The 113,808-nt window shown below is 40.0% G+C and overlaps 1 protein-coding gene and 3 long non-coding RNA genes across 5 annotated transcripts; 2 read left to right on the top strand and 2 right to left on the bottom strand.

Moving 5' to 3' along the window:
* Positions 1 to 3,496: 3,496 nt before the first annotated feature.
* LOC139950570 (uncharacterized) lies at positions 3,497 to 90,493 on the top strand. Of its 2 annotated transcripts, XR_011787673.1 has the most exons (4): positions 3,497 to 3,654; positions 83,394 to 83,442; positions 84,583 to 84,661; positions 88,082 to 90,493. It is a non-coding gene; the product is annotated as an uncharacterized lncRNA (long non-coding RNA). The 2 variants fall into 2 exon arrangements; XR_011787674.1 differs by lacking the exon at positions 83,394 to 83,442.
* Positions 90,494 to 91,995: 1,502 nt separating this feature from the next.
* Positions 91,996 to 99,865, top strand: LOC139950714 (uncharacterized). The gene is made up of 3 exons (XR_011787696.1): positions 91,996 to 92,068; positions 93,241 to 93,300; positions 97,571 to 99,865. It is a non-coding gene; the product is annotated as an uncharacterized lncRNA (long non-coding RNA).
* A 145-nt stretch (positions 99,866 to 100,010) lies between these two features.
* On the bottom strand, positions 100,011 to 108,681 carry LOC139950713 (uncharacterized). Its single transcript, XR_011787695.1, has 4 exons — positions 108,380 to 108,681; positions 106,082 to 106,364; positions 102,826 to 102,893; positions 100,011 to 101,407 (listed from the first exon to the last, which is right to left on the bottom strand). It is a non-coding gene; the product is annotated as an uncharacterized lncRNA (long non-coding RNA).
* A 3,495-nt stretch (positions 108,682 to 112,176) lies between these two features.
* LOC139950914 (uncharacterized) lies at positions 112,177 to 113,436 on the bottom strand. The gene has a single exon (XM_071949755.1). It carries the CDS (start codon positions 113,434 to 113,436, stop codon positions 112,177 to 112,179), a length of 1,260 nt encoding a protein of 419 aa, XP_071805856.1.
* Between the last annotated feature and the right edge of the window lie 372 nt (positions 113,437 to 113,808).

Below are 113,808 nucleotides of genomic sequence, written 5' to 3'. Positions count from 1 at the left end.
TCACCGCAATCTGAAGTCTGGATTTTTGCCAGAGCCAATTTCGGCTCCTGTGACAAACTTTCTACTTTCGCCTTACCGATTTATGATAGCTCTTGATGGAATGAACACACGATGGTTATTGAATGTCCAACCGGAAAATGTGCCCTAGTTTCACTTGAAGATGTCGTATCACGATGGTTCTTGAATTTCAAACCACTTTTATGTGCCTTTTTATTTTTACCTAATAATGTCGTATCGCGATGGTTCTCCAATGTCCAACGACTTAATTTTGTGCGTTCAATAGTTTTCACTTGAAAAAGTCGTATTGCTTTTTTGGATTGTGGTACTTTTCAATGAGCGTAGGCTCCATACCAGCGACAAAAGTAGAATCTGCCCATTTACGGATGTTGAAACTGTCTATTGTAGCTTAGCGAGGGGCGCCAAAGTCACCTACACGTCTAGCAACATCCAACGAATGAATTCCAGCTCTAAGAGCAGATGAACACATTGCATGTGCCTTCTCATGAAGCTTTCAACTTCATTCCCATCTTGTTGAGCTGACCGGCTAATAAAGCAGCAAAAAGGTCCTGTGATATCCACACAGCAGAGTCCTTGCTATGTCATGCCTTTCGGATGGTGGTTATGACTGATTCTGAAGTGTGCATCAGGCTGGGTATGTTATACGCCGGGGCTCAAGTGCAGACCGCACTACAGCCCTTGCTCACCGCACACCGCTCTTCACACAACCCGGCGGTACATGATTCACATCCGGCCTGGCCTCAAAGAGAATACACTCTGACTTCTTAAAGAACGAAACTGTAACCTACGAATCATCTACAAAACTATTCTGTCAAACAGTTCGATTATACCCAATAAATACTTGTAGGAAGAGTCATAAATTAACATCTATTAAAGGCAGTGGACACTATTGGTAATTACTCAAAATAATTATTATCATAAACCTTTCTTGATTACGAGTAATGGGGAGAGGTCGATAGTTTAAAACATTGTGAGAAACAGCTCCCTCTGAAGTGACTAAGTTTTCGATAAGGAAGTAATTTTCAACGAATTTGATTTTGAGACCTCAGATTTAGAATTTGAGGTCTCGAAATCAAGCATCTGAAGGCAAACAACTTCGTGTGATCATGGTACGACAAAGGAGTTTTTTTCTTTCAATAATATCCCGCAACTCTGACGACCGATTGAGCTCAAATTTTCACAGGTTTGTTATTTTATGCATAATATGTTGAGATACACCAACTGTGAAGACTAGTCTTTGACAGTTACCAATAGTGGTCAGTGTCTTTAATACATATTAAACATATTTCAAAGAGGGACTCAACTGGCGTGTTTCAAGTTTTTTGCATTTTTTGTGTGTGCTTTAAAGTAGCTCTATGGAATTTGGCACAGGCTAACCACAGCTGTGACACCACGGAGGTAATTAATGGCATATCAGACATCAAAAAGACACAGAATAATAGCTTAAATATTAGGTAACGAAAAAGACCGTTTAAAATTTGACTTCAAGTGTCCTTGTATTTGCATCAGGGATAACTAATTTGAGTGATTTTAGAGTGATTTACTTGTTGACTTTTTTTCACAGAACTAGGTAAAGTACTGAGTATACAGCGCTAGTTTAAAACACCTCAGTGTTTGGGTTAAAAATCAATGAATATTTTATAACTGAAGCACATTGTTTATTTATATCCTGTTGAGTTGTTTGAAGAAGTTGATATTAGTAACCATTTCCAGTTAGACCCATACGGATCCCGCCTTTTTTATGCATCAGAAGATCAACATTGAATTCAAAGCTAAGACTTTTCACTCTGACTGCTTGGAAAAGGGTAATTCTTTGATCCACACATCCCATGCGCGTCCCCGAATTTACTAATCAAGCTACTCTTGAGATTTATCCTCAATGCCAACCTGTTATTATCAGTACCGTCGTGAACGTCTTTATTACTGTTTGAACCTTGACCTCGGCATTGAGACCCATCCCAGCAATGTTAGAGAATCACACCCTGACGTCATCTCAAAGATGACCGATTAGCCAATCACTACGCAAGGCGAGTATGACGTCACGTCCACATCAAGGCCACGGATCTCGATTGTCAACCCAACGGTGAATTAATGGGGTCGACTTTCTATAGAACACACTTACCTGATCTAAAGGGTCAACGTTCACCCTTATAAAAATACATGTGTTGGTTTTATACAGAACCAGGGCTCTAGCGTGAGTCATGTCCTGTCTTGAATAAGCCCCCCCCCCCCCTCTACCCTATATTGAACCTCAACGTTTATACTGACATATATGCCACTTTCATTTGTGATGTCATCACTTTGACATAACAGCAAGTAAGGAGAATTTAAGACCGACTGATTACTCAGGAAACATGATGCCGGCTTCCTTCTTCAATTATTACACGGTTTCAAAATTATTTTCCGGAAAACTATTGTTAACTTTTGAGTAAAATTAAGATGCATTTGTATTTTACGACAAATGAAAATGTGTTGGCAGAGTATACGGAATTTTCCCCCGTGTTTTCCCTAGTGGAATAGACTCAGTCAAAAGCAGTGTATTCAGAGAGATGCAACAACTTGCGGTTAGAATTCATTTTTGGTAAACAAACATATACAAAAATGAGCGTATGCAAGGTGCCGTTATCAAAGGAGATTCTGCCCCTCCCTTCCCGGAAATTTTGGTTTTCATCCCCTCTCCATGCAGCGAACTGTGACTGTGTACTGACTCCTTCTGATAGCGCCCTGTTTTAAATTCTTCAAAGGTTTTTTTATTCATTGGGTGCGTTCGTTTAGCTTCCCTGGGTCGACCCCGGTGTGTGGCAGTTTTTTTTCCAGGACGGACGTGGGTAATTATCTGCACACGTTCGTCCTAAAACAAAAACCGCCACACATCGGGGTCGACCCGTGGAAGCTAATCGAACGCACCCATTGCAACGATTGGCATGTGTATGAATAGACTGGCCCCCTGTCAAAGACAGGTCGCTGCCGCTAGATCCAGATCCAGTGATTCCATTGGATAGACCATTCTTTTGTTGATAAACAAACCGCCTTGGTTGGCATGGTCGGCCAAATGTTAGTAAAACACTAAATCTTAAAAACAGATGTTTTAACCAAATTCAGCATTTTCTGCAAACTTTCAATTAAATAAAATACCTCTCATAATTAATTGTTTTGTTTTTAACAAAATCAACAAATTTGGTTAAATTGTTACCAAAAATAGCGATCTTTTCTTAATTTGCACTTACGGCTTTCCATAGTTTTCCAATCTGGGTTGGCAAAAACTCAGGCTGTGACGTTGCAAAAGAAAGGTATATACAATGATATCATTGGGTACGTGCAGAGTGACATAGATGCCCAAATAGTCGCTACTCTCAAGTCCGCAATGGAATATGACTGTGTATCTATATTATGTGAAATGACCGAGGTCAGGGGTCAAACTACACGCCGAGATTGCAATTTTTGAGGCCGGTCTCTGGCGTTATTCACGTGCCTCGAAGTGCGACGTCAGATGTTCAGGCTACTAGTGTAGGAACGGCAGTTCAACCTGCGTTAAAAGTCATGTTTGGAACACAGCTCTGACCCATGTTCTTATATACGGATGCCAGTGTGTTAATTTCAACGCCACATCTTTCCACAATCTTGAAAAGACACAGGGTAAGCTTGTTAATCTTCATAAGTACTGTAAACTATGCCTCTTTTCGTTTGAATTTTTGTAAGATCAATCATACTTTGTCGACATTTCAATTTAATCTTGTACAGACTGCTAACAACACTCCTAAGGCTAGGTCTTTTCGTACCAACCTTTTAAATTGCGAGGCCAGCGACAGTTTTGCTTATACTAAGAATACATTAATTGATAGAGATAAAAATAGCTTTAGCTCGCACAAAGACTTTTCGCTGGTTAATTGCATTTTAATCCTTCTTGCATGTGGAAATTTAACTCTGACCTTAAGTATGTAAACTGCGTCAACCATGGTATTTGTGATCGTGTAAAAACAGTTTTTTTCCGTAATCAGTTTCTTGAATGTGATGACCTTGATACTCTCGGTCGGTTTCTCAGATCGTTCTGACAATCCCTTTGTTTCATACTTTGTCAAGATGGTCTGGGGGTCGTCCGAGAGTGTCAGGGTTATCCTGTTTCAGTATGTCGCTTATATTGTATATGTGATGTAATTTTTAAAAATCTTTCTATCGCCTCCATTTTCGGAGGTTTTGAGGAAATAAATAAATCAAATAGCTATGTGGCGGCACTAATCCCGCCATGTTCTTGGCAGAAGCCCAGGGAGGAGTCGGCATTGTATTAGCATGGTGTGTGTGCATTGCGGCATTTGGGCATTGTTAAGGGGCGGGGTGGCAGGCGTAGCAGAAATTTCAAGAGGCATACCAGGCTTTTTTTTGTTCAGTGATTTGTGGCGTTGACATGTTGTACTGGCTTTGTTCATTTTTAACCTGGTGTTTCACTATTAGCTATGCAGCTAACTTAGATTGTGCGCAGGCAAGGGTTGAGCTGTTTCTCCGAAAGCTTTTAATGTTGTGGCTATTATGGTATCCCCAGTATTTTTGGGAATTCCTTCTGTCCCACCGCTAGCTGAAATTGGTTGATCAAGTAGTTGTTTTTCTTGGGTTTGATTAAATTTTAGTTCTAGATTTAATATTTTGGGGGAGTGTGCTTACATCACTTCAACCATTTTAACCTGTGGGGTAGGAAAACCAACGGCATGTCATCGTTCTGTGATGTCTGCCTGGTGGGCATTTGGGTCGACCTTGGGGTCGGTTTGGGGTGCCTCAGTGTACTTTAAACTCAGTAACCCCTTGTCTGCAAGTTCATTAAAGTTGGTTTGCCGGACATGGTTATCGTGAAAAGTGTCAACTAATACTGAACCCAACTCTTCCTTCCGACATTATGATCTGCGCAAACTTGACCCCTATTCCCGGTAAAGTTGTTAATTCCTTTATATTAATGGCCATTGTGATATTAGAAGTCTAGGGTCACAGTAGATAAAATGGATTATAATTAAACGGGGCAAAATCTTGGTCTTGTTTCTGTTTAGCCTTTTAGTTGTTATTGTTAGTCGCATAGATGAATCTTGTATTCATAATGCGCGTTATAAATGCTGTTTATTATTATTACTATTATTGTTGTTGTTGTTGTTGTTGTTGTTGTTGTTGTTGTTGTTGTTGTTGTTGTTGTTGTTGTTGTTGTTGTTGTTGTTGTTGTTGTTGTTGTTGTTGTTGTTGTTGTTGTTGTTGTTGTTGTTGTTGTTGTTGTTGTTGTTGTTGTTGTTGTTGTTGTTGTTGTTGTTGTTGTTGTTGTTGTTGTTGTTGTTGTTGTTAAATTGCCCGAATTTAGGTGTGTGTGTCGTGTCCACTCCCTGACCTCTAGCCTCGCTTTGAAAATCCCCACAACACTAAGTGTGATACGAGAGGAAAGCCCTTGATCATATCTATCGAATGGTGCTAAACTTATTCAGATTGATAAAGTATTTGGGGTCATATTGGCCAGTTGTAACTTGTGATTTTGTCTGTGCACAAAAATCCCATAGGGAGGCTTGTTGAGTTAGCTTCGGAGCACAGCCGCCTTCATGTCATTTTCGCTATCAAGAGTTATGGAAGACTCCCTAAAACTTTGAAATTCGGATTCAGGGATATGCAAGGATCACTCAGGTACAAACCGCGTCTCTCTAGCATTTTTAGTTCCAGAATAATTCAATAGCATAGCTGACAGTTTTAAAAGTCCGGGCTTTCTTTTCAATGAATATATATATTTTTTTATTTATCACCACGCGCCGTGTAAATCATGCATTAAATTGCCCGAATTTAGGTGTGTGTGTCGGGTCCTCTCCCTGACCTCTAGCCTCGCTTTGAAAATCCCCACAACACTAAGTTTGATACGAGAGGAAAGCCCTTGATCATATCTATCGAATGGTGCTAAACTTATTCAGATTGATAAAGTATTTGGGGTCGAATTGGCCAGTTTTAACTTGTGATTTTGTCTGTGCACAAAAATCCCATAGGGAGGCTTGTTGAGTTAGCTTCGGAGCACAGCCGCCTTCATGTCATTTTCGCTATCAAGAGGTATGGAAGACGCCCTAAAGCTTTGAAATGCGGATTCAGGGATATGCAAGGATCACTCAGGTAGAAACCGCGTCTCTCTAGCATTTTTAGTTCCAGAATAATTCAATAGCATAGCTGACAGTTTTAAAAGTCCGGGCTTTCTTTTCAATGAATATATATATTTTTTTATTTATCACCACGCGCCGTGTAAATCATGCATTAAATTGCCCGAATTTAGGTGTGTGTGTCGGGTCCACTCCCTGACCTCTAGCCTCGCTTTGAAAATCCCCACAACACTAAGTTTGATACGAGAGGAAAGCCCCTGATCATATCTATCGAATGGTGCTAAACTTATTCAGATTGATAAAGTATTTGGGGTCGAATTGGCCAGTTGTAACTTGTGATTTTGTCTGTGCACAAAAATCCCATAGGGAGGCTTGTTGAGTTAGCTTCGGAGCACAGCCGCCTTCATGTCATTTTCGCTATCAAGAGGTATGGAAGACTCCCTAAAACTTTGAAATTCGGATTCAGGGATATGCAAGGATCACTCAGGTACAAACCGCGTCTCTCTAGCATTTTTAGTTCCAGAATAATTCAATAGCATAGCTGACAGTTTTAAAAGTCCGGGCTTTCTTTTCAATGAATATATATATTTTTTTATTTATCACCACGCGCCGTGTAAATCATGCATTAAATTGCCCGAATTTAGGTGTGTGTGTCGGGTCCACTCCCTGACCTCTAGCCTCGCTTTGAAAATCCCCACAACACTAAGTTTGATACGAGAGGAAAGCCCTTGATCATATCTATCGAATGGTGCTAAACTTATTCAGATTGATAAAGTATTTGGGGTCGAATTGGCCAGTTTTAACTTGTGATTTTGTCTGTGCACAAAAATCCCATAGGGAGGCTTGTTGAGTTAGCTTCGGAGCACAGCCGCCTTCATGTCATTTTCGCTATCAAGAGGTATGGAAGACGCCCTAAAGCTTTGAAATTCGGATTCAGGGATATGCAAGGATCACTCAGGTAGAAACCGCGTCTCTCTAGCATTTTTAGTTCCAGAATAATTCAAGAGCATAGCTGACAGTTTTAAAAGTCCGGGCTTTCTTTTCAATGAATATTTTTTTTTTCATTTATCACCACGCGCCGTGTAAATCATGCATTAAATTGCCCGAATTTAGGTGTGTGTGTCGGGTCCACTCCCTGACCTCTAGCCTCGCTTTGAAAATCCCCACAACACTAAGTTTGATACGAGAGGAAAGCCCTTGATCATATCTATCGAATGGTGCTAAACTTATTTAGATTGATAAAGTATTTGGGGTCGAATTGGCCAGTTGTAACTTGTGATTTTGTCTGTGCACAAAAATCCCATAGGGAGGCTTGTTGAGTTAGCTTCGGAGCACAGCCGCCTTCATGTCATTTTCGCTATCAAGAGGTATGGAAGACGCCCTAAAACTTTGAAATTCGGATTCAGGGATATGCAAGGATCACTCAGGTACAAACCGCGTCTCTCTAGCATTTTTAGTTCCAGAATAATTCAAGAGCATAGCTGACAGTTTTAAAAGTCCGGGCTTTCTTTTCAATGAATATATATTTTTTTCATTTATCACCACGCGCCGTGTAAATCATGCGTTAAATTGCCCGAATTTAGGTGTGTGTGTCGGGTCCACTCCCTGACCTCTTGCCTCGCTTTGAAAATCCCCACAACACTAAGTTTGATACGAGAGGAAAGCCCTTGATCATATCTATCGAATGGTGCTAAACTTATTCAGATTGATAAAGTATTTGGGGTCGAATTGGCCAGTTGTAACTTGTGATTTTGTCTGTGCACAAAAATCCCATAGGGAGGCGTGTTGAGTTAGCTTCGGAGCACAGCCGCCTTCATGTCATTTTCGCTATCAAGAGGTATGGAAGACGCCCTAAAACTTTGAAATTCAGATTCAGGGATATGCAAGGATCACTCAGGTACAAACCGCGTCTCTCTAGCGTTTTTAGTTCCAGAATAATTCAAGAGCATAGCTGACAGTTTTAAAAGTCCGGGCTTTCTTTTCAATGAATATTTTTTTTTTTCATTTATCACCACGCGCCGTGTAAATCATGCATTAAATTGCCCGAATTTAGGTGTGTGTGTCGGGTCCACTCCCTGACCTCTAGCCTCGCTTTGAAAATCCCCACAACACTAAGTTTGATACGAGAGGAAAGCCCTTGATCATATCTATCGAATGGTGCTAAACTTATTCAGATTGATAAAGTATTTGGGGTCGAATTGGCCAGTTGTAACTTGTGATTTTGTCTGTGCACAAAAATCCCATAGGGAGGCTTGTTGAGTTAGCTTCGGAGCACAGCCGCCTTCATGTCATTTTCGCTATCAACAGGTATGGACGACGCCCTAAAACTTTGAAATTCGGATTCAGGGATATGCAAGGATCACTCAGGTACAAACCGCGTCTCTCTAGCATTTTTAGTTCCAGAATAATTCAAGAGCATAGCTGACAGTTTTAAAAGTCCGGGCTTTCTTTTCAATGAATATATATTTTTTTCATTTATCACCTCGCGCCGTGTAAATCATGCATTAAATTGCCCGAATTTAGGTGTGTGTGTCGGGTCCACTCCCTGACCTCTAGCCTCGCTTTGAAAATCCCCACAACACTAAGTTTGATACGAGAGGAAAGCCCTTGATCATATCTATCGAATGGTGCTAAACTTATTCAGATTGATAAAGTATTTGGGGTCGAATTGGCCAGTTGTAACTTGTGATTTTGTCTGTGCACAAAAATCCCATAGGGAGGCTTGTTGAGTTAGCTTCGGAGCACAGCCGCCTTCATGTCATTTTCGCTATCAAGAGGTATGGAAGACGCCCTAAAACTTTAAAATTCGGATTCAGGGATATGCAAGGATCACTCAGGTACAAACCGCGTCTCTCTAGCGTTTTTAGTTCCAGAATAATTCAAGAGCATAGCTGACAGTTTTAAAAGTCCGGGCTTTCTTTTCAATGAATATTTTTTTTTTTTTCATTTATCACCACGCGCCGTGTAAATCATGCATTAAATTGCCCGAATTTAGGTGTGTGTGTCGGGTCCACTCCCTGACCTCTAGCCTCGCTTTGAAAATCCCCACAACACTAAGTTTGATACGAGAGGAAAGCCCTTGATCATATCTATCGAATGGTGCTAAACTTATTTAGATTGATAAAGTATTTGGGGTCGAATTGGCCAGTTGTAACTTGTGATTTTGTCTGTGCACAAAAATCCCATAGGGAGGCTTGTTGAGTTAGCTTCGGAGCACAGCCGCCTTCATGTCATTTTCGCTATCAAGAGGTATGGAAGACGCCCTAAAACTTTGAAATTCGGATTCAGGGATATGCAAGGATCACTCAGGTACAAACCGCGTCTCTCTAGCGTTTTTAGTTCCAGAATAATTCAAGAGCATAGCTGACAGTTTTAAAAGTCCGGGCTTTCTTTTCAATGAATATATATTTTTTTCATTTATCACCACGCGCCGTGTAAATCATGCATTAAATTGCCCGAATTTAGGTGTGTGTGTCGGGTCCACTCCCTGACCTCTAGCCTCGCTTTGAAAATCCCCACAACACTAAGTTTGATACGAGAGGAAAGCCCTTGATCATATCTATCGAATGGTGCTAAACTTATTCAGATTGATAAAGTATTTGGGGTCGAATTGGCCAGTTGTAACTTGTGATTTTGTCTGTGCACAAAAATCCCATAGGGAGGCTTGTTGAGTTAGCTTCGGAGGACAGCCGCCTTCATGTCATTTTCGCTATCAACAGGTATGGAAGACGCCCTAAAACTTTGAAATTCGGATTCAGGGATATGCAAGGATCACTCAGGTACAAACCGCGTCTCTCTAGCGTTTTTAGTTCCAGAATAATTCAAGAGCATAGCTGACAGTTTTAAAAGTCCGGGCTTTCTTTTCAATGAATATATATTTTTTTTTCATTTATCACCACGCGCCGTGTAAATCATGCATTAAATTGCCCGAATTTAGGTGTGTGTGTCGGGTCCACTCCCTGACCTCTAGCCTCGCTTTGAAAATCCCCACAACACTAAGTTTGATACGAGAGGAAAGCCCTTGATCATATCTATCGAATGGTGCTAAACTTATTCAGATTGATAAAGTATTTGGGGTCGAATTGGCCAGTTGTAACTTGTGATTTTGTCTGTGCACAAAAATCCCATAGGGAGGCTTGTTGAGTTAGCTTCGGAGCACAGCCGCCTTCATGTCATTTTCGCTATCAACAGGTATGGAAGACGCCCTAAAACTTTGAAATTCGGATTCAGGGATATGCAAGGATCACTCAGGTACAAACCGCGTCTCTCTAGCATTTTTAGTTCCAGAATAATTCAAGAGCATAGCTGACAGTTTTAAAAGTCCGGGCTTTCTTTTCAATGAATATATATTTTTTTCATTTATCACCTCGCGCCGTGTAAATCATGCATTAAATTGCCCGAGTTTAGGTGTGTGTGTCGGGTCCACTCCGTGACCTCTAGCCTCGCTTTGAAAATCCCCACAACACTAAGTTTGATACGAGAGGAAAGCCCTTGATCATATCTATCGAATGGTGCTAAACTTATTCAGATTGATAAAGTATTTGGGGTCGAATTGGCCAGTTGTAACTTGTGATTTTGTCTGTGCACAAAAATCCCATAGGGAGGCTTGTTGAGTTAGCTTCGGAGCACAGCCGCCTTCATGTCATTTTCGCTATCAACAGGTATGGAAGACGCCCTAAAACTTTGAAATTCGGATTCAGGGATATGCAAGGATCACTCAGGTACAAACCGCGTCTCTCTAGCGTTTTTAGTTCCAGAATAATTCAAGAGCATAGCTGACAGTTTTAAAAGTCCGGGCTTTCTTTTCAATGAATATTTTTTTTTTCATTTATCACCACGCGCCGTGTAAATCATGCATTAAATTGCCCGAATTTAGGTGTGTGTGTCGGGTCCACTCCCTGACCTCTAGCCTCGCTTTGAAAATCCCCACAACACTAAGTTTGATACGAGAGGAAAGCCCTTGATCATATCTATCGAATGGTGCTAAACTTATTCAGATTGATAAAGTATTTGGGGTCGAATTGGCCAGTTGTAACTTGTGATTTTGTCTGTGCACAAAAATCCCATAGGGAGGCTTGTTGAGTTAGCTTCGGAGCACAGCCGCCTTCATGTCATTTTCGCTATCACGAGGTATGGAAGACGCCCTAAAACTTTGAAATTCGGATTCAGGGATATGCAAGGATCACTCAGGTACAAACCGCGTCTCTCTAGCGTTTTTAGTTCCAGAATAATTCAAGAGCATAGCTGACAGTTTTAAAAGTCCGGGCTTTCTTTTCAATGAATATTTTTTTTTTTCATTTATCACCACGCGCCGTGTAAATCATGCATTAAATTGCCCGAATTTAGGTGTGTGTGTCGGGTCCACTCCCTGACCTCTAGCCTCGCTTTGAAAATCCCCACAACACTAAGTTTGATACGAGAGGAAAGCCCTTGATCATATCTATCGAATGGTGCTAAACTTATTCAGATTGATAAAGTATTTGGGGTCGAATTGGCCAGTTGTAACTTGTGATTTTGTCTGTGCACAAAAATCCCATATGGAGGCTTGTTGAGTTAGCTTCGGAGCACAGCCGCCTTCATGTCATTTTCGCTATCAAGAGGTATGGAAGACGCCCTAAAACTTTGAAATTCGGATTCAGGGATATGCAAGGATCACTCAGGTACAAACCGCGTCTCTCTAGCGTTTTTAGTTCCAGAATAATTCAAGAGCATAGCTGACAGTTTTAAAAGTCCGGGCTTTCTTTTCAATGAATATATATTTTTTTCATTAATCACCACGCGCCGTGTAAATCATGCATTAAATTGCCCGAATTTAGGTGTCGGGTCCACTCCCTGACCTCTAGCCTCGCTTTGAAAATCCCCACAACACTAAGTTTGATACGAGAGGAAAGCCCTTGATCATATCTATCGAATGGTGCTAAACTTATTTAGATTGATAAAGTATTTGGGGTCGAATTGGCCAGTTGTAACTTGTGATTTTGTCTGTGCACAAAAATCCCATAGGGAGGCTTGTTGAGTTAGCTTCGGAGCACAGCCGCCTTCATGTCATTTTCGCTATCAACAGGTATGGAAGACGCCCTAAAACTTTGAAATTCGGATTCAGGGATATGCAAGGATCACTCAGGTACAAACCGCGTCTCTCTAGCATTTTTAGTTCCAGAATAATTCAAGAGCATAGCTGACAGTTTTAAAAGTCCGGGCTTTCTTTTCAATGAATATATTTTTTTTCATTTATCACCACACGCCGTGTAAATCATGCATTAAATTGCCCGAATTTAGGTGTGTGTGTCGGGTCCACTCCCTGACCTCTAGCCTCGCTTTGAAAATCCCCACAACACTAAGTTTGATACGAGAGGAAAGCCCTTGATCATATCTATCGAATGGTGCTAAACTTATTCAGATTGATAAAGTATTTGTGGTCGAATTGGCCAGTTGTAACTTGTGATTTTGTCTGTGCACAAAAATCCCATAGGGAGGCTTGTTGAGTTAGCTTCGGAGCACAGCCGCCTTCATGTCATTTTCGCTATCAACAGGTATGGAAGACGCCCTAAAACTTTGAAATTCGGATTCAGGGATATGCAAGGATCACTCAGGTACAAACCGCGTCTCTCTAGCGTTTTTAGTTCCAGAATAATTCAAGAGCATAGCTGACAGTTTTAAAAGTCCGGGCTTTCTTTTCAATGAATATTTTTTTTTTTTCATTTATCACCACGCGCCGTGTAAATCATGCATTAAATTGCCCGAATTTAGGTGTGTGTGTCGGGTCCACTCCCTGACCTCTAGCCTCGCTTTGAAAATCCCCACAACACTAAGTTTGATACGAGAGGAAAGCCCTTGATCGTATCTATCGAATGGTGCTAAACTTATTTAGATTGATAAAGTATTTGGGGTCGAATTGGCCAGTTGTAACTTGTGATTTTGTCTGTGCACAAAAATCCCATAGGGAGGCTTGTTGAGTTAGCTTCGGAGCACAGCCGCCTTCATGTCATTTTCGCTATCAACAGGTATGGAAGACGCCCTAAAACTTTGAAATTCGGATTCAGGGATATGCAAGGATCACTCAGGTACAAACCGCGTCTCTCTAGCATTTTTAGTTCCAGAATAATTCAAGAGCATAGCTGACAGTTTTAAAAGTCCGGGCTTTCTTTTCAATGAATATATATTTTTTTCATTTATCACCTCGCGCCGTGTAAATCATGCATTAAATTGCCCGAATTTAGGTGTGTGTGTCGGGTCCACTCCCTGACCTCTAGCCTCGCTTTGAAAATCCCCACAACACTAAGTTTGATACGAGAGGAAAGCCCTTGATCATATCTATCGAATGGTGCTAAACTTATTCAGATTGATAAAGTATTTGGGGTCGAATTGGCCAGTTGTAACTTGTGATTTTGTCTGTGCACAAAAATCCCATAGGGAGGCTTGTTGAGTTAGCTTCGGAGCACAGCCGCCTTCATGTCATTTTCGCTATCAACAGGTATGGAAGACGCCCTAAAACTTTGAAATTCGGATTCAGGGATATGCAAGGATCACTCAGGTACAAACCACGTCTCTCTAGCATTTTTAGTTCCAGAATAATTCAAGAGCATAGCTGACAGTTTTAAAAGTCCGGGCTTTCTTTTCAATGAATATATTTTTTTTCATTTATCACCACACGCCGTGTAAATCATGCATTAAATTGCCCGAATTTAGGTGTGTGTGTCGGGTCCACTCCCTGACCTCTAGCCTCGCTTTGAAAATCCCCACAACACTAAGTTTGATACGAGAGGAAAGCCCTTGATCATATCTATCGAATGGTGCTAAACTTATTCAGATTGATAAAGTATTTGTGGTCGAATTGGCCAGTTGTAACTTGTGATTTTGTCTGTGCACAAAAATCCCATAGGGAGGCTTGTTGAGTTAGCTTCGGAGCACAGCCGCCTTCATGTCATTTTCGCTATCAACAGGTATGGAAGACGCCCTAAAACTTTGAAATTCGGATTCAGGGATATGCAAGGATCACTCAGGTACAAACCGCGTCTCTCTAGCGTTTTTAGTTCCAGAATAATTCAAGAGCATAGCTGACAGTTTTAAAAGTCCGGGCTTTCTTTTCAATGAATATTTTTTTTTTTTCATTTATCACCACGCGCCGTGTAAATCATGCATTAAATTGCCCGAATTTAGGTGTGTGTGTCGGGTCCACTCCCTGACCTCTAGCCTCGCTTTGAAAATCCCCACAACACTAAGTTTGATACGAGAGGAAAGCCCTTGATCATATCTATCGAATGGTGCTAAACTTATTCAGATTGATAAAGTATTTGGGGTCGAATTGGCCAGTTGTAACTTGTGATTTTGTCTGTGCACAAAAATCCCATAGGGAGGCTTGTTGAGTTAGCTTCGGAGCACAGCCGCCTTCATGTCATTTTCGCTATCAACAGGTATGGAAGACGCCCTAAAACTTTGAAATTCGGATTCAGGGATATGCAAGGATCACTCAGGTACAAACCGCGTCTCTCTAGCATTTTTAGTTCCAGAATAATTCAGGAGCCTAGCTGACAGTTTTAAAAGTCCGGGCTTTCTTTTCAATGAATATATATTTTTTTCATTTATCACCTCGCGCCGTGTAAATCATGCATTAAATTGCCCGAATTTAGGTGTGTGTGTCGGGTCCACTCCCTGACCTCTAGCCTCGCTTTGAAAATCCCCACAACACTAAGTTTGATACGAGAGGAAAGCCCTTGATCATATCTATCGAATGGTGCTAAACTTATTTAGATTGATAAAGTATTTGGGGTCGAATTGGCCAGTTGTAACTTGTGATTTTGTCTGTGCACAAAAATCCCATAGGGAGGCTTGTTGAGTTAGCTTCGGAGCACAGCCGCCTTCATGTCATTTTCGCTATCAACAGGTATGGAAGACGCCCTAAAACTTTGAAATTCGGATTCAGGGATATGCAAGGATCACTCAGGTACAAACCGCGTCTCTCTAGCATTTTTAGTTCCAGAATAATTCAAGAGCATAGCTGACAGTTTTAAAAGTCCGGGCTTTCTTTTCAATGAATATATATTTTTTTCATTTATCACCTCGCGCCGTGTAAATCATGCATTAAATTGCCCGAATTTAGGTGTGTGTGTCGGGTCCACTCCCTGACCTCTAGCCTCGCTTTGAAAATCCCCACAACACTAAGTTTGATACGAGAGGAAAGCCCTTGATCATATCTATCGAATGGTGCTAAACTTATTCAGATTGATAAAGTATTTGGGGTCGAATTGGCCAGTTGTAACTTGTGATTTTGTCTGTGCACAAAAATCCCATAGGGAGGCTTGTTGAGTTAGCTTCGGAGCACAGCCGCCTTCATGTCATTTTCGCTATCAAGAGGTATGGAAGACGCCCTAAAACTTTGAAATTCGGATTCAGGGATATGCAAGGATCACTCAGGTACAAACCGCGTCTCTCTAGCGTTTTTAGTTCCAGAATAATTCAAGAGCATAGCTGACAGTTTTAAAAGTCCGGGCTTTCTTTTCAATGAATATTTTTTTTTTTTCATTTATCACCACGCGCCGTGTAAATCATGCATTAAATTGCCCGAATTTAGGTGTGTGTGTCGGGTCCACTCCCTGACCTCTAGCCTCGCTTTGAAAATCCCCACAACACTAAGTTTGATACGAGAGGAAAGCCCTTGATCATATCTATCGAATGGTGCTAAACTTATTTAGATTGATAAAGTATTTGGGGTCGAATTGGCCAGTTGTAACTTGTGATTTTGTCTGTGCACAAAAATCCCATAGGGAGGCTTGTTGAGTTAGCTTCGGAGCACAGCCGCCTTCATGTCATTTTCGCTATCAAGAGGTATGGAAGACGCCCTAAAACTTTGAAATTCGGATTCAGGGATATGCAAGGATCACTCAGGTACAAACCGCGTCTCTCTAGCGTTTTTAGTTCCAGAATAATTCAAGAGCATAGCTGACAGTTTTAAAAGTCCGGGCTTTCTTTTCAATGAATATATATTTTTTTCATTTATCACCACGCGCCGTGTAAATCATGCATTAAATTGCCCGAATTTAGGTGTGTGTGTCGGGTCCACTCCCTGACCTCTAGCCTCGCTTTGAAAATCCCCACAACACTAAGTTTGATACGAGAGGAAAGCCCTTGATCATATCTATCGAATGGTGCTAAACTTATTCAGATTGATAAAGTATTTGGGGTCGAATTGGCCAGTTGTAACTTGTGATTTTGTCTGTGCACAAAAATCCCATAGGGAGGCTTGTTGAGTTAGCTTCGGAGCACAGCCGCCTTCATGTCATTTTCGCTATCAACAGGTATGGAAGACGCCCTAAAACTTTGCAATTCGGATTCAGGGATATGCAAGGATCACTCAGGTACAAACCGCGTCTCTCTAGCATTTTTAGTTCCAGAATAATTCAAGAGCATAGCTGACAGTTTTAAAAGTCCGGGCTTTCTTTTCAATGAATATATATTTTTTTCATTTATCACCACGCGCCGTGTAAATCATGCATTAAATTGCCCGAGTTTAGGTGTGTGTGTCGGGTCCACTCCCTGACCTCTAGCCTCGCTTTGAAAATCCCCACAACACTAAGTTTGATACGAGAGGAAAGCCCTTGATCATATCTATTGAATGGTGCTAAACATATTCAGATTGATAAAGTATTTGGGGTCGAATTGGCCAGTTGTAACTTGTGATTTTGTCTGTGCACAAAAATCCCATAGGGAGGCTTGTTGAGTTAGCTTCGGAGAACAGCCGCCTTCATGTCATTTTCGCTATCAAGAGGTATGGAAGACGCCCTAAAACTTTGAAATTCGGATTCAGGGATATGCAAGGATCACTCAGGTACAAACCGCGTCTCTCTAGCGTTTTTAGTTCCAGAATAATTCAAGAGCATAGCTGACAGTTTTAAAAGTCCGGGCTTTCTTTTCAATGAATATATATTTTTTTCATTTATCACCACGCGCCGTGTAAATCATGCATTAAATTGCCCGAATTTAGGTGTGTGTGTCGGGTCCACTCCCTGACCTCTAGCCTCGCTTTGAAAATCCCCACAACACTAAGTTTGATACGAGAGGAAAGCCCTTGATCATATCTATCGAATGGTGCTAAACTTATTCAGATTGATAAAGTATTTGGGGTCGAATTGGCCAGTTGTAACTTGTGATTTTGTCTGTGCACAAAAATCCCATAGGGAGGCTTGTTGAGTTAGCTTCGGAGCACAGCCGCCTTCATGTCATTTTCGCTATCAACAGGTATAGAAGACGCCCTAAAACTTTGCAATTCGGATTCAGGGATATGCAAGGATCACTCAGGTACAAACCGCGTCTCTCTAGCATTTTTAGTTCCAGAATAATTCAAGAGCATAGCTGACAGTTTTAAAAGTCCGGGCTTTCTTTTCAATGAATATATATTTTTTTCATTTATCACCACGCGCCGTGTAAATCATGCATTAAATTGCCCGGATTTAGGTGTGTGTGTCGGGTCCACTCCCTGACCTCTAGCCTCGTTTTGAAAATCCCCACAACACTAAGTTTGATACGAGAGGAAAGCCCTTGATCATATCTATCGAATGGTGCTAAACTTATTCAGATTGATAAAGTATTTGGGGTCGAATTGGCCAGTTGTAACTTGTGATTTTGTCTGTGCACAAAAATCCCATAGGGAGGCTTGTTGAGTTAGCTTCGGAGCACAGCCGCCTTCATGTCATTTTCGCTATCAACAGGTATGGAAGACGCCCTAAAACTTTGAAATTCGGATTCAGGGATATGCAAGGATCACTCAGGTACAAACCGCGTCTCTCTAGCGTTTTTAGTTCCAGAATAATTCAAGAGCATAGCTGACAGTTTTAAAAGTCCGGGCTTTCTTTTCAATGAATATATATTTTTTTCATTTATCACCACGCGCCGTGTAAATCATGCATTAAATTGCCCGAGTTTAGGTGTGTGTGTCGGGTCCACTCCCTGACCTCTAGCCTCGCTTTGAAAATCCCCACAACACTAAGTTTGATACGAGAGGAAAGCCCTTGATCATATCTATCGAATGGTGCTAAACTTATTCAGATTGATAAAGTATTTGGGGTCGAATTGGCCAGTTGTAACTTGTGGTTTTGTCTGTGCACAAAAATCCCATAGGGAGGCTGGTTGAGTTAGCTTCGGAGCACAGCCGCCTTCATGTCATTTTCGCTATCACGAGGTATGGAAGACGCCCTAAAACTTTGCAATTCGGATTCAGGGATATGCAAGGATCACTCAGGTACAAACCGCGTCTCTCTAGCGTTTTTAGTTCCAGAATAATTCAAGAGCATAGCTGACAGTTTTAAAAGTCCGGGCTTTCTTTTCAATGAATATATATTTTTTTCATTTATCACCACGCGCCGTGTAAATCATGCATTAAATTGCCCGAATTTAGGTGTGTGTGTCGGGTCCACTCCCTGACCTCTAGCCTCGCTTTGAAAATCCCCACAACACTAAGTTTGATACGAGAGGAAAGCCCTTGATCATATCTATCGAATGGTGCTAAACTTATTCAGATTGATAAAGTATTTGGGGTCGAATTGGCCAGTTGTAACTTGTGATTTTGTCTGTGCACAAAAATCCCATAGGGAGGCTTGTTGAGTTAGCTTCGGAGCACAGCCGCCTTCATGTCATTTTCGCTATCAACAGGTATGGAAGACGCCCTAAAACTTTGCAATTCGGATTCAGGGATATGCAAGGATCACTCAGGTACAAACCGCGTCTCTCTAGCATTTTTAGTTCCAGAATAATTCAAGAGCATAGCTGACAGTTTTAAAAGTCCGGGCTTTCTTTTCAATGAATATATATTTTTTTCATTTATCACCACGCGCCGTGTAAATCATGCATTAAATTGCCCGAATTTAGGTGTGTGTGTCGGGTCCACTCCCTGACCTCTAGCCTCGCTTTGAAAATCCCCACAACACTAAGTTTGATACGAGAGGAAAGCCCTTGATCATATCTATCGAATGGTGCTAAACTTATTCAGATTGATAAAGTATTTGGGGTCGAATTGGCCAGTTGTAACTTGTGGTTTTGTCTGTGCACAAAAATCCCATAGGGAGGCTTGTTGAGTTAGCTTCGGAGCACAGCCGCCTTCATGTCATTTTCGCTATCACGAGGTATGGAAGACGCCCTAAAACTTTGAAATTCGGATTCAGGGATATGCAAGGATCACTCAGGTACAAACCGCGTCTCTCTAGCGTTTTTAGTTCCAGAATAATTCAAGAGCATAGCTGACAGTTTTAAAAGTCCGGGCTTTCTTTTCAATGAATATATATTTTTTTCATTTATCACCACGCGCCGTGTAAATCATGCATTAAATTGCCCGAATTTAGGTGTGTGTGTCGGGTCCACTCCCTGACCTCTAGCCTCGCTTTGAAAATCCCCACAACACTAAGTTTGATACGAGAGGAAAGCCCTTGATCATATCTATCGAATGGTGCTAAACTTATTCAGATTGATAAAGTATTTGGGGTCGAATTGGCCAGTTGTAACTTGTGATTTTGTCTGTGCACAAAAATCCCATAGGGAGGCTTGTTGAGTTAGCTTCGGAGCACAGCCGCCTTCATGTCATTTTCGCTATCAACAGGTATGGAAGACGCCCTAAAACTTTGCAATTCGGATTCAGGGATATGCAAGGATCACTCAGGTACAAACCGCGTCTCTCTAGCATTTTTAGTTCCAGAATAATTCAAGAGCATAGCTGACAGTTTTAAAAGTCCGGGCTTTCTTTTCAATGAATATATATTTTTTTCATTTATCACCACGCGCCGTGTAAATCATGCATTAAATTGCCCGAGTTTAGGTGTGTGTGTCGGGTCCACTCCCTGACCTCTAGCCTCGCTTTGAAAATCCCCACAACACTAAGTTTGATACGAGAGGAAAGCCCTTGATCATATCTATTGAATGGTGCTAAACATATTCAGATTGATAAAGTATTTGGGGTCGAATTGGCCAGTTGTAACTTGTGATTTTGTCTGTGCACAAAAATCCCATAGGGAGGCTTGTTGAGTTAGCTTCGGAGAACAGCCGCCTTCATGTCATTTTCGCTATCAAGAGGTATGGAAGACGCCCTAAAACTTTGAAATTCGGATTCAGGGATATGCAAGGATCACTCAGGTACAAACCGCGTCTCTCTAGCGTTTTTAGTTCCAGAATAATTCAAGAGCATAGCTGACAGTTTTAAAAGTCCGGGCTTTCTTTTCAATGAATATATATTTTTTTCATTTATCACCACGCGCCGTGTAAATCATGCATTAAATTGCCCGAATTTAGGTGTGTGTGTCGGGTCCACTCCCTGACCTCTAGCCTCGCTTTGAAAATCCCCACAACACTAAGTTTGATACGAGAGGAAAGCCCTTGATCATATCTATCGAATGGTGCTAAACTTATTCAGATTGATAAAGTATTTGGGGTCGAATTGGCCAGTTGTAACTTGTGATTTTGTCTGTGCACAAAAATCCCATAGGGAGGCTTGTTGAGTTAGCTTCGGAGCACAGCCGCCTTCATGTCATTTTCGCTATCAACAGGTATAGAAGACGCCCTAAAACTTTGCAATTCGGATTCAGGGATATGCAAGGATCACTCAGGTACAAACCGCGTCTCTCTAGCATTTTTAGTTCCAGAATAATTCAAGAGCATAGCTGACAGTTTTAAAAGTCCGGGCTTTCTTTTCAATGAATATATATTTTTTTCATTTATCACCACGCGCCGTGTAAATCATGCATTAAATTGCCCGGATTTAGGTGTGTGTGTCGGGTCCACTCCCTGACCTCTAGCCTCGTTTTGAAAATCCCCACAACACTAAGTTTGATACGAGAGGAAAGCCCTTGATCATATCTATCGAATGGTGCTAAACTTATTCAGATTGATAAAGTATTTGGGGTCGAATTGGCCAGTTGTAACTTGTGATTTTGTCTGTGCACAAAAATCCCATAGGGAGGCTTGTTGAGTTAGCTTCGGAGCACAGCCGCCTTCATGTCATTTTCGCTATCAACAGGTATGGAAGACGCCCTAAAACTTTGAAATTCGGATTCAGGGATATGCAAGGATCACTCAGGTACAAACCGCGTCTCTCTAGCGTTTTTAGTTCCAGAATAATTCAAGAGCATAGCTGACAGTTTTAAAAGTCCGGGCTTTCTTTTCAATGAATATATATTTTTTTCATTTATCACCACGCGCCGTGTAAATCATGCATTAAATTGCCCGAGTTTAGGTGTGTGTGTCGGGTCCACTCCCTGACCTCTAGCCTCGCTTTGAAAATCCCCACAACACTAAGTTTGATACGAGAGGAAAGCCCTTGATCATATCTATCGAATGGTGCTAAACTTATTCAGATTGATAAAGTATTTGGGGTCGAATTGGCCAGTTGTAACTTGTGGTTTTGTCTGTGCACAAAAATCCCATAGGGAGGCTGGTTGAGTTAGCTTCGGAGCACAGCCGCCTTCATGTCATTTTCGCTATCACGAGGTATGGAAGACGCCCTAAAACTTTGCAATTCGGATTCAGGGATATGCAAGGATCACTCAGGTACAAACCGCGTCTCTCTAGCGTTTTTAGTTCCAGAATAATTCAAGAGCATAGCTGACAGTTTTAAAAGTCCGGGCTTTCTTTTCAATGAATATATATTTTTTTCATTTATCACCACGCGCCGTGTAAATCATGCATTAAATTGCCCGAATTTAGGTGTGTGTGTCGGGTCCACTCCCTGACCTCTAGCCTCGCTTTGAAAATCCCCACAACACTAAGTTTGATACGAGAGGAAAGCCCTTGATCATATCTATCGAATGGTGCTAAACTTATTCAGATTGATAAAGTATTTGGGGTCGAATTGGCCAGTTGTAACTTGTGATTTTGTCTGTGCACAAAAATCCCATAGGGAGGCTTGTTGAGTTAGCTTCGGAGCACAGCCGCCTTCATGTCATTTTCGCTATCAACAGGTATGGAAGACGCCCTAAAACTTTGCAATTCGGATTCAGGGATATGCAAGGATCACTCAGGTACAAACCGCGTCTCTCTAGCATTTTTAGTTCCAGAATAATTCAAGAGCATAGCTGACAGTTTTAAAAGTCCGGGCTTTCTTTTCAATGAATATATATTTTTTTCATTTATCACCACGCGCCGTGTAAATCATGCATTAAATTGCCCGAATTTAGGTGTGTGTGTCGGGTCCACTCCCTGACCTCTAGCCTCGCTTTGAAAATCCCCACAACACTAAGTTTGATACGAGAGGAAAGCCCTTGATCATATCTATCGAATGGTGCTAAACTTATTCAGATTGATAAAGTATTTGGGGTCGAATTGGCCAGTTGTAACTTGTGGTTTTGTCTGTGCACAAAAATCCCATAGGGAGGCTTGTTGAGTTAGCTTCGGAGCACAGCCGCCTTCATGTCATTTTCGCTATCACGAGGTATGGAAGACGCCCTAAAACTTTGAAATTCGGATTCAGGGATATGCAAGGATCACTCAGGTACAAACCGCGTCTCTCTAGCGTTTTTAGTTCCAGAATAATTCAAGAGCATAGCTGACAGTTTTAAAAGTCCGGGCTTTCTTTTCAATGAATATTTTTTTTTTTTTCATTTATCACCACGCGCCGTGTAAATCATGCATTAAATTGCCCGAATTTAGGTGTGTGTGTCGGGTCCACTCCCTGACCTCTAGCCTCGCTTTGAAAATCCCCACAACACTAAGTTTGATACGAGAGGAAAGCCCTTGATCATATCTATCGAATGGTGCTAAACTTATTCAGATTGATAAAGTATTTGGGGTCGAATTGGCCAGTTGTAACTTGTGATTTTGTCTGTGCACAAAAATCCCATAGGGAGGCTTGTTGAGTTAGCTTCGGAGCACAGCCGCCTTCATGTCATTTTCGCTATCAACAGGTATGGAAGACGCCCTAAAACTTTGCAATTCGGATTCAGGGATATGCAAGGATCACTCAGGTACAAACCGCGTCTCTCTAGCATTTTTAGTTCCAGAATAATTCAAGAGCATAGCTGACAGTTTTAAAAGTCCGGGCTTTCTTTTCAATGAATATATATTTTTTTCATTTATCACCACGCGCCGTGTAAATCATGCATTAAATTGCCCGAGTTTAGGTGTGTGTGTCGGGTCCACTCCCTGACCTCTAGCCTCGCTTTGAAAATCCCCACAACACTAAGTTTGATACGAGAGGAAAGCCCTTGATCATATCTATTGAATGGTGCTAAACTTATTCAGATTGATAAAGTATTTGGGGTCGAATTGGCCAGTTGTAACTTGTGATTTTGTCTGTGCACAAAAATCCCATAGGGAGGCTTGTTGAGTTAGCTTCGGAGAACAGCCGCCTTCATGTCATTTTCGCTATCAAGAGGTATGGAAGACGCCCTAAAACTTTGCAATTCGGATTCAGGGATATGCAAGGATCACTCAGGTACAAACCGCGTCTCTCTAGCATTTTTAGTTCCAGAATAATTCAAGAGCATAGCTGACAGTTTTAAAAGTCCGGGCTTTCTTTTCAATGAATATATATTTTTTTCATTTATCACCACGCGCCGTGTAAATCATGCATTAAATTGCCCGAGTTTAGGTGTGTGTGTCGGGTCCACTCCCTGACCTCTAGCCTCGCTTTGAAAATCCCCACAACACTAAGTTTGATACGAGAGGAAAGCCCTTGATCATATCTATTGAATGGTGCTAAACTTATTCAGATTGATAAAGTATTTGGGGTCGAATTGGCCAGTTGTAACTTGTGATTTTGTCTGTGCACAAAAATCCCATAGGGAGGCTTGTTGAGTTAGCTTCGGAGAACAGCCGCCTTCATGTCATTTTCGCTATCAAGAGGTATGGAAGACGCCCTAAAACTTTGAAATTCGGATTCAGGGATATGCAAGGATCACTCAGGTACAAACCGCGTCTCTCTAGCGTTTTTAGTTCCAGAATAATTCAAGAGCATAGCTGACAGTTTTAAAAGTCCGGGCTTTCTTTTCAATGAATATATATTTTTTTCATTTATCACCACGCGCCGTGTAAATCATGCATTAAATTGCCCGAATTTAGGTGTGTGTGTCGGGTCCACTCCCTGACCTCTAGCCTCGCTTTGAAAATCCCCACAACACTAAGTTTGATACGAGAGGAAAGCCCTTGATCATATCTATCGAATGGTGCTAAACTTATTCAGATTGATAAAGTATTTGGGGTCGAATTGGCCAGTTATAACTTGTGATTTTGTCTGTGCACAAAAATCCCATAGGGAGGCTTGTTGAGTTAGCTTCGGAGAACAGCCGCCTTCATGTCATTTTCGCTATCAAGAGGTATGGAAGACGCCCTAAAACTTTGAAATTCGGATTCAGGGATATGCAAGGATCACTCAGGTACAAACCGCGTCTCTCTAGCGTTTTTAGTTCCAGAATAATTCAAGAGCATAGCTGACAGTTTTAAAAGTCCGGGCTTTCTTTTCAATGAATATTTTTTTTTTTTTCATTTATCACCACGCGCCGTGTAAATCATGCATTAAATTGCCCGAATTTAGGTGTGTGTGTCGGGTCCACTCCCTGACCTCTAGCCTCGCTTTGAAAATCCCCACAACACTAAGTTTGATACGAGAGGAAAGCCCTTGATCATATCTATCGAATGGTGCTAAACTTATTCAGATTGATAAAGTATTTGGGGTCGAATTGGCCAGTTATAACTTGTGATTTTGTCTGTGCACAAAAATCCCATAGGGAGGCTTGTTGAGTTAGCTTCGGAGAACAGCCGCCTTCATGTCATTTTCGCTATCAAGAGGTATGGAAGACGCCCTAAAACTTTGAAATTCGGATTCAGGGATATGCAAGGATCACTCAGGTACAAACCGCGTCTCTCTAGCGTTTTTAGTTCCAGAATAATTCAAGAGCATAGCTGACAGTTTTAAAAGTCCGGGCTTTCTTTTCAATGAATATTTTTTTTTTTTTCATTTATCACCACGCGCCGTGTAAATCATGCATTAAATTGCCCGAATTTAGGTGTGTGTGTCGGGTCCACTCCCTGACCTCTAGCCTCGCTTTGAAAATCCCCACAACACTAAGTTTGATACGAGAGGAAAGCCCTTGATCATATCTATCGAATGGTGCTAAACTTATTCAGATTGATAAAGTATTTGGGGTCGAATTGGCCAGTTGTAACTTGTGATTTTGTCTGTGCACAAAAATCCCATAGGGAGGCTTGTTGAGTTAGCTTCGGAGCACAGCCGCCTTCATGTCATTTTCGCTATCAACAGGTATGGAAGACGCCCTAAAACTTTGAAATTCGGATTCAGGGATATGCAAGGATCACTCAGGTACAAACCGCGTCTCTCTAGCGTTTTTAGTTCCAGAATAATTCAAGAGCATAGCTGACAGTTTTAAAAGTCCGGGCTTTCTTTTCAATGAATATTTTTTTTTTTTCATTTATCACCACGCGCCGTGTAAATCATGCATTAAATTGCCCGAATTTAGGTGTGTGTGTCGGGTCCACTCCCTGACCTCTAGCCTCGCTTTGAAAATCCCCACAACACTAAGTTTGATACGAGAGGAAAGCCTTTGATCATATCTATCGAATGGTGCTAAACTTATTCAGATTGATAAAGTATTTGGGGTCGAATTGGCCAGTTGTAACTTGTGATTTTGTCTGTGCACAAAAATCCCATAGGGAGGCTTGTTGAGTTAGCTTCGGAGCACAGCCGCCTTCATGTCATTTTCGCTATCAACAGGTATGGAAGACGCCCTAAAACTTTGAAATTCGGATTCAGGGATATGCAAGGATCACTCAGGTACAAACCGCGTCTCTCTAGCGTTTTTAGTTCCAGAATAATTCAAGAGCATAGCTGACAGTTTTAAAAGTCCGGGCTTTCTTTTCAATGAATATATATTTTTTTCATTTATCACCACGTGCCGTGTAAATCATGCATTAAATTGCCCGAATTTAGGTGTGTGTGTCGGGTCCACTCCCTGACCTCTAGCCTCGCTTTGAAAATCCCCACAACACTAAGTTTGATACGAGAGGAAAGCCCTTGATCATATCTATCGAATGGTGCTAAACTTATTCAGATTGATAAAGTATTTGGGGTCGAATTGGCCAGTTGTAACTTGTGATTTTGTCTGTGCACAAAAATCCCATAGGGAGGCTTGTTGAGTTAGCTTCGGAGCACAGCCGCCTTCATGTCATTTTCGCTATCAACAGGTATGGAAGACGCCCTAAAACTTTGCAATTCGGATTCAGGGATATGCAAGGATCACTCAGGTACAAACCGCGTCTCTCTAGCATTTTTAGTTCCAGAATAATTCAAGAGCATAGCTGACAGTTTTAAAAGTCCGGGCTTTCTTTTCAATGAATATTTTTTTTTTCATTTATCACCACGCGCCGTGTAAATCATGCATTAAATTGCACGAATTTAGGTGTGTGTGTCGGGTCCACTCCCTGACCTCTAGCCTCGCTTTGAAAATCCCCACAACACTAAGTTTGATACGAGAGCAAAGCCCTTGATTATATCTATCGAATGGTGCTAAACTTATTCAGATTGATAAAGTATTTGGGGTCGAATTGGCCAGTTGTAACTTGTGATTTTGTCTGTGCACAAAAATCCCATAGGGAGGCTTGTTGAGTTAGCTTCGGAGCACAGCCGCCTTCATGTCATTTTCGCTATCAACAGGTATGGAAGACGCCCTAAAACTTTGAAATTCGGATTCAGGGATATGCAAGTATCACTCAGGTACAAACCGCGTCTCTCTAGCATTTTTAGTTCCAGAATAATTCAAGAGCATAGCTGACAGTTTTAAAAGTCCGGGCTTTCTTTTCAATGAATATATTTTGTTTTCATTTATCACCACGCGCCGTGTAAATCATGCATTAAATTGCCCGAATTTAGGTGTGTGTGTCGGGTCCACTCCCTGACCTCTAGCCTCGCTTTGAAAATCCCCACAACACTAAGTTTGATACGAGAGGAAAGCCCTTGATCATATCTATCGAATGGTGCTAAACGTATTCAGATTGATAAAGTATTTGGGGTCGAATTGGCCAGTTGTAACTTGTGATTTTGTCTGTGCACAAAAATCCCTTAGGGAGGCTTGTTGAGTTAGCTTCGGAGAACAGCCGCCTTCATGTCATTTTCGCTATCAAGAGGTATGGAAGACGCCCTAAAACTTTGAAATTCGGATTCAGGGATATGCAAGGATCACTCAGGTACAAACCGCGTCTCTCTAGCGTTTTTAGTTCCAGAATAATTCAAGAGCATAGCTGACAGTTTTAAAAGTCCGGGCTTTCTTTTCAATGAATATTTTTTTTTTTTCATTTATCACCACGCGCCGTGTAAATCATGCATTAAATTGCCCGAATTTAGGTGTGTGTGTCGGGTCCACTCCCTGACCTCTAGCCTCGCTTTGAAAATCCCCACAACACTAAGTTTGATACGAGAGCAAAGCCCTTGATTATATCTATCGAATGGTGCTAAACTTATTCAGATTGATAAAGTATTTGGGGTCGAATTGGCCAGTTGTAACTTGTGATTTTGTCTGTGCACAAAAATCCCATAGGGAGGCTTGTTGAGTTAGCTTCGGAGCACAGCCGCCTTCATGTCATTTTCGCTATCAACAGGTATGGAAGACGCCCTAAAACTTTGAAATTCGGATTCAGGGATATGCAAGTATCACTCAGGTACAAACCGCGTCTCTCTAGCATTTTTAGTTCCAGAATAATTCAAGAGCATAGCTGACAGTTTTAAAAGTCCGGGCTTTCTTTTCAATGAATATATTTTTTTTTCATTTATCACCACGCGCCGTGTAAATCATGCATTAAATTGCCCGAATTTAGGTGTGTGTGTCGGGTCCACTCCCTGACCTCTAGCCTCGCTTTGAAAATCCCCACAACACTAAGTTTGATACGAGAGGAAAGCCCTTGATCATATCTATCGAATGGTGCTAAACGTATTCAGATTGATAAAGTATTTGGGGTCGAATTGGCCAGTTGTAACTTGTGATTTTGTCTGTGCACAAAAATCCCATAGGGAGGCTTGTTGAGTTAGCTTCGGAGCACAACCGCCTTCATGTCATTTTCGCTATCAAGAGGTATGGAAGACGCCCTAAAACTTTGAAATTCGGATTCAGGGATATGCAAGGATCACTCAAGTAGAAACCGCGTCTCTCTAGCATTTTTAGTTCCAGAATAATTCAATAGCATAGCTGATAGTTTTAAAAGTCCGGGCTTTCTTTTCAATGAATATATATATTTTTTTTATTTATCACCACGCGCCGTGTAAATCATGCATTAAATTGCCCGAATTTAGGTGTGTGTGTCGGGTCCACTCCCTGACCTCTAGCCTCGCTTTGAAAATCCCCACAACACTAAGTTTGATACGAGAGGAAAGCCCTTGATCATATCTATCGAATGGTGCTCAACTTATTCAGATTGATAAAGTATTTGGGGTCGAATTGGCCAGTTGTAACTTGTGATTTTGTCTGTGCACAAAAATCCCATAGGGAGGCTTGTTGAGTTAGCTTCGGAGCACAGCCGCCTTCATGTCATTTTCGCTATCAAGAGGTATGGAAGACGCCCTAAAACTTTGAAATTCGGATTCAGGGATATGCAAGGATCACTCAGGTACAAACCGCGTCTCTCTAGCATTTTTAGTTCCAGAATAATTCAAGAGCATAGCTGACAGTTTTAAAAGTCCGGGCTTTCTTTTCAATGAATATATATTTTTTTCATTTATCACCACGCGCCGTGTAAATCATGCATTAAATTGCCCGAATTTAGGTGTGTGTGTCGGGTCCACTCCCTGACCTCTATCCTCGCTTTGAAAATCCCCACAACACTAAGTTTGATACGAGAGGAAAGCCCTTGATCATATCTATCGAATGGTGCTAAACTTATTCAGATTGATAAAGTATTTGGGGTCGAATTGGCCAGTTGTAACTTGTGATTTTGTCTGTGCACAAAAATCCCATAGGGAGGCTTGTTGAGTTAGCTTCGGAGCACAGCCGCCTTCATGTCTTTTTCGCTATCAACAGGTATGGAAGACGCCCTAAAACTTTGAAATTCGGATTCAGGGATATGCAAGGATCACTCAGGTACAAACCGCGTCTCTCTAGCGTTTTTAGTTCCAGAATAATTCAAGAGCATAGCTGACAGTTTTAAAAGTCCGGGCTTTCTTTTCAATGAATATTTTTTTTTTTTCATTTATCACCACGCGCCGTGTAAATCATGCATTAAATTGCCCGAATTTAGGTGTGTGTCTCGGGTCCACTCCCTGACCTCTAGCCTCGCTTTGAAAATCCCCACAACACTAAGTTTGATACGAGAGGAAAGCCCTTGATCATATCTATCGAATGGTGCTAAACTTATTCAGATTGATAAAGTATTTGGGGTCGAATTGGCCAGTTGTAACTTGTGGTTTTGTCTGTGCACAAAAATCCCATAGGGAGGCTTGTTGAGTTAGCTTCGGAGCACAGCCGCCTTCATGTCATTTTCGCTATCACGAGGTATGGAAGACGCCCTAAAACTTTGAAATTCGGATTCAGGGATATGCAAGGATCACTCAGGTACAAACCGCGTCTCTCTAGCATTTTTAGTTCCAGAATAATTCAAGAGCATAGCTGACAGTTTTAAAAGTCCGGGCTTTCTTTTCAATGAATATATATTTTTTTCATTTATCACCACGCGCCGTGTAAATCATGCATTAAATTGCCCGAATTTAGGTGTGTGTGTTGGGTCCACTCCCTGACCTCTAGCCTCGCTTTGAAAATCCCCACAACACTAAGTTTGATACGAGAGGAAAGCCCTTGATCATATCTATCGAATGGTGCTAAACTTATTCAGATTGATAAAGTATTTGGGGTCGAATTGGCCAGTTGTAACTTGTGATTTTGTCTGTGCACAAAAATCCCATAGGGAGGCTTGTTGAGTTAGCTTCGGAGCACAGCCGCCTTCATGTCATTTTCGCTATCAAGAGGTATGGAAGACGCCCTAAAACTTTGAAATTCGGATTCAGGGATATGCAAGGATCACTCAGGTACAAACCGCGTCTCTCTAGCATTTTTAGTTCCAGAATAATGCAATAGCATAGCTGATAGTTTTAAAAGTCCGGGCTTTCTTTTCAATGAATATATTTTTTTTTTTTATTTATCACCACGCGCCGTGTAAATCATGCATTAAATTGCCCGAATTTAGGTGTGTGTGTCGGGTCCACTCCCTGACCTCTAGCCTCGCTTTGAAAATCCCCACAACACTAAGTTTGATACGAGAGGAAAGCCCTTGATCATATCTATCGAATGGTGCTAAACTTATTCAGATTGATAAAGTATTTGGGGTCGAATTGGCCAGTTGCAACTTGTGATTTTGTCTGTGCACAAAAATCCCATAGGGAGGCTTGTTGAGTTAGCTTCGGAGCACAGCCGCCTTCATGTCATTTTCGCTATCAAGAGGTATGGAAGACGCCCTAAAACTTTGAAATTCGGATTCAGGGATATGCAAGGATCACTCAGGTACAAACCGCGTCTCTCTAGCATTTTTAGTTCCAGAATAGTTCAAGAGCATAGCTGACAGTTTTAAAAGTCCGGGCTTTCTTTTCAATGAATATATTTTTTTTTCATTTATCACCACGCGCCGTGTAAATCATGCATTAAATTGCCCGAATTTAGGTGTGTGTGTCGGGTCCACTCCCTGACCTCTAGCCTCGCTTTGAAAATCCCCACAACACTAAGTTTAATACAAGGGAAAGCCCTTGATCATATCTAGCGAATGGTGCTAAACTTATTCAGATTGATAAAGTATTTGGGGTCGAATTGGCCAGTTGTAACTTGTGATTTTGTCTGTGCACAAAAATCCCATAGGGAGGCTTGTTGAGTTAGCTTCGGAGCACAGCCGCCTTCATGTCATTTTCGCTATCAACAGGTATGGAAGACGCCCTAAAACTTTGAAATTCGGATTCAGGGATATGCAAGGATCACTCAGGTAGAAACCGCGTCTCTCTAGCATTTTTAGTTCCAGAATAATTCAAGAGCATAGCTGACAGTTTTAAAAGTCCGGGCTTTCTTTTCAATGAATATATTTTTTTTCATTTATCACCACGCGCCGTGTAAATCATGCATTAAATTGCCCGAATTTAGGTGTGTGTGTCGGGTCCACTCCCTGACCTCTAGCCTCGCTTTGAAAATCCCCACAACACTAAGTTTGATACGAGAGGAAAGCCCTTGATCATATCTATCGAATGGTGCTAAACTTATTCAGATTGATAAAGTATTTGGGGTCGAATTGGCCAGTTGTAACTTGTGATTTTGTCTGTGCACAAAAATCCCATAGGGAGGCTTGTTGAGTTAGCTTCGGAGCACAGCCGCCTTCATGTCATTTTCGCTATCAAGAGGTATGGAAGACGCCCTAAAACTTTGAAATTCGGATTCAGGGATATGCAAGGATCACTCAGGTAGAAACCGCGTCTCTCTAGCATTTTTAGTTCCAGAATAATTCAAGAGCATAGCTGACAGTTTTAAAAGTCCGGGCTTTCTTTTCAACGAATATTTTTTTTCTTCATTTATCACCACGCGCCGTGTAAATCATGCATTAAATTGCCCGAATTTAGGTGTGTGTGTCGGGTCCACTCCCTGACCTCTAGCCTCGCTTTGAAAATCCCCACAACACTAAGTTTGATATGAGAGGAAAGCCCTTGATCATATCTATCGAATGGTGCTAAACTTATTCAGATTGATAAAGTATTTGGGGTCGAATTGGCCAGTTGTAACTTGTGATTTTGTCTGTGCACAAAAATCCCATAGGGAGGCTTGTTGAGTTAGCTTCGGAGCACAGCCGCCTTCATGTCATTTTCGCTATCAAGAGGTATGGAAGACGCCCTAAAACTTTGAAATTCGGATTCAGGGATATGCAAGGATCACTCAGGTAGAAACCGCGTCTCTCTAGCATTTTTAGTTCCAGAATAATTCAAGAGCATAGCTGACAGTTTTAAAAGTCCGGGCTTTCTTTTCAACGAATATTTTTTTTCTTCATTTATCACCACGCGCCGTGTAAATCATGCATTAAATTGCCCGAATTTAGGTGTGTGTGTCGGGTCCACTCCCTGACCTCTAGCCTCGCTTTGAAAATCCCCACAACACTAAGTTTGATACGAGAGGAAAGCCCTTGATCATATCTATCGAATGGTGCTAAACTTATTCAGATTAATAAAGTATTTGGGGTCGAATTGGCCAGTTGTAACTTGTGATTTTGTCTGTGCACAAAAATCCCATAGGGAGGCTTGTTGAGTTAGCTTCGGAGCACAGCCGCCTTCATGTCATTTTCGCTATCACGAGGTATGGAAGACGCCCTAAAACTTTGAAATTCGGATTCAGGGATATGCAAGGATCACTCAGGTACAAACCGCGTCTCTCTAGCATTTTTAGTTCCAGAATAATTCAAGAGCATAGCTGACAGTTTTAAAAGTCCGGGCTTTCTTTTCAATGAATATATTTTTTTCATTTATCACCACGCGCCGTGTAAATCATGCATTAAATTGCCCGAATTTAGGTGTGTGTGTCGGGTCCACTCCCTGACCTCTAGCCTCGCTTTGAAAATCCCCACAACACTAAGTTTGATACGAGAGGAAAGCCCTTGATCATATCTATCGAATGGTGCTAAACTTATTCAGATTGGTAAAGTATTTGGGGTCGAATTGGCCAGTTGTAACCTGTGATTTTGTCTGTGCACAAAAATCCCATAGGGAGGCTTGTTGAGTTAGCTTCGGAGCACAGCCGCCTTCATGTCATTTTCGCTATCACGAGGTATGGAAGACGCCCTAAAACTTTGAAATTCGGATTCAGGGATATGCAAGGATCACTCAGGTACAAACCGCGTCTCTCTAGCATTTTTAGTTCCAGAATAATTCAAGAGCATAGCTGACAGTTTTAAAAGTCCGGGCTTTCTTTTCAATGAATATATTTTTTTCATTTATCATTACGCGCCGTGTAAATCATGCATTAAATTGCCCGAATTTAGGTGTGTGTGTCGGGTCCACTCCCTGACCTCTAGCCTCGCTTTGAAAATCCCCACAACACTAAGTTTGATACGAGAGGAAAGCCCTTGATCATATCTATCGAATGGTGCTAAACTTATTCAGATTGGTAAAGTATTTGGGGTCGAATTGGCCAGTTGTAACCTGTGATTTTGTCTGTGCACAAAAATCCCATAGGGAGGCTTGTTGAGTTAGCTTCGGAGCACAGCCGCCTTCATGTCATTTTCGCTATCAAGAGGTATGGAAGACGCCCTAAAACTTTGAAATTCGGATTCAGGGATATGCAAGGATCACTCAGGTACAAACCGCGTCTCTCTAGCATTTTTAGTTCCAGAATAATTCAATAGCATAGCTGACAGTTTTAAAAGTCCGGGCTTTCTTTTCAATGAATATATATATTTTTTTTATTTATCACCACGCGCCGTGTAAATCATGCATTAAATTGCCCGAATTTAGGTGTGTGTGTCGGGTCCACTCCCTGACCTCTAGCCTCGCTTTGAAAATCCCCACAACACTAAGTTTGATACGAGAGGAAAGCCCTTGATCATATCTATCGAATGGTGCTAAACTTATTCAGATTGATAAAGTATTTGGGGTCGAATTGGCCAGTTGTAACTTGTGATTTTGTCTGTGCACAAAAATCCCATAGGGAGGCTTGTTGAGTTAGCTTCGGAGCACAGCCGCCTTCATGTCATTTTCGCTATCAAGAGGTATGGAAGACGCCCTAAAACTTTGAAATTCGGATTCAGGGATATGCAAGGATCACTCAGGTACAAACCGCGTCTCTCTAGCGTTTTTAGTTCCAGAATAATTCAAGAGCATAGCTGACAGTTTTAAAAGTCCGGGCTTTCTTTTCAATGAATATATTTATTTTTTTCATTTATCACCACGCGCCGTGTAAATCATGCATTAAATTGCCCGAATTTAGGTGTGTGTGTCGGGTCCACTCCCTGACCTCTAGCCTCGCTTTGAAAATCCCCACAACACTAAGTTTGATACGAGAGGAAAGCCCTTGATCATATCTATCGAATGGTGCTAAACCTATTTAGGTGATAAAGTATTTGGGGTCGAATTGGCCAGTTGTAACTTGTGATTTTGTCTGTGCACAAAAATCCCATAGGGAGGCTTGTTGAGTTAGCTTCGGAGCACAGCCGCCTTCATGTCATTGTAGCTATCAAGAGGTATGGAAGACGCCCTAAAACTTTGAAATTCGGATTCAGGGATATGCAAGGATCACTCAGGTACAAACCGCGTCTCTCTAGCATTTTTAGTTCCAGAATAATTCAAGAGCATAGCTGACAGTTTTAAAAGTCCGGGCTTTCTTTTCAATGAATATATTTTTTTTTTCATTTATCACCACGCGCCGTGTAAATCATGCATTAAATTGCCCGAATTTAGGTGTGTGTGTCGGGTCCACTCCCTGACCTCTAGCCTCGCTTTGAAAATCCCCACAACACTAAGTTTGATACGAGAGGAAAGCCCTTGATCATATCTATCGAATGGTGCTAAACTTATTCAGATTGATAAAGTATTTGGGGTCGAATTGGCCAGTTGTAACTTGTGATTTTGTCTGTGCACAAAAATCCCATAGGGAGGCTTGTTGAGTTAGCTTCGGAGCACAGCCGCCTTCATGTCGTTTTCGCTATCAAGAGGTATGGAAGACGCCCTAAAACTTTGAAATTCGGATTCAGGGATATGCAAGGATCACTCAGGTACAAACCGCGTCTCTCTAGCATTTTCAGTTCCAGAATAATTCAATAGCATAGCTGACAGTTTTAAAAGTCCGGGCTTTCTTTTCAACGAATATTTTTTTTTTCATTTATCACCACGCGCCGTGTAAATCATGCATTAAATTGCCCGAATTTAGGTGTGTGTGTCGGGTCCACTCCCTGACCTCTAGCCTCGCTTTGAAAATCCCCCACAACACTAAGTTTGATACGAGAGGAAAGCCCTTGATCATATCTATCAAATGGTGCTAAACTTATTCAGATTAATAAAGTATTTGGGGTCGAACTGGCCAGTTGTAACTTGTGATTTTGTCTGTGCACAAAAATCTGACCTCTAGCCTCGCTTTGAAAATCCCCACAACACTAAGTTTGATACGAGAGGAAAGCCCTTGATCATATCTATCGAATGGTGCTAAACTTATTCAGATTGATAAAGTATTTGGGGTCGAATTGGCCAGTTGTAACTTGTGATTTTGTCTGTGCACAAAAATCCCATAGGGAGGCTTGTTGAGTTAGCTTCGGAGCAGAGCCGCCTTCATGTCATTTTCGCTATCAACAGGTATGGCAGACGCCCTAAAACTTTGAAATTCGGATTCAGGGATATGCAAGGATCACTCAGGTACAAACCGCGTCTCTCTAGCATTTTTAGTTCCAGAATAATTCAATAGCATAGCTGACAGTTTTAAAAGTCCGGGCTTTCTTTTCAATGAATATATATTTTTTTTTTATTTATCACCACGCGCCGTGTAAATCATGCATTAAATTGCCCGAATTTAGGTGTGTGTGTCGGGTCCACTCCCTGACCTCTAGCCTCGCTTTGAAAATCCCCACAACACTAAGTTTGATACGAGAGGAAAGCCCTTGATCATATCTATCGAATGGTGCTAAACTTATTCAGATTGATAAAGTATTTGGGGTCGAATTGGCCAGTTGTAACTTGTGATTTTGTCTGTGCACAAAAATCCCATAGGGAGGCTTGTTGAGTTAGCTTCGGAGCACAGCCGCCTTCATGTCATTTTCGCTATCAAGAGGTATGGAAGACGCCCTAAAACTTTGAAATTCGGATTCAGGGATATGCAAGGATCACTCAGGTACAAACCGCGTCTCTCTAGCGTTTTTAGTTCCAGAATAATTCAAGAGCATAGCTGACAGTTTTAAAAGTCCGGGCTTTCTTTTCAATGAATATTTTTTTTTTTTCATTTATCACCACGCGCCGTGTAAATCATGCATTAAATTGCCCGAATTTAGGTGTGTGTGTCGGGTCCACTCCCTGACCTCTAGCCTCGCTTTGAAAATCCCCACAACACTAAGTTTGATACGAGAGGAAAGCCCTTGATCATATCTATCGAATGGTGCTAAACTTATTTAGATTGATAAAGTATTTGGGGTCGAATTGGCCAGTTGTAACTTGTGATTTTGTCTGTGCACAAAAATCCCATAGGGAGGCTTGTTGAGTTAGCTTCGGAGCACAGCCGCCTTCATGTCATTTTCGCTATCAAGAGGTATGGAAGACGCCCTAAAACTTTGAAATTCGGATTCAGGGATATGCAAGGATCACTCAGGTACAAACCGCGTCTCTCTAGCGTTTTTAGTTCCAGAATAATTCAAGAGCATAGCTGACAGTTTTAAAAGTCCGGGCTTTCTTTTCAATGAATATATATTTTTTTCATTTATCACCACGCGCCGTGTAAATCATGCATTAAATTGCCCGAATTTAGGTGTGTGTGTCGGGTCCACTCCCTGACCTCTAGCCTCGCTTTGAAAATCCCCACAACACTAAGTTTGATACGAGAGGAAAGCCCTTGATCATATCTATCGAATGGTGCTAAACTTATTCAGATTGATAAAGTATTTGGGGTCGAATTGGCCAGTTGTAACTTGTGATTTTGTCTGTGCACAAAAATCCCATAGGGAGGCTTGTTGAGTTAGCTTCGGAGCACAGCCGCCTTCATGTCATTTTCGCTATCAAGAGGTATGGAAGACGCCCTAAAACTTTGAAATTTGGATTCAGGGATATGCAAGGATCACTCAGGTACAAACCGCGTCTCTCTAGCATTTTCAGTTCCAGAATAATTCAATAGCATAGCTGACAGTTTTAAAAGTCCGGGCTTTCTTTTCAACGAATATTTTTTTTTTTCATTTATCACCACGCGCCGTGTAAATCATGCATTAAATTGCCCGAATTGAGGTGTGTGTGTCGGGTCCACTCCCTGACCTCTAGCCTCGCTTTGAAAATCCCCCACAACACTAAGTTTGATACGAGAGGAAAGCCCTTGATCATATCTATCAAATGGTGCTAAACTTATTCAGATTAATAAAGTATTTGGGGTCGAACTGGCCAGTTGTAACTTGTGATTTTGTCTGTGCACAAAAATCTGACCTCTAGCCTCGCTTTGAAAATCCCCACAACACTAAGTTTGATACGAGAGGAAAGCCCTTGATCATATCTATCGAATGGTGCTAAACTTATTCAGATTGATAAAGTATTTGGGGTCGAATTGGCCAATTGTAACTTGTGATTTTGTCTGTGCACAAAAATCCCATAGGGAGGCTTGTTGAGTTAGCTTCGGAGCACAGCCGCCTTCATGTCATTTTCGCTATCAAGAGGTATGGAAGACGCCCTAAAACTTTGAAATTCGGATTCAGGGATATGCAAGGATCACTCAGGTACAAACCGCGTCTCTCTAGCATTTTTAGTTCCAGAATAATTCAATAGCATAGCTGACAGTTTTAAAAGTCCGGGCTTTCTTTTCAATGAATATATATTTTTTTTTTATTTATCACCACGCGCCGTGTAAATCATGCATTAAATTGCCCGAATTTAGGTGTGTGTGTCGGGTCCACTCCCTGACCTCTAGCCTCGCTTTGAAAATCCCCACAACACTAAGTTTGATACGAGAGGAAAGCCCTTGATCATATCTATCGAATGGTGCTAAACTTATTCAGATTGATAAAGTATTTGGGGTCGAATTGGCCAGTTGTAACTTGTGATTTTGTCTGTGCACAAAAATCCCATAGGGAGGCTTGTTGAGTTAGCTTCGGAGCACAGCCGCCTTCATGTCATTTTCGCTATCAAGAGGTATGGAAGACGCCCTAAAACTTTGAAATTCGGATTCAGGGATATGCAAGGATCACTCAGGTACAAACCGCGTCTCTCTAGCATTTTTAGTTCCAGAATAGTTCAAGAGCATAGCTGACAGTTTTAAAAGTCCGGGCTTTCTTTTCAATGAATATATTTTTTTTTCATTTATCACCACGCGCCGTGTAAATCATGCATTAAATTGCCCGAATTTAGGTGTGTGTGTCGGGTCCACTCCCTGACCTCTAGCCTCGCTTTGAAAATCCCCACAACACTAAGTTTAATACAAGGGAAAGCCCTTGATCATATCTAGCGAATGGTGCTAAACTTATTCAGATTGATAAAGTATTTGGGGTCGAATTGGCCAGTTGTAACTTGTGATTTTGTCTGTGCACAAAAATCCCATAGGGAGGCTTGTTGAGTTAGCTTCGGAGCACAGCCGCCTTCATGTCATTTTCGCTATCAAGAGGTATGGAAGACGCCCTAAAACTTTGAAATTCGGATTCAGGGATATGCAAGGATCACTCAGGTAGAAACCGCGTCTCTCTAGCATTTTTAGTTCCAGAATAATTCAAGAGCATAGCTGACAGTTTTAAAAGTCCGGGCTTTCTTTTCAACGAATATTTTTTTTCTTCATTTATCACCACGCGCCGTGTAAATCATGCATTAAATTGCCCGAATTTAGGTGTGTGTGTCGGGTCCACTCCCTGACCTCTAGCCTCGCTTTGAAAATCCCCACAACACTAAGTTTGATACGAGAGGAAAGCCCTTGATCATATCTATCGAATGGTGCTAAACTTATTCAGATTAATAAAGTATTTGGGGTCGAATTGGCCAGTTGTAACTTGTGATTTTGTCTGTGCACAAAAATCCCATAGGGAGGCTTGTTGAGTTAGCTTCGGAGCACAGCCGCCTTCATGTCATTTTCGCTATCACGAGGTATGGAAGACGCCCTAAAACTTTGAAATTCGGATTCAGGGATATGCAAGGATCACTCAGGTACAAACCGCGTCTCTCTAGCATTTTTAGTTCCAGAATAATTCAATAGCATAGCTGACAGTTTTAAAAGTCCGGGCTTTCTTTTCAATGAATATATATTTTTTTTTTTATTTATCACCACGCGCCGTGTAAATCATGCATTAAATTGCCCGAATTTAGGTGTGTGTGTCGGGTCCACTCCCTGACCTCTAGCCTCGCTTTGAAAATCCCCACAACACTAAGTTTGATACGAGAGGAAAGCCCTTGATCATATCTATCGAATGGTGCTAAACTTATTCAGATTGATAAAGTATTTGGGGTCGAATTGGCCAGTTGTAACTTGTGATTTTGTCTGTGCACAAAAATCCCATAGGGAGGCTTGTTGAGTTAGCTTCGGAGCACAGCCGCCTTCATGTCATTTTCGCTATCAAGAGGTATGGAAGACGCCCTAAAACTTTGAAATTCGGATTCAGGGATATGCAAGGATCACTCAGGTACAAACCGCGTCTCTCTAGCGTTTTTAGTTCCAGAATAATTCAAGAGCATAGCTGACAGTTTTAAAAGTCCGGGCTTTCTTTTCAATGAATATATTTATTTTTTTCATTTATCACCACGCGCCGTGTAAATCATGCATTAAATTGCCCGAATTTAGGTGTGTGTGTCGGGTCCACTCCCTGACCTCTAGCCTCGCTTTGAAAATCCCCACAACACTAAGTTTGATACGAGAGGAAAGCCCTTGATCATATCTATCGAATGGTGCTAAACCTATTTAGGTGATAAAGTATTTGGGGTCGAATTGGCCAGTTGTAACTTGTGATTTTGTCTGTGCACAAAAATCCCATAGGGAGGCTTGTTGAGTTAGCTTCGGAGCACAGCCGCCTTCATGTCATTGTAGCTATCAAGAGGTATGGAAGACGCCCTAAAACTTTGAAATTCGGATTCAGGGATATGCAAGGATCACTCAGGTAGAAACCGCGTCTCTCTAGCATTTTTAGTTCCAGAATAATTCAAGAGCATAGCTGACAGTTTTAAAAGTCCGGGCTTTCTTTTCAATGAATATATTTTTTTTTTCATTTATCACCACGCGCCGTGTAAATCATGCATTAAATTGCCCGAATTTAGGTGTGTGTGTCGGGTCCACTCCCTGACCTCTAGCCTCGCTTTGAAAATCCCCACAACACTAAGTTTGATACGAGAGGAAAGCCCTTGATCATATCTATCGAATGGTGCTAAACTTATTCAGATTGATAAAGTATTTGGGGTCGAATTGGCCAGTTGTAACTTGTGATTTTGTCTGTGCACAAAAATCCCATAGGGAGGCTTGTTGAGTTAGCTTCGGAGCACAGCCGCCTTCATGTCATTTTCGCTATCAAGAGGTATGGAAGACGCCCTAAAACTTTGAAATTCGGATTCAGGGATATGCAAGGATCACTCAGGTACAAACCGCGTCTCTCTAGCATTTTCAGTTCCAGAATAATTCAATAGCATAGCTGACAGTTTTAAAAGTCCGGGCTTTCTTTTCAACGAATATTTTTTTTTTTCATTTATCACCACGCGCCGTGTAAATCATGCATTAAATTGCCCGAATTTAGGTGTGTGTGTCGGGTCCACTCCCTGACCTCTAGCCTCGCTTTGAAAATCCCCCACAACACTAAGTTTGATACGAGAGGAAAGCCCTTGATCATATCTATCAAATGGTGCTAAACTTATTCAGATTAATAAAGTATTTGGGGTCGAACTGGCCAGTTGTAACTTGTGATTTTGTCTGTGCACAAAAATCTGACCTCTAGCCTCGCTTTGAAAATCCCCACAACACTAAGTTTGATACGAGAGGAAAGCCCTTGATCATATCTATCGAATGGTGCTAAACTTATTCAGATTGATAAAGTATTTGGGGTCGAATTGGCCAATTGTAACTTGTGATTTTGTCTGTGCACAAAAATCCCATAGGGAGGCTTGTTGAGTTAGCTTCGGAGCACAGCCGCCTTCATGTCATTTTCGCTATCAAGAGGTATGGAAGACGCCCTAAAACTTTGAAATTCGGATTCAGGGATATGCAAGGATCACTCAGGTACAAACCGCGTCTCTCTAGCATTTTTAGTTCCAGAATAATTCAATAGCATAGCTGACAGTTTTAAAAGTCCGGGCTTTCTTTTCAATGAATATATATTTTTTTTTTATTTATCACCACGCGCCGTGTAAATCATGCATTAAATTGCCCGAATTTAGGTGTGTGTGTCGGGTCCACTCCCTGACCTCTAGCCTCGCTTTGAAAATCCCCACAACACTAAGTTTGATACGAGAGGAAAGCCCTTGATCATATCTATCGAATGGTGCTAAACTTATTCAGATTGATAAAGTATTTGGGGTCGAATTGGCCAGTTGTAACTTGTGATTTTGTCTGTGCACAAAAATCCCATAGGGAGGCTTGTTGAGTTAGCTTCGGAGCACAGCCGCCTTCATGTCATTTTCGCTATCAAGAGGTATGGAAGACGCCCTAAAACTTTGAAATTCGGATTCAGGGATATGCAAGGATCACTCAGGTACAAACCGCGTCTCTCTAGCGTCTTTAGTTCCAGAATAATTCAAGAGCATAGCTGACAGTTTTAAAAGTCCGGGCTTTCTTTTCAATGAATATATTTATTTTTTTCATTTATCACCACGCGCCGTGTAAATCATGCATTAAATTGCCCGAATTTAGGTGTGTGTGTCGGGTCCACTCCCTGACCTCTAGCCTCGCTTTGAAAATCCCCACAACACTAAGTTTGATACGAGAGGAAAGCCCTTGATCATATCTATCGAATGGTGCTAAACCTATTTAGGTGATAAAGTATTTGGGGTCGAATTGGCCAGTTGTAACTTGTGATTTTGTCTGTGCACAAAAATCCCATAGGGAGGCTTGTTGAGTTAGCTTCGGAGCACAGCCGCCTTCATGTCATTGTAGCTATCAAGAGGTATGGAAGACGCCCTAAAACTTTGATATTCGGATTCAGGGATATGCAAGGATCACTCAGGTAGAAACCGCGTCTCTCTAGCATTTTTAGTTCCAGAATAATTCAAGAGCATAGCTGACAGTTTTAAAAGTCCGGGCTTTCTTTTCAATGAATATATTTTTTTTTTCATTTATCACCACGCGCCGTGTAAATCATGCATTAAATTGCCCGAATTTAGGTGTGTGTGTCGGGTCCACTCCCTGACCTCTAGCCTCGCTTTGAAAATCCCCACAACACTAAGTTTGATACGAGAGGAAAGCCCTTGATCATATCTATCGAATGGTGCTAAACTTATTCAGATTGATAAAGTATTTGGGGTCGAATTGGCCAGTTGTAACTTGTGATTTTGTCTGTGCACAAAAATCCCATAGGGAGGCTTGTTGAGTTAGCTTCGGAGCACAGCCGCCTTCATGTCATTTTCGCTATCAAGAGGTATGGAAGACGCCCTAAAACTTTGAAATTCGGATTCAGGGATATGCAAGGATCACTCAGGTACAAACCGCGTCTCTCTAGCATTTTTAGTTCCAGAATAATTCAATAGCATAGCTGGCAGTTTTAAAAGTCCGGGCTTTCTTTTCAACGAATATTTTTTTTTTTCATTTATCACCACGCGCCGTTTAAATCCTGCATTAAATTGCCCGAATTTAGGTGTGTGTGTCGGGTCCACTCCCTGACCTCTAGCCTCGCTTTGAAAATCCCCCACAACACTAAGTTTGATACGAGAGGAAAGCCCTTGATCTTATCTATCAAATGGTGCTAAACTTATTCAGATTAATAAAGTATTTGGGGTCGAACTGGCCAGTTGTAACTTGTGATTTTGTCTGTGCACAAAAATCTGACCTCTAGCCTCGCTTTGAAAATCCCCACAACACTAAGTTTGATACGAGAGGAAAGCCCTTGATCATATCTATCGAATGGTGCTAAACTTATTCAGATTGATAAAGTATTTGGGGTCGAATTGGCCAGTTGTAACTTGTGATTTTGTCTGTGCACAAAAATCCCATAGGGAGGCTTGTTGAGTTAGCTTCGGAGCACAGCCGCCTTCATGTCATTGTAGCTATCAAGAGGTATGGAAGACGCCCTAAAACTTTGAAATTCGGATTCAGGGATATGCAAGGATCACTCAGGTACAAACCGCGTCTCTCTAGCATTTTTAGTTCCAGAATAATTCAATAGCATAGCTGACAGTTTTAAAAGTCCGGGCTTTCTTTTCAACGAATATTTTTTTTTTTCATTTATCACCACGCGCCGTTTAAATCCTGCATTAAATTGCCCGAATTTAGGTGTGTGTGTCGGGTCCACTCCCTGACCTCTAGCCTCGCTTTGAAAATCCCCCACAACACTAAGTTTGATACGAGAGGAAAGCCCTTGATCTTATCTATCAAATGGTGCTAAACTTATTCAGATTAATAAAGTATTTGGGTTCGAACTGGCCAGTTGTAACTTGTGATTTTGTCTGTGCACAAAAATCTGACCTCTAGCCTCGCTTTGAAAATCCCCACAACACTAAGTTTGATACGAGAGGAAAGCCCTTGATCATATCTATCGAATGGTGCTAAACTTATTCAGATTGATAAAGTATTTGGGGTCGAATTGGCCAGTTGTAACTTGTGATTGTGTCTGTGCACAAAAATCCCATAGGGAGGCTTGTTGAGTTAGCTTCGGAGCACAGCCGCCTTCATGTCATTTTCGCTATCAAGAGGTATGGAAGACGCCCTAAAACTTTGAAATTCGGATTCAGGGATATGCAAGGATCACTCAGGTACAAACCGCGTCTCTCTAGCATTTTTAGTTCCAGAATAATTCAAAAGCATAGCTGACAGTTTTAAAAGTCCGGGCTTTCTTTTCAATGAATATATATATTTTTTTTATTTATCACCACGCGCCGTGTAAATCATGCATTAAATTGCCCGAATTTAGGTGTGTGTGTCGGGTCCACTCCCTGACCTCTAGCCTCGCTTTGAAAATCCCCACAACACTAAGTTTGATACGAGAGGAAAGCCCTTGATCATATCTATCGAATGGTGCTAAACTTATTCAGATTGATAAAGTATTCGGGGTCGAATTGGCCAGTTGTAACTTGTGATTTTGTCTGTGCACAAAAATCCCATAGGGAGGCTTGTTGAGTTAGCTTCGGAGCACAGCCGCCTTCATGTCATTTTCGCTATCAAGAGGTATGGAAGACGCCCTAAAACTTTGAAATTCGGATTCAGGGATATGCAAGGATCACTCAGGTAGAAACCGCGTCTCTCTAGCATTTTTAGTTCCAGAATAATTCAAGAGCATAGCTGACAGTTTTAAAAGTCCGGGCTTTCTTTTCAACGAATATTTTTTTTTTTCATTTATCACCACGCGCCGTGTAAATCATGCATTAAATTGCCCGAATTTAGGTGTGTGTGTCGGGTCCACTCCCTGACCTCTAGCCTCGCTTTGAAAATCCCCCACAACACTAAGTTTGATACGAGAGGAAAGCCCTTGATCATATCTATCAAATGGTGCTAAACTTATTCAGATTAATAAAGTATTTGGGGTCGAACTGGCCAGTTGTAACTTGTGATTTTGTCTGTGCACAAAAATCCCATAGGGAGGCTTGTTGAGTTAGCTTCGGAGCACAGCCGCCTTCATGTCATTTTCGCTATCACGAGGTATGGAAGACGCCCTAAAACTTTGAAATTCGGCTTCAGGGATATGCAAGGATCACTCAGGTACAAACCGCGTCTCTCTAGCATTTTTAGTTCCAGAATAATTCAAGAGCATAGCTGACAGTTTTAAAAGTCCGGGCTTTCTTTTCAATGAATATATTTTTTTTCATTTATCAACAAGCGCCGTGTAAATCATGCATTAAATTGCCCGAATTTAGGTGTGTGTGTCGGGTCCACTCCCTGACCTCTAGCCTCGCTTTGAAAATCCCCACAACACTAAGTTTGATACGAGAGGAAAGCCCTTGATCATATCTATCGAATGGTGCTAAACTTATTCAGATTGATAAAGTATTTGGGGTCGAATTGGCCAGTTGTAACTTGTGATTTTGTCTGTGCACAAAAATCCCATAGGGAGGCTTGTTGAGTTAGCTTCGGAGCACAGCCGCCTTCATGTCATTTTCGCTATCAAGAGGTATGGAAGACGCCCTAAAACTTTGAAATTCGGATTCAGGGATATGCAAGGATCACTCAGGTACAAACCGCGTCTCTCTAGCATTTTTAGTTCCAGAATAATTCAAGAGCATAGCTGACAGTTTTAAAAGTCCGGGCTTTCTTTTCAATGAATATGTTTTTTTTCATTTATCACCACGCGCCGTGTAAATCATGCATTAAATTGCCCGAATTTAGGTGTGTGTGTCGGGTCCACTCCCTGACCTCTAGCCTCGCTTTGAAAATCCCGGCAACACTAAGTTTGATACGAGAGGAAAGCCCTTGATCATATCTATCGAATGGTGCTAAACTTATTCAGATTAATAAAGTATTTGGGGTCGAATTGGCCAGTTGTAACTTGTGATTTTGTCTGTGCACAAAATTCCCATAGGGAGGCTTGTTGAGTTAGCTTCGGAGCACAGCCGCCTTCATGTCATTTTCGCTATCACGAGGTATGGAAGACGCCCTAAAACTTTGAAATTCGGATTCAGGGATATGCAAGGATCACTCAGGTACAAACCGCGTCTCTCTAGCATTTTTAGTTCCAGAATAATTCAATAGCATAGCTGACAGTTTTAAAAGTCCGGGCTTTCTTTTCAATGAATATATTTTTTTTTTGTTTTTATCACCACGCGTCGTGTAAATCATGCATTAAATTGCCCGAATTTAGGTGTGTGTGTCGGGTCCACTCCCTGACCTCTAGCCTCGCTTTGAAAATCCCCACAACACTAAGTTTGATACGAGAGGAAAGCCCTTGATCATATCTATCGAATGGTGCTAAACTTATTCAGATTAATAAAGTATTTGGGGTCGAATTGGCCAGTTGTAACTTGTGATTTTGTCTGTGCACAAAAATCCCATAGGGAGGCTTGTTGAGTTAGCTTCGGAGCACAGCCGCCTTCATGTCATTTTCGCTATCACGAGGTATGGAAGACGCCCTAAAACTTTGAAATTCGGATTCAGGGATATGCAAGGATCACTCAGGTACAAACCGCGTCTCTCTAGCATTTTTAGTTCCAGAATAATTCAAGAGCATAGCTGCTATTTTTAAAAGTCCGGGCTTCCTTTTCAATGAATATATATTTTTTTCATTTATCACCACGCGCCGTGTAAATCATGCATTAAATTGCCCGAATTTAGGTGTGTGTGTCGGGTCCACTCCCTGACCTCTAGCCTCGCTTTGAAAATCCCCACAACACTAAGTTTGATACGAGAGGAAAGCCCTTGATCATATCTATCGAATGGTACTAAACTTATTCAGATTGATAAAGTATTTGGGGTCGAATTGGCCAGTTGTAACTTGTGATTTTGTCTGTGCACAAAAATCCCATAGGGAGGCTTGTTGAGTTAGCTTCGGAGCAGAGCCGCCTTCATGTCATTTTCGCTATCAACAGGTATGGAAGACGCCCTAAAACTTTAAAATTCGGATTCAGGTATATGCAAGGATCACTCAGGTACAAACCGCGTCTCTCTAGCATTTTTAGTTCCAGAATAATTCAAGAGCATAGCTGACAGTTTTAAAAGTCCGGGCTTTCTTTTCAATGAATATTTTTTTTTTTCATTTATCACCACGCGCCGTGTAAATCATGCATTAAATTGCCCGAATTTAGGTGTGTGTGTCGGGTCCACTCCCTGACCTCTAGCCTCGCTTTGAAAATCCCCACAACACTAAGTTTGATACGAGAGGAAAGTCCTTGATCATATCTATCGAATGGTGCTAAACTTATTCAGATTGATAAAGTATTTGGGGTCGAATTGGCCAGTTGTAACTTGTGATTTTGTCTGTGCACAAAAATCCCATAGGGAGGCTTGTTGAGTTAGCTTCGGAGCACAGCCGCCTTCATGTCATTTTCGCTATCAAGAGGTATGGAAGACGCCCTAAAACTTTGAAATTCGGATTCAGGGATATGCAAGGATCACTCAGGTACAAACCGCGTCTCTCTAGCATTTTTAGTTCCAGAATAATTCAAGAGCATAGCTGACAGTTTTAAAAGTCCGGGCTTTCTTTTCAATGAATATATATTTTTTTCATTTATCTCCACGCGCCGTGTAAATCATGCATTAAATTGCCCGAATTTAGGTGTGTGTGTCGGGTCCACTCCCTGACCTCTAGCCTCGCTTTGAAAATCCCCACAACACTAAGTTTGATACGAGAGGAAAGCCCTTGATCATATCTATCGAATGGTGCTAAACTTATTCAGATTAATAAAGTATTTGGGGTCGAATTGGCCAGTTGTAACTTGTGATTTTGTCTGTGCACAAAAATCCCATAGGGCGGCTTGTTGAGTTAGCTTCGGAGCACAGCCGCCTTCATGTCATTTTCGCTATCAAGAGGTATGGAAGACGCCCTAAAACTTTGAAATTCGGATTCAGGGATATGCAAGGATCACTCAGGTACAAACCGCGTCTCTCTAGCATTTTTAGTTCCAGAATAATTCAAGAGCATAGCTGACGGTTTTAAAAGTCCGGGCTTTCTTTTCAATGAATATATATTTTTTTCATTTATCACCACGCGCCGTGTAAATCATGCATTAAATTGCCCGAATTTAGGTGTGTGTGTCGGGTCCACTCCCTGACCTCTAGCCTCGCTTTGAAAATCCCCACAACACTAAGTTTGATACGAGAGGAAAGCCCTTGATCATATCTATCGAATGGTGCTAAACTTATTCAGATTAATAAAGTATTTGGGGTCGAATTGGCCAGTTGTAACTTGTGATTTTGTCTGTGCACAAAAATCCCATAGGGAGGCTTGTTGAGTTAGCTTCGGAGCACAGCCGCCTTCATGTCATTTTCGCTATCAACAGGTATGGAAGACGCCCTAAAACTTTGAAATTCGGATTCAGGGATATGCAAGGATCACTCAGGTACAAACCGCGTCTCTCTAGCATTTTTAGTTCCAGAGTAATTCAAGAGCATAGCTGACAGTTTTAAAAGTCCGGGCTTTCTTTTCAATGAATATATATTTTTTTCATTTATCACCACGCGCCGTGTAAATCATGCATTAAATTGCCCGAATTTAGGTGTGTGTGTCGGGTCCACTCCCTGACCTCTAGCCTCGCTTTGAAAATCCCCACAACACTAAGTTTGATACGAGAGGAAAGCCCTTGATCATATATATCGAATGGTGCTAAACTTATTCAGATTAATAAAGTATTTGGGGTCGAATTGGCCAGTTGTAACTTGTGATTTTGTCTGTGCACAAAAATCCCATAGGGCGGCTTGTTGAGTTAGCTTCGGAGCAACCCGCCTTCATGTCATTTTCGCTATCAAGAGGTATGGAAGACGCCCTAAAACTTTGAAATTCGGATTCAGGGATATGCAAGGATCACTCAGGTACAAACCGCGTCTCTCTAGCATTTTTAGTTCCAGAATAATTCAAGAGCATAGCTGACAGTTTTAAAAGTCCGGGCTTTCTTTTCAATGAATATTTTTTTTCATTTATCACCACGCGCCGTGTAAATCATGCATTAAATTGCCCGAATTTAGGTGTGTGTGTCGGGTCCACTCCCTGACCTCTAGCCTCGCCTTGAAAATCCCCACAACACTAAGTTTGATACGAGAGGAAAGCCCTTGATCATATCTATCGAATGGTGCTAAACTTATTCAGATTGATAAAGTATTTGGGGTCGAATTGGCCAGTTGTAACTTGTGATTTTGTCTGTGCACAAAAATCCCATAGGGAGGCTTGTTGAGTTAGCTTCGGAGCACAGCCGCCTTCATGTCATTGTAGCTATCAAGAGGTATGGAAGACGCCCTAAAACTTTGAAATTCGGATTCAGGGATATGCAAGGATCACTCAGGTACAAACCGCGTCTCTCTAGCATTTTTAGTTCCAGAATAATTCAAGAGCATAGCTGACAGTTTTAAAAGTCCGGGCTTTCTTTTCAATGAATTTTTTTTTTTTCATTTATCACCACGCCCCGTGTAAATCATGCATTAAATTTCCCGAATTTAGGTGTGTGTGTCGGGTCCACTTCTTGACCTCTAGCCTCGCTTTGAAAATCCCCACAACACTAAGTTTGATACGAGAGGAAAGCCCTTGATCATATCTATCGAATGGTGCTAAACTTATTCAGATTGATAAAGTATTTGGGGTCGAATTGGCCAGTTGTAACTTGTGATTTTGTCTGTGCACAAAAATCCCATAGGGAGGCTTGTTGAGTTAGCTTCGGAGCACAGCCGCCTTCATGTCATTGTAGCTATCAAGAGGTATGGAAGACGCTCTAAAATTTTGAAATTCGGATTCAGGGATATGCAAGGATCACTCAGGTACAAACCGCGTCTCTCTAGCAATTTTAGTTCCAGAATAATTCAAGAGCATAGCTGACAGTTTTAAAAGTCCGGGCTTTCTTTTCAATGAATATTTTTTTTTTCATTTATCACCACGCGCCGTGTAAATCATGCATTAAATTGCCCGAATTTAGGTGTGTGTGTCGGGTCCACTCCCTGACCTCTAGCCTCGCTTTGAAAATCCCCACAACACTAAGTTTGATACGAGAGGAAAGCCCTTGATCATATCTATCGAATGGTGCTAAACTTATTCAGATTGATAAAGTATTTGGGGTCGAATTGGCCAGTTGTAACTTGTGATTTTGTCTGTGCACAAAAATCCCATAGGGCGGCTTGTTGAGTTAGCTTCGGAGCAACCCGCCTTCATGTCATTTTCGCTATCAAGAGGTATGGAAGACGCCCTAAAACTTTGAAATTCGGATTCAGGGATATGCAAGGATCACTCAGGTACAAACCGCGTCTCTCTAGCATTTTTAGTTCCAGAATAATTCAAGAGCATAGCTGACAGTTTTAAAAGTCCGGGCTTTCTTTTCAATGAATATTTTTTTTTCATTTATCACCACGCGCCGTGTAAATCATGCATTAAATTGCCCGAATTTAGGTGTGTGTGTTGGGTCCACTCCCTGACCTCTAGCCTCGCTTTGAAAATCCCCACAACACTAAGTTTGATACGAGAGGAAAGCCCTTGATCATATCTATCGAATGGTGCTAAACTTATTCAGATTGATAAAGTATTTGGGGTCGAATTGGCCAGTTGTAACTTGTGATTTTGTCTGTGCACAAAAATCCCATAGGGAGGCTTGTTGAGTTAGCTTCGGAGCACAGCCGCCTTCATGTCATTGTAGCTACCAAGAGGTATGGAAGACGCCCTAAAACTTTGAAATTCGGATTCAGGGATATGCAAGGATCACTCAGGTACAAACCGCGTCTCTCTAGCATTTTTAGTTCCAGAATAATTCAAGAGCATAGCTGACAGTTTTAAAAGTCCGGGCTTTCTTTTCAATGAATATTTTTTTTTTCATTTATCACCACGCGCCGTGTAAATCATGCATTAAATTGCCCGAATTTAGGTGTGTGTGTCGGGTCCACTCCCTGACCTCTAGCCTCGCTTTGAAAATCCCCACAACACTAAGTTTGATACGAGAGGAAAGCCCTTGATCATATCTATCGAATGGTGCTAAACTTATTCAGATTGATAAAGTATTTGGGGTCGAATTGGCCAGTTGTAACTTGTGATTTTGTCTGTGCACAAAAATCCCATAGGGAGGCTTGTTGAGTTAGCTTCGGAGCACAGCCGCCTTCATGTCATTTTCGCTATCAAGAGGTATGGAAGACGCTCGAAAATTTTGAAATTCGGATTCAGGGATATGCAAGGATCACTCAGGTACAAACCGCGTCTCTCTAGCATTTTTAGTTCCAGAATAATTCAAGAGCATAGCTGACAGTTTTAAAAGTCCGGGCTTTCTTTTCAATGAATATATATTTTTTTCATTTATCACCACGCGCCGTGTAAATCATGCATTAAATTGCCCGAATTTAGGTGTGTGTGTCGGGTCCACTCCCTGACCTCTAGCCTCGCTTTGAAAATCCCCACAACACTAAGTTTGATACGAGAGGAAAGCCCTTGATCATATCTATCGAATGGTGCTAAACTTATTCAGATTGATAAAGTATTTGGGGTCGAATTGGCCAGTTGTAACTTGTGATTTTGTCTGTGCACAAAAATCCCATAGGGAGGCTTGTTGAGTTAGCTTCGGAGTACAGCCGCCTTCATGTCATTTTCGCTATCAACAGGTATGGAAGACGCCCTAAAACTTTGAAATTCGGATTCAGGGATATGCAAGGATCACTCAGGTACAAACCGCGTCTCTCTAGCATTTTTAGTTCCAGAATAATTCAAGAGCATAGCTGACAGTTTTAAAAGTCCGGGCTTTCTTTTCAATGAATATTTTTTTTTTCATTTATCACCACGCCCCGTGTAAATCATGCATTAAATTTCCCGAATTTAGGTGTGTGTGTCGGGTCCACTTCTTGACCTCTAGCCTCGCTTTGAAAATCCCCACAACACTAAGTTTGATACGAGAGGAAAGCCCTTGATCATATCTATCGAATGGTGCTAAACTTATTCAGATTGATAAAGTATTTGGGGTCGAATTGGCCAGTTGTAACTTGTGATTTTGTCTGTGCACAAAAATCCCATAGGGAGGCTTGTTGAGTTAGCTTCGGAGCACAGCCGCCTTCATGTCATTGTAGCTATCAAGAGGTATGGAAGACGCTCTAAAATTTTGAAATTCGGATTCAGGGATATGCAAGGATCACTCAGGTACAAACCGCGTCTCTCTAGCAATTTTAGTTCCAGAATAATTCAAGAGCATAGCTGACAGTTTTAAAAGTCCGGGCTTTCTTTTCAATGAATTTTTTTTTTCATTTATCACCACGCGCCGTGTAAATCATGCATTAAATTGCCCGAATTTAGGTGTGTGTGTCGGGTCCACTCCCTGACCTCTAGCCTCGCTTTGAAAATCCCCACAACACTAAGTTTGATACGAGAGGAAAGCCCTTGATCATATCTATCGAATGGTGCTAAACTTATTCAGATTGATAAAGTATTTGGGGTCGAATTGGCCAGTTGTAACTTGTGATTTTGTCTGTGCACAAAAATCCCATAGGGAGGCTTGTTGAGTTAGCTTCGGAGCACAGCCGCCTTCATGTCATTGTAGCTATCAAGAGGTATGGAAGACGCTCTAAAATTTTGAAATTCGGATTCAGGGATATGCAAGGATCACTCAGGTACAAACCGCGTCTCTCTAGCAATTTTAGTTCCAGAATAATTCAAGAGCATAGCTGACAGTTTTAAAAGTCCGGGCTTTCTTTTCAATGAATATTTTTTTTTTCATTTATCACCACGCGCCGTGTAAATCATGCATTAAATTTCCCGAATTTAGGTGTGTGTGTCGGGTCCACTCCCTGACCTCTAGCCTCGCTTTGAAAATCCCCACAACACTAAGTTTGATACGAGAGGAAAGCCCTTGATCATATCTATCGAATGGTGCTAAACTTATTCAGATTGATAAAGTATTTGGGGTCGAATTGGCCAGTTGTAACTTGTGATTTTGTCTGTGCACAAAAATCCCATAGGGAGGCTTGTTGAGTTAGCTTCGGAGCACAGCCGCCTTCATGTCATTTTCGCTATCAAGAGGTATGGAAGACGCTCGAAAATTTTGAAATTCGGATTCAGGGATATGCAAGGATCACTCAGGTACAAACCGCGTCTCTCTAGCATTTTTAGTTCCAGAATAATTCAAGAGCATAGCTGACAGTTTTAAAAGTCCGGGCTTTCTTTTCAATGAATATATATTTTTTTCATTTATCACCACGCGCCGTGTAAATCATGCATTAAATTGCCCGAATTTAGGTGTGTGTGTCGGGTCCACTCCCTGACCTCTAGCCTCGCTTTGAAAATCCCCACAACACTAAGTTTGATACGAGAGGAAAGCCCTTGATCATATCTATCGAATGGTGCTAAACTTATTCAGATTGATAAAGTATTTGGGGTCGAATTGGCCAGTTGTAACTTGTGATTTTGTCTGTGCACAAAAATCCCATAGGGAGGCTTGTTGAGTTAGCTTCGGAGTACAGCCGCCTTCATGTCATTTTCGCTATCAACAGGTATGGAAGACGCCCTAAAACTTTGAAATTCGGATTCAGGGATATGCAAGGATCACTCAGGTACAAACCGCGTCTCTCTAGCATTTTTAGTTCCAGAATAATTCAAGAGCATAGCTGACAGTTTTAAAAGTCCGGGCTTTCTTTTCAATGAATATTTTTTTTTTCATTCATCACCACGCCCCGTGTAAATCATGCATTAAATTTCCCGAATTTAGGTGTGTGTGTCGGGTCCACTTCTTGACCTCTAGCCTCGCTTTGAAAATCCCCACAACACTAAGTTTGATACGAGAGGAAAGCCCTTGATCATATCTATCGAATGGTGCTAAACTTATTCAGATTGATAAAGTATTTGGGGTCGAATTGGCCAGTTGTAACTTGTGATTTTGTCTGTGCACAAAAATCCCATAGGGAGGCTTGTTGAGTTAGCTTCGGAGCACAGCCGCCTTCATGTCATTGTAGCTATCAAGAGGTATGGAAGACGCTCTAAAATTTTGAAATTCGGATTCAGGGATATGCAAGGATCACTCAGGTACAAACCGCGTCTCTCTAGCAATTTTAGTTCCAGAATAATTCAAGAGCATAGCTGACAGTTTTAAAAGTCCGGGCTTTCTTTTCAATGAATTTTTTTTTTTCATTTATCACCACGCGCCGTGTAAATCATGCATTAAATTGCCCGAATTTAGGTGTGTGTGTCGGGTCCACTCCCTGACCTCTAGCCTCGCTTTGAAAATCCCCACAACACTAAGTTTGATACGAGAGGAAAGCCCTTGATCATATCTATCGAATGGTGCTAAACTTATTCAGATTGATAAAGTATTTGGGGTCGAATTGGCCAGTTGTAACTTGTGATTTTGTCTGTGCACAAAAATCCCATAGGGAGGCTTGTTGAGTTAGCTTCGGAGCACAGCCGCCTTCATGTCATTGTAGCTATCAAGAGGTATGGAAGACGCTCTAAAATTTTGAAATTCGGATTCAGGGATATGCAAGGATCACTCAGGTACAAACCGCGTCTCTCTAGCAATTTTAGTTCCAGAATAATTCAAGAGCATAGCTGACAGTTTTAAAAGTCCGGGCTTTCTTTTCAATGAATTTTTTTTTTTCATTTATCACCACGCGCCGTGTAAATCATGCATTAAATTGCCCGAATTTAGGTGTGTGTGTCGGGTCCACTCCCTGACCTCTAGCCTCGCTTTGAAAATCCCCACAACACTAAGTTTGATACGAGAGGAAAGCCCTTGATCATATCTATCGAATGGTGCTAAACTTATTCAGATTGATAAAGTATTTGGGGTCGAATTGGCCAGTTGTAACTTGTGATTTTGTCTGTGCACAAAAATCCCATAGGGAGGCTTGTTGAGTTAGCTTCGGAGTACAGCCGCCTTCATGTCATTTTCGCTATCAACAGGTATGGAAGACGCCCTAAAACTTTGAAATTCGGATTCAGGGATATGCAAGGATCACTCAGGTACAAACCGCGTCTCTCTAGCATTTTTAGTTCCAGAATAATTCAAGAGCATAGCTGACAGTTTTAAAAGTCCGGGCTTTCTTTTCAATGAATATTTTTTTTTTCATTTATCACCACGCGCCGTGTAAATCATGCATTAAATTGCCCGAATTTAGGTGTGTGTGTCGGGTCCACTCCCTGACCTCTAGCCTCGCTTTGAAAATCCCCACAACACTAAGTTTGATACGAGAGGAAAGCCCTTGATCATATCTATCGAATGGTGCTAAACTTATTCAGATTGATAAAGTATTTGGGGTCGAATTGGCCAGTTGTAACTTGTGATTTTGTCTGTGCACAAAAATCCCATAGGGAGGCTTGTTGAGTTAGCTTCGGAGTACAGCCGCCTTCATGTCATTTTCGCTATCAACAGGTATGGAAGACGCCCTAAAACTTTGAAATTCGGATTCAGGGATATGCAAGGATCACTCAGGTACAAACCGCGTCTCTCTAGCATTTTTAGTTCCAGAATAATTCAAGAGCATAGCTGACAGTTTTAAAAGTCCGGGCTTTCTTTTCAATGAATATTTTTTTTTTCATTTATCACCACGCGCCGTGTAAATCATGCATTAAATTTCCCGAATTTAGGTGTGTGTGTCGGGTCCACTCCCTGACCTCTAGCCTCGCTTTGAAAATCCCCACAACACTAAGTTTGATACGAGAGGAAAGCCCTTGATCATATCTATCGAATGGTGCTAAACTTATTCAGATTGATAAAGTATTTGGGGTCGAATTGGCCAGTTGTAACTTGTGATTTTGTCTGTGCACAAAAATCCCATAGGGAGGCTTGTTGAGTTAGCTTCGGAGCACAGCCGCCTTCATGTCATTTACGCTATCAAGAGGTATGGAAGACGCTCGAAAATTTTGAAATTCGGATTCAGGGATATGCAAGGATCACTCAGGTACAAACCGCGTCTCTCTAGCATTTTTAGTTCCAGAATAATTCAAGAGCATAGCTGACAGTTTTAAAAGTCCGGGCTTTCTTTTCAATGAATATTTTTTTTTTCATTTATCACCACGCGCCGTGTAAATCATGCATTAAATTTCCCGTATTTAGGTGTGTGTGTCGGGTCCACTCCCTGACCTCTAGCCTCGCTTTGAAAATCCCCACAACACTAAGTTTGATACGAGAGGAAAGCCCTTGATCATATCTATCGAATGGTGCTAAACTTATTCAGATTGATAAAGTATTTGGGGTCGAATGGGCCAGTTGTAACTTGTGATTTTGTCTGTGCACAAAAATCCCATAGGGAGGCTTGTTGAGTTAGCTTCGGAGCACAGCCGCCTTCATGTCATTTTCGCTATCAAGAGGTATGGAAGACGCTCGAAAATTTTGAAATTCGGATTCAGGGATATGCAAGGATCACTCAGGTACAAACCGCGTCTCTCTAGCATTTTTAGTTCCAGAATAATTCAAGAGCATAGCTGACAGTTTTAAAAGTCCGGGCTTTCTTTTCAATGAATATATATTTTTTTCATTTATCACCACGCGCCGTGTAAATCATGCATTAAATTGCCCGAATTTAGGTGTGTGTGTCGGGTCCACTCCCTGACCTCTAGCCTCGCTTTGAAAATCCCCACAACACTAAGTTTGATACGAGAGGAAAGCCCTTGATCATATCTATCGAATGGTGCTAAACTTATTCAGATTGATAAAGTATTTGGGGTCGAATTGGCCAGTTGTAACTTGTGATTTTGTCTGTGCACAAAAATCCCATAGGGAGGCTTGTTGAGTTAGCTTCGGAGTACAGCCGCCTTCATGTCATTTTCGCTATCAACAGGTATGGAAGACGCCCTAAAACTTTGAAATTCGGATTCAGGGATATGCAAGGATCACTCAGGTACAAACCGCGTCTCTCTAGCATTTTTAGTTCCAGAATAATTCAAGAGCATAGCTGACAGTTTTAAAAGTCCGGGCTTTCTTTTCAATGAATATTTTTTTTTTTCATTTATCACCACGCGCCGTGTAAATCATGCATTAAATTTCCCGAATTTAGGTGTGTGTGTCGGGTCCACTCCCTGACCTCTAGCCTCGCTTTGAAAATCCCCACAACACTAAGTTTGATACGAGAGGAAAGCCCTTGATCATATCTATCGAATGGTGCTAAACTTATTCAGATTGATAAAGTATTTGGGGTCGAATTGGCCAGTTGTAACTTGTGATTTTGTCTGTGCACAAAAATCCCATAGGGAGGCTTGTTGAGTTAGCTTCGGAGCACAGCCGCCTTCATGTCATTTTCGCTATCAAGAGGTATGGAAGACGCTCGAAAATTTTGAAATTCGGATTCAGGGATATGCAAGGATCACTCAGGTACAAACCGCGTCTCTCTAGCATTTTTAGTTCCAGAATAATTCAAGAGCATAGCTGACAGTTTTAAAAGTCCGGGCTTTCTTTTCAATGAATATATATTTTTTTCATTTATCACCACGCGCCGTGTAAATCATGCATTAAATTGCCCGAATTTAGGTGTGTGTGTCGGGTCCACTCCCTGACCTCTAGCCTCGCTTTGAAAATCCCCACAACACTAAGTTTGATACGAGAGGAAAGCCCTTGATCATATCTATCGAATGGTGCTAAACTTATTCAGATTGATAAAGTATTTGGGGTCGAATTGGCCAGTTGTAACTTGTGATTTTGTCTGTGCACAAAAATCCCATAGGGAGGCTTGTTGAGTTAGCTTCGGAGTACAGCCGCCTTCATGTCATTTTCGCTATCAACAGGTATGGAAGACGCCCTAAAACTTTGAAATTCGGATTCAGGGATATGCAAGGATCACTCAGGTACAAACCGCGTCTCTCTAGCATTTTTAGTTCCAGAATAATTCAAGAGCATAGCTGACAGTTTTAAAAGTCCGGGCTTTCTTTTCAATGAATATTTTTTTTTTTCATTTATCACCACGCGCCGTGTAAATCATGCATTAAATTTCCCGAATTTAGGTGTGTGTGTCGGGTCCACTCCCTGACCTCTAGCCTCGCTTTGAAAATCCCCACAACACTAAGTTTGATACGAGAGGAAAGCCCTTGATCATATCTATCGAATGGTGCTAAACTTATTCAGATTGATAAAGTATTTGGGGTCGAATTGGCCAGTTGTAACTTGTGATTTTGTCTGTGCACAAAAATCCCATAGGGAGGCTTGTTGAGTTAGCTTCGGAGCACAGCCGCCTTCATGTCATTTTCGCTATCAAGAGGTATGGAAGACGCTCGAAAATTTTGAAATTCGGATTCAGGGATATGCAAGGATCACTCAGGTACAAACCGCGTCTCTCTAGCATTTTTAGTTCCAGAATAATTCAAGAGCATAGCTGACAGTTTTAAAAGTCCGGGCTTTCTTTTCAATGAATATATATTTTTTTCATTTATCACCACGCGCCGTGTAAATCATGCATTAAATTGCCCGAATTTAGGTGTGTGTGTCGGGTCCACTCCCTGACCTCTAGCCTCGCTTTGAAAATCCCCACAACACTAAGTTTGATACGAGAGGAAAGCCCTTGATCATATCTATCGAATGGTGCTAAACTTATTCAGATTGATAAAGTATTTGGGGTCGAATTGGCCAGTTGTAACTTGTGATTTTGTCTGTGCACAAAAATCCCATAGGGAGGCTTGTTGAGTTAGCTTCGGAGTACAGCCGCCTTCATGTCATTTTCGCTATCAACAGGTATGGCAGACGCCCTAAAACTTTGAAATTCGGATTCAGGGATATGCAAGGATCACTCAGGTACAAACCGCGTCTCTCTAGCATTTTTAGTTCCAGAATAATTCAAGAGCATAGCTGACAGTTTTAAAAGTCCGGGCTTTCTTTTCAATGAATATATTTTTTTTCATTTATCACCACGCGCCGTGTAAATCATGCATTAAATTGCCCGAATTTAGGTGTGTGTGTCGGGTCCACTCCCTGACCTCTAGCCTCGCTTTGAAAATCCCCACAACACTAAGTTTGATACGAGAGGAAAGCCCTTGATCATATCTATCGAATGGTGCTAAACTTATTCAGATTGATAAAGTATTTGGGGTCGAATTGGCCAGTTGTAACTTGTGATTTTGTCTGTGCACAAAAATCCCATAGGGAGGCTTGTTGAGTTAGCTTCGGAGCACAGCCGCCTTCATGTCATTTTCGCTATCAACAGGTATGGAAGACGCCCTAAAACTTTGAAATTCGGATTCAGGGATATGCAAGGATCACTCAGGTACAAACCGCGTCTCTCTAGCATTTTTAGTTCCAGAATAATTCAAGAGCATAGCTGCTATTTTTAAAAGTCCGGGCTTTCTTTTCAATGAATATATATTTTTTTCATTTATCACCACGCGCCGTGTAAATCATGCATTAAATTGCCCGAATTTAGGTGTGTGTGTTGGGTCCACTCCCTGACCTCTAGCCTCGCTTTGAAAATCCCCACAACACTAAGTTTGATACGAGAGGAAAGCCCTTGATCATATCTATCGAATGGTGCTAAACTTATTCAGATTGATAAAGTATTTGGGGTCGAATTGGCCAGTTGTAACTTGTGATTTTGTCTGTGCACAAAAATCCCATAGGGAGGCTTGTTGAGTTAGCTTCGGAGCAGAGCCGCCTTCATGTCATTTTCGCTATCAACAGGTATGGAAGACGCCCTAAAACTTTGAAATTCGGATTCAGGGATATGCAAGGATCACTCAGGTACAAACCGCGTCTCTCTAGCATTTTTAGTTCCAGAATAATTCAAGAGCATAGCTGACAGTTTTAAAAGTCCGGGCTTTCTTTTCAATGAATATATATTTTTTTCATTTATCACCACGCGCCGTGTAAATCATGCATTAAATTGCCCGAATTTAGGTGTGTGTGTTGGGTCCACTCCCTGACCTCTAGCCTCGCTTTGAAAATCCCCACAACACTAAGTTTGATACGAGAGGAAAGCCCTTGCTCATATCTATCGAATGGTGCTAAACTTATTCAGATTGATAAAGTATTTGGGGTCGAATTGGCCAGTTGTAACTTGTGATTTTGTCTGTGCACAAAAATCCCATAGGGAGGCTTGTTGAGTTAGCTTCGGAGCACAGCCGCCTTCATGTCATTTTCGCTATCAAGAGGTATGGAAGACGCCCTAAAACTTTGAAATTCGGATTCAGGGATATGCAAGGATCACTCAGGTACAAACCGCGTCTCTCTAGCGTTTTTAGTTCCAGAATAATTCAAGAGCATAGCTGACAGTTTTAAAAGTCCGGGCTTTCTTTTCAATGAATATTTTTTTTTTTCATTTATCACCACGCGCCGTGTAAATCATGCATTAAATTTCCCGAATTTAGGTGTGTGTGTCGGGTCCACTCCCTGACCTCTAGCCTCGCTTTGAAAATCCCCACAACACTAAGTTTGATACGAGAGGAAAGCCCTTGATCATATCTATCGAATGGTGCTAAACTTATTCAGATTGATAAAGTATTTGGGGTCGAATTGGCCAGTTGTAACTTGTGATTTTGTCTGTGCACAAAAATCCCATAGGGAGGCTTGTTGAGTTAGCTTCGGAGCACAGCCGCCTTCATGTCATTTGTGACCCGCTCTGACGAAATGAGGATTGTCTAGTGAATTTCACTTTTGCATTTTTCATAATAATCCAATTAAGCAAGTCTTAATATTTTAAATGAACTAAAAATCAAGACCATACGACCTTCCTGTCTGAAATAATGTGGAATTTTCGACGACCTTGACGCTTAATGTTATGACGCGTTTTGGAAAAACACAAACTTCAGAAAAATTAATTTGAAAAAACGCGACGTCTCACACACACTCATTAAAATAATAATTTTTATTTGTTTACGATAATGAAAACATCAATTTTTAACCCCCCGTGGTCAGGCAAACAAAATTACCAAAATGAACAAACAACTCAACGAGAAGTAAGATTATGATGAGTAGACAATTTCAACAATAAGTTTGACAATGTTTACCTGAAATTTTAGAGCCATTTGCGTTGATATTTCCAACTTGAAATGCGAGTTTTGTTTGCGTCAAGTCAAAACATAGTAAAGACAGCTGTCACTCAGCGCACAGCATCAACCCCCACGGGTATACTCGGCTTGAAGACCAGGGAACATTCGCAATTTCCCCGTGCATGTTTCTCATGATTTTAGCGAAATTTCTCACCCAGCATGAAGTTTAACTGAAAGATTATTCCTTTAACATTCAGAATTATTTGGGTTTGGAACAATTCAACCTTGAAAAACCACGAAACAATGATGGAAATTAGACACTGTTTTCCCAACGTTCGATAAACATTCCACTGTCCACACGTCGTACGTGTAGCAAAGTTTGTGCATGGTACCCGCGCAGTGTCCGTGTGTACATTGCGTATTACCAGCGCTGCAACTGCATGGTACCCGCGCAGTGTCCGTGTGAACATTGTCGTATTACCAGCGCTGCAACGAGCTATGGCAACAAGACCGGGTCGGGTGACGGACTCTCACGCTGAATGGATAAACATACGCCTCGGTCTGTAAGCCATACTAATCTCGCGACGCGGATTTATGAATGAGAGATGTCATCGCTGATAAAACAGGGGTTGCCTTTGGTGACCTTTGAACCCCTTTCAGTGTTGACACGTGTTTTTGGTGGCTATATTTAGACAGCTCGGATCTTTGGCTTTCCAATGGTACTCTTGGTGGCGCTATGCAAGTTGTGTGAAAGGTTTTGCGACAGCGCCAAATTTGGTGTTTTCAATGAATGTTCGCTGTCTGTCCCGTGGGATTTGGAACATTTTTGGATAATTACGTCAAGAACATGGCTCAGAAATCGTCTGTTTTTACATCTTTAGTAATCTTTTGACGAAAAGGTAAGACCATAGTAAGTTTCATCAAGATTTAGGCAACCCAAAAGTGTAAAAATAAAAAAATTAAAAATTTCAATAATTTTCAATAATTTTTTTGTTATGATTATGTTCGGTGTCAAATTACACGAAATGAAATTTTACTAGACATTCCTCATTTCGTCAGAGCGGGTCACATTTTCGCTATCAAGAGGTATGGAAGACGCTCGAAAATTTTGAAATTCGGATTCAGGGATATGCAAGGATCACTCAGGTACAAACCGCGTCTCTCTAGCATTTTTAGTTCCAGAATAATTCAAGAGCATAGCTGACAGTTTTAAAAGTCCGGGCTTTCTTTTCAATGAATATATATTTTTTTCATTTATCACCACGCGCCGTGTAAATCATGCATTAAATTGCCCGAATTTAGGTGTGTGTGTCGGGTCCACTCCCTGACCTCTAGCCTCGCTTTGAAAATCCCCACAACACTAAGTTTGATACGAGAGGAAAGCCCTTGATCATATCTATCGAATGGTGCTAAACTTATTCAGATTGATAAAGTATTTGGGGTCGAATTGGCCAGTTGTAACTTGTGATTTTGTCTGTGCACAAAAATCCCATAGGGAGGCTTGTTGAGTTAGCTTCGGAGTACAGCCGCCTTCATGTCATTTTCGCTATCAACAGGTATGGAAGACGCCCTAAAACTTTGAAATTCGGATTCAGGGATATGCAAGGATCACTCAGGTACAAACCGCGTCTCTCTAGCATTTTTAGTTCCAGAATAATTCAAGAGCATAGCTGCTATTTTTAAAAGTCCGGGCTTTCTTTTCAATGAATATATATTTTTTTCATTTATCACCACGCGCCGTGTAAATCATGCATTAAATTGCCCGAATTTAGGTGTGTGTGTTGGGTCCACTCCCTGACCTCTAGCCTCGCTTTGAAAATCCCCACAACACTAAGTTTGATACGAGAGGAAAGCCCTTGCTCATATCTATCGAATGGTGCTAAACTTATTCAGATTGATAAAGTATTTGGGGTCGAATTGGCCAGTTGTAACTTGTGATTTTGTCTGTGCACAAAAATCCCATAGGGAGGCTTGTTGAGTTAGCTTCGGAGCACAGCCGCCTTCATGTCATTTTCGCTATCAAGAGGTATGGAAGACGCCCTAAAACTTTGAAATTCGGATTCAGGGATATGCAAGGATCACTCAGGTACAAACCGCGTCTCTCTAGCGTTTTTAGTTCCAGAATAATTCAAGAGCATAGCTGACAGTTTTAAAAGTCCGGGCTTTCTTTTCAATGAATATTTTTTTTTTTTTCATTTATCACCACGCGCCGTGTAAATCATGCATTAAATTGCCCGAATTTAGGTGTGTGTGTCGGGTCCACTCCCTGACCTCTAGCCTCGCTTTGAAAATCCCCACAACACTAAGTTTGATACGAGAGGAAAGCCCTTGATCATATCTATCGAATGGTGCTAAACTTATTCAGATTGATAAAGTATTTGGGGTCGAATTGGCCAGTTGTAACTTGTGATTTTGTCTGTGCACAAAAATCCCATAGGGAGGCTTGTTGAGTTAGCTTCGGAGCACAGCCGCCTTCATGTCATTTTCGCTATCAAGAGGTATGGAAGACGCCCTAAAACTTTGAAATTCGGATTCAGGGATATGCAAGGATCACTCAGGTACAAACCGCGTCTCTCTAGCATTTTTAGTTCCAGAATAATTCAAGAGCATAGCTGCTATTTTTAAAAGTCCGGGCTTTCTTTTCAATGAATATATATTTTTTTCATTTATCACCACGCGCCGTGTAAATCATGCATTAAATTGCCCGAATTTAGGTGTGTGTGTTGGGTCCACTCCCTGACCTCTAGCCTCGCTTTGAAAATCCCCACAACACTAAGTTTGATACGAGAGGAAAGCCCTTGATCATATCTATCGAATGGTGCTAAACTTATTCAGATTGATAAAGTATTTGGGGTCGAATTGGCCAGTTGTAACTTGTGATTTTGTCTGTGCACAAAAATCCCATAGGGAGGCTTGTTGAGTTAGCTTCGGAGCAGAGCCGCCTTCATGTCATTTTCGCTATCAACAGGTATGGAAGACGCCCTAAAACTTTGAAATTCGGATTCAGGGATATGCAAGGATCACTCAGGTACAAACCGCGTCTCTCTAGCATTTTTAGTTCCAGAATAATTCAAGAGCATAGCTGCTATTTTTAAAAGTCCGGGCTTTCTTTTCAATGAATATATATTTTTTTCATTTATCACCACGCGCCGTGTAAATCATGCATTAAATTGCCCGAATTTAGGTGTGTGTGTTGGGTCCACTCCCTGACCTCTAGCCTCGCTTTGAAAATCCCCACAACACTAAGTTTGATACGAGAGGAAAGCCCTTGCTCATATCTATCGAATGGTGCTAAACTTATTCAGATTGATAAAGTATTTGGGGTCGAATTGGCCAGTTGTAACTTGTGATTTTGTCTGTGCACAAAAATCCCATAGGGAGGCTTGTTGAGTTAGCTTCGAAGCACAGCCGCCTTCATGTCATTTTCGCTATCAAGAGGTATGGAAGACGCCCTAAAACTTTGAAATTCGGATTCAGGGATATGCAAGGATCACTCAGGTACAAACCGCGTCTCTCTAGCGTTTTTAGTTCCAGAATAATTCAAGAGCATAGCTGACAGTTTTAAAAGTCCGGGCTTTCTTTTCAATGAATATTTTTTTTTTTTTCATTCATCACCACGCGCCGTGTAAATCATGCATTAAATTGCCCGAATTTAGGTGTGTGTGTCGGGTCCACTCCCTGACCTCTAGCCTCGCTTTGAAAATCCCCACAACACTAAGTTTGATACGAGAGGAAAGCCCTTGATCATATCTATCGAATGGTGCTAAACTTATTCAGATTGATAAAGTATTTGGGGTCGAATTGGCCAGTTGTAACTTGTGATTTTGTCTGTGCACAAAAATCCCATAGGGAGGCTTGTTGAGTTAGCTTCGGAGCACAGCCGCCTTCATGTCATTTTCGCTATCAAGAGGTATGGAAGACGCCCTAAAACTTTGAAATTCGGATTCAGGGATATGCAAGGATCACTCAGGTACAAACCGCGTCTCTCTAGCATTTTTAGTTCCAGAATAATTCAAGAGCATAGCTGCTATTTTTAAAAGTCCGGGCTTTCTTTTCAATGAATATATATTTTTTTCATTTATCACCACGCACCGTGTAAATCATGCATTAAATTGCCCGAATTTAGGTGTGTGTGTTGGGTCCACTCCCTGACCTCTAGCCTCGCTTTGAAAATCCCCACAACACTAAGTTTGATACGAGAGGAAAGCCCTTGATCATATCTATCGAATGGTGCTAAACTTATTCAGATTGATAAAGTATTTGGGGTCGAATTGGCCAGTTGTAACTTGTGATTTTGTCTGTGCACAAAAATCCCATAGGGAGGCTTGTTGAGTTAGCTTCGGAGCAGAGCCGCCTTCATGTCATTTTCGCTATCAACAGGTATGGAAGACGCCCTAAAACTTTGAAATTCGGATTCAGGGATATGCAAGGATCACTCAGGTACAAACCGCGTCTCTCTAGCATTTTTAGTTCTAGAATAATTCAAGAGCATAGCTGACAGTTTTAAAAGTCCGGGCTTTCTTTTCAATGAATATATATTTTTTACATTTATCACCACGCGCCGTGTAAATCATGCATTAAATTGCCCGAATTTAGGTGTGTGTGTTGGGTCCACTCCCTGACCTCTAGCCTCGCTTTGAAAATCCCCACAACACTAAGTTTGATACGAGAGGAAAGCCCTTGATCATATCTATCGAATGGTGCTAAACTTATTCAGATTGATAAAGTATTTGGGGTCGAATTGGCCAGTTGTAACTTGTGATTTTGTCTGTGCACAAAAATCCCATAGGGAGGCTTGTTGAGTTAGCTTCGGAGCACAGCCGCCTTCATGTCATTTTCGCTATCAACAGGTATGGAAGACGCCCTAAAACTTTGAAATTCGGATTCAGGGATATGCAAGGATCACTCAGGTACTAACCGCGTCTCTCTAGCATTTTTAGTTCCAGAATAATTCAAGAGCATAGCTGCTATTTTTAAAAGTCCGGGCTTTCTTTTCAATGAATATATATTTTTTTCATTTATCACCACGCGCCGTGTAAATCATGCATTAAATTGCCCGAATTTAGGTGTGTGTGTTGGGTCCACTCCCTGACCTCTAGCCTCGCTTTGAAAATCCCCACAACACTAAGTTTGATACGAGAGGAAAGCCCTTGATCATATCTATCGAATGGTGCTAAACTTATTCAGATTGATAAAGTATTTGGGGTCGAATTGGCCAGTTGTAACTTGTGATTTTGTCTGTGCACAAAAATCCCATAGGGAGGCTTGTTGAGTTAGCTTCGGAGCAGAGCCGCCTTCATGTCATTTTCGCTATCAACAGGTATGGAAGACGCCCTAAAACTTTGAAATTCGGATTCAGGGATATGCAAGGATCACTCAGGTACAAACCGCGTCTCTCTAGCATTTTTAGTTCTAGAATAATTCAAGAGCATAGCTGACAGTTTTAAAAGTCCGGGCTTTCTTTTCAATGAATATATATTTTTTTCATTTATCACCACGCGCCGTGTAAATCATGCATTAAATTGCCCGAATTTAGGTGTGTGTGTTGGGTCCACTCCCTGACCTCTAGCCTCGCTTTGAAAATCCCCACAACACTAAGTTTGATACGAGAGGAAAGCCCTTGATCATATCTATCGAATGGTGCTAAACTTATTCAGATTGATAAAGTATTTGGGGTCGAATTGGCCAGTTGTAACTTGTGATTTTGTCTGTGCACAAAAATCCCATAGGGAGGCTTGTTGAGTTAGCTTCGGAGCACAGCCGCCTTCATGTCATTTTCGCTATCAAGAGGTATGGAAGACGCCCTAAAACTTTGAAATTCGGATTCAGGGATATGCAAGGATCACTCAGGTACTAACCGCGTCTCTCTAGCATTTTTAGTTCCAGAATAATTCAAGAGCATAGCTGCTATTTTTAAAAGTCCGGGCTTTCTTTTCAATGAATATATATTTTTTTCATTTATCACCACGCGCCGTGTAAATCATGCATTAAATTGCCCGAATTTAGGTGTGTGTGTTGGGTCCACTCCCTGACCTCTAGCCTCGCTTTGAAAATCCCCACAACACTAAGTTTGATACGAGAGGAAAGCCCTTGATCATATCTATCGAATGGTGCTAAACTTATTCAGATTGATAAAGTATTTGGGGTCGAATTGGCCAGTTGTAACTTGTGATTTTGTCTGTGCACAAAAATCCCATAGGGAGGCTTGTTGAGTTAGCTTCGGAGCAGAGCCGCCTTCATGTCATTTTCGCTATCAACAGGTATGGAAGACGCCCTAAAACTTTGAAATTCGGATTCAGGGATATGCAAGGATCACTCAGGTACAAACCGCGTCTCTCTAGCATTTTTAGTTCTAGAATAATTCAAGAGCATAGCTGACAGTTTTAAAAGTCCGGGCTTTCTTTTCAATGAATATATATTTTTTTCATTTATCACCACGCGCCGTGTAAATCATGCATTAAATTGCCCGAATTTAGGTGTGTGTGTTGGGTCCACTCCCTGACCTCTAGCCTCGTATTGAAAATCCCCACAACACTAAGTTTGATACGAGAGGAAAGCCCTTGATCATATCTATCGAATGGTGCTAAACTTATTCAGATTGATAAAGTATTTGGGGTCGAATTGGCCAGTTGTAACTTGTGATTTTGTCTGTGCACAAAAATCCCATAGGGAGGCTTGTTGAGTTAGCTTCGGAGCACAGCCGCCTTCATGTCATTTTCGCTATCAAGAGGTATGGAAGACGCCCTAAAACTTTGAAATTCGGATTCAGGGATATGCAAGGATCACTCAGGTAGAAACCGCGTCTCTCTAGCATTTTTAGTTCCAGAATAATTCAAGAGCATAGCTGACAGTTTTAAAAGTCCGGGCTTTCTTTTCAATGAATATATTTTTTTTTTCATTTATCACCACGCGCCGTGTAAATCATGCATTAAATTGCCCGAATTTAGGTGTGTGTGTCGGGTCCACTCCCTGACCTCTAGCCTCGCTTTGAAAATCCCCACAACACTAAGTTTGATACGAGAGGAAAGCCCTTGATCATATCTATCGAATGGTGCTAAACTTATTCAGATTGATAAAGTATTTGGGGTCGAATTGGCCAGTTGTAACTTGTGATTTTGTCTGTGCACAAAAATCCCATAGGGAGGCTTGTTGAGTTAGCTTCGGAGCAGAGCCGCCTTCATGTCATTTTCGCTATCAACAGGTATGGAAGACGCCCTAAAACTTTGAAATTCGGATTCAGGGATATGCAAGGATCACTCAGGTACAAACCGCGTCTCTCTAGCATTTTTAGTTCTAGAATAATTCAAGAGCATAGCTGACAGTTTTAAAAGTCCGGGCTTTCTTTTCAATGAATATATATTTTTTTCATTTATCACCACGCGCTGTGTAAATCATGCATTAAATTGCCCGAATTTAGGTGTGTGTGTTGGGTCCACTCCCTGACCTCTAGCCTCGCTTTGAAAATCCCCACAACACTAAGTTTGATACGAGAGGAAAGCCCTTGATCATATCTATCGAATGGTGCTAAACTTATTCAGATTGATAAAGTATTTGGGGTCGAATTGGCCAGTTGTAACTTGTGATTTTGTCTGTGCACAAAAATCCCATAGGGAGGCTTGTTGAGTTAGCTTCGGAGCACAGCCGCCTTCATGTCGTTTTCGCTATCAAGAGGTATGGAAGACGCCCGAAAACTTTGAAATTCGGATTCAGGGATATGCAAGGATCACTCAGGTACAAACCGCGTCTCTCTAGCATTTTTAGTTCCAGAATAATTCAAGAGCATAGCTGACAGTTTTAAAAGTCCGGGCTTTCTTTTCAATGAATATATATTTTTTTCATTTATCACCACGCGCCGTGTAAATTATGCATTAAATTGCCCGAATTTAGGTGTGTGTGTCGGGTCCACTCCCTGACCTCTAGCCTCGCTTTGAAAATCCCCACAACACTAAGTTTAATACGAGAGGAAAGCCCTTGATCATATCTATCGAATGGTGCTAAACTTATTCAGATTGATAAAGTATTTGGGGTCGAATTGGCCAGTTGTAACTTGTGATTTTGTCTGTGCACAAAAATCCCATAGGGAGGCTTGTTGAGTTAGCTTCGGAGCAGAGCCGCCTTCATGTCATTTTCGCTATCAACAGGTATGGCAGACGCCCTAAAACTTTGAAATTCGGATTCAGGGATATGCAAGGATCACTCAGGTACAAACCGCGTCTCTCTAGCGTTTTTAGTTCCAGAATAATTCAAGAGCATAGCTGACAGTTTTAAAAGTCCGGGCTTTCTTTTCAATGAATATATTTTTTTTCATTTATCACCACGCGCCGTGTAAATCATGCATTAAATTGCCCGAATTTAGGTGTGTGTGTCGGGTCCACTCCCTGACCTCTAGCCTCGCTTTGAAAATCCCTACAACACTAAGTTTGATACGAGAGGAAAGCCCTTGATCATATCTATCGAATGGTGCTAAACTTATTCAGATTGATAAAGTATTTGGGGTCGAATTGGCCAGTTGTAACTTGTGATTTTGTCTGTGCACAAAAATCCCATAGGGAGGCTTGTTGAGTTAGCTTCGGAGCACAGCCGCCTTCATGTCATTTTCGCTATCAAGAGGTATGGAAGACGCCCTAAAACTTTGAAATTCGGATTCAGGGATATGCAAGGATCACTCAGGTACAAACCGCGTCTCTCTAGCGTTTTTAGTTCCAGAATAATTCAAGAGCATAGCTGACAGTTTTAAAAGTCCGGGCTTTCTTTTCAATGAATATTTTTTTTTTTTTCATTTATCACCACGCGCCGTGTAAATCATGCATTAAATTGCCCGAATTTAGGTGTGTGTGTCGGGTCCACTCCCTGACCTCTAGCCTCGCTTTGAAAATCCCCACAACACTAAGTTTGATACGAGAGGAAAGCCCTTGATCATATCTATCGAATGGTGCTAAATGAATTCAGATTGATAAAGTATTTGGGGTCGAATTGGCCAGTTGTAACTTGTGATTTTGTCTGTGCACAAAAATCCCATAGGGAGGCTTGTTGAGTTAGCTTCGGAGCACAGGCGCCTTCATGTCATTTTCGCTATCAAGAGGTATGGAAGACGCCCTAAAACTTTGAAATTCGGATTCAGGGATATGCAAGGATCACTCAGGTACAAACCGCGTCTCTCTAGCATTTTTAGTTCCAGAATAATTCAAGAGCATAGCTGCTATTTTTAAAAGTCCGGGCTTTCTTTTCAATGAATATATATTTTTTTCATTTATCACCACGCGCCGTGTAAATCATGCATTAAATTGCCCGAATTTAGGTGTGTGTGTTGGGTCCACTCCCTGACCTCTAGCCTCGCTTTGAAAATCCCCACAACACTAAGTTTGATACGAGAGGAAAGCCCTTGATCATATCTATCGAATGGTGCTAAACTTATTCAGATTGATAAAGTATTTGGGGTCGAATGGGCCAGTTGTAACTTGTGATTTTGTCTGTGCACAAAAATCCCATAGGGAGGCTTGTTGAGTTAGCTTCGGAGCAGAGCCGCCTTCATGTCATTTTCGCTATCAACAGGTATGGAAGACGCCCTAAAACTTTGAAATACGGATTCAGGGATATGCAAGGATCACTCAGGTACAAACCGCGTCTCTCTAGCATTTTTAGTTCTAGAATAATTCAAGAGCATAGCTGACAGTTTTAAAAGTCCGGGCTTTCTTTTCAATGAATATATATTTTTTTCATTTATCACCACGCGCCGTGTAAATCATGCATTAAATTGCCCGAATTTAGGTGTGTGTGTTGGGTCCACTCCCTGACCTCTAGCTTCGCTTTGAAAATCCCCACAACACTAAGTTTGATACGAGAGGAAAGCCCTTGATCATATCTATCGAATGGTGCTAAACTTATTCAGATTGATAAAGTATTTGGGGTCGGATTGGCCAGTTGTAACTTGTGATTTTGTCTGTGCACAAAAATCCCATAGGGAGGCTTGTTGAGTTAGCTTCGGAGCAGAGCCGCCTTCATGTCATTTTCGCTATCAACAGGTATGGAAGACGCCCTAAAACTTTGAAATTCGGATTCAGGGATATGCAAGGATCACTCAGGTACAAACCGCGTCTCTCTAGCATTTTTAGTTCCAGAATAATTCAAGAGCATAGCTGACAGTTTTAAAAGTCCGGGCTTTCTTTTCAATGAATATATATTTTTTTCATTTATCACCACGCGCCGTGTAAATCATGCATTAAATTGCCCGAATTTAGGTGTGTGTGTTGGGTCCACTCCCTGACCTCTAGCCTCGCTTTGAAAATCCCCACAACACTAAGTTTGATACGAGAGGAAAGCCCTTGATCATATCTATCGAATGGTGCTAAACTTATTCAGATTGATAAAGTATTTGGGGTCGAATTGGCCAGTTGTAACTTGTGATTTTGTCTGTGCACAAAAATCCCATAGGGAGGCTTGTTGAGTTAGCTTCGGAGCACAGCCGCCTTCATGTCGTTTTCGCTATCAAGAGGTATGGAAGACGCCCGAAAACTTTGAAATTCGGATTCAGGGATATGCAAGGATCACTCAGGTACAAACCGCGTCTCTCTAGCATTTTTAGTTCCAGAATAATTCAAGAGCATAGCTGACAGTTTTAAAAGTCCGGGCTTTCTTTTCAATGAATATATATTTTTTTCATTTATCACCACGCGCCGTGTAAATTATGCATTAAATTGCCCGAATTTAGGTGTGTGTGTCGGGTCCACTCCCTGACCTCTAGCCTCGCTTTGAAAATCCCCACAACACTAAGTTTAATACGAGAGGAAAGCCCTTGATCATATCTATCGAATGGTGCTAAACTTATTCAGATTGATAAAGTATTTGGGGTCGAATTGGCCAGTTGTAACTTGTGATTTTGTCTGTGCACAAAAATCCCTTAGGGAGGCTTGTTGAGTTAGCTTCGGAGCACAGCCGCCTTTATGTCGTTTTCGCTATCAAGAGGTATGGAAGACGCCCGAAAACTTTGAAATTCGGATTCAGGGATATGCAAGGATCACTCAGGTACAAACCGCGTCTCTCTAGCATTTTTAGTTCCAGAATAATTCAAGAGCATAGCTGCTATTTTTAAAAGTCCGGGCTTTCTTTTCAATGAATTTATATTTTTTTCATTTATCACCACGCGCCGTGTAAATTATGCATTAAATTGCCCGAATTTAGGTGTGTGTGTCGGGTCCACTCCCTGACCTCTAGCCTCGCTTTGAAAATCCCCACAACACTAAGTTTGATACGAGAGGAAAGCCCTTGATCATATCTATCGAATGGTGCTAAACTTATTCAGATTGATAAAGTATTTGGGGTCGAATTGGCCAGTTGTAACTTGTGATTTTGTCTGTGCACAAAAATCCCATAGGGAGGCTTGTTGAGTTAGCTTCGGAGCAGAGCCGCCTTCATGTCATTTTCGCTATCAACAGGTATGGAAGACGCCCTAAAACTTTGAAATACGGATTCAGGGATATGCAAGGATCACTCAGGTACAAACCGCGTCTCTCTAGCATTTTTAGTTCCAGAATAATTCAAGAGCATAGCTGCTATTTTTAAAAGTCCGGGCTTTCTTTTCAATGAATATATATTTTTTTCATTTATCACCACGCGCCGTGTAAATCATGCATTAAATTGCCCGAATTTAGGTGTGTGTGTCGGGTCCACTCCCTGACCTCTAGCCTCGCTTTGAAAATCCCCACAACACTAAGTTTGATACGAGAGGAAAGCCCTTGATCATATCTATCGAATGGTGCTAAACTTATTCAGATTGATAAAGTATTTGGGGTCGGATTGGCCAGTTGTAACTTGTGATTTTGTCTGTGCACAAAAATCCCATAGGGAGGCTTGTTGAGTTAGCTTCGGAGCAGAGCCGCCTTCATGTCATTTTCGCTATCAACAGGTATGGAAGACGCCCTAAAACTTTGAAATTCGGATTCAGGGATATGCAAGGATCACTCAGGTACAAACCGCGTCTCTCTAGCATTTTTAGTTCCAGAATAATTCAAGAGCATAGCTGACAGTTTTAAAAGTCCGGGCTTTCTTTTCAATGAATATATATTTTTTTCATTTATCACCACGCGCCGTGTAAATCATGCATTAAATTGCCCGAATTTAGGTGTGTGTGTTGGGTCCACTCCCTGACCTCTAGCCTCGCTTTGAAAATCCCCACAACACTAAGTTTGATACGAGAGGAAAGCCCTTGATCATATCTATCGAATGGTGCTAAACTTATTCAGATTGATAAAGTATTTGGGGTCGAATTGGCCAGTTGTAACTTGTGATTTTGTCTGTGCACAAAAATCCCATAGGGAGGCTTGTTGAGTTAGCTTCGGAGCACAGCCGCCTTCATGTCGTTTTCGCTATCAAGAGGTATGGAAGACGCCCGAAAACTTTGAAATTCGGATTCAGGGATATGCAAGGATCACTCAGGTACAAACCGCGTCTCTCTAGCATTTTTAGTTCCAGAATAATTCAAGAGCATAGCTGACAGTTTTAAAAGTCCGGGCTTTCTTTTCAATGAATATATATTTTTTTCATTTATCACCACGCGCCGTGTAAATTATGCATTAAATTGCCCGAATTTAGGTGTGTGTGTCGGGTCCACTCCCTGACCTCTAGCCTCGCTTTGAAAATCCCCACAACACTAAGTTTAATACGAGAGGAAAGCCCTTGATCATATCTATCGAATGGTGCTAAACTTATTCAGATTGATAAAGTATTTGGGGTCGAATTGGCCAGTTGTAACTTGTGATTTTGTCTGTGCACAAAAATCCCATAGGGAGGCTTGTTGAGTTAGCTTCGGAGCACAGCCGCCTTCATGTCGTTTTCGCTATCAAGAGGTATGGAAGACGCCCGAAAACTTTGAAATTCGGATTCAGGGATATGCAAGGATCACTCAGGTACAAACCGCGTCTCTCTAGCATTTTTAGTTCCAGAATAATTCAAGAGCATAGCTGACAGTTTTAAAAGTCCGGGCTTTCTTTTCAATGAATATTTTTTTTTTTCATTTATCACCACGCGCCGTGTAAATCATGCATTAAATTGCCCGAATTTAGGTGTGTGTGTCGGGTCCACTCCCTGACCTCTAGCCTCGCTTTGAAAATCCCCACAACACTAAGTTTAATACGAGAGGAAAGCCCTTGATCATATCTATCGAATGGTGCTAAACTTATTCAGATTGATAAAGTATTTGGGGTCGAATTGGCCAGTTGTAACTTGTGATTTTGTCTGTGCACAAAAATCCCATAGGGAGGCTTGTTGAGTTAGCTTCGGAGCAGAGCCGCCTTCATGTCATTTTCGCTATCAACAGGTATGGCAGACGCCCTAAAACTTTGAAATTCGGATTCAGGGATATGCAAGGATCACTCAGGTACAAACCGCGTCTCTCTAGCGTTTTTAGTTCCAGAATAATTCAAGAGCATAGCTGACAGTTTTAAAAGTCCGGGCTTTCTTTTCAATGAATATTTTTTCTTTTCATTTATCACCACGCGCCGTGTAAATCATGCATTAAATTGCCCGAATTTAGGTGTGTGTGTCGGGTCCACTCCCTGACCTCTAGCCTCGCTTTGAAAATCCCCACAACACTAAGTTTGATACGAGAGGAAAGCCCTTGATCATATCTATCGAATGGTGCTAAACTTATTCAGATTGATAAAGTATTTGGGGTCGAATTGGCCAGTTGTAACTTGTGATTTTGTCTGTGCACAAAAATCCCATAGGGAGGCTTGTTGAGTTAGCTTCGGAGCACAGCCGCCTACATGTCATTTTCGCTATCAAGAGGTATGGAAGCCGCCCTAAAACTTTGAAATTCGGATTCAGGGATATGCAAGGATCACTCAGGTACAAACCGCGTCTCTCTAGCATTTTTAGTTCCAGAATAATTCAAGAGCATAGCTGACAGTTTTAAAAGTCCGGGCTTTCTTTTCAATGAATATATTTTTTTTCATTTATCACCACGCGCCGTGTAAATCATGCATTAAATTGCCCGAATTTAGGTGTGTGTGTCGGGTCCACTCCCTGACCTCTAGCCTCGCTTTGAAAATCCCCACAACACTAAGTTTGATACGAGAGGAAAGCCCTTGATCATATCTATCGAATGGTGCTAAACTTATTCAGATTGATAAAGTATTTGGGGTCGAATTGGCCAGTTGTAACTTGTGATTTTGTCTGTGCACAAAAATCCCATAGGGAGGCTTGTTGAGTTAGCTTCGGAGCACAGCCGCCTTCATGTCATTTTCGCTATCAAGAGGTATGGAAGACGCCCTAAAACTTTGAAATTCGGATTCAGGGATATGCAAGGATCACTCAGGTACAAACCGCGTCTCTCTAGCATTTTTAGTTCCAGAATAATTCAAGAGCATAGCTGCTATTTTTAAAAGTCCGGGCTTTCTTTTCAATGAATATATATTTTTTTCATTTATCACCACGCGCCGTGTAAATCATGCATTAAATTGCCCGAATTTAGGTGTGTGTGTTGGGTCCACTCCCTGACCTCTAGCCTCGCTTTGAAAATCCCCACAACACTAAGTTTGATACGAGAGGAAAGCCCTTGATCATATCAATCGAATGGTGCTAAACTTATTCAGATTGATAAAGTATTTGGGGTCGAATTGGCCAGTTGTAACTTGTGATTTTGTCTGTGCACAAAAATCCCATAGGGAGGCTTGTTGAGTTAGCTTCGGAGCAGAGCCGCCTTCATGTCATTTTCGCTATCAAGAGGTATGGAAGACGCCCTAAAACTTTGAAATTCGGATTCAGGGATATGCAAGGATCACTCAGGTACAAACCGCGTCTCTCTAGCATTTTTAGTTCCAGAATAATTCAAGAGCATAGCTGCTATTTTTAAAAGTCCGGGCTTTCTTTTCAATGAATATATATTTTTTTCATTTATCACCACGCGCCGTGTAAATCATGCATTAAATTGCCCGAATTTAGGTGTGTGTGTTGGGTCCACTCCCTGACCTCTAGCCTCGCTTTGAAAATCCCCACAACACTAAGTTTGATACGAGAGGAAAGCCCTTGATCATATCTATCGAATGGTGCTAAACTTATTCAGATTGATAAAGTATTTGGGGTCGGATTGGCCAGTTGTAACTTGTGATTTTGTCTGTGCACAAAAATCCCATAGGGAGGCTTGTTGAGTTAGCTTCGGAGCAGAGCCGCCTTCATGTCATTTTCGCTATCAACAGGTATGGAAGACGCCCTAAAACTTTGAAATTCGGATTCAGGGATATGCAAGGATCACTCAGGTACAAACCGCGTCTCTCTAGCATTTTTAGTTCCAGAATAATTCAAGAGCATAGCTGACAGTTTTAAAAGTCCGGGCTTTCTTTTCAATGAATATATATTTTTTTCATTTATCACCACGCGCCGTGTAAATCATGCATTAAATTGCCCGAATTTAGGTGTGTGTGTTGGGTCCACTCCCTGACCTCTAGCCTCGCTTTGAAAATCCCCACAACACTAAGTTTGATACGAGAGGAAAGCCCTTGATCATATCTATCGAATGGTGCTAAACTTATTCAGATTGATAAAGTATTTGGGGTCGAATTGGCCAGTTGTAACTTGTGATTTTGTCTGTGCACAAAAATCCCATAGGGAGGCTTGTTGAGTTAGCTTCGGAGCACAGCCGCCTTCATGTCGTTTTCGCTATCAAGAGGTATGGAAGACGCCCGAAAACTTTGAAATTCGGATTCAGGGATATGCAAGGATCACTCAGGTACAAACCGCGTCTCTCTAGCATTTTTAGTTCCAGAATAATTCAAGAGCATAGCTGCTATTTTTAAAAGTCCGGGCTTTCTTTTCAATGAATATATATTTTTTTCATTTATCACCACGCGCCGTGTAAATCATGCATTAAATTGCCCGAATTTAGGTGTGTGTGTTGGGTCCACTCCCTGACCTCTAGCCTCGCTTTGAAAATCCCCACAACACTAAGTTTGATACGAGAGGAAAGCCCTTGGTCATATCTATCGAATGGTGCTAAACTTATTCAGATTGATAAAGTATTTGGGGTCGAATTGGCCAGTTGTAACTTGTGATTTTGTCTGTGCACAAAAATCCCATAGGGAGGCTTGTTGAGTTAGCTTCGGAGCAGAGCCGCCTTCATGTCATTTTCGCTATCAACAGGTATGGAAGACGCCCTAAAACTTTGAAATTCGGATTCAGGGATATGCAAGGATCACTCAGGTACAAACCGCGTCTCTCTAGCATTTTTAGTTCCAGAATAATTCAAGAGCATAGCTGACAGTTTTAAAAGTCCGGGCTTTCTTTTCAATGAATATATATTTTTTTCATTTATCACCACGCGCCGTGTAAATCATGCATTAAATTGCCCGAATTTAGGTGTGTGTGTGTTGGGTCCACTCCCTGACCTCTAGCCTCGCTTTGAAAATCCCCACAACACTAAGTTTGATACGAGAGGAAAGCCCTTGATCATATCTATCGAATGGTGCTAAACTTATTCAGATTGATAAAGTATTTGGGGTCGAATTGGCCAGTTGTAACTTGTGATTTTGTCTGTGCACAAAAATCCCATAGGGAGGCTTGTTGAGTTAGCTTCGGAGCACAGCCGCCTTCATGTCGTTTTCGCTATCAAGAGGTATGGAAGACGCCCGAAAACTTTGAAATTCGGATTCAGGGATATGCAAGGATCACTCAGGTACAAACCGCGTCTCTCTAGCATTTTTAGTTCCAGAATAATTCAAGAGCATAGCTGACAGTTTTAAAAGTCCGGGCTTTCTTTTCAATGAATATATATTTTTTTCATTTATCACCACGCGCCGTGTAAATTATGCATTAAATTGCCCGAATTTAGGTGTGTGTGTCGGGTCCACTCCCTGACCTCTAGCCTCGCTTTGAAAATCCCCACAACACTAAGTTTAATACGAGAGGAAAGCCCTTGATCATATCTATCGAATGGTGCTAAACTTATTCAGATTGATAAAGTATTTGGGGTCGAATTGGCCAGTTGTAACTTGTGATTTTGTCTGTGCACAAAAATCCCATAGGGAGGCTTGTTGAGTTAGCTTCGGAGCACAGCCGCCTTCATGTCGTTTTCGCTATCAAGAGGTATGGAAGACGCCCGAAAACTTTGAAATTCGGATTCAGGGATATGCAAGGATCACTCAGGTACAAACCGCGTCTCTCTAGCATTTTTAGTTCCAGAATAATTCAAGAGCATAGCTGACAGTTTTAAAAGTCCGGGCTTTCTTTTCAATGAATATATATTTTTTTCATTTATCACCACGCGCCGTGTAAATTATGCATTAAATTGCCCGAATTTAGGTGTGTGTGTCGGGTCCACTCCCTGACCTCTAGCCTCGCTTTGAAAATCCCCACAACACTAAGTTTAATACGAGAGGAAAGCCCTTGATCATATCTATCGAATGGTGCTAAACTTATTCAGATTGATAAAGTATTTGGGGTCGAATTGGCCAGTTGTAACTTGTGATTTTGTCTGTGCACAAAAATCCCATAGGGAGGCTTGTTGAGTTAGCTTCGGAGCAGAGCCGCCTTCATGTCATTTTCGCTATCAACAGGTATGGCAGACGCCCTAAAACTTTGAAATTCGGATTCAGGGATATGCAAGGATCACTCAGGTACAAACCGCGTCTCTCTAGCGTTTTTAGTTCCAGAATAATTCAAGAGCATAGCTGACAGTTTTAAAAGTCCGGGCTTTCTTTTCAATGAATATTTTTTTTTTTCATTTATCACCACGCGCCGTGTAAATCATGCATTAAATTGCCCGAATTTAGGTGTGTGTGTCGGGTCCACTCCCTGACCTCTAGCCTCGCTTTGAAAATCCCCACAACACTAAGTTTGATACGAGAGGAAAGCCCTTGATCATATCTATCGAATGGTGCTAAACTTATTCAGATTGATAAAGTATTTGGGGTCGAATTGGCCAGTTGTAACTTGTGATTTTGTCTGTGCACAAAAATCCCATAGGGAGGCTTGTTGAGTTAGCTTCGGAGCACAGCCGCCTTCATGTCATTTTCGCTATCAACAGGTATGGAAGACGCCCTAAAACTTTGAAATTCGGATTCAGGGATATGCAAGGATCACTCAGGTACAAACCGCGTCTCTCTAGCATTTTTAGTTCCAGAATAATTCAAGAGCATAGCTGACAGTTTTAAAAGTCCGGGCTTTCTTTTCAATGAATATATATTTTTTTCATTTATCACCACGCGCCGTGTAAATCATGCATTAAATTGCCCGAATTTAGGTGTGTGTGTCGGGTCCACTCCCTGACCTCTAGCCTCGCTTTGAAAATCCCCACAACACTAAGTTTGATACGAGAGGAAAGCCCTTGATCATATCTATCGAATGGTGCTAAACTTATTCAGATTGATAAAGTATTTGGGGTCGAATTGGCCAGTTGTAACTTGTGATTTTGTCTGTGCACAAAAATCCCATAGGGAGGCTTGTTGAGTTAGCTTCGGAGCACAGCCGCCTACATGTCATTTTCGCTATCAAGAGGTATGGAAGCCGCCCTAAAACTTTGAAATTCGGATTCAGGGATATGCAAGGATCACTCAGGTACAAACCGCGTCTCTCTAGCATTTTTAGTTCCAGAATAATTCAAGAGCATAGCTGACAGTTTTCAAAGTCCGGGCTTTCTTTTCAATGAATATATTTTTTTTCATTTATCACCACGCGCCGTGTAAATCATGCATTAAATTGCCCGAATTTAGGTGTGTGTGTCGGGTCCACTCCCTGACCTCTAGCCTCGCTTTGAAAATCCCCACAACACTAAGTTTGATACGAGAGGAAAGCCCTTGATCATATCTATCGAATGGTGCTAAACTTATTCAGATTGATAAAGTATTTGGGGTCGAATTGGCCAGTTGTAACTTGTGATTTTGTCTGTGCACAAAAATCCCATAGGGAGGCTTGTTGAGTTAGCTTCGGAGCACAGCCGCCTTCATGTCATTTTCGCTATCAAGAGGTATGGAAGACGCCCTAAAACTTTGAAATTCGGATTCAGGGATATGCAAGGATCACTCAGGTACAAACCGCGTCTCTCTAGCATTTTTAGTTCCAGAATAATTCAAGAGCATAGCTGCTATTTTTAAAAGTCCGGGCTTTCTTTTCAATGAATATATATTTTTTTCATTTATCACCACGCGCCGTGTAAATCATGCATTAAATTGCCCGAATTTAGGTGTGTGTGTTGGGTCCACTCCCTGACCTCTAGCCTCGCTTTGAAAATCCCCACAACACTAAGTTTGATACGAGAGGAAAGCCCTTGATCATATCAATCGAATGGTGCTAAACTTATTCAGATTGATAAAGTATTTGGGGTCGAATTGGCCAGTTGTAACTTGTGATTTTGTCTGTGCACAAAAATCCCATAGGGAGGCTTGTTGAGTTAGCTTCGGAGCAGAGCCGCCTTCATGTCATTTTCGCTATCAAGAGGTATGGAAGACGCCCTAAAACTTTGAAATTCGGATTCAGGGATATGCAAGGATCACTCAGGTACAAACCGCGTCTCTCTAGCATTTTTAGTTCCAGAATAATTCAAGAGCATAGCTGCTATTTTTAAAAGTCCGGGCTTTCTTTTCAATGAATATATATTTTTTTCATTTATCACCACGCGCCGTGTAAATCATGCATTAAATTGCCCGAATTTAGGTGTGTGTGTTGGGTCCACTCCCTGACCTCTAGCCTCGCTCTGAAAATCCCCACAACACTAAGTTTGATACGAGAGGAAAGCCCTTGATCATATCTATCGAATGGTGCTAAACTTATTCAGATTGATAAAGTATTTGGGGTCGAATTGGCCAGTTGTAACTTGTGATTTTGTCTGTGCACAAAAATCCCATAGGGAGGCTTGTTGAGTTAGCTTCGGAGCACAGCCGCCTTCATGTCATTTTCGCTATCAACAGGTATGGAAGACGCCCTAAAACTTTGAAATTCGGATTCAGGGATATGCAAGGATCACTCAGGTACAAACCTCGTCTCTCTAGCATTTTTAGTTCCAGAATAATTCAAGAGCATAGCTGACAGTTTTAAAAGTCCGGGCTTTCTTTTCAATGAATATATATTTTTTTCATTTATCACCACGCGCCGTGTAAATCATGCATTAAATTGCCCGAATTTAGGTGTGTGTGTTGGGTCCACTCCCTGACCTCTAGCCTCGCTTTGAAAATCCCCACAACACTAAGTTTGATACGAGAGGAAAGCCCTTGATCATATCTATCGAATGGTGCTAAACTTATTCAGATTGATAAAGTATTTGGGGTCGAATTGGCCAGTTGTAACTTGTGATTTTGTCTGTGCACAAAAATCCCATAGGGAGGCTTGTTGAGTTAGCTTCGGAGCACAGCCGCCTTCATGTCGTTTTCGCTATCAAGAGGTATGGAAGACGCCCGAAAACTTTGAAATTCGGATTCAGGGATATGCAAGGATCACTCAGGTACAAACCGCGTCTCTCTAGCATTTTTAGTTCCAGAATAATTCAAGAGCATAGCTGCTATTTTTAAAAGTCCGGGCTTTCTTTTCAATGAATATATATTTTTTTCATTTATCACCACGCGCCGTGTAAATCATGCATTAAATTGCCCGAATTTAGGTGTGTGTGTTGGGTCCACTCCCTGACCTCTAGCCTCGCTTTGAAAATCCCCACAACACTAAGTTTGATACGAGAGGAAAGCCCTTGGTCATATCTATCGAATGGTGCTAAACTTATTCAGATTGATAAAGTATTTGGGGTCGAATTGGCCAGTTGTAACTTGTGATTTTGTCTGTGCACAAAAATCCCATAGGGAGGCTTGTTGAGTTAGCTTCGGAGCAGAGCCGCCTTCATGTCATTTTCGCTATCAACAGGTATGGAAGACGCCCTAAAACTTTGAAATTCGGATTCAGGGATATGCAAGGATCACTCAGGTACAAACCGCGTCTCTCTAGCATTTTTAGTTCCAGAATAATTCAAGAGCATAGCTGACAGTTTTAAAAGTCCGGGCTTTCTTTTCAATGAATATATATTTTTTTCATTTATCACCACGCGCCGTGTAAATCATGCATTAAATTGCCCGAATTTAGGTGTGTGTGTTGGGTCCACTCCCTGACCTCTAGCCTCGCTTTGAAAATCCCCACAACACTAAGTTTGATACGAGAGGAAAGCCCTTGATCATATCTATCGAATGGTGCTAAACTTATTCAGATTGATAAAGTTTTTGGGGTCGAATTGGCCAGTTGTAACTTGTGATTTTGTCTGTGCACAAAAATCCCATAGGGAGGCTTGTTGAGTTAGCTTCGGAGCACAGCCGCCTTCATGTCGTTTTCGCTATCAAGAGGTATGGAAGACGCCCGAAAACTTTGAAATTCGGATTCAGGGATATGCAAGGATCACTCAGGTACAAACCGCGTCTCTCTAGCATTTTTAGTTCCAGAATAATTCAAGAGCATAGCTGACAGTTTTAAAAGTCCGGGCTTTCTTTTCAATGAATATATATTTTTTTCATTTATCACCACGCGCCGTGTAAATTATGCATTAAATTGCCCGAATTTAGGTGTGTGTGTCGGGTCCACTCCCTGACCTCTAGCCTCGCTTTGAAAATCCCCACAACACTAAGTTTGATACGAGAGGAAAGCCCTTGATCATATCTATCGAATGGTGCTAAACTTATTCAGATTGATAAAGTATTTGGGGTCGAATTGGCCAGTTGTAACTTGTGATTTTGTCTGTGCACAAAAATCCCATAGGGAGGCTTGTTGAGTTAGCTTCGGAGCACAGCCGCCTACATGTCATTTTCGCTATCAACAGGTATGGAAGACGCCCTAAAACTTTGAAATTCGGATTCAGGGATATGCAAGGATCACTCGGGTACAAACCGCGTCTCTCTAGCATTTTTGGTCTCAGAATAATTCAAGAGCATAGCTGACAGTTTTAAAAGTCCGGGCTTTCTTTTCAATGAATATTTTTTTTTTCATTTATCACCACGCGCCGTGTAAATCATGCATTAAATTGCCCGAATTTAGGTGTGTGTGTCGGGTCCACTCCCTGACCTCTAGCCTCGCTTTGAAAATCCCCACAACACTAAGTTTGATACGAGAGGAAAGCCCTTTATCATATCTATCGAATGCTGCTACACTTATTTAGATTGATCAAGTATTTGGGGTCGAATTGGCCAGTTGTAACTTTTTTCTGTGCACAAAAATCCCATAGGGAGGCTTGTTGAGTTAGCTTCGGAGCACAGCCGCCTACATGTCATTTTCGCTATCAAGAGGTCTCCCGCGTCTCTCTAGCATTTTTAGTTCTAGAATAATTCAAGAGCATAGCTGACGGTTTTGTTTTCAATGAATATCTCCATTTGTCACAACGCGCAGTGTGTGTAATGCATTAAATTAGTGCCCGAGTTTTAGGGTGTGTGTCTGGTCCACTCCCTGGCCTCTAGCCTCGCTTTGAATCCCCACAACACTAAGTTTTCGGAAGGCCTTCGATCATATCTATCCAATCGTGCTCAATTTGTTTAGATTGAGAGATGATTTTGGGTTAAATTGCCAGTTGTAAATTTATATTTTCTCTGTGCACACAAATCTTGTGGCTTGTTGGGTTCGCTTAATTTGAACTGAGATTATATTATAAGTTTTCCAAGAGGAACATTAAAGATTTATTCAGAAAAAAAAAACGTGAAGATTACAGAATTACATAAATTTACCAAAATTAACTAAACATTTTTATTGTTGTGTGTGTTTAAGGCACTGTAAGCTTCGGCTGTCTGTGTATTGCCTGCACGTATTAGTTTTATTATATCAATAAATATAAACATTATTTGGTTTTTTTTTTTGTCAAAAGTAATTAACCTTGCTGGAAATGTTGAGGATTTGAGTTGATGAGTTGAAACATTGTTAGGCCTATTTAGGACGGTCAATTTTAAAATGTTTCTGAAAATGAAAATAAACGAGGCAAAATAACTATTATTGTGAATCTAGCTCGTTGTCCATAACTAAATAACTTAACAATGTAATTTGTGACCCGAGTAACATGCCTGTGATATTTTTTCACAGGACTCGGGAAATTACTGAGTATACAGTGCTAACACACATCGGTGTATGGGTAAATACCAAAATTAATATTCTTTATCCCCGATGCAAAATTAACATCTATTATATCGTTGCGGTACCCACTGCCAAACATCGGTAGTCTAGCTGGTAAGACACTGCTCTAGAATTTCAAGGGTCGTGGGTTCGAATCCCAACCGAGTCACATGCCTGTGATTTCTTTCACATGACTCGGGAAAGTACTGGGCATACAGTGCTAACACACATCGGTGTATGGGTAAAGACCAAAATTAATGTTACTTATCCCCGATGCAAATTTAACATCTATTATAATGCAATTTTCGTCAAACATGATCTTTTAAAACAACAGCGCTTAGTGACTTATATGCTGTCGTTTTTTTTTATTTTTTTTAACTCACAAATCTTAGGCATGAGGGTCACCCTTATAAGGCAGTAAGAGAAGCTTTACATTGTAAAAATTCTTATTTTAAATTTGAAGTTTGAATTAAAGCTTCAAATAAGACCATTCCAGAGCTTTTTTCACAATTGTTTTAAGATAACTATCAAGGAAACTGCCCCAAAAAAATATTAATACAAAAATATGATAAAGTTTGAACTGTCTTGGTGTCACAGTGTGACACATACGCCACCCGTTTTAATTATTTACTTGTGTAGTGCAGTGCTTACACACATCGGTGTATGGGTAAAGACCAAAATTAATGTTATTTATCCCCAATGCAAATTTAACATCTATTATAATGTAATTTTCATCGGACATGATCTTTTAAAACAACAGCGCTTAGTGATTTATATGCGGTTGATATATATATATATATTTTTAACTCAAAATCTTAGGCAAGAGGGTCGCCCTTATAAGGCAGCAAGAAAAGCTGCACATTGTGACACTTATTATTAATTCTAAATTGGAAGTTTGAATTAAGGCTTCAAATTAAACCATTTTAGAGCTTTTTTCACAATTGTTCTTAAATACCTATCAAGGAAACTGCCCCCCAAAATGTTAATACAAACGTATGAATAAATTTGAACTGTCTTGGTGTCACAGTGTGACACACACGCCGCCCGTTTTAATTATTTACTTGTGGAGTGCGCCCTCTGCAATTCAGTTTTAGGTAGGTAAGGAAATGGATGGTAATTTGACGTGTTGTCTTTGATATTTTGTATCTGTACACTTCAGGCAAAATGTCTCCGTCAAGCCCATCCATAGGCGTCTTGTCAATGTAGCTGTTCGACAGAGGATGACCGGAGCTACCAAGGTATGTTTTAGAGTGATATAGTGATCGATACACGCATTTCCTGGTACTTTTATGTTCATGTTTGCACGTTTTGATTGCAACGAATAGAAAATTCTCTTTCCAAAGATATAAGAACGATTTTGATTGGTCTAGGGGAGTAAAAGGCTTTTAACTATCCAATTATTAAGCTCCTTTCATTATAGATGCGAGTAGTCTGGTTCCAACGGTTTCCCGTATGCGGGCCACGGACTCGCTTGTGGGGCTGGGAACTAGCTCGTACACGCACGCTATTCCGTTTCACGTCAAATTAAACGCAAGGCCTGTGATCCAAAATAATATACTGCTTGAATCTAAGATTCTCTTTTAAGTGAAGAGATTTTATAAAAAGGGATATGTTCTGGTTCCTGTTATGATCACTGCCATAAGCCAAATCCGTCTAAATATCCAGAAATTTAGTACGGGTGCATCTTTACAGGTTTGCAAATAACTAATTATTTTTTGTCCACGATTTATTAACCACTTTTTCTCTCTTCACAGGTTTGTAAAAAATTATTAAGTTTGTTTGCAGGTTTTTTTCCTCTATACAGACTTGTAAATAACTTATTATTTTCTTTGCAGGTTTTGTGTTTCTCTTTTCAGGCGTAAATAACTTAATAATTTTGTTTGCAGGTTTTGTATTTCTCTATACAGGTTTGTAGATAACTTATTAATTTTGTTTGCAGGTTTTATGTTTCTCTTTACAGGTTTGTAAATAACTTATTAGTTTTTTTGCAGGTTTTTTGTTTCTTTTACAGGTTTGTAAATAACTTATTAATTTTGTTTGCAGGTTTTGTGTTTCTCTTTACAGGTTTGTAAATAACTTATTAATTTTGTTTGCAGGTTTTGTGTTTCTCTTTAAAGGTTTGTAAATAACTTATACATTTTGTTTGCAGGTTTTGTGTTTCTCTTTACAGGTTTGTAAATAACCTATTAATTTTGTTTGCAGGTTTTATGTTTCTCTTTACAGGTTTGTAAATAACTTATTAATTTTGTTTGCAGGTTTTATGTTTCTCTTTACAGGTTTGTAAATAACTTATCAATTTTGTTTGCAGGTTTTGTGTTTCTCTTTACAGGTTTGTAAATAACTTATTGGTTTTTTTTTGCAGGTTTTATTTTTCTCTTTACAGGTTTGTAAATAACTTATTAATTTTGTTTGCAGGTTTTATGTTTCTCTTTACAGGTTTGTAAATAACTTATTAATTTTGTTTGCAGGTTTTGTGTTTTTCTTTACAGGTTTGTAAATAACCTATTAATTTTGTTTGCAGGTTTTATGTTTCTCTTTACAGGTTTGTAAACAACTTATTAGTTTTTTTGCAGGTTTTGTGTTTCTCTTACAGGTTTGTAAATAACTTATTAATTTTGTTTGCAGGTTTTGTGTTTCTCTTTACAGGTTTGTAAATAACTTATAAATTTTGTTTGCAGGTTTTGTGTTTCTCTTTACAGGTTTGTAAATAACCTATTAATTTTGTTTGCAGGTTTTATGTTTCTCTTTACAGGTTTGTAAATAACTTATTAATTTTGTTTGCAGGTTTTATGTTTCTCTTTACAGGTTTGTAAATAACTTATCAATTTTGTTTGCAGGTTTTGTGTTTCTCTTTACAGGTTTGTAAATAACTTATTGTTTTTTTTTGCAGGTTTTATGTTTCTCTTTACAGGTTTGTAAATAACTTATTAATTTTGTTTGCAGGTTTGTTGTTTCTCTTTACAGGTTTGTAAATAACTTATTAATTTTGTTTGCAGGTTGTGTGTTTCTCTTTACAGGTTTGTAAATAACTTATTAATTTTTTGCAGGTTTTGTGTTTCTCTTTACAGGTTTGTAAATAACTTATTAATTTTGTTTGCAGGTTTTGTGTTTCTCTTTACAGGTTTGTAAATAACTTATAAAATTTGTTTGCAGGTTTTGTGTTTCTCTTTACAGGTTTGTAAATAACCTATTAATTTTGTTTGCAGGTTTTATGTTTCTCTTTACAGGTTTGTAAATAACTTATAAATTTTGTTTGCAGGTTTTATGTTTCTCTTTACAGGTTTGTAAATAACTTATCAATTTTGTTTGCAGGTTTTGTGTTTCTCTTTACAGATTTGTAAATAACTTATTGTTTTTTTTTGCAGGTTTTATGTTTCTCTTTACAGGTTTGTAAATAACTTATTAATTTTGTTTGCAGGTTTTATGTTTCTCTTTACAGGTTTGTAAATAACTTATTAATTTTGTTTGCAGGTTTTGTGTTTCTCTTTACAGGTTTGTAAATAACCTATTAATTTTGTTTGCAGGTTTTATGTTTCTCTTTACAGGTTTGTAAATAACTTATTAATTTTGTTTGCAGGTTTTATGTTTCTCTTTACAGGTTTGTAAATAACTTATTAATTTTGTTTGCAGGTTTTGTGTTTCTCTTTACAGGTTTGTAAATAACCTATTAATTTTGTTTGCAGGTTATATGTTTCTCTTTACAGGTTTGTAAATAACTTATTAATTTTGTTTGCAGGTTTTGTGTTTCTCTTTACAGGTTTGTAAATAACTTATTAATTTGTTTGCAGGTTTTGTATTTCTCTTTACAGGTTTGTAAATAACTTATTGTTTTTTTTTTGCAGGTTTTGTGTTTCTCTTCACAGTTTTGTAAATAACTTATTAATTTTGTTTGCAGGTTTTATGTTTCTCTTTACAGGTTTGTAAATAACTTATTAATTTTGTTTGCAGGTTTTGTGTTTCTCTTCACAGGTTTGTAAATAACCTATTAATTTTGTTTGCAGGTTTTGTGTTTTTCTTTACAGGTTTGTAAATAACTTATCAATTTTGTTTGCAGGTTTTATGTTTCTCTTTACAGGTTTGTAAATAACTTATTAATTTTGTTTGCAGGTTTCATGTTTCTCTATACAGATTTATAGCTATAACCTGGTTGTATGACTTGTTCTTTAGCCACCGATTGCTTCTTAAAAGAAACTTTGATTGGCTGTAATTTTTCTGTCTTTACTGGGGACCTTCCCTATATATCCTTGTTCCCTCTACTATCATTAAATTGATAAACTGTTTCCTCTGAAGATGGTTCGGTTTTGGATCGAAAGTAAGACAATCTACCCTACTCATTTTATAAATGTAGGTCTTGATACAAGTGCAAGTTGTCCCCATATCTTTGTTCGGGGTGCAAGTATATGTATTTTGTCAACATAAGGGAAACTGATTGGGATACATTTTAAAATACTTTGGGGTTGAACAAAGAAAAGTTAAAAGAGGGGGACTTAAATCAATGACCACCAGATTAACGTTATACCAACGCTCTAACTATACCAGTTGAGCTATCTAGCCTCCCTATTTGTCGATATCTGTGTATTTTTTTACACTTGTTTGCTTAATTTGTCTAATGCTTACCTAATTGCCCTTGTAACATGTTGTCTCGTTTTGTTTTCTAGGAAGCTAGTGGACAGTACATTGAGGAACTGGCATTCGGGAGTTGGATCATTGCGGTAGTCATGGAGACTCACTCTGACCCGAGTGGCATACTCAGTATTTACCTATATAGACCTTCGTATTGTAAGGTCACAACCTGAGTTTTTGCCAAACGAGGTTGGAGAACTATGGAAAGCCATGAATGCAAATAAAAGCAAATAGCCATCGTTTGTAGAAATGTTACACAAAATCTTCAAAAACTAAATATATGTTGCACTTGTTGGAAACAAATCATAATCAAGAGATATTTCAGCTCATGAATCTTAAAGGCAGTGGACACTATTGGTAATTGTCAAAGACTAGCCTTCACAGTTGGTGTATCTCAACATATGCATAAAATAACAAACCTGTGCAAATTTGAGCTCAATCGGTCATCGAACTTGCGAGATAACAATGAAAGAAAAAAACACCTTTGTCACACGAAGTTGTGTGTGTTAGATGGTTGATTTCGAGACCTCAAGTTCTAAATCTGAGGTCCCAAAATCAAATTCATGGAAAATTACTTCTTTCTCGAAAACTATGACACTTCAGAGGGAGCTGTTTCTTACAAGGTTTTATACCATGAACCTCTCCCCATTACCCGTCACCAAGAAAGGTTTTATGCTAATAATTATTTTGAGTTATTACCAATAGTGTCCACTGCCTTTAACAGAAAATGTTGACTTTTTTAATATTGTTTTTTAAACACACTTGATTGTTTTGATGGCAACACCACTGACCAGCCTTGTTTGGCATCTGTGTCGGGCACAGCATCTTATTTCAACTCTCAGTCTAAGTTTATTGTAGGCAGTTGCATAGCTTCTAACTCTCTCCTGATTCTGTAGGAAGCTCTCTGAAAATAAACCCATCTTTCCATGTTCTGATGAACACATTTTTGACAATCTCCCTGATTAAGGAAACCTTAACCTTTTTCCCATAAAGATCTCCCTGATTGTTGCTCAAAATCTCCCCAACTGCAAGATGCTAAATAAAATGGACTTTTGTGTAGAATTGTGTCTTCCTAGAGTTTTTTATGTAGTTGTACTTTTTACCACCCTAGAAATGAACAAATCATAACATGAGAGTATTGTAATTTACAGCTATGCTGCAAAATTATTGCATAGTTAAAATTTTGTTTATAATCAGAAGAGTAGACTACTTTTGTTTGTTTGAGAAAGTTTATATTCTTTCGAAAACAATATTGTTTAATTTATTATGTCTTTAAAGCCATTAGACACTTTCGGTAAACAGTAATGTCCAAGGCCCACACTTCGTGTATCACAACTTACATATAAAATAACAAACCTGTGTGAAATTTAGGCTCAATCGGTCATCGGAGTCGGGAGAAAATAACGGGAAAACACACCGTTGTTTTATGCACGTTTCGCCGTGTCATGATATTTGTTTAAAATAAATTCGTAATTCTCGATATCGAGAATTGATAATGTTTTCTCAAAAAGTAAAGCATTCCATAGAATGCTATTTCAAGAGAAGTCTTTCACCATTACCTTCTGTAAACCCTGTAAGTTATTTGTAAATCTGTGAACTTTTATTTTTCTGTCCGTACCGAAAGTGGCCATGGCTTTAAACACATTACTGTATACATGTAAACTGGCTCATACCCTTAATAAATTCCCCAAACACTGTTCAGATACAGAATAAATGAACATGGAGCAGTGATGGGATGTGTTTTGTTTTGAGGTATTTTATTGGAGAGGTATTTGTTTTGAGAAGAGCTGAATTTGAACAGTCTGAGACTGTGGTTGTTTCTCTGCGTCAGCCACGCATCCCCCCCCCCCCCCCCCCCACTTGCAGATTTGCTATCACACGCTCTATTCGGACGTGAGGTTTATCCACAAGAGGGCGCTGTTTCAGCCAATAACGAAAAATCACGGCTATCCCGGGACAACTAAACCACACGACAGACTAGGAACCACGTATAATCCTCGACCAAAATTATTATTCTCAAAAATACGCATAAATTTCTACCAGTTCTTATAATGAAACCATGCAAGTGTTCAATTCTTGTTTATTAAGTTTGGCGAAACTCTGTGAGTTCTGTATACAGCTCGGGGTCAATTTTTTTTATTCAGACTTTCGTGTGAAGTAAGACTTTATAAAGAAAGTTAATTCAATAAAGCAATGCTGTTTTTTTTTTTTTTGTCCGAATAAAATAAGTGATGCTCAAGATGATCTGCATCTTAGTGTATATTGTGGTTCTCCTTGCATCTATAATTAATTCCATGGGAGTTATCAGACACTTTCAGACTATTTGTAAGTAATTTCTCGCCCCTGAATTGTATACGACTGTTTTGAGTTTTTCCTGTTGCACAAAGAGGGCTCAAAGTTTACTTAGTAAAGTTGATATATTGTATTTTATTTATCTTTGTGTTTACAGAAAGAACATGCCTTTGTAATAAACGGTTAGCATCTATTAAATTAAGAAGTGTCTCGGGATTCAAATTTATCATAGGAGTACTCTGTTTCTGATTGCTTAAAGGAACTGGACACTATTGGTAATTTATTACTCAAAAAAATACTTATTAGCTCAAAAACTTACTTGGTAACGAGCAACGGAAAGCTGTTGATATAAATCATTTTGAGAAACGGCTCCCTCTGAAGTAACCTCGTTTTTTTGAGAAAGGTAAATTCTCTCCCAAGTATTTGAGTAAAAAGAGATATCTCGAATTCAATGCCTAATGAAGCACACAGCTTGTGTTTCCATTATTCTCTTGCAATTTGGAAGATTAAATGAACCCGAATTTTCACAGGTTTGTTATTAAAATGCATAATAATGTCGAGATAGACCAAGCGAGAATAAATGGGCCCAATTTTGTAGAGCTGCCAAGAAGCAAGCACATTTTGCCTTGATAAGAACAGGATTATTTTATACCAAACTTCCACGTAAATTTCATGGATAAGCAAACAAAAGCTGAATACCAATAATGAGCAATAAGCAACATGGACTTTAGCTGGTAATCCTGTTTTATGAAGGAATAAATGTCATGCTAAGCACATTTTTCTGCTTAACAGCTCTACGAAACTGCGACCTGGTCTTTGACAATTACCAAAGGTGTCCAGCCAGTGTCTTTAAAGCCTGGGCCCAAATACATCTGTTTGAGCATACAAAGAAGCTTAGCACAACATAATTATGATTACCGGGATAGGGTTCCCATGTAAAAAAGCTATGACTGGTATCTTACTCCTTTTTGCAAGGGAGATCCAATTATAAAGATTAAAGATAGAGCATTACGGTGGTTGGGGCGGGGGGGGGGGGGGGGGTAACACATCGCTTAATTTTACAAATATAAAAACAAACATTTCCCAACCCTAGTACAGTAAGCTAAGTTTCCCTCATCCACTGTATGAATTAAAGGCCATGTACAAACACAAAACAGTTGGTGGTATGTTACAGTTTCGTGACATGACCTAATAATTATATGAAATTAAGAACAAAGAAATCATCACAAAAACTATAACAGAGGGTTTGTGCGTTTTAGGGGTTTTCAAACTTGTATCAAACCATTGCCAAACGAATTTTCTCCTAGATGGCATTTTCTGTAAACATTTTCGAAAAACTTGACCGCAGTGTAGCCCGAGTATTTGAGGAACTATTCTTGCATTGCCAAATGAAGGAACATCCTTAAAACCTATAAATTATTTTAAAAAATAACAGCCGAACACTTTGATCAAAACGTTCTTTAAAAAGTTGTTCCTTAACGATAACAAAATGGGGTCGGGGGGTTTGAACGGTCAGGCGGGGAAGATTAACAATTTTGTTTTTGTATGTGGCCTAGAGTGGGTGGTTGTGTGTGTGTAGGGGGGGGGGTCGTGCAAGTGACTTGCCATTGCGCTTTTGCGCATGAGCAGTTACAAGGAGTTGTTTACATAAACAGGACAGATGTGCACTGTCAAAATGTCGTCTGCTAATTGCGTGTGTTCAACTCGAAATGCTTTCACTGCAAACGCCAGTAAGTACCGATATTCCTGTTCAGTTTGTTCATGATTATGTTAGGAAATAGTAGAAGGTTATTTGGCTTGTATCAATAACTTTTAACAGCAATTTTAGGCAACCAAAGTTGTCGGTTGGTGTGTAACGTGAAATGTGCCCAGTGTTCGTACGTTCCGTACCGTTCCGTACCGTTGACTGTGTACACTCGGCCCATTGCCATGCTTGCAGTACACGGTCATCAATCATTACCCTTCCAGTCCTGACAGGGCATGCAGTGGGGCTACAACAGCATCACGAATGTTGACAGTATCACAATTTGTGTAGCTTATCAATCCTAAATTAAATGATATGGTTTGTGTGCTTGCAAAATGGCAGGTCCACATTCTATTCTTGCGATAAAATTGGGAAGGTCCCCCGATCACCTATCGCTGTTGCTGTGGCCAATGTGCGATTCCTAGCTAAGCTCCTTGTTTTAGTGTTTGGCCGTAGAGCTATTTATTTTGTTTGACCATCAGCGATAACGATCACCACACAAAAGAGACACATTTCTATTGGTGGAATTGCTCTGCGCAGAATACGCACACTGAACCAATCAAGAGCGTGCATTGTTAACAGGATCGTTATCGTTTTTCGTTATCACTGCAGTGTGACTGGCCCTTAAGAACCCTACATGGTTTGACTCACTGCGTGAGAGTTGGTGTTGCATGTTCTCTCCGCTAGTCTAGGCCTATGCCGTGAGAGTTTTTCCTTCCGCTGGAAAACTTAAACACTTGTGATCTCTGGCTTCTGTGTTCATAATGGGTCAGTGTGGCTGGCTGTCAACTAAAGTCACCCTTGCATTTACCTTGCTGTATCCGATCATCCCAACTCAGCTGACTGACTGAGGCTAAAAGATGACAAACTAAAAGCTTACGTAGATCTCTTGTGCCTTTGGTCTTTGCCTTGGTGCCTCTTTTAATGTTTGTTATAGACTTTAAGATTTTGTAAAGAATGTGTGTGGCTATGCGAAATAAAATTAAAAAAACATTGCCCCTTTAAGCGGTATTTAAATTGCACCTTTCTGTTTTGGGTTACGGCCCTTCCCCCCTCCCTAACCCCTAGAACCACTTGGGAAAGAAAACAAAGGCAAACTCTGTATTGAAGGATGTTTTATTTATTTGCTTCCTTTTTTTTTGTTTTTTTTTACTTCAGATGGATCTCATTGCCCCGGACCTTCATCAGTTTTGAACTTCACTGCTTGAAATTATAATGGTGAGTTCTCAAATGTTATACTCTCATCACCAATTTTCTGAACTTAGAAAAAAACTATCTAATTTGTCAACCAGCCCCTATTCCTGACATGCCCTGGCCCCTCTATTCTACCAATCTCAAGCCACGCCCGGACATAACAATCCCCTCTTGTCCTTTTGGACCCATCCCCAATTTGTTTACCTCTTCTAGTACTCCAAACTGTAACCATCCACTTGTCTGCCATTCTGTTGACCCGTCCCCATTTAAATGCAACCATCCCACGATTCCCAATAGTTGTTTGCTATTTTGTAAGCCACCCCCCAAAAAAAAAAAAAAAAAAAAAAAAAAAATATTTAAATAAATAAATATCACCCTATCAAGTTACATCTGAAACTTTATCCCATAATGCACCCTTTTTTCATTTGTCATGTCAACCTGTTCCAAACACGTTACCCTTCCTACTTTAAAAGCACCAATCCCAAATACCCCCCCCCCCCACTTGTCTGCCACTGTGGCTCCACCCCAAATATCTTACCATTCTCTACTTCAGGCCTACACAAAAAGAAAAACAGTTTCTCTTTCTTTTCTGGACTTTTTACAAAAAAGAAGGAGGATGCCCCTTTTTAAATCAAAGCTCTAGTATATTGATTACCTAACTGGATGTCAACTCCCATGTCTATAATGCCACTTATTTAAATTTGCAAAGAAATTTTGTTAAGTGAAAATAATCAAACAAATAATCTTTGAAAATGTCAACTGATGAAACTTTACAATACAAATCTTTAAAACAATATTGAAGCAGCAGTGAAAAAAAAAAGTGTTAGATATTTTAGGCGATCTAAAGTATCAAACCGAAATATGCACCCCACTTTTCTACCTTTCAGAATCCACCCCCGACATGATACCCCTTCTACTTCAAAATTTATATATCTTAGGCCTAGATACTTAAAAAAAAAAACAGTTTCTTGTTTTGGCTTTCTACAAGAAAGAAGGAGGCCGCTTTTTCAATACAAAATAGCATTTTGGTCACCCAACTGGCATCTAGGTCAAAATCCTGTACGGTCTATAATCTCACTCATTAAAAAAATGCTAAAAAGTGAGAATGTTAAAAAACAGATGTTTTCTGATGAAACTTTATTTAAAACATCATTCAAAACATTAATGAAGCAGCAGTGATAAAAAAAGGTTGGTTTAGTTTTTAGGCGATCTAAGTATAAATCCAATATATGCACCCCACTTTTCTGCCTTCAGGATTCGCCCCCAACATGTTACCCCATTCTACTTCAATGTGATATCTTAGGCCCACATACTTAAAAAAAACAGTTTCTCGTTTTGGCTTTTTTACAAGAAAGAAGGAGGCCTATTTTTTTAATCCAAGATGGCATTTTTTCACCCAATTGGCATCTAGGTGGTCAACTCCCTATGTCTATAATTCCCACTCATTAAAAACTGCTAAAAAATGAGAATGTTAAAAAACAGATGTTTTCTGATGAAACTTTGTTTAAAACATCATTCAAAACATTAATGAAGCAGCAGTGATAAAAAAAGTGGTTTAGTTTTTAGGCGATCTAAGTATAAATCCAATAACTGCACCCCACTTTTCTGCCTTCAGGATCCGCCCCCAGCAAGTTACCCCATTCTACTTCAATGTGATATCTAAGGCCCACATACTTAAAAAAACAGTTTCTCGTTTTGGCTTTTTACAAGAAAGAAGGAGGCCTATTTTTTAATCCAAGATAGCATTTTTTCACCCAACTGGCATCTAGGTGGTCAACTCCCTATGTCTATGATTCCCACTCATTAAAAACTGCTAAAAGATGAGAATGTTAAAAAACAGATGTTTTTTGATGAAACTTTATTTTAAAACAACATTATTAAAAACAATATTTCAAGCAGCACTCAACAGAAAAAGTGGTTAAGTTTTTTAGGCGATCTAAAGTAACAATCCAAAATATATGCACCCCACTTTTCTACCTTTCAGGATCCGACCCCCCCCCCCCCCCCCCCCGCCCCCAACATGATACCCTTTCTAATGTACTTAGGCCCACATACTTGGTTTGGCTTTCTTGGTTTGGCTTTTCACTAAAAAAGAAGGAGGCCACTTTTTAAATCCATAATAGTGTTTTTTGACCAAACTGGCATCTAGGTCAACTCCCTTCAATTCCTACTCATTAAAAACTGCTAAAAACTGATTATGTTAAAAAAAAAAGCTTCTGATGAAAATTGATTTAAAACAGCATTAAAAACAATATTGAAGCAGCAGTGAACAAAAAAGTGTGTTTTTTAATGCGATTTAAAGTATCAATCCAAAATATGCACCCCACTTTCTACATTTTAGGTATCATGGTATCAATCTGAAATGCATCCCACTCTCTGCCATTCAGGACCCGCCCCCAACATGTTAACCCTTTTACTTCAAATCTGTATCAATCCTATGCACCCCATTCTTCTGCCATTGAGGACCCGCCCCCAACAGTTTACCCCTTCAACTTCAAATCTGTATCAATCCTATGCACCCCACTAGTCTGCCATTCAAGACCCGCCCCCAACTTTTTACCCTTTCTACTACATGTATCTGTATCAATCCTATCCACCCCACATGTCTCCCATTCACGACCCGCCACCAACATTTTACCCCTTCAACTTCAAATCGGTATCCATCCAATATGCACCCCTTGTCTGCCATTCAGAACCCGCCCCCAACATATTACCCCTTCTACTTCAAATCTGAACCTATCCTACATGCACCCACTTTTTCTGCCATTTGGGACCCGCCCCAACATGTTACCCATTTACTTTGAATCTGTATCAATCCTGTGCACCCCACTCTTCTGCCATTTAGGACCCGCCCCCAACAGTTTACCCCTTCAACTTCAAATCTGTATCAATCCTATGCACCCCAATTGTCTGCCATTCAGGACCCGCCCCCCAACATTTTACCCTTTCTACTACATGAATCTGTATCAATCCTATGCACCCCAATTGTCTCCCATTCAGGAGCCGCCCCCTCCCAACATTTTACCCCTTCTACTTCAAATCGGTATCAATCCAATATACACCCCCTTATCTGCCATTCAGGACCTGCCCCCACAATGTTACCCCCTTCTTCAATTCAAATCTATTTCAACCCAAAACATGTACCCCCTTGTCTGCTATTCAGGACCCACCCCCACAATGTTACCCCTCCTTCAATTCGAATCTGTTTCAACCCAAAAAGTACCCCCTTGTCTGCCATTCAGGAAACACCCCCAACATGTTACCCCTTCAAAACTGTATCGACCAGAAATGTAAAAAGTATGTCTTTAAGCAAAGGATTATATTCCGCAATTTCCTGCTTATAAATTAGAAGTACATTGTAGCTTGTCTGACTTTCTTAAAGGGAAAATCCCACCTCCCAGCAAACAATTTGTACGCTTGTGAAAATGTTGGTAATCATGAACCAGGCACCTTAGTTTACTTTACAGGGTACAAACTGATCCAATTGTCACCCACCACAAAATGATAAAACCATAAACAACGTTTCTATTTATTCAATATGAGGTTACAATGATTTGCCTATGATCTCTTTGCCTGTGGTATACAGTACTAGAGAAGGGAGGGGGGGGGGGGTTGTGGATCCACTTCAAATCTGTTTCCACTTGTCTTCTGTTCTTGACCCGTCCCTATATTATAAACCTCTGGTATGCCAAAGGTGCAAAGCACGTAGGTTTTTCTGTTTTTCTCAACCCGTCGCCAATTACCCCAAGTTGTACTTCAGTGTACTAATTGCAATTATGCTGTTTAAACCACCAAAGGGTAACCCTTGGCTGATGGCAATGGATGAGGCCACTAAAGAGTGGTTGCTTCACAGTATTTTGGATACATAAAAGGTTTTGTTCTTGATGAGGCGAGAAGAGATGCATAGCAATTGTACATCAGTCTAGAACCATCTCCTTATGATCACCCCTTAAGATGTACAACACTTTTCTACCAATCTGGATCCACATTGCCATTCATCAGCCCCTACTACGAACTGAATTACTTGTATACAATATAATAATTATAATACGAAGCATTCATAGCGCTCTACGGAGAACAGAGTGCTTTACATGAGACTAGGACAAAAAGAAATACAAGCGAACTAGGATGAGTGGGGAAACAGAAATGTCTTGAGGAGGCTTTTGAACACAGGCAACAAGATCGCCTCTCACAGACCCGCGGGGAGCTCATTCCATAGACGAGGGGCAGCAACTGTTTTCCTCTTGACATGTTATTCATGCATTCATTCTGTCCTTTGAACTTTTTTTTATAGAACACTCAAGATGATGACAAGCATTGGTATGAAAGATGCGTCACATTGACTGAAGAGAGCCTGTGAGATGCTGCCTCGCCCGTCATCTTCTCAGCGTCTCAAGCTAATTCAGTTCACCTTCGTGATTCATTCAATACTAAGATGTTAAGGTACGTCTCATGTAGTGAGTTTTAATTATTGTAAAAAGATCTGTTTACATGGACTCTTATTAAACCACTCAGACATCAGTCTTTACTGGTTACAACTTGATACAAAGTTGATATTTATTTCAAAAGCTATGAATTTAATTCAAAGCAAAGTGTGGTGCAGAAACAGATCTTTACCATCTACATGTACAGGCCTATATGGCTCTTTATGTTATTAAGTGAAAACATTGCTGAATATATTGTCGTGTACATCTTATAACTCCTTTGATTCATCAGGCCTGATACTTTGCAGAGACAAATTACGCTGCAATTGCCTCGATGCACATTATCTTGGTCATTGCCTTGGCGCCCTAAATTGGCCCGTAATTGTTTAAATTACCCTCGTATTACGTTTCACTGAGCAAAAGCTGCCCTGCCCTTACAAGAATGAAGCATCAGGCCTGAATCAAGGTTAATGAAATGCAGAAATCAACAGGGTAACACTTTTTACGGAATACAAAGCAATGAAATGAAAAGTAAAGGCAATCTCGCTGTAGTATGCATGCATGGTATGGGTATATTTGATATGTAAAGTTAACACAATTTTTACACAAGTCAGACAGAGTTAAAACAGGTTTTAAATACTTAGTTTGGTTTTATATGGGGTAAATATGATGTATTTGTATCATGCGTGATGATATTTATCAGCAAAACGTTGTACGGACCGAGCAGGACCTTAAGTTTTAACCGTAATCATAATGTATGGAAACTTAGAGTGAACATCTTCATTTCCACAAAGTTAGATGCTTAGTACTAAAAGTACTGTATTGTATCTTTCCACCATTTTATCTTAAAAAGTAGATTCTGCAAAGCCACTAGAACCCAAAATACAGAGTTTTCTAATTTCTTTGGATTTCTTTAATGTATTTAACTTGGAAATTTGGCAATGCAGATGGTCGTTCTAAGCTTCCATACAATTTTTAGCAACAGTTTTGAAGTCTGGCTCCTTGTCTCTTAGTGCTTTTACAACACTATTCTGAATTAAGGTACCAGACTAAATTCTTCACACACTTGTTTAATATAGCTTAAGTTATCAAGGTTCTTGTGTATAAAAAGCACATTAAACAAGCTTATTAAATAAAACAGCTTCTGAATTCGAAGTTGAGTGGAGCATACTATCTGTTACACTTAAAAATAAGAAGTTTGAAGTTACGAACGCTTGTTCTGTGCATTTAAATTGATGTAAATAAGAGTTATAGCATGTACAATGTACGTTAAGTGCCGTCTTAGAGTTATAATAAGCAATTATTTCTTTAAAAAGACACTTTCCTGTGACAATTTTTGTAACCAGAACTCGTATATCATGTAGAATGTTAATAGGACACTCTGGAGTGTATTCCATACTGTTTTAAGGGTGTTTTGGAGGTTTTCGACTGTCAAGTTTTGAAATTTTCAGTTATTTTTAGAGTATTTTGGGCAAAAAAAAAAAGTTCGCATAAAAATTAACGAGCATGCGTTTCAGGCGATTTTAAGAAAATGAATTACCAAAAAAAAAAAATTAGTGGTGATTTTTGCAAGTTTTTACAATTTTGGATTTTCTTTAATGGAAAATAAAAAAAATTAACGAGCGTACGTTTCAGGCGATTTTAAGAAAATGATTCACCGTTAATTTTGACTTTTTTTTTTTTTTTTAATTAAAAAATAAATAAAATTTAATTAAAAAAAAATCTCGCCTCCACTCTCCTTCCTACCCGGTCCACCACTCCCCCCTCTCTCTCTCTCTCCGGGTCCACGCCTCCCTCTGGTGTATCTCCGCCGAGTTGCCTCCTCGTCGTGGTCCGGGGTCCGTGGGCGTTCCTATGGTGTCTCCATGTGGGTGGTGTCCTGGCCGGGGCTCGAACCCGCATCGATGTCTCCAGTGTAGTTCTCCAAAGCCGTCTCCTTATCCGCTAGGCTATGGCGTCATCCGGGTTGAAAAAAAAATTTTTTAGGTGGTAAACATTAGAACGACATGTTATGTACACGTGTATAATACGCGTATTATACTAGGTAGGGATCAGTCGTTGAGATAGCGCCCTCTTGTGGCGATATTAATTAATATGTAATTGAAAGTGCCACAATAATTAATAATGTCACAAGAGGGCGCTCTCTCAAGATTAATATTCTTGAATCAAGACTACCAGTTAATAGCCTACTCGGCCACATGGAAACATAAACTTGTTGTCGGTTTCGTTTTTAATATAAAATTTAATTCGTTTTTTTATATTTTTTATTTTATTTAATAAGCTAAGATTTCCTAATGTGCACATGTTTGTTTCGTTTAGTGAAGTCAAATAATGCGTTTGAACAAATAAATACAGGTTTGGCAACAAAATAATGACAATCAGACAAAAACAGGTTTAGATTCATAGTGCACCATTTTTATTATTGCGATAATTACAGTACAGTTTAAAATGCTATAACATGAATTATCGTTAATCATTCATTTTTAATTAAATCTAGAATATCTATAATCAGCTAATATCTATAATCAGCTTTTTACCATTAAATTATTGACATAAATAATACTACTCTGATGTGGAAATAATTGTGGCAACATTAATGACATGGATCATGAATAAGTAGGCCCACATTGAAACTAATGCTAATTGGTACGGGGTGACCGTTTCAAAGTCCTACAAAAAATATCATTTGATAAATGCAAGTTTGACATGGATAACTAAAAACATGTTGGTAAAACTTGTCTTCTCAAACACCTGACCCCATTATTTTGTTTAAATTATCTGTTAAGCTTTTGTAGAACAGTCATTCCTGGATACTTGTGGCTAACATTTTTAAAGGCACTGGACATTATTGGTAATGACTCAAAATAATTGTTAGCATAAAAACTTACGAACGAGCAATCGAGTAACGTAGTTTATGAGAAAGAAGTTATTTCTCACCCAATTACTAAAAAACTTCAGGCCTGAAGCCTTTTTTTATAAGCACATAAACTTAGTGCATGCACCAGGGGAATTTGTGTCTTTCATTAATTTCCTCAGCTTCAATGACCAATTGAGTCAAAGTTTGTACAGGTTTGTTATTTGATGCATATATTTGAGAATACTGGTCTTTGACATCGACCAAATGTGTCCAGTACCTTTAAGTAATAACAATTAAGGTAATGTCACACTGGGCACATTTTACAGGCAACTTGGAGGCAACCAGGCACAGGGGGCACTTTGGCAGCATAAATATACATTTTTCTTGTAAATCACAATCCCTTAGGAAATAGTAGGAACTTAAATGGGAATGAATTTTCTTTTTAAAGATTGCCTGGAACTGGTTGCCTGTAAATTCCCCAGTGTGACACAGCCTTTAATCGCAAATATTGTTTTTTTTTTTCGACTAAGATTCTCTTTACTACAAAATTTTCACAAATCAGAGTTACACAATCTTATTGTCCATGTAGAAATCAGAAGTTAATGTAGGCATCTTATTGTCCATGTAGAATTCAGAAGTTAATGTAGGCATCAGGCGTTACTGTTCGTAAAGGAATCAAAATGTTCAAGTCCATGTCAGAATCCAACAGTGCTGTCCATGAAGAAATCAGATGTTGATGTCCATGTTAGAAACCCCACCATGTAGGCATCCAAACGTAGCTGCCCGATGTAGGAATCACAAGCAGATGTCAACGTTGGAATCAAACATCACAGCCCATTTCATGTCTGACCTGCACACAAAAATGAAAACCACAAAATAGTGTCAGTAATAATATGTCATGAATGATATGTAGAAAGCACATTGTTAAAGTCCCATAGAGCTATAGTAAACTTTCCTTGGCACAATTTCATAGTGCTACTTACTGCCAGTTAATTTGCTTACAGGGCAAGCCCCAAATTTTGGTGCTAGCTGTGTAAGCAAAGATTGTCTAGTAATGTGGAGTCAAAATTCCCTACTTACTAGTGAAATACCCTTGTTGTATATATGCAGAATTACCTTGCTAACGGTAAGCCGAGTCATGAACATGGCCCTGTTTTGAATCAATAATTGCTAAACTGTCCCAAAAACTTTTTAAAAAATTGTTTCTTAAAAGTCTGTGACAAGTTTCTCATAAACATGTATGTAAAAGTTAGTCAAACTGTGCAATAAATGATATGCCACAAGAAACATTACATTTCTCAATAATAAACCTTCACCTTAAAGACAGTGGACACTATTGGAATTTGTCAAAGACTAGCCTTCAAAGTTGGTGTATCTCAACATATGAATAAAATAACAAACCTGTGAAAATTTTAGCTCAATCGGTCATTGAACTTGCGAGATAATAATGAGGAAAAAAAACACCCTTGTCACACGAAGTTGTGTCCGTTTAGATGATTGATTTTGAGACCTCAAGTTCTAAATCTGAGGTCTCAAAATCAAATTCATGAAAATTACTTCTTTCTCGAAAATTATGGCACTACAGAGGGAGCCATTTGTCACACTATTTTATTCAATCAACCTCTCCCATTACTCGTTACCAAGTATGGTTTTATGCTAATAGATGTTTTGGAGTAATTACCAATAGTGTCCACTGCCTTTAAACTAAAGGAAGCGAATTTGGCATTTGACAAACAGAAGGAAAAATATACGTTTCTCCAAGAGTAAATTATCCAAATTGAACAAACATGGAAACAAAATTATTAGGAAAAAAGTTTTGTTTCTCAGCTGCAATTACTCAACAAAAAAAATCATGCAAAGAATTTTGTTAAATTTCACACCAATCTCTTAAAGATTTATGAAAAGTGTTGAAAATGTGGTTTCAGTTAGATTTGAAAATTTGGGTTAAAGTATTTCAGGTAATTGGACTTGTGAACTTACATAAATCACAACAAAACATTTTTATCCAGGGAAAAAAACAATTTAATTGGTTACAGGGAAAATTTGTACCCCTGTGAATGTTCAAAAACCTTGGTATAAATATTGGGAAAAGTCAGAGTATTTTAGATGATTGGTTTCAGCAATTGGACGAGAACGATGTCTCAAGTGAAGATACAGCTGCCATGATAACACAGGGTCAAGTAACTAGAGGAAGATTGTCTTCCACAAACTCACAGCCAAGCAATGAAATGATCAGGATTTATGTACTGGCATATCATGTTTACTCACCATGTTTAAGATGTAATGAAGATGTTCACACTGTAGCTTGATTGACCTTGACCAGGAACAACAGCACACTAGTAAAGTAAAATACAAATCTCGAATGAGAAATCAACAGAGGAGAAACACTTTAATAAGTGAAAGCCAGAAAACGTTTTTGTTGGATTTGCATTAAGTTTGCTATTGAAAATTGTTTTGGAAAAAACCCTTCTCAGCTTTACAGGTTTGAAAAGCAAATTACAAAGAAAATTATGTTTCTCCAAAAATCCTTTTTAAGAATTGATGTTTCTCAAAACACCTTAAAAAAATTGTGTTTCTTGAAACACCTTTTAAAAATTTGTACCGAAATTGAACAAAGTAGTTCAACAACATACAAAAAGAATTGGTAAAAAGGGAAATGGTTTTCTTCCTTTCAAAATAATTCATGCAGAACAAAAAACATCCATAGGTTTTAAAAATTCTTTTAAACTGGAAAAACGTTAAAACAATTAGTCTAAGCTCCACAGTGCCAAAAAATGCTTTAAAACATTTTTACCTTACATTATTTGCTCCCCTCAATATTTTTACATAAAAACTAGGGCTAAGACATGCTTATCATGAATCAGGAAAGTGTATAAAATTTTGGCCCGGCAAAGTGCATTTTTGGGTTAAAAAAAAGGCCGCCATTTAAAAAAAAAACTCCCATTGACATCTAGAAAGTTAAGGGGCAGATTCAGCCCAAATGTTGCTGAAAGTTAAAGGTTTGTACATTTTACTTTTTAAATATTCCAAAATTCAATAAAATGGCCGTCATTTTACATAAACAATAGGGAAAAAGACAATTTTTGGTGCCAGTTTTAAGGCAAATTTGGTCAGAATCAAAATTAAATAAAATTTTGGTTGAACAGAATAATGTGGTGAAAATTTGGGCTGAATCAGTCTCTTAATTTCCTAGTTATGCCAATGGGAGTTTTGTATATGGTTTCAGGGGGAAAACGGCGGCCATTTTCTTTTTTTTTCAAAAACTCACTTTGCTGGGTCAAATAATTTACACACCATCTTGATTCATGATCAGCATGTCTCACTGCACATTTTAATGTAAAAATATTCAAAAGTGTTTTTTTTTTCACCATATTGGTCTGTTTTTGACACAAATTATATTTACATTTGATCCTGACCAGATTTGCCTGAAAATTTCCCCCAAAATTGTCTTCTTCCTTATTTTTTATGCAAAAATGGTAGCCTTAGTAAATTTTGATTATTTGAAATATATAGTGTACAAACCAAAAGCTTTCAGCCAAATTTGGGCTGAATTGGTTTCTTAGTTTTCTAGTATGTCAATGGGAGTTTGGTTTATGGTTTCAGGGGGAAAACGGCGGCCATTTTTTTTTTTTTTTTTTTTTTTTAAACTCACTTTGCTGGGTCAAAATTTTACACACCATCTTGATTCATGATCAGCATGTCTCACTGCACATTTTTATGTAAAAATATTCAAAAGTGTTTTTTTTTTTTCACCACATTATTCTGTTCTTGACCAAAATTGTATACATTTGATCCTGACCAAAATTGCCTGAAATTTTCCCCCAAAATTGTCTTTTTCCTTAGTTTTTATGCAAAAATGGTGGCCTCTGTGAATTTTGATTATTTGAAATATATAGTGTACAAACCTATAGCTTTCAGCCAAATTTGGGCTGAATCGGTTTCTTAGTTTTCTAGTTATGTCAATGGGAGTTTGGTTTATGGTTTCAGAGGGAAAACGGCGGCCATTTTTTATTTTTTTTTTCAAAAAATCCGTTTGCTGGGTCAAAATTTTACACACCATCTTGATTCATGATCAGCATGTCTCACTGCACATTTTTATGTAAAAATATTCAACAGTTTTTTTTTTCACCACATTATTCTGTTCTTGACCAAAATTATATTTACATTTGATCCTGACCAAATTTGCCTGAAATTTTTTCCCAAAATTGTCTTTTTCCTTATTTTTTATGCAAAAATGGCGACCATAGTGAATTTTGATTATTTGAAATATATAGTGTACAAACCTATAGCTTTCAGCCAAATTTGGGCTGAATCGATCTCTTAATTTTCTAGTTATGTCAATGAGAGTTTTTTTATATGGTTTCAGGGGGAAAACGGCAGCCATTTTTTTTTTATACCTCAAAAATCATTTTGCCGGTTCAAAATTGTATACCCCGTCTTGTTTCATGATCAGCATGTCTTATCACACATTTTCAGGTAAAAATATTCGGATGTGTACTTTTGACCACATATTCTGTTCAATTTGTTCCTAACCAAGTTTGCCTAAAAAAATCCCCAAATTGTGTTTTTTCCCATTTTTTTATACAAAATGAAACATTTAAGATGTAAAGTGTACAAACCTAATACTTTCACGCTTAGGGGACAAACGGCGGCCATTTTGTTTTTTTACCAAAAAAATGCACTTTCGCCGGGTTAAAATCTAATACACCATCTTGATTCATGATCAACATGTCTTGCTACACATTTTTATGTAAAAATATAGGGAAGTGTATTTTTCACCACGTTATTCTGTTCAACCAAAATTATATTCAATTTTGATCCTGACAAAATTTGCCTAAAAATTTTCCCGCCAAATTTGTCTTTTTCCCTATTTTTTATGCCAAATGGTGGCCATAATGAATTTTGAAATATTCAAAATATAAAGTGTACAAACCTATAACTTTCAGCTAAATTTGAGCTGAATTGGTCTCTTAATTTTTTAGTTAAAAAGTCAATGGGAGTTTTTTTATATGGTTTCAGGGGGAAAACGGCGGCCATTTTCTTTTTTGACCCCAAAATTTACTTTGCCGGGTCAAAATTTTATACACCGTCTTGATTCATAATCAACATGTCCTACTGACATTTTCATATAAAAGTATTGAGAGAAAAAATTGTGTAGGGTTTTCTAAATTTTTTGGGGGTCTGGAGCTTGGACTAAAACTTTTAAAGAATTACACCTTAAAAAAAATAATGTTTCTCAAAACACCTTTTAAAAAAAGTTTTTTAAACACTAAAAACCTTCTTTTTTTTAAAGCTGATTAGAAAGATAACAACATAAAAAAAGAACTGGTAAAACATCAAATGTTTCTGGCTTTCTTTCAAAATAATTTCCAGTGTTGGTGAAGAAAAAAACCACACTGTTTTAAAAAATCTAAATACACTTTTAATGGACAAAGTAATTGCTTCTCAAAACACCTTTTTACCAAGTTTCTCACAGTATTAAAAAAAACATTATGTTTCTCAAAATACCTTTTTAAAAAAGTACCTTTTGTCACAACTTGGAGATGAAACTATGCATCCATGTTGGAGAGATGCTGGTTGACTGGTAGGCAGTTCTCCCAGCCTCCATGTCACAACTCAGAGATGAAACTAAGCATCCATGTTGGAGAGGTGCTGGTTGACTGGTAGGCAGTTCTCCTAGTGTCATTTCATCTTAGATGATGCACTCAGCAGTCAACACAGAGTTGATCGGCATTCGGCATACAAGTATATCCTGGGGCGCCCTCACAAGTCCAGTTCTTGAGGTAAGATGGGGATAGTTTGATGATCTGCAAGACAGTTAGGTATATACAGTAAAAAAAAATTGTCAATAATGTCAGGTGTACACCTGAAAGTGCTCACCAACTATCTCACCAGTTTTGACAGGTCCAAGATCCAAGCACTGATTTTCTATTTTTAGCATACATGTTTAAAGGGAAGGTACACGTTTGGTATTTACTCAAAACAAGTATTAACTTAAAAACTGACTTGATAACAAACATTGCAGAGCTGTTGATAGTATAAACCATTGCGGGAAACGACTCCCTCTGAAGTAACGTAGTTTTTGAGAAAGAGGTAATTTCTCACTAAAATATTGAAAGTCTTTTATTCCTATATGTGAAAGCACACAAATTCAGTCAACATGTTTTTGTTTTTTTCCCATCATCTTCTCGCAACTACGATGACCAAATTGAGTCAAAATTTTAACAGGCTTGTTATTTAATGCTTATGATGGGATACACCAAGTGAGAACACTGGTCTTTGACAATTACCAAACATGTACAGCGCCTTTAAGTGCAGAGGTCTATTTTGAGACACTGGCAGTGCTGATTGCAGGTGGAAAGTTATACAGAGTAACATTGACAACTAAAAGTAAGATTCAATTAAAAACTTCTCATTGAATTGAAGCTGTTACTTCATAGACCAATTACTAGAACCGATTGATAGCTCCACCCCTTATTTGATTTAATAGATATTAAAGGAACACGTTGCCTTGGATCGGTCGAGTTGGTCTTTGAAAATCGTTCTGTAACCGTTTGTTGTAAAATGTAAATGGTTAGAAAGATATTGTAAAAGTAGAATACAATGATCTACACAAATATGCCTCGAAATTGCGTGGTTTTCTTTTTACCCTGTCGAGTAACACGGTCGGCCATTTATGGGAGTCAAAATTTTGACTCCCATAAATGGCCGACCGCGTTAGTTCGCGACGTAAAAGGAAAACCGGGCAGTCTCGAGTGATACTTGTGTGGATCATTATATTCTACTTTTAAAACATCTTTCTAACCATATGCATTTCATAACAAACGGTTTCAAACGCTTTTAATAGACCAACTCGTCCGATCCAAGGCAACGTGTTCCTTTAAATTTACATCGGGGATAAAGAAATATTAATTTTGGTTTTACCCATGAATGACACTGCTCTACTGTTGGTATGACACTGCTCTAGAATTGTAAAGGTCGTGGGTTCGAATCCCACCCAGGTAATATGCCTGTTATTTTTTTCACAGGACTCTGGAAAGTACCGAGTATACAGTGCTACACACATCGGTGTATATGGGTAAAACCATAATTAATATCCATTATTTGATGTCAAAAGCCTGTAAACATTCCTCTCACACTGCTGAGATCAATGAAGAGCTACCAACCATTGTGCTGAGTGACAGTCATCCCCAGTGCGTGTTTCTACGTATAGTATCAAAGAGGGCGGCAAATGCACAAGGTCTGTTCATAGACCTTTTCGCAAATACCATTGCGCAAGCGCAAACTGTCGAATGAGGTGCATGCTAGTCTAGCTAGTGATCAAATTTGATAGCTAGCTAGACCAGCATGCACCTAATTCCAGGTATATTGTGTGAGTACCAGGTATTTGCAATAAGGTCTATGCCATTGGAGTAGAGCGCCCTCTATACATAGAGGTCAAACAATTGTTGCTCATCATGACATTGGACCGTGTACTTAAACAGCTTTTGTGTTTCCAATAATCATGTTTTCTCAAATCAAACTTAAAAAGAAACACCTTTAGAATTATCATCTATCACTGCAGCCTAAGGTTTTGCAGGGCCTGAGTGGACTGGGGTACGAGTATTTTAATCAAACAAAAAAACAAGCATACGTGGATGTGCAGACTAGGTCTCCACACTTTGTAAAAAAAAATCAGCTGTTATTTTATTTTGCAACAATAAAAAACAAACCTGATTTATAACTACTAAGTGTGGAGACCTCCTTTTTTATAGATAGAGATTATTATAGTAACCTTCCAGCTTCTTGGTTGGTTGGTTACCCTACCTTTTGTGACAATTACCTTGATTGTATCATTGAAGAGGATCATCCATAGACATCTACATCTATTCAGCTACTTGTCAAAGTCTGTCGTTATGTCGTCCATAACTATATACACTGTGCACGACGAAGGAAAACAGACACATTTCTACGATCGGTTTTCACTACCTACCACTCACCAAGGAGTGTTTGCATAATTCTTAGCTTTGGAGTAATCCTCAAGACTTATGAACAGTCACATTTTATAAGAAGAGTCCTTAGATCATGTTCACACCAGACGTTTTGTTGAATTACTTATCTGACATCTGTCATCGCTCGTCGAACGTAAACATTCCCCATTAACACGCTGCATTATGTCATAGTTACCTGTAATTGAACTACAGAGGGCGCACATTAAGAACCCATGTCGTGGATTTTTTTTAAATTTTTTTTATTGGGGGGGGGGGGGAGGTGAAAGGGGAACCATAGTAGAACTATTCTTTTATAACAGCTATTATGGAGGGGAACTAATTAATCATTTACTGGATTATATTTTATATCTCCTAAAAGTATCGCATCTAAATTTTGGGGAGTAAAGTAAACAAAATCAGACGATCAGCTAGCCTTATAATAATAATGAACTTGCACCAGTCTAGGACCTTTATCATGTTGTCTTCATCTTGGTCATGTCCCTGGTATCGAATAACAATAATGAATGCTAATACTCATTTTGCAAAATAGGAACCAGACTATTTTGTTCTTCCAGCCTCGGTTTGGTTACATTGATACCAATGGGAAGAATGCAAGATGGTTGCACCCTTATAAAGGCCCTTATCATATCAACCATTTGCATTCTCCTCGTGATGAGGACCAAAAGCAGTGCGGAATAATAAAATAAAAACGTTCTTGGGCTATCTGGGTCAACAAATGTTAGATGGACTTATAAGGGGTTTTGATTCATAATGTTGAACCGTGTTCTATGCCAAACCTTCTGCCTGATGGTAGCAAACGAGAAGGCTGTGAAATGCGCCCAATCTTGACCAAACATGTTGATGAGACTCGAAACATCCATCGCAAAATATAATACAACGTTGCACACGGCAAGTAGTCATGAAACTAATCATTATAATGGATATATTATTTTGGTTTGCTCAAAGAATTAAACGAGGGGATTAATGAGTTTTGAAAAAATGGATACGGTTAAGAATTCTGTGAAATAATTCATTTGTTAACACGATATTTTAATTGGAAACGGCTTGACGGTATTGAATAACACATCGAACATCAACTTAATAAATTACCCGATTCTAATGGGTGAATTATGACAAAGAAGCTATAAATTAAACAGGGTGACCGCCAAAAAAATACTGTGGTGTGACAGCAGACTTTGCCATCACCTCATGCTTGACTGAACTTAACCACTGACGTTAATGAAAATTTCATAGATTAATCCATTAGTGTTTTTACATTATTATTTAGAATCACTTTTAGAGAAATATTGTGCTCGAAAAAACAGCCAGTCGTGTATAATTAATTAGTACTTGGACTCAATTGAATTGTGACTGGAAATAAACAGTTTCCGGGCATTTTGTGTAAAGAGAAAAAAAAGGAAAAAAAGGCCCAGCATTAGCCACGTGTTGTTGGAACAGCGTATCGCATGGCAACATTGAGTGTAGCCTTTTAGTGCTTTTCACACCAGTGTTGGGTAAAACCAATGTTCTTTATCCCCGAAGCGAATTTGAGACACCTTTTGAAAACGTGTCGCGTGTTATGCTCCAGAAAACGAACATGCGGACTAGATACACTAGTATCGTAGAATAAAGCAGTGCCGAAAAATGACCGGGGAAACCTATACATTTAACAATTTTCACTTAAAAAACACAGAAATAACAGACAATAACAGATCTAACTATCTTATCTTTAGTCTACACACATCGTCATCGTTTTTAAGAAGTGCCAGAGTGAATACACAACTTACAACAATTTTTGCAATGGTTTTTGTACGATTATTACAAAAAATTGGCTTGACGAACGAATAACTAGATTCGCCATTTGCATGTTTAATAAGAGTAAAACGAGGAACGATATTAACACTTGGCACTATTGGTAATATTACTCAAAATAATTGTAAGCATAAAAAATTACTTGGAAACGAGCAGTTGAGAGCTGTTGGTAGTAAAACACATTGTGAGAAACAATGGCTCCCTCTAGAGTAACGTAGTTTTTTTTTTTAGAAAGTGGTAATTTCTCACTTACAGTATTAAGACTTTAGCTGAAGCATTTATTTTGATATCTAAAAGCACAATTATTAAAGATTAAATTTGTTGTTTTATATTGTTGGGACACCGAGTGAGAACACTGGCCTTTGACAATATTGACCAAACATGTCCAGTGCCTTTAAACATCCATTTTGAGATAATGGGGGGGGGGGCAAAATGACACTATTTTTAGTAAGGGAACCATAGCCCAAACCGTCCACTCTTAGTGTCCACCCAAGTTCTATTGACACGAATTTTTTACAATGAATGAAGAAAGCTGCATTTTTGCCGAAAAATGAACGGAGACCTCATGACAAAAAAGGTGTCCGCTAAAAAATCCCTATTCGGCAAGTTTCTTGAGCTAACAGGTTATAGTTCTGTTGTTACACTAGTCAGCTTGTCGAACGATATTAGATTTGCTATTAATGCTCTGTGTGCACGCCTCGTTTTTTAGTTTACATGAAGTGACGAATGTATGAGGAAATAACAATCCATCAAACGGTACGCAGGACTGAAGCAAGTCGACAATCCCGTTGGAATTAATGACATCAAACAACCACAGATAATGGTTTTCCGACAGTTATTAAAAACTCAAATAATCTTTGACAACAACAATCTTTAGTATTTGGGGGACGCTTTCATCACTTCTGTTTTCATGAAGAGCCACTTATCGTCTAGACTTGTGGACAAGTCGTTAAATCGGCCCCGCGCGGTAGGATAGTCGAGTTGTAGCGGTGCTCTTGGCTCCCCGATTTCTACTCCTCATTAGTACAAATCGGGGAGCCAGCAGTTCGCGCGAGAGCAGTGATCTCGCGAGAGCACCGCTACAACTCGACTATCTTACCGCGTGGGGCCGATTTAACGACTTGTCCACAAGTCTACTTATCGTCGAAAAGCTTGACTGTAATGTTTATGATTCTGTGTTAAGCTTCAAATTAACTTCAAATCTACAATTAACATACGGTTTGAATGCCGTTTAAAACCTCTCACATTAATACAGTAAAAGTTTAACCTCTCCATTGACAAACTAACTTAAAAAGTTGGATATTTGTCTTAAGTAACTACTCGAATATGCGTCTCTTCGTGAAACCTAATAAAGGTCATAGATTAACTATTGTTAACGCCATTTTGTGGAGTCAAACGTTTGGTTCACGGCGAAAAAAGGAAAACAATTATTATCTTCGCACATTTTTGTGGGTCTACTTATAAAACATCTTTCCAATCATACTCATCAAAACTCAATTCATAACGATAGCTTTTTACAGTCCAAAACATCTAACCCAATTCCAATTATCCTTCTATTAATGAAAGTTGCTTGGCCAGAGTTCCTCCTAAATAATTTTTAACTTTATAAATATGTTGTTCTCTGAACGAATTTTGAAAGACTATCCGAGTCGTAAAAAAAGAAGTTACAAAGACAAATGCCACAGACACTGCACAAAATACACATAACATGCAAAAATATAGTATTGTTTGGACCAAGGGCATTTCAACAAGGGTTAAAGATTGATATTAAGCACCAATCAATCTTAATTGCTAGGCAAAGTGTGATGTCACAATAAAAATCCTTACTGCAAATTATCTACTGGTTATGGCAGCAACATTTTAGTCGCCGGAGTAAAGCTCTGCACTCCGCCCGGAATCGGGCGTCAACAACCGCATAAATAATCGGGTTCAACATGCTCTTCAAAAACACCAAGTGCCATAGAATGAACCGCCGTGTATCATCGAGGAAACTTCCATCTTGAGCATTTTCCCCGCCAGTTTTATTTGTGACTTTAATTGAAGACACGCTTGTTCCAACGAACGGTAATGAAAGCAGGAAAAAACTTAGTGTCACAAGAAGAAGATTTGTTGTTATTTTGTTGTCGGTCTTTTGGGGGCGAACTTGCGGGCGCTCCAAATGTCTTTCCACTTGGGGACCAAATGCTTTCTTGACGAGGGTGGGTCGGGGCGATGTTCGCTCGCTGTTTGGCCGGGAAACAGACGCGGCATCCTGTACTAACGGTCCAGTTTTAGGTTGCTTTTGTGAAAGATCACTGAGTTTTGGCGAGTCTTTGACAACTACTCCTTTGATGTCATCAGTGGATTGAGATTCGGCATAGTTACGAGTTGAGGCTGTTCCTACCTTGATGGTTGAGTGAGCATGTCGTTTCTCCAAAGTTATTGACATTGTGCTTATTTCAGGCTCCTGATCGTTCCCACCACTTTTGAACTGTGCAAGGATCTTTGCACGTCTGCGTAAAAAATACAATATTTTGCCGTAGAAACAAACCACTAGAACCATTGAAACAATGTACATCGCAATAAGTGGGATTCCGCGGCAGTAAGCTGCAATGACTTGGTCACCCTTGTGGATGTGTACGACAATACTGGCTACAACTTCAGCACTGAGGGCCGTAACAACACAAGCCACTGATATGGCTACGGCTTTCCTTGAGCTTATCCTTCGTTGGTGTGGATTACACACTGCATGACATCGGTTAAAAGCGATGACAACCGCTGAAAAGCCAGACGATAAAATCAATCCCAGATACAGAGCAGTAATCATCGTATTAAGGTATGAACAATCCGTATCAGTATTAGTCAATCTGCCGTAGGACAAGATGAAGAGGGCTTCAAACAGGCACATTGTACATAAGCTCAAGTCAATAGCAGCGAGCGCGCTCATAAACACACGGGTTCCAGTTTTGACAGCTCGTCTGCGGTTCACCGCGAGGATCAAAGCATTTCCCGGAACCCCAACAATGAAGTAAATGAAGTTAACTACGACAATACACTGCGTAAGTCCGTTATACTCCGGTTCAAAATAATATGTAGAGTTCCTGGGACAGTTTTCCATTGTAGCTCATTCAAAATACATGTTCGATACACATTGATAATGTAAGTATTGCAAGTTGACTATGCGAAGTATACAAGTGATGATGGCCCTGGGGGTGAATGCATGAATGTTTGAATACTCGCACTCATTTCTCAATAATAATAATACATCTAGTGCGTGTCGCCACGACAAGAAGAGGACAAATTACATCCGTACACGATATTTATACGCGCTGATCAAGTAGTCCCTCACCTCGTCGTACGCTGCGTGACGGGGTCCCTGGCGTGTTGTACAATCTTTAAAGGGAATGTAAATGTTTGGTAATCACCGCGTTTGATAGTAAAACCAATCTTTTTATTATTATTTTGTCCCTTCGAAATAATATGTTAAAGG

The sequence above is a fragment of the Asterias amurensis genome, chromosome 18, assembly GCF_032118995.1.
Source record: "Asterias amurensis chromosome 18, ASM3211899v1".
NCBI lineage: Eukaryota > Metazoa > Echinodermata > Asteroidea > Forcipulatida > Asteriidae > Asterias > Asterias amurensis.
This window is presented reverse-complemented; position numbering and strand designations above follow the sequence as displayed.

What these genes read in the sequence shown, in the direction of transcription:
- LOC139950914 (XM_071949755.1), bottom strand. Translation starts at nt 113,436, where the DNA reads ATGGAAAACTGTCCCAGGAACTCTACATATTATTTTGAACCGGAGTAT.